This window comes from Medicago sativa, chromosome 1 (assembly GCF_051527215.1).
Source record: "Medicago sativa cultivar Bolivia chromosome 1, Bolivia_mono, whole genome shotgun sequence".
Lineage (NCBI taxonomy): Eukaryota > Viridiplantae > Streptophyta > Magnoliopsida > Fabales > Fabaceae > Medicago > Medicago sativa.
In genome coordinates, this window is record NC_140749.1 from 53,735,085 (window position 1) to 53,850,339 (window position 115,255).

Genomic DNA, 115,255 nt, shown 5'->3' on the forward strand with positions numbered 1-115,255 from the left:
GCCTCCCACATGAATTTACTCGCCATGGCGAGCAAGTGGTGTCTTCAGGCACTGCTTGCTCGATCTGGCAGATTCGGTGATTTTTGTTCCAGATCTTTTGTGCAGTCTTTTAAAAGTAAACCCCTCCAACCAAGGTCCTAAAGGATGATCAAAGAATGCATGATTTTTATGATATGAAGCAAGTATTAAGCATGTTAGTAAGGCATGGCATACGAGAGAATCATGTCATGAGTGGGGTAGTAAGTTACTCAATAAGCAAGGGAAAGAACTAGAGCCTCGACATAGTCGTCGAGAACTAGCAAGTTAGCATGAATTCCTAGAATGATAGGACGCGAAGTATATTATCTTCGTACATGAACAAGATTAATTATGTACAAGCATGAACAAGTAAGACTTTACCGCTAATCGGATCGATCAAGGTTCCGAGGTAAACATGTAAGCATGAATAGGTTAATCCTACATGAACGACAAGACCATGATTAATGTAATGTAGGTGGAATGTCTCTTGCTATCCACATCAGGGGGATACAAGGGGTTCTCATTATGAGAACGATTCAAGCCGTAAGGGACCCGCATGTCACCGAGCACGCAAGACTAAGATTATAACCGCATATCGATGCTCGTGTCTCTTGTTATCCACGTCAGGGGGATACAGGAGGTTCTCGACTCAAGGGGAACAGTTCAAGCTACAAGGGACCTGCACGACACCGAGGGAGTCCGATGTACGTACATCGGTCATGATAGGATTGTTCTCGGGGTTACTCCACCCGGGGCTCTCCGTAAAATGAATCAAGATAATGATTGTTTGTTCAACGCTAACTTAATGAATGAACTTATGTACGACCATGCATGTTATGTTTATGATTATGTTCATGATTATGTAAGAATGATTCCATGCACGATTATGTTCAAGAACAAGAGCACTAGATGCTATAAGACAAGTATAAGGCATGGAATAGAGCAAGTAAAGATTATGATACCGGTGACGATCTTAGGTTTCCCCTAATCGTCTGGTTTAGACCCATGTCATGATATGTTATGTTTAGGCCTCGATACGAAGAGCGTATTCTTGGCAATGCGGTCCTAGTTTCCCCTTGGCCGCCATGACACGTATAGGAAGTGAAGCCTATAACAAGTAAGATGAACCTATGACTGGTCTAGCATGCACTACCATCTAGGAAAGTATGACCACACACGTATAATCAACCGTCAGGTTGTAATGTAGACACGTGGTGACCGTAGGTTTCCCCTGAGGTTACCTATAGCCTAGGATTTAGGGGAACTCACTAAGACATTATGTCTCATCCCAATCCTTATTTGTTTCAGGTATCAGGTTGGACGTCAAGGTAGTAGCCGGATGGATTTTTCAGCAAGAGCTCGTTCCTACCCAAAGCATGAAGAATATGGATCTCAAGGATGTATTTATTTTAATTTAGACAAGATATGATGTAGTGATATTGTACGAATGCGTTTTGTTGTATATAAATTCATTCGAAGTTTTTATGTGTAAATTTTTAATGTATCCAGTACTAAACTAACACACATGCTAGACTTTCTAGATACGTCTAGTATGGGTGTTACAAAAGCACAAAGTTGCAGTCTTTGAGTAAGTGTGTAGGTAGGTATTTTAAGGAGCACGTTCTAACTTCAATGGTAAATTGGCCCTTAAAAATTTTCAGAGTAAAAGTGGTATAAGTTAGTGTGGGGGAATAAAAAGGATCAAGGTGAACAAGTGCCCAAAACTGGTTAGTCACCAAGACATTAACTAAATGATCAAGTGCCTAAAACTAGTTGATTACCAAAAGGGTCGAAAGCAAAAATAGGGGACACCACTGACTTAGGTTGGTAGGAGCTGCCCTCACTGGCCTCCCAGGGAAGATTTGATTAACCTAAAAAACTCGTATATAAGGGGACATCATTGACTTGGGTTGGTAGGAGTTGCCCTCACTGGCCTCCCAGGGAAGATTTGATTAACCTGAAAACTCGTATAGCTTCTGTAATTCCTTCTTTCCTTTAATTGTCAAATGATCAAAATGATTCACACCTCTCTTATATGAAATGAAGAAAGAACTTTTCTCGGTTGGTTTAATGTTGAGGTTACAACCTGTTTCCTCACAATATCTCTTACACAAGCGCAAGAAAAAGCTGGACTACACATACACTCACTTGAATTTTGTTGTTGGGTTGAATAGGTTCACGATTTCTGGATGCGGAAAATCCTTTTTTGGAAGTATCAACAATATTATATTTTGAAAATCCTAAAATTATATTTTGAAGGGCTCTGCAATAATCCCAAATTCCCTTAAAGCAGCAGCTGCAGTTTTGCCTAGTTCATCGAGAGCAATCACTCATAATACCCATTTGAACTTTATTTTATATTATTAATAACTTTTCAAATGATCAAAATGATTCCCACCTTTCTTATATGAAATGAAGAAAGAACTTTTCTCGGTTGGTTTAATGTTGAGTTTAGAACCTGTTTCCATATAATATCTCTTACACAGGCGTAAGAAAAAGTTGGACTACACACACACTTACTTGAATTTTGTTGCTGGGTTGACTAAGTTCATGAGAAACACTTGATGTTGTGATTAGTGTATGCTGAAAAAAAGCCTTGGAGGAAGCAAAAGTTTTTAATTTATGTTGTTATGTGGTTAATGTTGTCAATGCTGCTAATGTTTATGCCTTTTGCTTGAGGACATGCAAAGATTCATGTATGGGGGAGTTTGATAAGTCGTATTTTATATGGTTTTAAGTCTTTATTTTAATAGAATTCTGTTTGTTTAAGTTTCTTTTTAGAACTATTTTACTTAAAGTTTGTTTGTTTTAATTTCAGGATCAAATATGATGAAAATCTAGTCTTTGAGCAAAAAAATGGATTAAGATGCATGATTAAAGCATGTTTGAGAAGAAAGCTAAAAAGAGGGAAATTCTGCCATATTTATGTGTTAATTTGGTGCATATTTATGTGCAGATTTAGTACAATTATATGTTCTGATTTGGTGCAAATTTATGCGCCGATTTAGTATAAATTTATGCTCCAATTTAGTGCAATTTTATGTTGTTCATTTAGCTATAAATAGAGGAGCCATCAGACTTGTATAATTCATCTTTTGTTCTTTGGAATTCTTTGTGACAATTATTTCATTGAATAAAAGTTCTTATTTTCTCGTTCTTTATAATTCTTGTTCTTTACTTTCAGCTATTTACTCTTTTGTTTTTCTTATCCTTCTCCTTAATCCCTTTGTCTACGATGAACATGAGTGAGTAGATTTCTTTGTCTTGGGATTGTTGGATGAGTCTAATGACCTAATCCTATCAAACCAAGCCTAGAACCCTAATTTTATGTGAATCTATTTTCTAATCTAATCTCAACATTCTTAATTCATATTTCAAATACTAACCAAAGGATCAAACAAAGAATGTTAGTATTGGACATGTAAGATTAGACAAGGTTTACGAAACATGAGAATAGTCTAGTAAATCTTGAGACCTTAATTAAAAGTTTCGTTCTTAACGGGTTTCAATAGCAATCAACCATGAGAATAGGTGTGGTTGCTATTGAAACACACTCATTGATTTCAATAGGAACCTTGATATGCCTTAGAGAAACTTGTCTTTAGAAATAGATTTAACATAAAATTTCGTCATATGCTTGGATTCTGAAAGATTTGTCATTATGATGAACCAATAATCCCGAGGCGCTTTTTATTATTATTTTTACATCAAACAATTTGCAAAAATTAAAACTTTAAAATCTTTCAGCTAATCCTAAATTAAAAGAGAATCATAATTACAAACAACTTCCTGTGAAACGATAATTTTTACTACTTTGATAAAACCATGTGCACTTGCGGATTTAACACATCAACTTTTAAATTATATTAACATTGTATAAATTGTTATGAAATTGATCCTTAGCATTGCAAGATATTATAAAGTATACAAGAATAGAGAGAAAGAAACAAAGAGAGAACATAAGAGTGTTTTGTATTACTTCACAAGTGTGTCTTTACATGGCAATGTAGGTCCTATTTATAGGATACGAAAGTTGTAACTTTCAATTACATGAATAGCCATGAGACTAAATATCAATAAAGTCATTTAGTCATAGTAGTTAAGGAATATAGAAGGTCTAGGGACAATGGACATCCACATCATATTTTCATTTATTCATAACACTCCCCCTTGGATGTCCATGAAGGATGTGCCTCATTAAAACCTTACTAGAGAAAAACCCAATGGGAAAAAAAAATCTAGTGAAGGAAAAAGAGTACAACAACCTTTTGTGTCTTAATCTGCCTCATTAAAAACCTTACCAGGAAAACCCAGTGGGATAAAACCATGGTTAAGGGAAAAAGAGTGCAGAACACATTTTTGTCTCCCCCTCATAAAGGCAACGAAGAAATTTCAATAATCTTTTATACTGGTTACTCAAAATATTTACTTGGCGGTGACTCTGTAGAAAGATATGATCTATCTCCATACTCTTCTCCAAATTAGCGGCTCATGAGATATCTTCATATTGGGTTGTTGAAAGAACCTCCTTTTAAAATTGGAAAACCGAACCCACTTGTGTTGACCTAGTGGTATTAGCTTGGGACCTGGGAGTGTACTCCTCCTCAAGGTCTCAGGTTCGATTCTCTCTGGTGCCAATTTGAGGGGGTTAGTTTAGCTTCTTCAAAAAAAAAAATTGGAAAACCGCAAGTTTCTTGTAGGTATAAAATCATAATCTTTAATGAAGAGTATTCTCCACTTCCTTGATGTGGTGTTAGCATTTTCGAACGATTGAATGATATTGTTCTTTCTCTAAGGTACAAATTGTATGCTTGACTTTGCTGTAATATCTGTATTGACAAAACTAAAATACCACGATATATAAAGAATAAGCAAAATACAATAGTGTCCTCACTTGACCAATTCAAGTTGTTTATAATTTTCTTGAGGACATGATCTTTACTCACATCAAATGACATCACGATCATTCTAATATATAATCAATTAGATTTGTCCATATCAACATTTATATAATAACAAATTTTAGAATATCTTCAGGATTTCTAATATTTTATACTATTATCATAAAATCGATTATAATGAATTCATTTCAAATTCTTAAAATGGACAAATGATGTCATCTTTTCAATAATTTTGATAGTATGTATTATGCAAATGAAATCCTTCAGGGAGTTTCATATATCACTATCAAGTGAGTCATATTGTAACACATCTTTCATACAATTTAAGCCTTTCATGTGCTACTGAACTTAATCAAAAAAAATCTTGAATTCACTTCAGGTGAATATGTCTTTAAAGAATATATGTCTCTTAAAAATAAATGGTAAACATTGACCAATTCACTTCAAGTGAACATATCAAATTTATATATATATGTATTTTACCATTCTAATTCCCCTTTCGCGGGAAAAATCATATATATCCATTTAACTTCACATCTTCGAGTGTGTGGACTACAGGTCCAAAGAGTTTGATTTCACTTGAATTCACATATAGTGCTATATTATATTCAAAAAGACGTCGACGTTGACTTCATTTCGGTTCCATCTCATTCCATTGAGATCTTTCTTTCATGACATAATTTATCAATATTTCATAAATTTCAGGTACCTGATTAGTTCTTCTGGAACAAATAAATCAATTATGTCAGAAAACACTTTCAGTTTCTATATCCTCGTTTGGGTTATCATTCCTTTAAGCTCTTTTTCTTATTCGAGGATTTTTATATTTGGAACCGATTGATCTACCATGCTTCAGGCACAGTTGAGACTCATTTGCATATTAGATTATCCGACAAGAACATATATTTCATTTGGAGCATTAGCAGCTGGTATTTGATTTATTTACCTTTGCAAATGAGTTATACCTTGAGGATCAAGACGAGCCAATAATATTTCCTTTCAAATAATTTATTGAACTTCATATTCACATTTTCAGCTGCTTAATATTATCTCCCCCTAATATTGGGAAAACTAATCCATCAATTGATAATCAGCCTACTAGGCTGTAAATAAGTTGGCTCAATACAGTTAATGATAGATGGAGATTCATATCAAATATTTTTTCCCAATATATTGGAGCAATTGTGATATACACAACACATCCAAACATCCACTTAGATGAGAAATATTAGGTTGTTAACCTAAAACCAATGATAAATTAAGGGGAGTAACTTATATATAGTATTGTGTTGGCTTGATGCGAATCAATATCTCAACAACTTGTTGATTCCCAAAATTTAGTTTATAAGACATGGTCTCATTACCAAAATAGAGTTTATAATGCATAGTCTGATAAGTATTAATTATACAATTAACTTTAGACGTCTAAAGAATGGATCTTCAAGTCCATTTTTATTTCTGTCGGAAAAAAAATAGTCCATTTTTATGAGCATATGCTACCAGTTATTCAATATCAATTGACAAATGATACTTATCAAATGCTTTCTGAAAAGATCTTAAAATAAACTCTTAGTCATAATTTGCTGACATAATAATCTCACAAATTTCTGGTTGTGGATATACATGTGATCATTTAGTTAAAATATCCAAGTGATTTACATGATCATTGTATTAATTTAAATATCACCTTATATAAGTGAGAGACTCATTCTTATTGTCAACTTTCTATGGGAACTAGTAACACAATAGTTACAAGATTGAAGAATCTTCTGGCTCTTCAACATACATCTAAATTTTTTTTCTTCAACTAATTTATGCATCATAATAGATCCGGGATAACCCAACCGGTCTTGCCAACGATAAATTTAATACAATTTGTAAACTTCTGGTTTACAATAATACGTGCTTCCATTGCACTAAAAATATAATATGTAAACTTCTGGTTTACAATAATATGTGCTTCCATTGCACTAATATAAGTGCAGTATAAATCAAGATATAACCATTTTTTTTACTACACTTATTTTCTCTAGAGTAATCTCATAATATAGAGATATTTAACCTTTTTTTTCTTCAATATGATATCCTTGAAACGTATTAAATTTCTATGAAATTAGTTTCGTATAATGTTCTACTGGATATCATATAATGCATCTCAGTACGTAATTCTATTATTTATTTATTTTGGTAGTGAATTATATTATTTCATATAACAATATATTTTCTCTTCTGGAGCCTTCTATAATTTTTATAGTGTCAAATATAATATTAAAATTAATTTCACAAAATACAATATATTTGCTCTTCTGGAGCCTTCAGTAATTATAGCATCATTTGTAGTCTTTCACAAAACACATCTTTCGTTCACAAACAAAAATCCAACAAAATATACATAAAATTATTGTGATCCTTAGTGAGGTCAAGTTCTAGGAGAAATACTTGCTTGAGACCTCAAAATATCATAGACATACTTTTAGAAGGAATTAGTACTACAAAATTCATATATAGTTCTCCTGCCAACTAACAAGGTTCCCAATTCAAAATAATATTATTCTTAAACTTAATATTTTCAAAAGAAATAATAACATCACATTCACAACCACAATAATTAAAATTTCATTGGAAAAGCAATTATATAGAGCATAATACCAAAAAAAAATAATACGTGGAGCACAAATTATAAATATCAAATATGTAAAGATATGACATTACCTTTAATTTCTATGTCTTGATCATTTCATCATTGATTGTACTCTTACGTTAAATCACAAATGTGTGATTTATCGGCCAAAATTTCTTTGATATTGTTTTCGTGATTTTGCTACTTCGGGAACAAGAGGCATAAATAATTTTTCTTTTCTTAGAATTTATACTAAGATCAAATAGATCTTATCTATTTGAATTGTGGTCAAGAACTCTACAACCATCTATGAACAATAAGCAAGTAAAATCACAATTTTTTCAATCCTTCAAGGATGATTTAATATTAAATCTCAGTTCTTCAGGAACTATATATATTTCAAATCTTCATAACAATAATCAAGAAAATTCTTTATTTGAGCGAGAACTATATTAACTCTTCGAGAACTACATTACATTCTCAACATGTAACTCTTCAATACTTTCATTTTAAAAATTATACAAAGATAAAATAGATTAGCTATCCTTCGAGGATTCTTGATATTTAAATATTTAGTTCTTCAAGAACTATATACATCTCAAGGGGCATAAATAATTTTTCTTTAATTTCTTTTGTATAACTTATACTAGGATCAAATAGATCTCATATTTCAATTGTGAATAAAGATGTAGTTCTTCAAGAACTCAACTACAAACCTCTATCGACAATGATAAAGAAAAAGTACAATTATATTTTATCATTCATGAATGTTTGATGTTAAACCATTAGTTCTTCTAGAACTATATCTCAAATCTTCATAAACAATGATAAAATTCCTTGTTTGGGTGATCCTACAGGGATGCTTTAATATTTATAAAAATAGTCCTTCATGAACTTATATTACACATGATGATCAAGACCAATTCATTCTTTACGCAATCCTTCAGGGATTATAAATATTAATTCACCTTTTATTTATTCTTTGAAGCGATTCAATTGATTTTTACAAATTGGAGTCACGTGAGTACTATCATATTATGAAAATCCAAGAAAGAATGATAAGCTACGAGGTATCACCAAAATAGTAAAAAAAAAATCATTGATAAGATTCAATAGCAAGTTTTAATCCCAATTCAATACTGAATCTAAATAATGATACATAAAAAAATAATATTTGGTATGAGAAATGAACCGATATCACTTAATTAAAACTGAAATTTATCATTGGTTTCTTTAACGTGATTATTATCTAATGATGAATGCACTTTTGATTACTGCATATGCACAACTTATTCTAAATGTATTTCACAGAAATGGTCACATTCAATAAAATTTCCCCTATTATACATCTGCATACATGAAATGGGACAGGACATATATATTTCCAAGGAATACAAATCTTGGATTGTAAAGGAAAGCAAAACACGCAGCAATTGGACTGTAAAAGCAACATACACTATCTTCACATAGTATCATGCATACAAGTTTAAGCAAGTTTTGCATCTATGATCTATGAAAAAATCTAAACATAAGAAAATGGCAGCACCTTCAAATAAGGTGGTTCATTCACAACTCACGTTAATTGTAAATAAAAAAATTGAGGAAATTAATTTGAAATCACGCTTATAAGAAAATCTAGCTATCATGAACATTACCTGTTTCCCTCATGGATTCAAGTGATTGCTAAATCATTGTCTAAAACCATTAGACACTCAAATTGCTCTGGTAGAGATCGTGCTGATAACGTGTTATGAAATTGATCCTTAGCATTGCAAGATATTATAAAGTATACAAGAATAGAGAGAAAGAAACAAAGAGAGAACATAAGAGTGTTTTGTATTACTTCACAAGTGTGTCTTTACATGGCAATGTAGGTCCTATTTATAGGATACAAAAGTTGTAACTTACAATTACATGAAGAGCCATGAGACTAAATATCAATAGAGTCATTTAGTTAAGGAATATAGAAGGTCTAGGGACAATGGACATCCACATCATATTTTCATTTATTCATAACATAAATGTTTATACAATGACACATCTGAACACTTCAATTTATTTAAGCACTTTTTAGTATATATATCCAAACATAAAGAGCTTATACCATAAGCTCTCATGCTATAAACTCTTATGCTATAAGCATTTGTATTAGTTGTTTATCCAAACGGGACCTTAATATTTATGACCCTTTCACTGCCTCACTTATAAAGGGAAAAATGTGTGCACTGCAGTTTATTTAGAGGCAGTGATAAATATTAAATAGCTTAATTCAACACCCTTGGAATAAAATTGTTTGTATGGCTATTGATTTATAGAGGATTTGGGCATTCAACGGAAGTCTTGTATTTTTCAGTATGTAAACTTGAGTTTTTCCAACAATTAGTAATGTTTTACTTGATTTTACTAATCAAGTTTTGTCTCATTGATAATACATCTATTTGTTAATGGTGGTAAAGGTCAATCGAATGTTATTACTTTCGATCATGATTGCCTTGCCTTCCTAAAGGAGGTGAAAAAGTGTACTCCCTCCTTCTCCAAATTTAAACAAAATTGATGTATTAGCAAAATTTGGACCTAATTAATATACCAAGTTTCTTTAACCCAATTTTTCTTAGGGATCAGTATATATTTGTCGCAATTATGAGTCGTGGTTTTATTCCTCCACCACTCTTTAGCTAGAGGCAACTGCAAAACATAAAAGTCATGCACTACATAATTTTTGCCCTAGCTAAAGGCAACAGAAAAATTGGTGTACATCTTTTTGTCATGACTGACCATGAGAAAATTCCAACTCAAAAGATCACCTCATTAGATAAAAGATATTTATAGTTTTTGTACTACATTGAACATTTTTATCACATAACATTGTCAATAAGAGTTGATGTCCATGGCAATTTTCACTTTAAAATGAATTTAGCAGGTTGTATTTTACCATGCAAAGAAAAACTCTAGTCATGGACAAAAAGGTTTCCATAACTCACTCACTTTAAGCAAAATAAGTTGTTATAGCTTTAGACATATATTTCAATAAGTTACATTGTCTAGATAATGTGTTTGGCGTCAAATTTGCAAATAATTAAGATAGACTCAATCAATCAATAAACAGAAAAGTGACTCCACAAATAAAACACCTGTTTTTTTTTTTTTTGAAACGGAATAAAACACCTGTTTTGATACTTTTATTTTCGAAAACTCAATATCCAACTCAAAGACCAACTTTGTTCTGATACTTTCCAGGAACACAGATGAAATAGACACAAATTCTGCTAAAACTCTCCTCGGCTGACAAAAACCATGCCGAACAAAAGCAGATCTGACAGCAGCAATATTGTTCCTTCATATCTTTCAAAAGGCTACACTACATATGTGCAAAAATATAGTATTCTTAAAACAAACACATCACAGTAGTATGATTGCATACTCACTTAAACTAGCAGTTGATTTTAAGAAAACATTATGAAATTTGCATGTGCAGCAGTTAGAAACAGATGTATTAACAAACAAATTAGTGAATTGACATAACATCTAAATCCTTATTCCAATCTTATAAATCAAACCAGCACCATCTAATTCAATGTGTGATTTTGAACAATGTAAAATGGTAATGCATGATAAAGAACCATCAACTCAAACTAACAAGCAAATGAAAATAACATAACAAATTCTAAAAGGGGCAAATTTCATTAATTAAAAATGATCCATGAAGTCCACAACAGTCATAACAAACATCAAATACAATAAATATAAATTAAAATAAAAGTTGAGATTGAATCTCATGCTCAAATGACAGGACATAACATCAACATCCAACTCCTAGCTTTAAAATCAAGGTGATATCAAACTCTCAATGTAGACTTTTGATTTAGACCAATGCTCATTTGGAATCTGGAGACTATTTATAGTATTATTTAAATGGATATCAAAAACAAGCCATTTCGTGTTAGGAAACTCGTTAACCGAGAGCAGCACATGGTTGTCATCCTCTGAAATGTATATTATTGTGGCATCGTCATGGAATAAATGAGGATTGGAAAAGCGAGGAAGCCGGATCAACTTAATCCAAGACTCTTTGTTTCCATATTCCTTCATAAGCCAAACATCATTAAAACAATAAGAACGAGAAAATACACACAAGCAATCCCTCATCGTACCCAAGGTCAAGTCATCCGTAATTCCATAGTTAGGTTCTGGAATCTCTTGGTAACACTCTTTTCCCAAATCAAGTGAAACAATGGCACTCGAGAAATTACCAGACATAGAATAAGCAAACCAATTAGCAGTGCCGTTGACAATTATTCCCGGATGATTATGAGGGAACAAAGAGGGGAAATCCTTAATCCTTCTCCATGAATGTGTGCCCAAAGCGTAAACTTTAACTTGAGTTTTGCAACCATTTGCGTGAATGCCATCATATCCAAAATCATAGGAAAATACAGAAACAACCTTGTAATTATGAATGAAAGGATCATATCCAAAAGCATATCTAGTGTAACCATTTTTATGTGGAATTTCTAAACGAGGTAATTTCTTTAATTTTCTAATGGAAGGGTTCCAAAGAAAAGCACGACGTTGATCAATTGCGAAACAAAGGAGACCATCGCAAGAGGCAATGAAATTATTGATATCTTTTGGATGAATGGAAGAATACTCGAGTTGCCTCGGAAAAGTGGTGAAAATAGAGTCGAGTTGAAGATAATTGAGTGGATAAGACATTACATTTACCTTTCCTAATGGGCTCCATGTGGTTTTGATGAGGTGTTTGCGTTTGGTTGATAAGCTAAGGTGTTTTTTGGCGAATTTGAGATCATTCGAGATTAGATTATTCCATGACTTGCAGACGCAGCGGAATTGCATGAGGAATTTGATGGGCAGTCTGCACAGGATTTCAGTCACAAGATCCAACGGAATATGAGTCACCCGTGGCTGGTGAAGTCGCTGCCTCTTTGTGGTGGTGGTGGTAGTTTCCTCCATTGTTTATTAAGTTGAGGGTTTGTTTTGATAATCAGTCGCTGCTGTCTTTTGGTGGTGGTCTATCAGTGAAAGAAATTTGTTGCGGGACTTGTGTTTTATAGGGTTGCGGGATTTGTAATTTGTAACAACTTGTGATTTCCATCCGTCAGTTATTTATTACTTTTTTATTTTGATTAAAATTATTTTCAACTTAAATAAATTATCTATACTATATATAAAGGAAATAGAAAGATTTTGGGAGATTTTGGGTTCGCTTCTTTGTTATTCGAATTATACTTTTAAACAAAAAGATTTATAACAATTTTATATTGTTGCTTTATTAAAAAGATAAGAATTTATTTTATATTTGTTATATTATTGTTGTCATTGAAAAAGATAAATATGATTTGTTAAGTTTGTTACATTTGAAAGTCACAAATATGTATAATTTTAATCTATATCAAAAAAATTGTATAAGATATTGTTTGTAATTTACACGCAAAATATCGTTAACAATCTACACACGTTAGCGCAATAAAAAAAGCAAAAAAATGGGCACTTGTGTGCCTGTCTCTCCGCTAGTATATATAAAGAAAACACCCTCTTTTGGCTCTTTTGGACTGACTTTTTCTCCTTCTAAAATTACACCCGACTTTCAATACAAATAACACATATAACAAATAGACAAGAGTAAATTCAAATATTAAAAAAAAAAGTAACAAATTGTATATGTCCTTTTTTTCTTATAATTATATTCAAATATTAAAACAAAATGTAACAAACATTTCCTTATAATTAAAAAAAAGTGTAACAAACATATATTTATTTTTTGGTTACCACAAATATATCGTGTAACAAACGCGATATTAGAATATGTTCAATTTTTTCCTTTATCCTAAAAAAAAAAGTGTAACAAACTAGATCAAGTATACGTCACTATTACTATAATCAATAAGAAAAGGAAAATTATCATCGGTACACTGAAATAAAATATTTTCAAATGAGAAATTGGAGAGTAAAATAGTGACTCTCATATTCATCCCCTAAAAGGTAAGTCCTCTCAATATATGTCAGATAAAAATTTATTTTTGGATAATTGATTATGGAATCAAGTTGCCAAAATAAACTTTTGTTTATCTTTAGGTAGAAATTTTTTTTCTCTACCTAAAGGCAACAGAAAAATTGCTGTACAACTTTTTGTCATGACTGATCATGAGAGAATTCCAACTCAAAAGATCAGCTCATTAGATTAAAGATATTTATTGTTTTTGTACTATACATTGAACATTTTTATCACATAACATTGTCAATAAGAGTTGATGTCCATGGAAACTTTCACTTTAAAATGAATTTAGCAGGTTGTATTTTACCATGCAAAGAAACACTCTAGTCATGGCCAAAAATGTTTCCATAACTCACTCACTTTAAGCAAAATAAGTTGTTATAGCTTTAGACATATATTTCAATAAGTTATATTGAAGGTTTTCTTCTTCCTAATGCTAGCTATGGTTTTAGGGTGGTACTTTTGTTTTGTTTACATGATAATTGTTGCTTTTACATTTTTTAATGATTTCTTCCTATATAAGTACTATTGTCTACCTAATGAGCTTGGCGTCAAATTTGCAAATAATTAAGATAGACTTAATCCGAAATAGACACAAATTCTGCATATATGCAAAAAAATAGAAGACGCCAATCCGACACTGATAACAAACTGCTAAAACTCTCCTCGGCTGACAAAACCATGCCGAACAAATGTAAATCCACAACATCCAACTCAGACAGCAGAAAAACACAACAACACATACTCTAAAAATGAATTTTCCTTCTTACTAGCATAACCTGATCAAAAATAGCAGCAATATTGTTCCTTCATATCTTTCAAAAGGCTACACTACATATGCGCAAAAATTTAGTATTCTTAAAACAAACACATCACAGTAGCATGATTGCATACTCACTTAAGCTAGCAGTTGATATATTTCAAGAAAACATTATGAATTTTACATGTGCATCAATTAGAAATAGATGTATTAACAAACAAATTAGTGAATTGACATAACATTTAAATCCTTATTCCAATCTTATAAATCAAACCAGCACCATCTAATTCAATGGGTGATTGTGAACAATGTAAAATTGTAATGCATGATGAAGAACCATCAAATCAAACTAACAAGCAAATGAAAATAACATAACAACTTCTAAAAGTGGCAAATTTCATTAATTAAAAATGATCCATGAAGTCCACAACAGTCATAACAAACATCAAATACAATAAATATAAATTAAAACAAAAGTTGAGATTGAATCTCATGCTCAAATGACAGGATATAACATCAACACCCAACTTCTAGCTTTAAAATCAGGGTGATATCAAACTCTCAACATAGACTTTTGATTTTACCCAAATCTCATTTGGAATCTGGAGACTATTTATGGTATTATTTAAATGGATATCGAAAACAAGCCATTTCAAGTAGGTAGTGTCGGTAACCGAGAGCAGCACATGGTTGTCATCCTCTGAAATGTATATTATTGTTGCAACGTCACGAAAGTTACGAAGATTAGAAAAGCGAGGAAGCCGGATCAAAATCCAAGACTCTTTGTTTCCGTATTCCTTCATAAGCCAAACATCATTAAAAGAGTATGAAGGAGAAAATACGCACAAGCAATCCCTGAGGATACCCAAGGTCAAGTTACCCGTAATTTCACAGTTAGGTAGTGGGATCTCTTGGTAACACTCTTTTCCCAAATCAAGTGAAACAATGGCATTCGAGATATTATCAGACACATTAGAATAAGCAAACCAATTAACTGTGCCGTTGAGGATAATTCCCGGTTCATTATTAGGGAACAAAGAGGGGAAATCCTTAATCCTTCTCCATGAATGTGTGCCCAAAGTGTGAACTTTAACTTGAATTTCGCAATCATTTGTGTTAAAGCCGTGAATGCCACTTTTCTCAAAATCATAGGAAAAAACAGAAACAACCTTGTAATTATCAATGAAAGGATCATAGCCAAAAGCATATCTAGTGTATCCATTTTTAAGTGGAATTTCTAAACGAGGTAATTTCTTTAACTTTCTAATGGAAGGGTTCCAAATAAAAGCACGATGTTGATCAATTGCGAAACAAAGGAGACCATCGCAAGAAGCAATGAAATGATTAGAATATTTTGGATTAATAGAAGAATACTCGAGTTCCATAGGAATAGCGGTGGAAATAGAGTCGAGTTGAAGAGGATTGAAAGGAAAAGACATTACATCTAACTTTTTGACGGGGCTCCACGCGGTTGTGATGATGTGTTTGTGTTTGGCTGATAAGCTAAGGTGTTTCTTGGCGAATTTGAGATCATTGGAGATTAGATTATTCCATGACTTGCAGACGCAGCGGAATTGCATGAGGAATTTGACCGGCAATCTGCACAGGATTTCAGCCACAAGATCCAACCGAATATGAGTCACCGATGGCAGGTGAAGTCGCTGGCTCGTGGTGGTGGTGGTGGCTTCCTCCATCAGTTATTGAGAAGAAAAAGCAGCGGCGTTTAAGTAAAAAGTGGTGGTAGTTTCCTCCGTCACTGAATGAAATCAATGGCGGCGTTTTGAGAGTCTAGGGTTTGTTGCGGGACTTATGTGTTTATTTTTATAGTTTGTAATTTGTAACAACTTGTGATTAAAATTATTTTCATCTTAAATAAATTATTTATTACTTTTTTATTTTGATTAAAATTATTTTCATCTTAAATAAATTATCTATACTATCTGGTGCTATATATAATAATCTATACTAAAGGGATTTTGGCTTCGCTTTTTTATTATTCCAACTATACTTTTAAAAAAAAAATACTATAATAATTTCATATTGTTGGTTTATTAAAAAGATAAGAATTTTTGTTATATTTGTTATATTATTGTTGCCATTGTAAAAGATAAATATGGTTTTTATTTTTTCGGTGGTCAGATAAATATCGCAAGAAGCAATTATATTATAAGCTCTTTTCATAAGTTCAAAGAAATACAAGGAGAAGATGGAGACTTTACAAAAAAAAAAATATATACAGTTTTTAAGATATTCTTTTATCGCAATCATAGAATTTTTTCTTTACATAACAAGTCATTTATACATTTATGTTATTTATACATTTATATTATCATTTTACTAATTATTATTAGAATAAACAATAAATGATTTTTAGTTTATTTTTATTTTATATGCAGGCAAACTCAAATACGTCGAGTTGATAAATAATTTCGTTATATGTTTTGACAAGAATTTATAGATAAATCGATGTATAAATAATCTCCATTAATATTTAAAAATTATAATCAAAATTATATAAGTAAATATAATAAAATGTACACATATTAACGTAGTAAAAAGAGCGACAATCTAGCACGATAGTATATATTATTATTATTGTATGTTTAACATTATTATACGGTATAATTAGAATAAAAAAATATTTTCTTAATAATAACATAGGACTTGTGAAAAAAATAATAACAGAAAGCCACCCTGTGACTGTGAGGCTCCCAAAAAAAAAGAAGCCAATTAGCTCTTTTGTTTGAACATCTTCCTCTTTTCACCTCCCATATTCTTCGGTCTCTCTTACATTTCTCTCTGGGTTTCTTTCTCTCTCCACCCCATTTCTTTCTTTCTTTCTTTGTTGTTGTTCTCTCTCTCTCTCTCTGCCTAACATTACATCCATCTCCTTCAGCCTTTCTTCTCCCTTGCATGTCTCTTTTTAATTAACAAGGTATGTATGATATGATTATGAATGCTAGCTCCTTAATTCCTTCATAAAAATTAATGATTAGCATCACATCATTATCATCATCGTCGTCGTCGTCATCGTTGTTTTGCTTAGTTATTATTGCCATTGTGTATTATTGTTTTTAAAAACTCAAATAAACTTTTAGAATGTTTTCTTGTTTTTTTTTTCCTCCAATTTCCAGAAGAAAGGAACTCCGGTAATCTGAAGTCATGTTTTTCTGTTCCTATTTTAATAATATATTCTAATGTTCATCGTTATTTTTTACTCAAGAATGTGCATTGTTGGTAGCTTGTTTTCTGGGTTAATTTGATGACAATCAGGCCATTATTTTTTATTTAATTTAATCATATATTAAAGCTCCTCAGGGACAATATGTGGGTTGTTATTAATTTATATATTGCAACAATGAGACAATATTGTCCTTTATTCATTCTTCTCTTTCATTTATTAATTATGAAATGAAATGTGCAGTACTCCCTCCGACCCAAATTATAAGAAGAAAAAAAAATCACACTTATTAAGAAAACTAAAACATAAGAATTTGGAGTATAGTTTTTTGTGTTTTCTTTGGAAAAAGTTTCATAGGAAGATGTAAAAACAATTTTCATTTGCTATTGGTTATGGAAAAAATGAAAGAGAGAGAAAATTGAATGTAATTTTCATTTAATTTTATGAGAATAAACAAAAAAAAAATCTTGGAAAAGAGATTTTTTTAAAAAACAAGATTAAATAGGATAAAAGTTTGTCTTTTTTGCTTATATTTTGGGACAAAGAAAATGAGTTTTTTTGCTTATATTATGGGTCGGAGGGAGTATAAGATAATGTTTCAAATATATTTCCTAAATGCTGATATTCACTTTTTTTGCTAAGGTTAGATGTTGATAAACAAATGTTCATGAACAACTTGATTGGTATTTGTAAATTTTCTTAAATATAATACTTTGAAATATAGTACCTTGGAAGTTTCTAATAAGATCTATTCTATCAACATTGGGTGACTAACTCAAAACATGTCATACTTTTATTTTTAATAAACAAATGTTCATAAGTTGATGATTATGTTAGTTTGTAGATTTTAAATTCTGAACCTCTTGTTTAAAACTCCTTCCATATCCTTTACTTAATTAACTTTGCACACAGGGAAGATGAAGCTTGAAGGATCGGTTAGCATTAATGGCCGGGAGTTGGAGACAATGCTTGCTTTTAAATCTCCCACAGAAGATGTAGAAAATGACTTATTTGGTAAACCAGTAAGAAGAAAGAGTAGAGAAAATTACGATGATTTGTCAGGATCATTTAGTAACTTGTCTGAGAAGGGCTTGTATTCCCCAGCATTGCGAGAGCCTCTGCACCATAGAGACCTAGCTGCTCTTAAATTGCAGAAAGTTTACAAAAGTTTTCGAACAAGAAGACAGCTTGCAGACTGTGCAGTTCTTGCAGAACAGAGATGGTTAGTTAGTTTCAATATTTCATATTTACAAGTCTTGAGCCTTTATTTTATATCTCTTGAGCCTTTAAAATCTCCATCAAACTATAACATAGGTGTTCAAAATCATGTTTACGTTACCTGACGAATTACATTCATATGTAACAACAGGTGGAGGGCTTTGGATTTTGCTGAACTAAAGCGCAGTTCTATATCATTTTTTGACATTGAAAAACCTGAGACTGCCGTTTCACGTTGGTCAAGGGCAAGAAGAAGAGCTGCCAAGGTAATTTTTCTCGTATGATTTGTATTATCATTTGAAAAACTAGTAAATCTTTTTTGTCTCACCTTTTTTATCCCTTGAATAATAATAATAGGTGGGAAAAGGTTTATCTAAGGATAGGAAGGCTCGTAAGCTTGCTTTGCAGCACTGGCTAGAGGCAGTAAGTCACTCTCAAACTAAAATGATACAACACACTTCAAATTAGGGCCTGTATGGATTGATTTATTTGAACTTATGAAAAGAGCTTATAACATGTGCATAAGTTGTTTTCAGCTTACTTCCATAAGCTCTCTAAGATAGCTTTTGAAAACGGCTTTTAACTCATGAAAATAATTTTATTTTATCTTCTATTATAGAAATGTTTTATGCATCAGCACTTATATAGTAAACATTTATGTTTTAAGTGATTAGTTAAATTGTTTATCTAAATATGACCTTAATCTATTGGTTTCTCTAATTGTTTTCAACTTGTACAGATTGACCCTCGACATCGCTATGGCCACAACCTTCAATTTTATTATGTCCAGTGGCTACATTGTGATAGTAATCAACCTTTCTTCTATTGGTATGAATCAAGGACAACAAAAAATTCTGTTTATTTTTAGGGTAACTTTTAGTCAAGCTAATGGAAATTTATGATCAATCTGCAAGTGTAGGCTTGATATTGGGGAAGGCAGGGAATTCTGTTCTGAGAGATGTTCTAGATTAAAGCTTCAGCAGCAATGCATCAAGTATTTGGGTCCAGTAAGTTTTCTAATTCTCTTTAATATCACTTTTTTTTTTCATCCATATGGATCAAACTCATGCTAAAGATAGATGGTTCACCAAAGTCCAAACACTAAACAATGCGTAGGGAAAACAAATTTAAAAATAAAAGTAATATAGAACTCAGAGCCTATGTTGCACTGACAGTTCAGATTGAAGATGAGTTCAGTGGTCCAACACGTATTGGTGTCTGACACGACAAATGAGGTTAAACTCAATTATATAACTTACTTAAACTATTATTGGTGTCGACGTGTCAATATCAGTGTCATGTATGGTGTTTGTGTCAGTGTTTCATAGCTCATAGCTATTAGATAACTTAACTATCAAGTAACTTGTAAAAGAAATTTTGAAATTCTTTTTAAGGAGGAAAGAACGGCTTTTGAAGTAGTTATTGAGAATGGGAGGCTGCTCTACAAAAACGGTGGGATTCCTGTTGAAAGTAAAGGAGATGCTAAGTGGATTTTTGTTCTTAGCACATCCAAGACATTGTATGTTGGGCAGAAGAACAAGGGCACATTTCAACATTCAAGCTTCCTAGCTGGTGGAGCCACATTATCTGCTGGCAGATTAGTGGCTGATGATGGTGTTCTTAAGGTATGAATGAAAGAGAAATAAACCGAATGATTGATCAACACATTTTATTACTTTGATTTCAGTTTTTTCCTTGTTTAACATACTAACAGAAGACTTTTCTGATTCCAAAGGCGGTTTGGCCTCACAGTGGACATTATCTCCCAACAGAAGAAAATTTCCAAGAATTCATGAAATTTCTTAGGGAGCATAATGTGGACCTTACAAATGTAAAGGTAAAACATGACATTGTTGCATATAGTGTGAAATATATCAATCTAATGCATATTTTCTGTTAAGAGTCTCATATTCTAAGATTTCATTCATTATCTACATGACAGGAGAAATTTAAACTGCTATATTAACATAAATTCACACTCGTTATTCACTTATGGTAGTTTACTTGGGATACAGATTAATAGATCATAGCTTCTTGACATGAATTCCTGTAGAAATTTATCTAATTGTGTTCTGCATTAATATCTAGCTAGTCTAGAAAATAAAACTGTTCTGGAATTCTAATTGTGATTTTCTTATATCCAGAAAAACTCAATTGAAGATGATGAAACAATCAAAATGAACACGGAACATCATGTAAGAAGAAAATCTTTAGAGGCCATGCTGCATCTAAACATCGAAACCGAAAGTTCGAGCAGCACATTAGCCGAAGAGTTACCAGAGGATAGAAATGAGGATTCTACTGCTGATTCAAACCCTGATCTACCGTCTAGATTGTCAAAACGACTTGGATCGAAAATATCAAGACTCGAAATACCAAAAAGAGGCAGCATTTTCGGTCAAGTATTAGCAGTACATCGTCCAAGTAGCAAATTCTATTCTCCAGAAACAGACTCGGATTCAGAATCAGAATGTGGTTATGAGACAGCAGAAGAATCATTTATTGAAGAAGAAGATTTTATGTTTTCAAAATCAAACTTGTTTGTTGAAGATCAAGACAATGAAGAAGAAAAGCCTATTCCAAAAGAAATGATAATGAAGAGAATAGATTCACATAAAGGAATGAAATCATATCAATTGGCATATCATTTATCTACCAAATGGACAACAGGTGCTGGTCCTAGGATTGGTTGCATGAGAGACTATCCAGCAGAGCTTCAGTTTTTCATCCTTGAGCAACAAAACTTGTCTCCAAGGTCAAGAACAACAGCTCCATCGCCTCGGATACCGCCGTTGTCTCGATTCAATCCACGTGTTGCTTCTTCTCCAATTCCTTCAGCAGATGAAGCACCAACTATTTAAGGGATGTTAGTTCTGTTGGGGGTCATTGGAGATTTGGAGTAGAGAAAACTGAATAGGATTTTCTTTTTTTGAAGTCACTCTTTAAACCCATATACAGTTTTTGTAGGCCTTGTGGTTGTGAGTGAGGGGAACAAAAGAACTTTGCATGCATATTGTTCTAGTTCCAAATGCAGAGAGAGAGTTTGAATGAGTTTGCAATCTAGATATGAAACACTAGCATGCAACATGCAAATCATTAATGACATGTGTTATAGTTATGAAGCAAGTTTATTTGAGAATTGTTGACCTTATTTGTCCCATCCCTCAAAATATGTACTATATTTATCTTATCTGATATATATGAGGGTAAACTAGACAAGGCAAGATAATTTGTGTTTTGTGGAAATAGCTCATTTCGCTAGACACAACCAGCATCAATTGTGTCTATAGGATGGGGCTGGTTCCACACGAGACGAACCACAGTTCGACTGCTAGAAGATCTACCAAAAATGTTTACTGAACTTCTTGAAACTCTATAATCTACGAAAAAACGGAAGTAATAAAGTGACTTGATCGTTTGGAGGAATGAAACACAAGGATTGAAGTGAGATTTGCAAAAATGCAATACATGTAAGGTTTGGAACAATTGAATCCTCCTTGATAAATCGTAAACCTAGTTTCTATTCAATTCAAGTAATTCAAATCATGAAAACTTTGCTATTGTTAGGTGAGTTTAGTTTTTCATTACACACCTCTCACCTTATAGATGAGAGATGGTTGAAATTTCGCAAAATAGTGTCAATCATGGTCCTAAAAATATTCTTACAAGCTCGCTCACTACCCACTCGCCGGCTAAGCAAAGGAAAACCCACAAAACAAAGAATAAGGGAACTATTTGACAATGTGGCCGAACAAATTAAAAGATTACCAACATGTGACAAAGATAGAAAAACAACTTCATGATTGAAGACTATTATAGCAGTGCAAACAGTAGTTACTAGTAAGAGCGGAATCATAATTCCCCTATATTTAACCAAATGTGGTTAATTATATAATTTCTCAAACTATTATTGTGTCAGTTGTCTGGTGTTTGTGTCGGTGTTTCATCACTCATAGCTATCAGATAACTTAACTATCAAGTTACTTGTAAAAGTAATATTGAAATTATTTTTGCAATTTTTTTTCAAATTATAGCTGTAATAATTATCTATCTCTTTCAAATTCCCCTAAGTGCTGAAAGAGAGACAAAAACCAATGTAAAAAGCAAGAACCAAAACACAATAAAATATAAAATAAGTAGATAGGTGCTTAGAATGACAGAATCGGTAAGAGATATGCAACCCAAGCTAACAAAAATTTTAGTTGTGACATTTTAGCAAACACATGACACTCAATTCATCCACTTTATTTATTTTATTATATTGAATCACTCACTCCCAATATTATAGAGTTTAACAAATATTGGGAAAGTAACTCAATGTATTTTAACAATTTTGCCATATAAAATTGCAAGGGACCGAAATTTTATGAGCATGCATGTTTAGAAAACCGAAGCAGTTAGTGGAAGAAAAAAAAAATGGAGACTTTACTAAAAAATAAAATATGGAAAAAATAATTTTTTTTATTATATCCTAGTTTATGATCCATGTAGCCGACCCCACTTAGTGGGATAAGGCTTGATTGTTTTTGTTGTTGTACATCCTAGTTTATCTACCCTCCAAACCATCCCATCATATGTGATGAGTATCTTTCTTCTTCTGAATTCTCTTGTTGATGAAATTGAAAAAATGATCAACTCCTTTCGGTGGGGTCATGGTAGAGCAACACGAAAGGACATTCAATGGTACGTATTAGAAGCAAGTTCCCACCGTTGCTGGTGTTGTTCGTTCCAGCAACGCACGCATGAGACCACATGAGTAACAACATCATCTCTCGTCTTCAACACAAGTGGAAATGTTCGGCTGTCGGGAGATTTAAATTTAATATTGATATCTCGTTCTCAGTCTCAAGTAACATAGTAGGTATTGGTACTCATGTCCATTCGTGATGACATCGGTGTGTACGTCCTTACTAAAACTTTTTGGTTTTCACCAGTTTGTTCAGTTGATATAAGAGAGGTGTTGGGTCTCTGCCATGCTATTAATGGATCAATGCATTATAGTTGACGAATGTTGATTTTGAGGTGGATTCAAAAAAGTTGTCGACTATTATCATAAAGGTAGCATGCAGGGGCGGATCTAGACCGTTGATATTGGTGTGGCAAAATTTGCAAAGAAACTATATATATTAACAGAGAAAAGTTTTGACAGCTTAAAAGCTGCAGCCAAGTGGTTTGGGCGAGGGCATTATACCATAGTGTTACAGGTTCGACTCCCTGCAACACCATTTTTAATATTAATAACTTAAAAATAAAATCAAAAACAGCAACTCGCCAAGAGTTGAACAGAGGACCTGCAAGACACCATCAAACATAACCGCTAGGCCACCGAAGAATCTTTGATATATAGATGACTTATACTATATATATACTTAGTAGGAAATAATCTGGTGTGGCAGCTGCCACACCATGTTTCACACTGGATCCGCCCATGGTAGCATGGATATAACGGAATTTGGAGCCATTATGAGGCTTGTAAACATTACTGCAGTTTATTTTTTGAAAACTCTCATGTGAATATAACGGAATTTGGAGCCATCATGGAGGCTTGTAAACAATACTGCAGTTTATTTTTTGAAAACTCTCATGTGAAGTTTATTCGGATGCAAGCAAATGAGATAGTTCATAGCAACATCTCGAGCTAACTTTTATTAATATATCGTCATATTGAATTGATATCCAATGAAATGATATAAGGCTTTTCCTTAAATGCTTGATATCTCTTGAAGTCTCACAATCCAACTCAATTTATTGATTTCCATTCTTGATGGTCAAACTCTTCTCTATGTTTAGTAGGGGTGGGTACATATCAGGCCGCTCGACAGGGGCCTACGGCCTAGCATATTTAAAGCCTAGTTCGGCCCAGTTTGTTTAATAAGAAGGTCACGCTCAAGCTTTTTGTGAAACCTATTTAATTAAATATGTTAGGCTAAGGCTTACAAAAAAACTATTAAGCCTATCAGGCCGGCCTATTAAGTTTTTTATATATAATATCACTTCCATTATTAATATTATTGATTTTTTTTACAAACTCAAGCATTTATATGATTAGTTATTTACTAGCATGTATATTGGTGTGATTAGACTTTCATAAGATTTCGTTATTTAGTAGCAGACATATTTGTGTGCTTTAGGCTTTCGTAAGGTTTGGCCTATTTAGAAGTAGGCTTATAGATGTAGTTAGGCCTTAGTGTAAAATAGGTTTTTAAATAGGCTTCGATCCAGGCTTCATCGGACCTTTATAAAAGTCAGGTCATACCTTAAAAATGAGTCTATGATAGGTAATAGGTCAGACTCAGACCTATACTTTTTGAGATTTACTTTTCCCACCTTATGTCTTTCCCCGCGCGCTCTATTTTTTTCCCAAAATACCCCTCGTCCAGATTATATAATCCGAACCCATTCTGGAATATTAATTCCGGATTTATTCGTGTATTTTGGCACTTCATTCATCCTGATGGATGATGATGCCAGTTATGAATATATTGATTCGGATTATATAATCTGAAAATTGTAGATAACTTTCGGATTATATAATTCGAAAAGTGTAAATCACCCCATTGAAAGTCAACAAAAGGGGGTGGTGAACGATGGTTCCAGATTATATAATACGGAAAGTAGTTAACTTGTCCGGATTATATAATCTGGACTGCATCAGTACAGAGGAAGAAGCCATCTGTTTTGGCCGAGCCTCTGTTTTTGCGCATTAGCTTGCTTCTAAATAGACATATCATGCCGGTTACCATATGTTCTAACAGTAACATCAACTTATAACGTAACAATTATCAACACAACTTAATTTTCAAATAAAACAATAATCAAATATAATTAAAAATTATCCAAGATTACATAACATTAAAAATTATCCAAGTGTTACATAATTTTAAAGCATTCAAAATGTTCAAACATAAACATAAAATACAATACTATCAGCCCCTAATAACTACACCGATACCACCGCCACCTCTGCCACCACCCCTGCCACCACCTCTGCCACCTCTGGCACCCCTGCCACCCTCAGTAGCTCCTCGACAACAGTAAACTTTCCCATCATGCACCTCTTTCAACGCATCCTCCAAATGTTGTCATTCCTCAGTCCCTTTCGGCACCAGACCACTTCTCATCACAGCATAGATGTGGTATCCGATGCGGCTCATCCTTCCGCTAAGCTGTAAGTATCCAAGGTCTCCATCCTCCTGAGCAGCACGCGCATCAAGGACCTCACGCTCCGGTGGCCTCGGCACCGGTATCGGCATGTTTGGAAGAATCATGCGTGGATGGGAATGGCGATAAAACCAATCGATGTATCCATCTACTGCCTCCACATAATGAACTGCAGTCTCTCCCAACTGCTGAGGTGCCAGTGCATAATCAAGTGCATGCCGAAAGCGGTTTGTGATCTCCGCCAAATTAACACCAGTAGGTGCACTCTCAAGGGGATGTCTCGGTATGGTCTGAACCCACTCAAACTGACGAAGCACCCTCTCTGGAAGATATCTAACCATGTGGTCTCTGCATCTCAGCCATCCAGAGTAAAGGCTGACCTGCTGAAACGGACGTGCCTGACGGTGCGCTCCGTATGGGGCCATGACAACCCTCGTCAAATCCAGCGCATCCAGATGGGTTTTTGTAGTTGTCTGATGTACCTAAACCAGACAGTGGTAAAAAAACATCGCGCGTGGGTACTGATTCTCTAAATATCCTTCCCAAACATCCTTGCTTCCCATACCTAGGAAGTGGTGAAACACCCAAGCCTGCACCAAAGCCAACACAAGTTTATATATACAAACCATATACACTTAAATTTAAAAAAAATAAAACATAGTTTTTAATTTATACCTGCAACAAAGTCAGGTATCCTGCCACCTGACTGGTGTTCCAACGTGCTGCATTGTTGAGCTGCTTATACAAGTGAGCTAGTGCCGCAACCCCCCATGAAAAACCAGAAACAATCTCAAGGTCTCTAAAGTACTTCAGGTACACAACATCCACAGCCCACTGGCTCTTGTCAGTGAATATCGTGATCCCCACCAAGTACAGCAAATATATATGGACAGCCTGGTCCCGCAACCTCTCCACCTCCGGAGTCACACCATACTCGCTTTCCAAATCCCTCTGCTCCTTCAAACGGTCCTTGAAGATCCTCTCCAAGTAGCTAAATCGGAAATGTGCACCTTTGATCTTTTTGACCTCAATAAGAGCATCACCTGGATCAGACCTCAAGTACAACTCCATCCATTCCACCACCTCATCCCGTGATACGGACCCGTGGGACAGGTGCATGCCGTCAATGGGGAGATGCAGCAAACAGGCCACATCATCAAGTGTGACTGTCATCTCCCCAATAGGAAGGTGGAAGCTGGAAGTCTCCTCTTACCACCTCTCCACAAAGGCACAAATCAGACCATGGTCAATCAGACTGTAGCTGGTATCCTGAATCCAACCAAGGCCGGTGTCATGCAATTTTTTTTCCACCACTGTGCAGCCATGATAGGTTTGGTGTCTTTATCATGCATCACATCTATCTTCTTTCCATTGCTGATGCATTTTGATTTTGGACGCCACTGCAAATAATTAAAATTAATAAAGTGATTTTAAACTCATGGCTTCACAAATAGATTTTACAGTAAATAAACATGCAAATTTAACAGCACATAAACAGGCAGTTTCAGATATAAAGTAAGTGAGTTTAACATTAATAAATACCTCGCCATCAGCCGCCTTCCTGACCACGTGCACATGGTACTTCCACAGCAGGCCAGTCTCGTGTGGGCCACCGGGATAGTCATCTAGTGGCTCAGGGTCCACCACCTTCTTCTTTCACCTTCGTTGTGGCTCGGCATCTTCCATTTCCTCGTCCATAGCCTGCAGCTCCTCCTCAAGCTCCTGCTCCTCCATATGCTGCAATTCCACATCAAGTTGCTCTTGCTCCACGTTCATATACTCTTGCTGCTCCGGCTGATGCTTGACATCAACACGGCGTCCTCTAGCACCCCGATGCCTCGGAGGAACACCACCTTCCTCCTCCAGCCGTTGGCAACGCTCTCTCCTACGGGAAGCATGCCCTACCTCCCTTACGCGCCGAATATTAAAGGTTGAACCGTCTGTGACATGCACACAACACAATCATCACAGAGCAGTACAAAACAGACGGCCAAAACCAATACTGGGTTTTTCAGAAATTTATTTTCCGGAATGTAACATTACAGTCCGGAAAATGAATTCCAGATTGCTTCAGTTCATAGGAAAAAAAATCGAACAAATTACTTGCATGCATACAAAAATTGAACTAACCTTCCATGTGATGTTTGTCAAGGATTCAAATGTGGTCCACTTGAGCAAGATTTCACCGATTTTGGTTAGATTTTTGCAGTTCGGATTTTGGGATTAGGGGGAGAGAGAGGGAGAGAGAGAGAGAGAGAGAGAGTAAGTGAAAAGTGAAACTGTTAAAATGGGGGGTGAACGCCCTTTTATACTTCGAATGAGTCCAGAATATGTAATCTGGACCGGAAGTTAATATTCCGGAGGGTAATTTAGTCATTTTTTCAGGGCGCGTGAGAAGGGCACAGGGTGGGAAAAGTAATTCTCATACTTTTTGAAGTAGGTCAGTCTCATGCCTTATGAAGCTCGGCCCGGCCTAGCCCATTTTCACCCCTAATGTTTTGAAAAGGCTTTATTAATCTACTTATCTTTCGGTCTTTACAAAAACAAAAAAATATATAAATTAAAAAGATATTTTACGGTAAAAAAATTGCATAATTAAAAAGAGCCTTGGGGACCAAGCAAGGGTTTTAAAACAAAACCCTAATTCCTCTTTCCATTTTACGAAACGCAAGACAAATACATAATCACCAAACATTTTTGTTTAGTTTCAGCATCGCAAGGACAGAGTAACGAAAAGCAGCATTGCAATGGAGATTGACACAGTGACAGAGGCGGCAGTAATGGAGGAGAAGAGAACGACAGTAAACAACGTGATGTGTCTTTTGACAGACCAAGATAGTGGTCCTATCGGTGCTCCTATGTACCTTCCTTAGAACATTGGTCCTCAACAGCTTCAACTCATCGTTAATCAGCTTCTGAACAGTGCATTTATAAATGAAAAATGTATTGGTCGAGAAATGATATTTTGCTAGACAATACTTTAGGTGTTAATGGGTGGCTAATTACGTGCTGGGGATGACTGATAAGGCTCTGGTTGATAAGCTAACTTATAGTTGATGAGCTTATATCGGATAGCTAATAGCGAATAAGCTAACAGGTTGAATTTGTAATGTTTGGTGAAATTAGTGGGTGAACTAGCTTATAAATATGAAATGACATAAAAATGATATATCTAATGAATATTTAATTTTTTCCAATTAAGACTATAGGGGTAAAATTGAGATAAATAATGATAAGCTTTAAGCTATTTGGATTAGCTTATCAAAAAACGTTATAAGCTCAAGAAAAAGTGACGGTTACCAAACAAGTCTTTTTTAGTCAAATGAGCTTATATGACATAAGTTATAAGGTATAAGCTCAAAACTATGTCTTGCCAAACAAACACTAAGTATAACAAGTTATCACAAATCATTAATCATCCACGGAATGTAATTAACCACTTTTTTAGTACCCATGATTTTGCATATGTCCAAATATACATGATTTTCTTTAACCGTGATTTTTGTTCGAATTTAAACTTGAAAAGTGTGGTGAATGATGCTCAAAATCATGGTTAATTGTGTTTGATTGATGGTTAACGAGTTTTGATATATTATTATATTTATTAACCATCCACTGAATGTGATTAACCATGTATTTGAATATGTTAGTCATCTACATTATTGTCAAAATTATGTGTCATAATAAGAAAGTTCTATTGTTAAACAATTTTGTATAAAAAAAAAAGTCTGGTCAAATTGTTGGTTACTTTTGAAATTCTCTCTCTTTATTTTGTTGATAAATTTGAACAACACGAGAATAAGATAAGCATAGCAAAGATGAAGATGTTGCGTTGGATGTCTGATAAGACTAGACGGGATATGGTTAGAAACAACATCATTAGAGAAAGTTGGGTAGCACCTGTAGTTGAAAAAGTTGGTGTAAACTATGCTTAAGTGGTTTGGGCATGTAGAAAAAAGACCTGTAGATGTTGTAGTAAAGAGAGTAGTTTACATGAAGGATAGTAAGATCCCTAGATGAGGAGATAGACCTAGAAAAACAACTACTAAGAAATATCTTGAGATTAATTAGTTGGATTGAAATATGGTTTATGATAGAACATTATGGCAAAATTTGATTCATGTACCCGACCCCACTTAGTGGGATAATGCTTGGTTGTGATTTTTGTTGTTGAAGTTCTCTTTATATTATGATATAGATTATATTAACATTGATTTTATTGACTGTCCATCTATATTCTCAATTTAGGAGGAAAAATTACCGTATGCTTTTTATATATCAGACAAGGAGCTTCTTGTACCACTTGAAACATACTTGCAGAAACACAAAGGCTAGTCATGTTTGGTTTCAAACAAAGTTATAATTTTTAAAAAAATTCGCTTGTTTGATTTTTACTAATGATATTCTTTTGCTTTGTAATGTTAATTTAACATTATTTCAGTCTCGGTGGAGAAGACATTGCCTATAGTTTGTCAACCTCAAGCTGTTTTCCGGATTCGTCCTGTGAATCGATGTTCTGCAACAATTTCTGGTATGAAAGATGTGATGAACTTTGTTCTTTCAATCATTGTAATGGCACAATGTTCCGCGTAGAATTATTCTACAAGTTGTGTTTATTTTATGCAAAATCACATAAAAGTTAAACGTATGTTGTTTTGCTTTTGAAGATTTTAGCTTAATAGTATATTGTTGTCATTTTATTTGGAATTAATGTCGTTGAGGTTATTTGTAGGTCATGGTGAAGCTGTATTGAGTGTCGCCTTTAGCCCTGATGGGCCGCAGCTGGCAAGTGGTTCTGGTGATACTACTATTCGATTTTGGGATCTCGGCACTCAGACACCAATGTACACATGCTCAGGTTTGATATTTAAAGATGATAAGCCATTCTTAATGTCTACCAAACATAACTTATTCATTTAGGCATTCTTCTCTCTGAATAACTAAAGCAATCAATTTGAATCGTTTGATGCAGGACACAAGAACTGGGTCCTTTGTATTGCATGGTCACCAGATGGCAAGTATCTTGTTAGTGGGAGCATGTCAGGAGAACTTATATGTTGGAACCCACAGACTGGAAAGCAATCAGGCAACGTTCTAATTGTAAGTATTTAAATTATGAAGCTATCTTCTTTTTCTCCTCATAAATTAGTATTTAAATTGCGTGACTGAAGTTATATATGGTGGCATGATAGTGATTATATCATGCTGTTGTGTTGGCCACTACATGAAACTCAATTTGCATCGGTTGCTACTGAAATTTTGGAGGATGATGCAACTATACCAAGTGAATAATAAAGAATGGATTGGTGTAAATGAATAAATAAATTGAAAACAAGTGAATGCAAGAAAGGAACATGACTTCAAAAACTTCATACAGATTCAAACATGATGATCTACTAATGTTTCAATATTCAAAGAGTCAAACAAATATTTTTTTTAAATTTAGGTACTCGAAACTCTAAGCTTTGAAGAATCGCTTGCAGACGTTAACGATTGAAAGAAAAGAGGTAGCAACAGATCATTGGATGCGAGGGTGGCTCTTTATTAATGTAGTGTTTCCTAAAAAAACACGTCTATTATGGAGATATTTTAGATTAACATTAATTGGAGTACGTTCAAAATCAGTATATTTACTTTGATAACAGATGTTTTTTCTTGGCAATAAAATTTGAAATACACTTATTATAGGGCCACAAGAAATGGATTACTGGTATCTCTTAGGAACATGTCCATTTGAATGCTCCTTGTCGTCGCTTTGTAAGTGCCAGCAAAGACGGAAATGCTCGTATATGGGATGTTTCTTTAAAGAAATGTATCCACAAACTTGCAGTAACATGTGTAAAATGGGGTGGAGATGGTGTGATTTATACAGGGTATTTCTTCTTTTCTTGCAATCTCTCTAAATATTTTAGTCCGAGCCTTTCTCTTCGCTCAATCTTCTATTTTCAGACTTTGAATCAAATAATCCTGGTGTTCAGTGATGATATGCTGCAGAGGTTTTCCTTTTTAAGAATAAAATAATGGCTGATTATCCCTCTATATTTCTATATTACTACTTGGGTTCGTTACTTGTTTTGTTACAGATCCCAGGACTGTACGATCAAAGTTTGGGAAACCACGGAAGGGAAGCTAATACGGGAACTGAAGGTAAGCCTCATCCCTTCAAAATTAACTTCTTATATGCTTGATTGAAATTTAATTATCATATACATCTCCTGTTTCTACTTGGTGCCAACTTTTTCTTCATTTAAGTTATTTTGTTATATATTTTGTGTCTTTAATCTGTATCAGGCTACCAGCCTAGCCGGTAATTGAAATTTTACTATTTAAATACTCCAGGATGTTACTAGGTGTTTAATTTGATACATCTTTTAAGTGTGAGTGTAAACTTTCTTTACTATCATTCCAATATGTTAAGATATCGTTTAAAAAGTGACTTTCGTAGTATGATGATCAAACTCTTTCATTTTTCATGTGTCCATGAGTAGATGGAAACTCTCTTATATTCAACCTAATGCCCAATAAGAAATCAGGAACCTTTCCGTTATCAAATTCATTTTAATAAATAAATCTATTTTGAAATTTCTTATTGTTCATTGTTTTTCATTCTCCGTGCAACATTTTAGTCTAAATGATTTTTTTTCTTGTTTAAAAGAAAGTTCATCACAAAACACGAAAAGAACAATTCTAACAGAGGTTTTATTATATCCTTATATTTATTGTATGAAATATTTTGCTTATATTGTATTTTAAAATTCCTATTTGGTAGTGATGTTATCATTTTATTCTCTACTTTTGCATACTATTGATTGGGTTAATTCTTTAGCATTAAGCACTGAGTATGTTCTTCGCATTGGAGTTTTTGATCACACTGGGAAACATTATTCATCTCCAGAGGAAACATTAGTTTGTTTAATAGCAATGTTAGCCCTTTGAACAATAGTTGTTAGGCACGAAACATGTCCTTCTCTGGCTGGCCTTCTTAATGGTGAATCATGACATACATTGTTCTTAGCTTAGAAGAACGATTTTCTTACACCCTCCAATTTATGCTACTGATGTATGTAGGTCGCTCTTGAAAAGGTACAATACAATAAGAGGTAATGCCCCTGAAAGATTGGTCTCTGGATCTGATGATTCCACAATGTTCCTTTGGGAACCCTTCATCAACAAGCACCCCAAAACTCACATGAGCAGGTATTTATTTTTCTTTACCAATTTTACAATATGCCAATGAGAACAAACCAAAATTATCAGTTTTTCAAATTGCAATGTGACTTCAGTTTTGAATCAGTATTGAGTAGAAAACTAGGATTTGGAAGATTTATCTTGCTATATCAGTATGTGTTACACATAAAATGGTTAAATAGGAAGTTCTGCTAAACGTATTGAGATCCTTAATTATTTGCATTTGTCTATCTTTTATTTATTATACATTGTTATCTGTGTTAGTTGAAATCTATGATGCATAGGTACGGGTACGGTACCCGGTACGGGTACTGGTACCGGTACGTCATACGGCAAATTTTAAAAAATACGGGTACGTTGGCATAAAACATAAAAAAAATGTTTTTTCATGTTAATTACTACACTTCTATCATCATATTGCTTGAGTTTTATTTTTTTTTAATGCATCCCCTCTACTATTTTCATCAAAAGAAAGATAATTTTGGTTATTTTGTCAACGCCCGTACATTTTTGCTGCACCAATTACGACAAAATAACTAAGTAAAAATAGGTATGGTTCGGCACTAAGTTACGAGTACCATACGCGTACCCGGTACCGGTACTTCTCCGTGTTTGGAGTACCCATGCTTCAGAGGTTGAAATTGATTTTGTTATCAGACAGATTAAATCACAATTTATCAAGTTATAGTTTTGTTTATATGCATTACGCAAATTCCATTTTTTAGACTTAATGATACAAACTAAACTTGTTTATTGACAGCCTGTCAACCATGTCTATTTTTCTCCTGACGGGCAATGGATAGCGAGCGCATCTTTTGATAAATCTGTGAAGATATGGAATGGCACTACAGGGAAGTTTGTCACTGCCTTCTGTGGTCATGTTGGGCCTGTTTACCAGATAAGGTTTAACATGAGTGATTCAATCGTATTTCAAATTCATTATCGTTTTGTTGCAGATCCCCTGAATCAAATGCTAGCCAAATATATTGTTTCGAACTGTGATTAACCAACTATATTTGACTTTTTCTGTACAGCTGGTCTGCAGACAGTAGACTTCTTTTAAGTGGTAGCAAAGATTCTACACTTAAGGTAACCATGATTCTTGGTTTGGTTTGTCTATGACGATTAGATCACACATCAAATTTCATTTGTAAACAAGAACTTTGACATTGCATTGTGTTTGATTTTCAAGGTTTGGGATATTCGGACTCGTAAGTTGAAGCAGGACCTTCCGGGCCATGCTGATGAAGTATGTTTGTTACGGATGCCAATTACTTGGTGATTTTTAAAAAACAGTTTTCCGCTCTAGTGGCTAACCTCAGTTTATTTCCTTACTGTGAAGGTGTTTTCTGTTGATTGGAGTCCAGATGGAGAGAAGGTAGCTTCTGGTGGTAAGGATAAAGTGTTGAAGTTGTGGATGGGATAGGCTAATTTTTTGGACCATCATTGAGAATATATTCTATAGTTGCTGTATTTATCTCCATGCTGTTGCCGTTGCATGGAAATCAATGGCTGATTACTGCATGGATGCAAGATCATCTTTAAGTTCCACACGATGCCATTAAGATTAGTCACTAAAAGAACAAGTTAATCAAATTGAGTATCAGGCAAAGAAGCTGCTTGAATTGCTTGGGGATATATCATATGCTTGCAAGAATATACATACTTTTCTGATTTATTTTTTTTGTTTCCAAGTCTTTTTTTCTGGTATTATGTCCTACATTGATAGTAGTTATGACATTGTTTCTTAGGGTGTATTTGGATTGAGGGTTTAGGAGGGGAAGGAAGGGGAGGGTTTAGTTTTCTTTTTTAAACTACGGACTATCTAGCATGTTTTTCTAAAATAAATCAAGTGTGATTAAAGTATTATATTATTGTTTATCATGTTAATATGTTAACTTTTTAAAAGACATTATTTCAAAAAAAAAAACTTTTTAAAAGACATTTCATAGTGTCCGTAATTTAAAAATGAAAAGTGAATCCTCCCCTCCTTTCCCCTCCTAAACCCTCCATCCAAACACACTCCTAAAACAACTATGGCAATTTTGTTTTTTTTTTTGGCAATGAACTGAGTGTGCGAGGGCTAGCCATAAGATGGTTTTTGTTTGCCTTGACACTAGTGTTAGAGTAGTCTTTGAATGGAGCACTTCTACATTTAAAATTTGTGTGTAAGGAAAATAAGTTGCATCTGTCTGATTTTATTTTTCCTTCATTTCTCTCTTTTTTATTTGGATTGTCATGTGAAATTTTGAATTACTAATTAAGTGTGTAATTAAGTGTGTAATGTGTTGTTCGTGTAACATTACCCAATTATTAAACCAGTGTTATTATACCTCACATACAATCATGTATATCAACTTGTAATCATGTATTCCCTCAAAAAAAATTGTAATCATGTATATCTAATTGTAAATGATAAAAAAAAAGGGAGTAGTATAAACTATATAAGTCCTGAGTATGAACGTAAAAAGCTAAAGAAATTAGATTTTATTGGTTTTAATTTAAGTAATTTTTGCTAAGTTTTAATCAGACTCTGATGAGCCCAGTTTTAAAGTTTTTAAACTAGCTTAAGTGTAATCAAGTTGTAACCAAGTTCTAATAAGTGGTTTTTGATGATTAAAATTTGAATTTAATTAACGTGGATAAGATTTAGGGGGAGCTTACAAACCTCATCATCTAGATTATCAGACTTGGGAGGAGCTTACAAATCTTGGATCCTGAAGACAACTTGTTAATTAGATTAACAACAATTGTTCTAAATACTTGTGTTTGTAATCATCAAAAACGGGGGAGATTGTTGGAACAAATTTGGATTTTACAATGTCTCTGAAGTTTGATGACAACAAAGAATTAAAAGAACAATTGAATATGTTAATATATATTCAAGTATGTCGGACTTTATCTTCTTCTGGAGATGTCCCTATCAGACTCAGATAGTACATCTTGTCTTCTTCTGATCACGTGCATATATAAACAAAGAACTTCAAGGACAAAAGGAATGAACAGATAATACCGATTGTAGCAAAGGAATTTGATATGTCTCATCAACGACATTATCCATATATCAAGTAACTTTCCAACGTTCTTGATCAAGCTTCTCAAAGACTCAAATTTATGCGTTGGCACATTCTCAACGTCTCTTTTTTCCTTGTCTATATAAGGAGATGAAAACTTGAAGAAAACAAGACTCTCCAATTTAAATTGTGCTCTTACTCTGTCAAATTCATAAGCGCATAAACACTTAAGAATTTCTTACTAATTCTAAGTCTTAAGAGTCTTACTTTGTTTTGTAATTGTTTACACCTCTGATTGTATATCAAGTGTAAAACCAAACAATCTTTTATTTGATTAAGTTAGATTGCAGAAGTCTCTTTCAGTTGTGATTGAGCATTTGGAAGTCTCTTGCTTGTATGCTTGAGCATCTGTAATCTTTAGTGAGTATAGTGAAAATCTCTTGGAAGTGTAAGGAGACTGGACTACTCTTGGTTTGTGGACAGAACCAGTATAATTGATTTGTGTCTGCTCCCTCGCTCCCCCCCCCCCCCCCCCCCCGCTCTCTCTCCCTCTCTCTCTCTCTCTCTGTGTGTGTGTTTAATCTGTTGCATACAAAACTACATCTCATTCAAACTCTGAGCAGTGAACACTTAGAAAAAAGCCAACACAATTCAACCTCCCCCCCCCCCCCCCCTTGTGTTTTTCTTACCTTCAAAAAGAATTGTTAAATACTTGCCTACATTGCTGAATAATGCTTCCAAACTCGATATGGTGAATGCTTCCACCATTGAAAGCGTCTACCACTATTTTAGAATCAAGCAAGAAATCCATACCATCAAAACCCAATTCAACGATCCACTGCAACACTTGAAAAAGACACATTGCTTCACCCAAATCAATCGAACATAATGGAGAGAACCATGTTGCTCTCGCAAGGACAAAGCCGCCATCGAAATCACGAATGCACATTCCTATGCCAACTTTATTATGAGCAGAAGAGAAAGAAGCATCAACATTGCATTTATATCTACCTGGTGTGGGTCTCTTCCATCTAGGAGTGTGAGTAGGTGAGACTGCGCTTTGGTTATCCTAGCACTTGTTCTCATCTTATGTGCGAGCTTTCAATCTTCTAGCATATGCACAACAAGTTCAACTACTTGGCCATTTTTTTCATGGAATTTTTGCCACAATTTTAATTCCTACGCTTTCAAAGACTCCACAGGATGACATTTATTTTATAAATTTGTATTGAGATAACTCAATTTTCTCATACAAATCAAAATAAATTGATGGCTTTGGCACTACATGCTTCCAACATGTACAATGTAACAAGTGCTTATAATTACATGATGTTGTCAGTTAACATTTTGGCAGCTGATCACTTAAATGCAATTTGGAATAACGAGGTTCCTCTGAAAGTTAGTCTTTTTGCTTCGTGTTTGCTCTGTAATCGATTACCAACAACAGATAATTTAATAAGAAGGGACATTCTTCATCATAATGCTCAACTTTGTGTGGGTGGTTGTGGTATAATCGAAGATATAGACCATATATTTCTCTCTTGTGATTTTTTTTTTGAAAAAAATTGGACTGGTATCTCTAATTGGCTCGATTTTACTACGGTGCATCCAAAACATGTGGCAGACCATTTCCTTCAATTTGAAAATGTAGGCGGGTTTCCAAAAAACATCCGAATAGCTTTTCAACTTATATGGTTAGCTTGTGTTTGAGTGATTTGGTGTTAAAGAAATACTCGAATTTTTTGCAATCAAGAGGAATTGTTACAACAACTTCTTGACAAAATTAAACTTCAATCTTACGCGTGGCTGAAAGTAAATAGAATTGATTTTGCTTTTACCTATCACTTACGCTAGCTTAATCCTTTAACTTGTTCGGGGATTACTTTGTAATGAGGTCTTTTTGTCCCCCTGTTTCCCTATTTTTTTGCTATTTGAAGTAATGTGATTTTTATCTTGGGTTCGGCACTCCTTGTGCTGAATTTTCAAGAATTTCGGTAAATATATTTCATTTTAGCATTTTTAAAAAATTGTTCAAAAACAAAAGTAGCACTCCCTCAGTTCCTTTTTAAATGTTGTTTGACTACGAATTTAGCGTTCTTATTTAACTGTCGTTTTGGTATTTTCAAGGTTCAATTTATCACTTATGTCATTTCTCAATTACTCTTATCTTTTTCAATAAAACTAATAATGCTATCTATTTGGAAAACTAAATTTTGTTATTTCTAAACAAAGTTTGTTTTTAAACAACGTAAATTTTATAAAACAAAGTTTGTTTTTTTGTTATTTTTTAAACACTGTTTGTTTTTCTTATAAAACAAATTTTGTTTTTTGTTATCTTCAACATTCAAATCTATGTCACAATGTGAATCTAATATTGGTTGAAATCATAGTTGAAGTCTTAACTTTGATTAAAGAAGTTGAAAAAAAAAGTTATTTTTTTCTTAACTTTTGATTAATGTGAAGTTGAAATAATTTTTATTTTTTTTTACAATTATTAAAAAATATGTATACAATATTTAAATTATTGATAATTGTTTGTTATGAGAGAGGGTAAAAAGGGGATATTAGTCACTTTAGTCCCTGAATAGGAAAGGAGTCGTCATTTTAGTCCCTGAATGCAGATTAATTGCAAAATAGTCCCTGAATGTAGACTCTGTTAGTCAATTTAGTTCACTCTGTTAGTCAATTTAGTCTTGAATGTAGACTCCGTTAGTTACTTTAGACCCTGAAATTGACCGGCAGAGTCTACATTCAGGCACTGTTTTGCAATTTCTCAGCATTCAGAGACTAAAGTGACCACTCATTTCTCATTTAGGTTATGTTTGGTTTGGAGAAGAAAGTTAAAGGAAAGAAAGTGAAAGGATAGATAGTATAAGGAAAGAAAGGTAGAAGAAAGTGAGATGATTGTTTTGGTTGTTTGGTATAAAAGAAAGTGAATAGATTTTTAGAGGAAAGAAAGATATGTATATTTGCAAAATGACAATTATAACCTTAAAATGTTTTAGGTATGTGTTTGTTTTAAATTAATTATACTATCTACACATTTAAATATATTTTACTAATAAATATTAATTTACATATAACATTTGTTAATTTTTTATCAATGTTTTTTTTTTCAAAACATCACGCCAGGAGAAAAAAGAGCATGTTTCAAAATCATAACCTGCTTGCTTACCAATACTTGTTGAAGTTGAACACATTAATATTAATAAATTATAGAGAGTATTTTTGACTTTTTACAAAAAGTTGGTGCTTCTTTGTGTTTTCAGTCCAAAGAAGGGAGGAAAGTTTTTGAGAGTGGGTCCCACCTCAAACTTTCTTTCCTCTTCTTTTTTAAGTGTTGCCAAACCATGGAAAGACAATCTTTCCACAAACTTTCTTTCCCTTCACCTCTCTTTCCTTTATCTTTCTCTAGATCCAAACACAGCATTAGGGATTAAAGTGACTAATTCCCCGGATAAAAAGTATAAAGTAAAAACATATTTTATTGTATGTAAAAATATTGCAGGAAAGGAATTGGAATCTTGGGGGCCAAGGGTTTAAAAACAAAACCCTAATTCCTCTTCCTCCTCATTTCACGAAGCACAGGACAAAATCCTCAATAAACCCCATATACACACAGACACTCTAATCCCCAATCATTTTCACTTAGTTTCAACATCGCAAACACAAATATCCTAGAATCGTCGTAGAATTGAACACAGAGGAACGAAAAATGGAGATTGATACAGTGACAGAGGCGGCAGTAATGGAGGAGAAGAGGACGACAGTCAACAACGTGATGTGTCTATTGACAGACCAAGATGGTGGTCCTATTGGTGCTCCTATGTACCTTCCTCAGAATATTGGTCCTCAACAGCTTCAACTCATCGTTAATCAGCTTCTGAACAATGTATGTATTTTACCCTTTTTTTCTATTTTCTGTGTTTATCGTCTGTTATTCATTTTCGTGGGCCCCGCTAGTGGACGGTAGAATTGGTTCATCGGATTAGTCTATTCTTGGACCGGATACGGAGGTTACTTGTGTCAGTTTTATTATGTCTAAATTCAGTTTCAGTATAAAAAACATTTGTGGAGAAATGATATTTTGACAATAATTTTGATGTTAATGAAGTTTAAATACATGGTTAATTATGTTCAGTGTTTGATTAATGAATGTAAAAAGCTGTCACAGCTCAACAATCATCCAAGGAATGCTATTAACTATTTTTTTTATATGTTCAAATGTGAAATGTACATTATATCTGTTGATTAAGCATCAAAATTGTGTTAGAATATAGTACATGATTTGTGTTCAAATTTCATTTGAAAATTGTGGTTGTCTTCAGTTCAGTGTTGTTGATGGCCGACATCTTGTGAGGCCATTCTTCACATAATTGGCAGCATCAAAAATCTAAAAAACCACCACTGATATCTGCCATGTTGCCACCATGGCTGATTAACCGTGTATTTGAATGTGTTAATCATCTAAATTGCTGTCAAAATTTGTTGCCGAATTTATGTCAAAATAACTTGGCTCTTTTGTTCAAGACAATTTTGTAAAAAAAATAGTCTGATCAAAACTGTTACTTACTTTTGAAGTTCTCTTAATTATAAAAGTATGGATTATATTAACATTGATTTGATTGTTTGTCTGTCTGTTGTCTCAATTTAGGAAGAGAAATTGCCGTATGCTTTTTATATATCAGACGAGGAGCTTCTTGTACCACTTGAAACATACCTGCAAAAACACAAAGGTTAGTAGTCATGTTTGGTTTCAAACTAATTGTCATTTTTAAATCTGTTCACTTGTTTGAGTTTTACTAATGATTTTCTTTTTATCTGTGATGTTAATTTACATTATTTCAGTTTCGGTGGAAAAGGCATTGCCTATAGTTTGTCAACCTCAAGCTGTTTTCCGGATTCGTCCTGTGAATCGATGTTCTGCGACAATTGCTGGTATGAAAGATGTGATGGATTTTGTTCTTTCAATCATTGTAATGGCACAATGTTCCGTGTAGAATTATTCTGCAAGTTGTGTTTATTTTATGCAAAATCACAAAAAAGTTAAACGTATGTGGTTTTGCTTTTGAAGATTTTAGCTTAGTGTATTGTTGTCATTTTCTTTGGAATTAATGTCGTCGAGGTTATTTGTAGGTCATGGTGAAGCTGTATTGAGTGTTGCCTTTAGTCCTGATGGGCGGCAGCTAGCAAGTGGTTCTGGTGATACCACTGTTCGATTTTGGGATCTTGGCACTCAGACACCAATGTACACATGCACAGGTTTGACATTTAAAGATGATAAGTCATTATTCATGTCTGCCAAACATAACTTATTCATTTAATTAAAGCAAGAAACTATCAGTTGATATTTAGGCATTCTTCTCTCTGAATAACTAAAGCAATCAATTTGAATCGTTTGATTGTGCTCACGGTTGCATTGCTAGAAAATGCAACTTGATAGATTGTGTAGTTTAAATCGGTTTCTGATAGATGCCTATTATCGGGGGTATGCTATGAGGAAAGGGGTGGGAAGTAGAGGATCAACACAAGGAATAATAAATTGGTTATTCACACTGTTGAGTGTGGAGCATAACTGTATGCTGAGCTGGCAAGGAAAAGTGGGAGGTGGAAATTACGTTAGGAAGAAATGAAAACATAAGAGGGGAGGAAGGACTAGAAGTGTGACACAGGCAATTTCTGAGCAAGTATATCGGAGGGAGGATTTCTGACTGGTTTCTTTTCTTTTTCTGTTTTGAAGATTTACAGAGGTTTACCTCTGGTTTTAGGAGCTTTATTGTTCCTTAAATAAGTATCTGTTTCTATCACGTTTTGTATCAGTTTTGTACAGTTGTTCCTCGATACTAGGCCACTTACTAGAAATGTATATGTGAGATGAAAGAGAGTCTTCATTCTTTCTTTCTAGCACCGCTTGTTAGCATGCACTCTTTTACCATTCAAAAAGAGTAAAAATTAATCTAACAAACTAACTAATAACATTTTCCATTCAAAAAAAAAAAAAGAAAGCATGCACTCTTATGCATCTTTAAGGAGAATACACTATATATAGTTGTTTGCATTTTATGCAGGTCACAAGAACTGGGTCCTTTGTATTGCATGGTCACCAGATGGCAAGTATCTTGTAAGTGGGAGCATGTCAGGAGAACTTATATGTTGGGACCCACAAACTGGAAAGCAATTAGGCAATGCTCTAACTGTAAGTCATTAACCTTGAATTCTGATTTGTGTTATGAAGCTATCTTCTTTTTCTCCTCATGATTTTGCATTTTAAAGTGCGTTGAGAATAGCCAATTAAGGATATACTGTCAGACTAAAGTTATATATTGTCAGTATAGTCGATGGTGGCATGATAGTGATGAGAGAACACAATTTGCATTGATTGCAACTGAAATTTTGGAGGAGGATGCAACTATACCGAGTGAATGATAAATAATGGATTGGTGTGAATGAATAAATAAATCGAAAACAAATGCATGCAACAAAAGAACACGACTTCAAAAATTTCATACAGATAATTTCATACAAATTCAAACATGATAATCTACTACTGTTTCAACATTCAGAGAATCAAACAAATATTTTAGAAAACAATAGGAACATGAAACTATGAGCTTTGAAGAATCACTTGCAGAGATTAATAATTGAAAAAAGAGGCGAGCAACAGAACATTGGTGCAGGGGTGGCATTTATTTTTGTTAGAATAATTGAAACTGAATTACTTCACTTGTCTTCCCTCCCACACTTGAAAATTATAAAAAATAGAATAAAAGAATATCAGGCTTTATTAATTCAGTGTTTCCTGGGAAAATACATATGTTTATGGAGATATTTTAGATGAACATTGTTTGGACCACGTACATATTTATAACAACTACTTTGGGTCAGAATCAATGTATTTACTTTGATAACAGATGTTGTTCGAAGAATTTTATACCATCCAATTGTATATTGGACAATAATATTTGAAATATACTAATTGTAGGGCCACAAGAAATGGATTACTGGTATCTCTTGGGAACCTGTCCATTTGAGTGCTCCTTGCCGTCGCTTTGTAAGTGCCAGCAAAGATGGGGATGCTCGTATATGGGATGTTTCTTTAAAGAAATGTATTGTACTCTGTGGCCACACACTTGCAGTAACATGTGTAAAATGGGGTGGAGATGGTGTGATTTATACTGGGTATTTCTCATTCCTTCCAAATTCTCAAAATATTTTTGTCGAGTTTTTCTCTTCACTTAATTTTTTTATACTGCATGAATTGAGATATTACTAGAGTAGTTTTGCTGCTAAATCAAGTTTTTATCTAGAACAATGTTTCTTATTCAAGTTTGCAAAAGATTTCTTTAGAGCATGTTTTCTCAACATATCTAGTATACTTTGATCTTTAGGAGAATTATCCCTGCATACCCTCTGTGGGAAGTAAAATCTCATTTTTGTTCCCACTTCCATTTAATGATTTTAACTCGTGTTTATCCTAGTTTAGAGATTACAGATCTTATTTTTGAACTCTTAATTCAACTAATCCAGGTGTTTAGTGATAGTATGGAGGGGTTTTCCTTTTTTAATAATACAACAGTGACTGACTTTTCCTCTATATTATTACTACTTGGGTTTTTGACTATGTTGTTTTGTTACAGGTCCCAGGACTGTACAATCAAAGTTTGGGAAACCACAGAAGGGAAGCTAATTCGGGAACTGAAGGTAGGTCTCATAGTCATACCATCACAACACACAAAAAGAACATTTCTAACAAAGTTTTTTTTTTTTTATACTTTTTATCAGATACTTTGATGTATTATATATTTTATTTCAAAATTCCTTTTATTAGTGATGTCATCACTTTATTCTCTTTTCTTTACTTTTTCATACTATCGTTTTCTTCATATATTGGTATTTATTTTAGGGACATGGGCATTGGGTTAATTCTTTAGCATTGAGCACTGAGTATGTTCTTCGCACCGGAGCTTTTGATCATACTGGGAAACAGTATTCATCTCCAGACGAAATGAAGAAGGTAACTAATAGTTTGTTTAATAGTAATGTTAGCCCTTTGAACAATAGTTGTTAGGTACAAAACCGGGACTTCTCTGCCTGGCCAGATCAGCAATAATTAACCCACATTTCTGGAATTCGTTCACAATATCGTGATCATGTCAAGCCTTGTGACTGAAACCAGCTTCAGGATTGCATTAGTTCAACATCAAGGTTTTTTCTGTAGTGAAAGAAAAATTTGGGGATCAAAGGACTTCATAATGGAAATCAATCTGTAGTGCCAACAGGCAACTTGCTTTTTCAAGATGCTATGTTAATTTATCCTCATATTAAACAAACATAAAAAAAATTACTGTCTTATATTTGATGAAGATGCATATAAAAGTTAAAACAATAGTCATAAAAAGTTTTAACCATAGAAGTCCTAATCTATGAATCAGCAAGACCTATGATGTTGAATTGCAATTGAACAGATAATGTTCAGATTAAGATAGCGAATTCATAGTCCGAACCTGCAAACAGATTGATCTAGTTTTTGAAGTGTGTAATATGTTCCCCCATTCTATATTATTACTTTGGAATAAAATGTATCAGACAACTTTTGAATATTTTTATTGATATATTTATATTATTTCTATTTCTATTTATTAAAAGAAAGTATATCATAATGCCTTTTGCTCAGGATTTTAATTAAACAAAAAATTTGACAGTGGATTTTTAATTAAATTAATAATGTGGTTTCAGGTTAAAAACCCAACATAAAGTTATTTGGATTGTCGATTGGTCCAGTTTATTGAAATCAATAAATATAAAAGTTAATCAAGATTGATAGAGCCCAGTGACATCCAGTGACATGGTTCTGTCCATGTATCTGACTCCATATAATAGGATTCGGCTTTCTTGTTATAAAAATATCGGTAGATTATTTCAAAATTATTCTTAAGAAACAAGAGTTTTCATTGACTAATTTAATGTTATTTAATTTGTATTCCTTGAAGTTTCGACTTTTGTTCTGCTTTATACCTTCCTAATGGTGGAAGTGGAACCATGACATGCATTTTTCTTAGATTAGATGGATAATTTTTTTTCTCGCATTTGATATTTATTATTTTGGACATTTAGGGTGAGACTGATCTCTGATTTATTTTCTCCTTTTGGTTGTTTATTGTGCATTCATAATTATTACTTGAGTAGTTTTCACTTGCAATATATTAATTCTCTGAGTTGTTTTTGCCTTCAGTCAATCAGATACTTGATTTCTCTATTTCACAAGTTCATTCTGTAGGAACTACTTCTTCCATCTCTGTTTTACTAATACCAGTTTATGCTGCTGATGTATGTAGGTCGCTCTTGAAAGGTACAATACAACGAGAGGTACTGCCCCTGAAAGATTGGTCTCTGGATCTGATGATTTCACAATGTTCCTTTGGGAACCCTTCATCAACAAGCACCCCAAAACTCGCATGACAGGTCATCAGCAGGTATTTATTTCTTTACCAATTTCACAATATGCCAATGAGAACAAACCAAAGTTATTAGTTCTTGCAATGTGACTTCAGTTTTGAATCAATATTTAGTAGAAAACTAGGATTTGAAAGATTTATCTTGATATAGCAGTTTGTGTTACACATAAAATGGTTAAATAGGAAGTTCTAATGAACGTATTGAGATCCTTGATTATTTGCATTTGTCTATCTTTTATTATATGTTGTTATCTGTGTTAGTTGAAATTGATTTTGTTGTCATACAGATTAAATCACAATTTATCAAAAGTTATAGTTTTGTTTTTATGCATTTGGCAAATTCCATTTTTTAGGCTTAATGATACAAACTAAACTTGTTTGTTGACAGCTTGTGAACCATGTCTATTTTTCGCCTGACGGGCAATGGATAGCGAGCGCATCTTTTGATAAATCTGTAAAGATATGGAATGGCACTACAGGGAAATTTGTCACTGCCTTCCGTGGTCATGTTGGGCCTGTTTACCAGATAAGGTTTAACACGAGTCATTCAATCGTATTTCAAATTCATTATCGTTTTGTTACATATCCCGCAAATCAAATGCTAGCCAAATATATTTTGCTTAGAACTGTGATTAACCAACTATGTTGACTTTTTTTGTACAGCTGGTCTGCAGATAGTAGACTTCTTTTAAGTGGTAGCAAGGATTCTACACTAAAGGTAACCATAATTATTATTTTTTTGGTTAATATATGTTGGTTTATGTTTGTATAATAATTATTAGATCACATCAAATTTCATTTGTAAAGCAAGAACGTTGACCTTTCATTGTGTTTGATTTTCAAGGTTTGGGATATTCGGACTCGTAAGTTGAAGCAAGACCTTCCAGGCCATGCTGATGAAGTATGTTTCTTATAATGCCAAATACTTACAAGTGATTTTTAAAATGTAATTTTCCACTCTGGTGGCTGACTAAAGTTTATTTTATTGCTGTGAAGGTGTTTTCTGTTGATTGGAGTCCAGATGGAGAGAAGGTAGCTTCTGGTGGTAAGGATAAAGTGTTGAAGTTGTGGATGGGATAGGCTATTTTTTGGACCATCATTGAGAATATATTCTATAGTTGCTGTATTTATCTCCAATCCTCCATGTTGCCATTGCATGGAAATCAATGGCTGACTATTGTGTGGATGCAAGATCATCTTTAAGTTCCACACTACTACAATGCGATTGAAATTAGGCACTGGAAGAACAAGTTAATCAAATTGAGTATCAGGCAAAGAAGCTGCTTGAATTGCTTGGGGGTCTATCATATGCTTGCAATATGCTTTGCTGGTCTTTTTTTGATTTTGTTTCAATGATTTTTTTTTCTCTGGTATTATATGTCCTATGTTTACAATAGTTATGATATTGTTTTTTAAAGACAATTTTGGTTTTTTTCTGTAATGAACTCTGAGTGTGCAAGGGCTAGCCATAAGATGGTTTTTGTTTGCCTTGACATTAATGTTAGAGTAGTCTTTGAATGGAGTACTTCTATATTTAAAATATGAAATGTAAGGAAAATAAATTACATCCGTTTGATTTTTTTCCTTCATTTTTCACATTCTGTTTGGATTGTCATCTTTGAAATTTTAAATTCCAACTGAGACATGAGAAATGAAGTGTAATATGTTTTTATTAATAGCCCAGGGCAAAATAACTTTGCAATAACAAGCTTTACAATTTTATTTTATTTTACGAGTTTGAAACAAAATGAAATTTTTTTTTTGGTTCAGACTTGCAAAAATTAAACAGAGGAACTGTTGATAATTTTTTTAACGAAAGGAACTGTTAATAATCCTAACAATGAGTATAACTGAATTATCAATAATCCTACAGCCCAAAAAAAAAAATTAAATTAAACATCAACATCAAATTAATTTGCAAGGCTTTGGTCAAAAAAAAATATATAATAATTTGCAAGGCTGATATGCTAGCAATGAATGATAACACAAGGTTAATAATTCGACATAAACTATCATTTCTATTCACAGCATATAATCGCTAATCTTCAGTTTATTAACAATGTACTTGGTCTGTTTGGATTGAGTTATTTTTAAGTTTATGCAAATAAAAAGTTTTCGTGGTCATAACAAAAAAAAAAAAAAAACTTTCATTATTTATAAAAAAAAATGATATTTGCACAACCATTTTAGACGACTTTTGAACTACTCTCTCGCATTGTTTTTACTCTTGCAGTGTTTTTCCTCTCCCTTTTCTTTCTCTATTGTTTTGATCAATAAGGGAGAAAAGGGAAGTTGTCCCAAAAATTGTCAAAATGGTTATATAAATGTCATTACTCTTATTGATAAGCTTGTCAAGGTAGTTCATGAAAAAACAACTTATGAAGATACAACTTTCGTTAATGGAAACTTATGAATTAAAATAAAAACTTATTTATTGCATAAGCTATTTTTCATAAACTCAAAAATAAGGTAATCCAAACGGCCCTTAACTTGCGGTCTAAACTGTATGCTAGCAAGGTAAATAGATTCTCAAGATATTTCTCATGTTTCCTCATATTTCATGATCTCCACCATTTAAACTCATTTTGGTTAAAATTCTCTCTCTCTCTCTCTCCTTTCTAATGGATGATGGAGATTTCAATGGACCTTCATGTGGCCGTTGTATACAATTCTCATGGCAATGCATCTAATTAAAAAGAAGCACTATACTATATACAAAAATTTACTCAAGTCATTAAAAAAATATTAATATTTATTGACCGGCTTTAAAGCACTAGGATCCGGATTTGTCTTATTGATCGGCTGCTTTGGTCGAGCAACTGCTGCATTTCTGGATGCAGGTGTGCAATTTTTCCTAGTAAAAATGTAGCACAGTTTGCTAGATGAAAGGAAATAATGCATACTCAGCATAGAACAGATTCCATATGAATCGATAGAATCCTGATATTGCTTCCTGCAACATATAGTAGTTCAGACACTTAATCAAGCAATATTGGGAAGAAAAAAAATATATGTAGATGCAAAGTTCAACACTTTAAGTTTGACTTATTGAGTTTTTGTACAAGCATAAGCACTTGTGAGACTATTTAAAAGAGAGCTTATGAAAACAGCTTATAACAGTCTAAACTGCTTATATGAAACCCAGCTTCACTCTGTTTTATCTTTTGTAATAGAAATAGCTTATACGTGAGTGCTTACATGATAAAAGTTTATGCTAGAAACGCATAATGAAGCTGTTTATCCAAGCAGAAACAGGGGACCGGCAAAGATGCCTTGACCCACAAAAACCCAGCAAAGACGGTGTCTTGAAAGCTTTACACAAAAATTAATTAGAAGTAAAACTTGGGCTTCGTAAAGTACTTTTGGCTTTTGATCAAGGCTGGAAGAAGTATGAATTTTGTGAGTGATAAAAATAATCATTGGATGAGTTTTCCCCTTCAGGTTGGTCCACCCACCTCGACTTGAACTAGTCGATATTTAATGTTATTTTTCAATGCCTCTATTTTACTGGAAGAGAAGGGGAGCCTCAACGTAACAGTTGGAGTTGGTTCTATGTAAGTGTTGTAGATAGCGGAAGGCAGAATATGAAGGCCAAAGATCTGCATCTGTTATGTAAATACGCCATTGCGGCCTATGGCACTTCCGTAGCAGCCATCCCTTCACAAATTGCCAGTGGCGGTTGTAAAAAAATCTGCCATAGCCGCCATTTAACAACACTGTTTTGTGTGACTAAGAATTACGAGTTCATGTCCCTAGACCTTCCATGACAGGAGCTTTATAGACGCAGGTTGCTCTGTTTGAATTTGAGCTTTATATTTTTTATTATATCATTGAAGGGGGGGCCACGGCGCAACATTAAAGTTGTTGTTACGTGACCGAAAGGTTACGGGTTCAAGTCCTGGAAACAGCCTCTTGTGTAAAAAAAAACAGGGTAAGGTTGCGTACAATACACCAAATGGTGGGACACCATCCCAGACGCTGTGTATGACGGAGCTGTAGTGCACCAGGCTGCTCCCTTATTGATTATATCAATGATGTGGGCAATTTCCTATTTGTTTTAGTTTATGAGAGATCTCAACTAGATACCAATAGAATTAAGTACAACTTCCTTTAGTAAAAAGTGCATTCACCAGAATCTAAAACAAACGGAAGAAAAATGGCCACTTAAAGTAATCAAGCAAGGATCCTCCTTCTGACTAAATTTTCTCTCTATACAGATCCTCCTTCAACCCCTAAAAGATGTAACTACCAGAACAAGCAGAGGTACTTCTTTGCTAACTGATCTATATCATATGTAGTCGGGATGTTACAACTTACAAGAATCGAAAATCAAGGTCCAACTTTTGAGTTTTGAAAACATTAAATAAGTTGCTACAATTAATTCCAAACAAAAGATGATAACATATTTACCTTTGTATAATTTGCTTTTTCTAATATCTGCACCTGAAATATAAGAAAATAAATCATGTCATTTTACAATCTCACAACTTATTAATGTGCATTTTGGAAAAATACAGACGGGGAAAGATGAGAAATTGCTTGCTAATGAAGAACATATATGATGCTACGTTTAATATTCTCAAAGAACACGAGTATCCTAATTATACTAAGAAGTTCCAGACAACACACAACTCAGTAGCTGCACCATTCTCCGAACAAATATTTTATAACAGAAAATGATTAAGATGGTGCATTTCATTCTCATCATATCACATTCAATATGGAACTCTCAAATATTAGAATTAATCCGCTCATCGAACCTGGTAAATCAAGCTTGAAGCAAATATTGCATGAGCTGGTATCAGTAACCATCTCCTGAAAGCCTGTCAACAACACCACAACTTACATAAGGTTTATTTTGAAATGAAGGACAAATGATAAGAGATTCGAACATGAGACTAGTTAACATTCACCTGTGGCATATAAATTGCTGCCAATATGGTAACAACATAGTTCATCAGCAAAATTCCAGAACCAAGGAAAGAAATGTTCCGAACTCCTAATTTTGTAGCAAAGGTCGATATCTGATACCTGTAGTTAATTATTACATGCAATCCATATTACATGCATGATCATCAACAAATAAAGAGTGGTAGCAGTAGCAGATTATGTAAGATGCAAGCATGCGCGCGCACATGTATATAATGAAATACAAGTCAAATGATGTATCATCATCGCAGATAAATAGAACCAATGAACTTGCAACCCTTAACGCAACATGATTCTAAAACGTACCTACGATCTCCTTCAACATCTGGAAGATCTTTTGTTATAGCAATTACCAATGCGAAAAATGTTACGAAAGTTGTGATAAAAACCACAGGAGAGCTGCAGGCAGATATACAAGATCAAACGCATAAGTTGGAGACAATGGATGAAAATCTCACATCATCACAAGTTTTATTCATTATAATAGCAGCAACATAATTCATAGTCAGTATAAGCATTACTGAGCCTCTAATCAAACAATAGACACTCGCGATCTCAGTTGTTCAAAACTTTACCAATTGCAAAATATGAAACAACAACGATAAGCTCTAACTCACCTCCACTCAAAAGCAAGTCCAAGAGCAGCTCTAGTGGCGTAGTACACACCAAAGTTAAGTAGAAAACCTCGTACCTGCATAAATCTCTTCTGTCAATCTTGTTCATCCAAATGGTACTTTACTAACTGTAATTTGTCAATTACAGTTAGCAGTGCAAAGATTGGGAAAAAAAGGAGGTTATGTCATACCGTAGCAATAATAAGAAATGCTGCAACAGGAAAGCGTTTCATCCTAAGCGGAGGAACGGAATAGATAGTACCAAGAAAAAGGCCGAAGGAGTAAAGCGAAAAAATAAAAGGTCCAAAGTTCAATCCTACAGTCAAGAGGCCAGCTGCTGCAAAGAATATAACCAAGAACCATGCAGATTGGACAGAAAGATCTCCTGCGGCTATAGGTAAATAAGGTTTGTTTACCCTGAAAATGAAATATAAGAATAACTTAGGGCCTGTTTGAATTGACTTATTTGAACTTGTCTACTGATATAAGCACTTGTGAGATTGTTTGGGAGAGCTTATAGAAACAACTTATGACATGTCCATCAACTGTTTTCAGCTTATTTCAGTAAGCTCTTCAGGATAGCTTATGAAAACAGACTGACTTTATTTTATCTTTTGATATAGAGATAGCTAATACATAAGCACTTAATTTATTTTTTCATCCAAACAGATTCATAGAATAATAGTGCTATCATAATGTATTTGGGTGAAAAATTGAACTAAAATGAGGAATAATTTCAAATACAGAGAAAAAGAATCCTAAAATGAAAAATTGTACAGTTAAACATGATTCAGAAGAAAAATATTGAAAATTAGCAAGAAATGTGCAAGAGGGGACGAAAGAAAGAGAAAGGAATGAACGAGAAGAAGACAGTAAGTAACAAGACAATTATCTATATGTCTGTCTGCATCATACTTGTCAATGCCAATGTCATATATTTGATTGATGCCAACTATATAACCATTCCCACAAATCAGAGCAAAAAGACCAGAGAGTGCTTTCAAGACAAGTGACCACTTTATCAGATTTGAGTTCTCGATCAAAGCTCTTGACACCAAAGCACTGTAAACGATAGGGTTAAAATGAAACTCAGTTCAAGTGTAAGAACTATCATGAAGCTGCAAGCAACACATTGATGGAAGCTGAAGAGCTACTCACAAAGAACCTAATGTTGTACCACGGATAGTATGTGGCCTTAAAAATCTCCAGAATGCATCTTTAAAATCTAAAACTTTGTCAGCAAATGGACGATCAGATCCAGCAGCTCCAACTTCACTGCAGGCCTGCAAGCATTTCAATTTAAACTGTCAACTATTGAATCAAAACCAAAAGTAGGGTAAAAAGTGTTTCCTAGCATCAATAAATTCGACGATAAAAAAATTGAAGTAACCAACGGAATAATCAGTGGATGCAATTGCAGCTGAATCTGAAATTTTCAATGCTCAGATTTTTTATGGGTATCACGCGGGTTACTATAAAATTAGCACAGAAGAACCACAGAAAATATTTAGTGATTAATCTCTACTCAACATTGTGACAATCACAATCCAGCGACGTTTTTACTGTCGATAAAACATTTGTCTATTTGTCTTTTTAGGTATTTTTCGTTGCATCTCAATTTTCCTTGCTAACGATTGCTATTAGTACCGAGTGGACCACTTCGATAAAAAATTTCGTTGCATCTCAATTTTCCTTGCTAATGGTCGCAATACATTGTGATCTTTGAAATTGTGAAGAATTACAGAGAAATGCAGCTGATACGGCCACAATTGCAGTTGCAAAGTCCCCAAAAATTTTGACATTGCGGCTGCAACTGCTATTGCAGATCGCCATTTGAAACCATTACCATTACATTTCAATTGACGACGCCATCATTTCGTTTTGCTTCCGTTATATAAGTAGGTTTTAATTTTTTTTTTTTTTTTTTTGGTTCAATAGCCTAGTGGCTAGATCACACACTTTTAAAGTGTGGAGAAGTGGGGAATCCGGGGTTCGAACCCCGGCCCCTGCAAACATTGTCCCTGGTAGCTACCAACTGAGCTACACTTACGGGACAGTAGGTTTTAATTTTAATCAATACATAATTAAAACATCACAAATTAGATTTATTACGATTTACTATAATAACTCAAATGCTATACGAAGCCAGAGTTCAAGCTTCAATTCTAAACTTATATGCTGTCAATTATGATAAAAATCAGAAAAGCCTAAAATATGTCTATGTTGCATGCACACGGTCCGGTACTGATACCCGATATAAATACGGGTACGAGATACAGTAATTTAAAAACAACTAATGTACTGGTAAATTAATATAAAATATAAAAGATTAATATATACAGGTAAGAAATTGTAATTTTACATTACATAAGATGCCAAATTTGCCTGAAAGATCAAAGTAGTTAAAATACATTGCTAACACAACATATAAAAAAAAAAAAAAAAAAAAAAAAATTCTAGATTGCAGTTACATATTTTATGAATAAAACAAGAATTTGATTCATACACAGACTCTGAATTTAATCATAACTACTTCACGTATGATTGGTTGTGATTAGTTGACAGTCAAAAACGGTTTACACTTAAAAAATTAAACTCAATCATATATAAATGTATGCTTATATCAATATGTATGTATTCACACACCCCATTATTCCTTCTCAACCTTTCTGAATTTTCCATGAACTACTTATCAAAACCCACCAAATTTTTCCAAATAAAATCACAAGCTAACAAATAAAAATTGAAACTTTAATGAAGAAAATACAAAAACAACATACCCTGATGGAAATGGGTTTACACTGTCTCTTCAGTTTTGAAACATGAGCTGAGAAACTTGTGTGATGATAATGGTACAGCCCAATTGAACCAAACCGTTTGGAAGATTTTGGAGTTGTGGACTTAGCTGAAGTGGGTGGTTTGAAAGAGTAGTAGTTTTTGGAATTCCATGTGGGAATTATGGAATGTGAATGAAGAGAAGATGATGAAGAAGTAGAGAGCTCCATAAGGAGCTGAAGCAACACTCAACTGGCAATCTCAGACACACAAACGTTTGATGAAGGTGTTCTTGCTGATGTGGGTTCAAAATCATTCAACCACTTCTTCAAATCATGTTTTTTTTTTTTTTTTTTTATTGATAGAATTCAATAGTTATTATTTTTATAAATATTTGGGTATTTTTAAATAATAATAATTAATAATATTGGACTAAATGATTTTGATTTAGTATTGTGTCTATATAAGTATTTCTCTAAGGTTAAATAGTTTTTTGTCTCTATAAATATACAAAATTTCATTTTAATCTCTAAGCAAAAATTTCGACTTTTAGTCCCCCAAAATTTCCATCTTTACTTTTGATCTCTCCATTTAGGTACACTTATATGTAGAATGCATATTTTTGAATAAAATTTTACAAAAAAGTTTATAATATTATAAGAGTCTCTTCAAAAAAAAAAATTAATAAAACATGATTTAAATATATTAAAAACTAGAGGTATGAATTTCTTTGCAACTCATATGCTTAGAGAATGAAATCATTGTGCAGATGTTCTTGCCAGGGTTAACTCTTGAGTTTTTAGCTATTTGGTATGACATATCTAGTTGTATTAGAAGTCATTATATGCATAACTTGATATGGTTGTCTTGTTATAGGTTTGTTAACTCTTGGGGAGGTATTGGTCTAGTCCCCTACTTTTTTTCTTTGTTTGCTTTCCTTTTCTTTGTATATATATTTGAGGTAGTGTAGTTCTCTGCTACACTATCCTCTTTTGTTAAAAAAAAATAGAATATTTATATTTTTTGCGGTTAAAAATTTATATTTAAATCATGTTTTATTAAAAAATTCTAATTTTTGTTTGGGGAGTCTTTTATGCATAATTTAATTGAAAAATGCAAAAGCTACACATGCTTTGTTTTAAAAGTAGAGGCCAAAAGTGATGATTGAAAATTGCATAGGGACTAAAAGTCGATAGAAAATTTTAGAGGAAATAATATGAAAAGTTTGTATATATATAGGGACCGAAAACATATTTAACCCTAATATTTATTTAAAAAAAGAATAATAAAATTATTAAAACCCCTAAAAAAATATTATTAAAATATGGCTAATATTGTCTCATTTTTTTTATAAAGAAAGATATTAACGAGAAAATCTAAGAAACTAGATGACATATCGAAACCATTCTACAATCATCACAAAGCAATAAAAATAAAGAAGGTTGGATATGAGAACTCTACCGAATCAAGTTTGTCATTATGACCAAGAGTAAAAAGACATTAAGCATAATGATTGACTTCTCGATAAATATGTTTGATCTCACAATTCGATTATATTCGCCCATGAGAGTCACCAAATCCTTATGCACATTCTTTCAATCCTCACTCTCAACTCACCTTAAACCCCTAAATCCAAATGACCAAATGGTGTTATAGTGTAGGTTTGGAGTACGAGTACGGATACAATCAGTATACCAAACATGTTGTAGGTCATGTGTTATCATCTAGGGATTTTAGAAATCTCCTTATCAATCGCTATGGTTTTAACGCAATCCATTTTACGAATGAATTTCATGGACGCACTTCGACCAATTAGGATGAAGTTGTGTGTAGATATAGGCTCTTGTTTTGATGATGTTCATTGGATAGTTTTATTTGATTATGTTTTATTGTTGGTATAAGCCTAGACTCACTCAAAGCACCTAGAAATTCTTGCCTCTTTATGTCATATGGTCCCTTGGTGTCTTGTGTGTCGTTTGTTTGTAGAAAAATTCATTTTTCACAGTCTAAGTGATTTTCCAGCCAATTGATTTGATTCACGATATTCTGAATCATATCATGAAATGTTTCTGCCATTTTCCATGTGTGCTTGTGCATTTTGAATCGATTCATGAATTGATGAATTGTATCATCATGAATCGATCAGTCTTGGTTGATTCATGTCACTATTTTCTTCCGGTCCTGTTTTTTGCCTTGTTGAATAGAATCACACTTATTTGAATCGTATCAACCTTCATATGGGGCATATGAATCGATTCAAATTTAGCTTGTTTTGTATAAATCTTCATAGCTTAATTTGCTTGTCTTTTGATGTCAGAATCGAATCACACATTGAGTGAATCGATTCATTATTTTGTTTTTGGCCAAATTTTTGCACTTCCCACTCTTCCCCATATAAACTCATATCCTCATAACACCCAAACTACTGAATCATTTGCATCTATTCTCTCTATAGTCTCCAAACCTCATTCTCCATTTGTTCTTCAGATTAAACACTTTTTATAATAATTATTGTGGTCTTTGAGTCATAGATTGCTAGTGTTATAGGGATTGTAAGTTGATTGCTTTCAAGGATATTGATTGGGAATAAAGGGTATTGTGGTTCTTTCTAACCTTTTTGAGTTGAAGAGGATCCAACCAGATGGATCAAAGAAGAGTTCGAGTGAAGAGCTTCAAGGATTGCACGGGTGATTGAGGATTCAAAGACTTGAAGAAACACCAATTCCAAAGGGTATTTGAAGATTTGGGTGTGATTGCATATAAATTGAAAATTAGGGTAATTGAATGAATTCTTGTAATCACAACATTGTGATCAAACATTCAATTTTAGTGGAAGTCTTTTGTGAAGGTGTTTTCCACCGAGAAGAGTAGACGTACCCCGAAGCAAGAACGAAAGGAGGAACTACTTTAAATCTCGGTGTCGTTTCTCTTCCCTTTCCTCTTTAACTTGGTTTAATTTGAGTATATGTTTGTTTGATAATTGTTAGAATTGATTTGAATGTGATCTTGTTTCATTTTGTTAAACCTACTTAATTCATTGAATTAGGTTTTCACTTAATTCACATTGATCACATTTATATTCAATCTAGTGTCAATTTATCAAACACATATACCTTGTGTTCATTAGTATAGTTGATTTAATTGCTCTTAAGTTTGGTTTGAGAATTGTCATGTTTTGTATATTTGTGTGAGAATTATTAATCATGGATTGTATTAAGATTTAACATTTGAATCTTTCAATTTAATAGTAAATCTTATTGTGCATTACATTGTCTTAATCATTTTGTCATTGTTATTGTTTCAAGCGCAAATCAAATTAGTCAAATTGTTTTCAAACTTGTTTTCGCTAAAAACTTGATAAAAGCTTTGAAACGCTATTCACCCACTCTAGTGTGTATTCTATCTTGCCATATAGACCAACAAACGGCATCGATAGACGTCTCTTCACTAACGGTTAATCACTGGAATGGTCGATATGTGTATAATAGAGCACCAATTTTTTACAGCGAAAATTATGACTATTGGAAAGAATGCATGAGCGTTCATATCAATCGCAGGTTGTTGCTAACAGTGTCTTACAGGACAAACGAAAAACCGGTTGGAGTGACGATGAACAAAAGAAGGCTCGACGTCAAGCAATCAAAATGAATACATCATTCAATAATATGAGCTCTTTTACATGGAGGATGGTTAATCCATATTCTCCATGCAAATAAGGTTCACACATATTGACAACAAGTTACAAAACTTAGGAAGACTCCTCAAACCAAGATTGTACTAAAAGAGCATGAACATGAGATTATACAGTTGAATTCTAGTAAGGAAGATCTTACGAAGAAAGATAAGAAATCGGTGGTCTTGAAAGCCTCCTCGTCCAAGGCTAACATGTCAAACCATGGGTTAATGACTCCGGAAATGACTTACCTTTTGTTGCACAGTTGTTATCGAGTAGATTTAGATGCTTTGAATATGGGTACCACCAAGAATTGTTGAAAGAGTGTATTTTTTGGATATTAAGGCTGAAAAACAATATTTGTGTAAGGTGGTAAAATTGTTTTTACGGTGTACCTTATTTTTATTCAAATATCTAATATAATAATGTCTCGTGTCTTTATCAAATAACAATTAACCTTATAGGTCACTTGATTACAAATTCTTCCCTTCAATAGATAAAGAAAACATCGCTGCCTTTTGTCCATGGTTATAACACCACTCCATAACTTGGTTATCACTTTGTCAATCACCCGTAATTTTTAGGATTTATTATTCAAAATACACAATTTAACGTTTTTCAGTTGAAAATAGACAATAAAATAAAAGAATAAAACATGAAAACTTAAGAAAATTTTATAAAAAATAAACTAAAACTAATAGTTAACATCCAATTTGGCCTCAACAATTTTTTGTAGTCCAATTTATTTCCGATGAAAAATAATACCAAGTTAGCCTTTGACATTTTAAATTGGAGACAAATTGGTATGTCTGTTGTAATAAGGTGACTAATAAATAAAATTAGGTATTACTTTTCGATGAGAATTGATTGAAGTGTGAAAAAAATTGTCAGGGATAAAATCATATAAATAAATAATTGTTATAAAGTTTCATATCATATATAAGAAAAAATACTTACCTACAATTCCTTAGGAACTGTTTATTCGATTCTTAACAAAGTATAAGAAAATTTTAAAAACATATTATCTATGCGTGTATCATAAGACACCGTTTTTAAAAAGTTATGTTATGAACCGCTTGAACAATATCTTGAGTATTGTATGTAAGTATTGGCCAAAATAAAATTTAATAATCAAAACACAATATGTGCTAATAATAAGAACAATAATCAATTTTAAAGATAAACTCTTAAATCGTTGGAGATTCGATGATGTTCATATTCATTTTTCATCTCTCATCAATTTCATGCATCTCTGAGAGTAGGACAATTTGAGTTCAGTTGGTTTTTTGTTTAGGGTTCAACAATTAAATTAGTTTAAGCTGACCATTAATTATATTATATACTTTGTCTCAAGTACTAGTGTGCTGCCCGCGCGTTGCACGGGCATAAGCGACACTCGATACAAAGCTGACAAACTCAACGCGATGAAAAAAAAATACAAACAAATCATGTTCATCTTCGATTTCGAAAATGAAATCCAAAACATATATATATATATATATATATATATATATATATATATATATATATATATATATATATATATATATATATATATATATATATATATATATATACGGCGTACAAAGCCGTTACCGTCGGTCACAGACTACTCAAGGTCACCACGACCGTTGGTCACAAACTACTCAAGGTCACCACGACACACGAACAAAAACTAAAACCATGGCAGTTATAAATTTCTTGGATATATTCTTGCACCAATTCTTTTGGGATCAATTTCTTGTAAACATTCTTGCATCAATTCAGTAATTTCTTATGAAATTTATATTTAATCTTTTACTATGTGTTATGTGATTCATGGTAGGGGACTGAGGGAGAACGATTATTTGAAGGCGGAATTTCACTAATGAGACGAAAAAATAGATGGCTTTACCTATAGAATGATAATATATACACACTACATGAGAGCACCCTTAGAAAATACCACCATAACCAAAAAAGAAATATCGCTTCATAAGAAAAGCATAATCTCATCATTTATAAAAATCATATTATCCTTTTTAGCATCTTAGGTGATTGTAATTAATAACAAACTTGCCACCACAGAATTATAAGTATAATGGTACATCTTAACAACAACAACGCAATGAGGCATGCTCCAAGGAACACTGAAAAGAGCCACACGACTTCTTTCACCAAGAAAAGTACAACAACATAAACAGAGACACAAATAGGAAATTAGCAGCAAGCACGTGGGATTAATCCAAGGTACAATAACACAAACGACATCCACGAACAAAAGTCATTCATGTTCAACAACCCTTCAATATATCAATTGAATAAGTGACTCCATGCCATCATCCACTACAAATGCTTCCTTATATCTCCTCTTACGGCTTTGTTTTACATCCCCACCAACAACTCCTCCAACAACACTGGAGTCTCCCCCCTTCTTGACTTCTGTACCAGTGGAGATAGAGCAATCAAGTGTATCATGAGGAGATTCAACAACCTGAGCAACCTCAACATGTTGAGGATGTTCCTGAAATGAAAACACAACTGCTTAAGTCAACCAACAATCTTTAGATAAAGCTAATTACCAAGCACACAAAATACCTCACCAAATAAGTCTTCCATCTCATTAGGATACAAAGAAGATCCCCCATCCTAGTAAAAAACAAAATCATAACATAACCAAAATAATCAAAACATTAAAACACAAAAAAACACTTGAATAAAACAAACACCATGCATTGTGCATTGCATAAAACCTACCAAGGACATCAACACATCACAAGTATCATGTGCAACCATCAACACATCACAAGTATTCTGTGCAACCATCATTGATACACAATCACTAAGAAGGAAAATAGTTTCCTTCTCATTGTTACCAACCCGTATCTTTAGTCTAAACCGGGGATCAAAGTGAGTAGCATTCTCAGGAAGCCACATATTAACTCCCTCTTCATCTCCAAAGTAGCAAGCAATAACAACGAAAACTCCTTCCTCATTTGAAGAACATAAATCATTAAATTTTGTTACTGTCTGGTCTTCAACAAAATCAGCAAGCCTATCATTCTCAAATCATGGAACCAAAGAAACACAATCAAAGCAAGATACCGATCAAAATAGCAACGTGTTCTGCACCTAATAGCTATGAGATGAGCATTGTGTGATATATATAAAAGTCATAACTCGGTGGGGAGGGAAAACACCATTCAAACAATGAATATAATAATTAAAGTCATTAAAAAGACATAAATTTTTCAGTAAAAACAAACCAGACAACATCAGAAGCAACTCTGACAACCAAATAGGTGCAGACAAACAATTTCTGGCCTATAACATAAACTGGGAACATACAAATGTATCAAAAGATTTCCCTATTCAGCAAGGGGACAAACACAAGCAAGGATTAGGAATTTACTAATTTACAAATCACTAACAATTAATAGTATAGAATTTTAAACATGATTAAACCACATAGTAGATATGAAGTTTTCTTAGTTAAGAAATTGTTCCAGATTGAATCTTAGGCGATGTGCATATCTCCAATTTCATATCAACACACATAACAATTCATCAACTAAATAAACATGAGCAATTAAAATCAGAAAACTAACCATCTTTGAATATAGTCCGAATAGAACACAAACCACGAAAACAATCACCAAGCCATGTCCAAATTCTAATTCTATTACATCTTGTAAACCTCCCCTTCCAACATCTTCTTCTGGAAGACTTGTAACAGCTGTTTTCTAACAGTAGCATGAAGCTTGGTACCCTAACATAAAAACCACAAATCAAATCCCATTAGGAAGAAGAAGAAGAAGAAAAAAAAGAAGCAACCTGAGATTAAACAGTTAAATTATCAACAAAGTAATTTCATAAAATACCTTGTGATCAATCAAGACCATCTCCAGCGAGTTAGTTTCATCAGGCTTGAGAAATGCAAGAACTTCCCACATCCTAAGAACACGCACCTTGATCCTCCAATTCTCACGACCAGGAACAATGTCAGCCAAACACATCCTTATATAGTCCTCAAAACAGAGGGGTAAAATAGAAATATTAAGTAAAATTACACCCTACCCTAGACAATTTCTGCGATGAATCCACCAAATCTTTAAAAGTTTGAAACAAACTTGCTGTTAATCACCGACAATACCACATACAAACAAAAAATTTGAAATTCCTGTCGGCCATCAACCAATAGCCTTAAAGGATTTTGGAACGCTGAACTAAATACATCTTCTACAATTCAAGAAAAGGGAAAAAGACAAATTAGAAGAACCCTTTAAGTAAAAAGAATGAGACAAACCTGACAACAACAGACCAAAAAATTGGAAGGAAGACGCTATCACCAAAAATGGAATTCAACAGTAAAGAGAGAGACTATTCTCTCTTGTAAGAGTTATTGATTATCTTTCAATGTTTAATTTAAAAAATAACTTTCAATGTGAACGATGATCAACTTTGAACAATTTATTATTAATTTTATAATTGTAGTATATGAAATTTAATTTTAAATAGCCTTTTGTTTACCCATTTTAGTCATTTTCTATTTTTTAAATTGCATTTCTTCATAGTTTATAAAAATATTTAAAAGTTATTGTAAAATATAAAATTAAAACTATATGTTAATAACATCGTGAATAATAAAATAGAGAAAAAAATATGCGTTATAAGTTTGACTATATTAAAATGAACTAATATATTTATAAAGAAAGATGAGTGTAATTTTTGACATGATAAGAGCGAAAAACATTAATTCATTCATCTTTTAAAGAAGGAAAAACATAATTTTCTGTAATATATTTTGCATTAGAGTGAAGGAGAGTATATATTTTAACATATGGGGAGAATATTGTAGTGTAATTTAAGTTTTCACAAGCCAATAGAGTGCAACTTACTCTTAAAAAAAACATTTATTTCATAAATAATAGAAAAATAAGACATAAATGCAATTGAAGTTGAGTTTACAATCAATTCGTATTTATAATCTATGTAATAATGTTCATTCTCACATGACATGTATGATTTCAATTTCATATTTAATGAATGAAGAAAAATAGATAGTGTATTTTTTTTAAAGACATTTAGGGGGTGTCATGCATGTAGTTAATGGTGTTCTTGTTCATTGACATGCATGAATCAAAAAATCATATTTAATACGTGAAAATGAAGGATAATCTTTTATATATGATCTATCTAATATTCAAAATTGTGTTTTTTATATTCTCTTTAATTAAAACTCATAAGACTTTAATTTCTAAATTAAAAGTAACATTTTTGATTTAAGATTAAGCAAAAAAATCAAATTATTGACTAATAATATCCAAGTTCAGTCTCTAATTTAAACAATACTAGATAGTTTTTTCTTACCTACCGGCATAATTTCAAATGATCAGAACCTCTGTCTCACGAGAATTAAGGAGACAAGACGAACCTTTAATTCCTACCCAACTTTCAAAATTTACAAAATCAACACCATTTTTTACTGCGCAAAATTAGAACCATAATTTGCAAAGAATTAAAATCTAAATATCTGTATTTTAGGGAAAAAGTACGATACTTTTTAATATATATATATATATATATATATATATATATATATATTTAAAAAAATAATAGTAAGTAAAATTTAAAAACATTTAAATAAAATAACAAAAAGAAAGAGTATTAATCGTACAAAAAAAAAAGAGGTAACAATATTCAACCGGGAAAAAGTACGATACTTTTTAATATATATATATATATATATATATATATATATATATATATATATTTAAAAAAATAATAGTAAGTAAAATTTAAAAACATTTAAATAAAATAACAAAAAGAAAGAGTATTAATCGTACAAAAAAATAAGAGGTAACTGTTGGAATATTTAGTTATAATTTATTTAATTATAATATTCCAATGATTATTGTGTGGGCATATATATCTAATTTAATTATATTAGCTATTTATCTTTAAGGGCCTTAATTGATTAGTGATCATATAATGGAAAAAGGCTTATTAGGTTTCTATTAAAATAATAATCAATTATTTAAGTGATATGGGCTTGGATCGGGTGGATGTCTGGATGGTCCATTAACGGAATAATGGGAAACCCTAATGGCCATCCTATATAAAGAGGCTATGGTCCCCAATATACCGTACACAGCAAAACCGCTCTTCTCCCCATCTGAAGCGCATTAGGGCATCAAGGTACAGGTTGAGGAAGAACCAAACCAGCCGCCGCTGACTCTGTTTTTGTTTCAGATCACTGCTGCCGGGAAAACTCTTTTGTCATGGATCCAGGTATTCCTATGACCTTGAACTTTAATCTCAGTAAATCAAACATGTTGTATCTGATCATAAACTTGTTCAATAACTGCTTCCGCTGTTGATTGATAAATTAAATTTATGTATATTGAACTGTTTATGAAATTTGCTAACAAGTGGTATCAGAGCCACTTCATGTTTGGTTTATTGGATCGTTTATGCAAATTATGTGTTTCGGTTGATATGTATATATCATCGATTGATGATTAATGTTTTATTTTCAATCGATCACTTTTATATGGCCTGACTGTTCATCGATTGATAGTTGTATTAATTGTGATGGCTGTTATATTTATATATATAATTTTGTATGCTTGTGTGTTAACCATCGATGATGTTTGTTTTTGTTTTGGTTATTCATCGATGCTAATTTCAACACTTTGTCATCATTGGCTTAATTTATTCATGGATGAATCTTGATGAAACACTTTTGTTTGTTGCGATTCATTTTTTCTTTTAATCGAATCGGTGATGCTTCTGTTATCATCCAGTACCTCTATTTATTTTTTATCAATGCTAATTTGGTTTTTTCTTCATTGGTTTCAAAACAAGTCAATAATTTTTTGTTTAAACCAATTTTGGTAAAACGGTGTAATCAATTTCTTTGGCCTATCATGATCCATAAACTTTGTTTTTCAATACTGGCTAATATTTGTTTGGAAATATTATATTTTATTTTCAAAAATTGATTGGATTGGTGATACGTGATTGTCAATTTTTGTTTAAATGATAAATTAAGTTGGACTTGTTTCTTTAATTTTGAAACAAACTGTGTATGTTTATTTTATTTTTTTTTCTTTTCAATTTGGCACATCCAGATCGGTGCATCTAGTCTTTGTCAAACAATGGTCTTTTGTATGCAATACCTTGTTTTTGGTTTATTTTAATTGACTATATCTGTACATGAAAATTCATCTTTGTGCTTATATTTTTGATGAATTTTGTTTTACGCTTCCTATCAATGCTGCCATTATATTTTGACACACCTGAATTTGTCAAATTTTTCCTCTCTCAATCGTAAAACAAATTCCCTATTGTTTGGGACCTTTACGCTGTTTTTTGCAGAAACCGTTTTATTGAATTTAGGATAAATATATAAACTTTATTCAATTATTTATTTATTGAATTATAAATCAGAACTTTGACTATTTATTTAATTTTAAAATAATTCAAAGTGTACATGATTTTAGGAGTAAACCATGCATTTAGCAAATATTTTTGGAACCTTAAGTCTATTTGCATATACGTATGGTAATTTCCGTTTTATATATATATATATTTTTTTTTAATTGGATTGTTTAATTTTATTTTTTTTTATTTTGAAACAAATCGCATTTGCAATCCGTAATAGTAGCATTATTAATGCACATGATTGTTTCAATATTTTTTTTCATTTCCGTGAAGCAAATTTTTTTTTTTTTTTCCGTAACAGTGGCATTTTTTATCAATGCATATAATTGTTTAAAATCTTTTGCTTTTATTTTGGTGGAACAAGATAGTGTTATATATATTTATGTCCGTGCATATATCTTTCATTCTTGCTGCATATTCGATAGAATATGTACTACCTTTGTTCACCTCCCTGCAACTACAGTGCGCATATGTGCGCTGTCCTTTGCTTAAAGTTAACCTGCGATTTCCTTCTCGCATCGAGGATACCCCTTAATAATCATGAGATTATTAAAAGATAAATATAAACATACAATCTGCATTACATTTGTTAGTAATGTTCATGTGAATTTTAAGACTTTCCCATTCAGTTTATTAAACTAAAAATGTCTAGTAATTTTTGTTGAGTTGGTTGAAACAACAAGTTGCAAAAGTAACCCCTGTTGCGTAGATTTGATTTAATTGAAATTACAAAAGGATGTAGTGTGCAATTATTCATGCGAACTGTTTAGTCGGCCAAAAGGAAGGCACAGTTTGGCCGAATAATTACATACCTGCGAGGGTAAATATGTGATAATTCTTCATTTTTTTTTCTCTCCATGTGGACAATGAGGATGTCAAAAGGCACCCATTGTCTGACAGGACTTATTATCAATATTTGATCTTTGCATTGAGAGTACCGCTTGCAATTAAATCTTAGCAGTCAAAAGATTGTGGTTTAATGATGCGTTTGGTATCTTGTTTAAGTCTTATTTAATTTGCATATAAAGAAATTGTACATGTCTTTTGGTTATTTTACGACATGTCTACTAAAGTTGTTGTACGTTTATTGTTCTCTTCTTCCAGTTGCTGCTGCCACCGCTCCCAATTTTGCTGCTCAAATTAACACTATCCCTATGCTGAGTGGGATGAACTTCAAGTCATGGAAGGAATCTGCTGAGATTGTTCTTGGATGCATGGACTTGGATTTATCCTTGAGGGAGGATCGCCCCGTTGCTACTCCTGAGAATCCGAATGAAGTTAAGATAGAAAAATGGGACCGTTCAAACCGTATGTGTCTTATGATCATTAAAAGATCCATACCAGAGATGATCAGGGGCTCGATTGCTGAGAGTGAGACTGCTAAAGGGTTCCTTGAAACCGTTGAGAAGTTCTTTGCTAAGAATGACAAAGTTGAAACAAGTAATGTCCTATCCAAACTGGTTTCAATGAGCTACAAAGGTAAAGGGAACATAAGGGAGTACATTTTGGAAATGTCTAATCTCGCATCAAAACTCAAGGCACTGAAGTTAGAACTTCCTGAAGATTTAATTGTGCACTTGGTTTTAATTTCTCTTCCACCACACTTCAGTCAGTTCAAAGTGAGTTATAACACTCAGAAGGAAAAATGGACATTGAATGAGCTGATTTCTCACTGTGTGCAAGAAGAGGAGAGATTGAAAAGAGAGAAGACTGAAAGTGCTCACTTGGCCACCAACTCTCAGAATAAAAGGAAAAGGGCTGCTGCAAATTCTTCACAGAATAAGAAGGCAAAGGAACAACCAGCTGGGGTGAAATGTTTCTTCTGCAAGAAATATGGTCACATGAAGAATGATTGTTCCAAGTTTGCCGCATGGAAAGTAAAGAAGGGTAAGTTTCTCACTTTTGTTTGTTCTGAAATTAATTTAGTTTCTGTACCTATGGACAGTTGGTGGGTAGATTCTGGTGCTACTACTCACATTAGTATGTCCTTGCAGGGTTGCCTGTGGAGCCGTCCACCAAGTGATGCTGAAAGATTCATCTATGTGGGCGATGGCAACAAGGTTGCAGTTGAGGCTATAGGAACCTTTAGATTATTGTTTAAGACTGGTTGTTATTTGGATTTGTTTGAGACTTATGTTGCACCGTCTATTAGACGGAATTTAATTTCTATTTCTGTTTTGGACAAATTTGGTTTTTCTTGTTCATTTGGAAATAATAAAGTTAGCCTCTCAAATAATTCAAATATTGTTGGTTACGGGTCTTTAATTGATAATCTATATATGCTTGATATTGAGCGTTCCTCTAGCGAAATATTGCAAATAGAGTCACGAGGTACAAAACGTAGAATTAATCATAATTCCGCCACTTTATGGCACAGGCGATTAGGTCATATCTCTAAACAGAGAATTCAGAGGCTTGTGTCAGAAAGAATTCTTGAACCCTTAGATATGTCAGACTTTGAAGTTTGCATTCAGTGTATCAAGGGTAAGCAAACAAACAAAAGGAATTTTAACGCCGAAAGAGCTAAAGACGTCTTAGAACTAATACATACTGATATATGTGGTCCTTTCCCATCAAGTTCTTGGAATGGACAAAGGTATTTTATTACATTCATAGACGATTACTCGAGGTACGGCTATCTGTATTTAATTCATGAGAAATCTCAATCCCTGGATGTGTTCAAATCATTCAAAGCTGAAGTTGAACTTCAACTTGGAAAGAAAGTTAAAGCTGTCAAGTCTGACCGTGGTGGTGAATACTATGGTCGGTATGATGGATCAGGAGAACAACGTCCAGGACCCTTTGCGCTTTTCCTCAAAGAATGTGGAATTGTTCCGCAATATACAATGCCGGGAAAACCCAACATGAATGGAGTTGCAGAACGACGAAACAGGACTCTTAAAGATATGGTGAGAAGTATGATTAGTCATTCTTCTCTTCCAGAGTCACTTTGGGGAGAGGCATTAAAGGCCGCAGTCTATATCCTAAATAGAGTGCCTAGTAAAGTAGTAGCTAAAACCCCTTATGAGCTGTGGACTGGGAAAAAGCCCAGCATTAAGCACTTGCACGTTTGGGGATGTCCAGCTGAAGCAAGGCCTTACAGGCCTCATGAAAACAAGTTGGATGCAAAGACAGTTAGTTGCTACTTTGTTGGATACGCTGAACGCTCTTACGGGTATAAGTTTTACAACCCCATTAGTAGAACAATTTTTGAAACGGGAAATGCAAGGTTTCTTGAGGATGTAGAATTTGGGGGGGAAGGAAACATAAGGAGTGTTGTCTTTGATGAAGAAACTGTTACTGAAAATGAGCAAGTTATTGTGCCTGCTTTTGTTCCAGAAACAGATTCAGAAACAAACAATGATGTTATTCATAACATACCTGAAGAACAAGACAACGCTAAGTTTCTTCCTCTAGCACCACTTGAAGTTCAAATTCAACAACCTCAAGAATCGCCATTAAGAAGATCCACTAGAGAGAGGAGAAGTGCAATTTCAGATGATTATGTTGTATTTCTTCAGACTCATGAGGATGGCATTGGGTTGACTACAGAAGATCCAATCAACTTTAGTCAAGCTATCCAAAGTCCTAACTCTCTTAAGTGGGTTGATGCCATGAAGGATGAGATAAAATCGATGGCTGACAACAATGTTTGGGATCTCGTTGAGTTACCTGAAGGAAAGAAACCCATTGGTTGTAAATGGATATTTAAAACCAAACGGGATTCTAAGGGTAATGTTGAGAGATATAAAGCCCGTCTTGTCGCCAAAGGTTATACTCAAAAGGAAGGCATTGATTATAAAGAGACTTTCTCTCCGGTTTCTTCGAAAGACTCTCTTAGAATCATAATGGCATTAGTAGCTCATTTTGATTTAGAGCTGCATCAGATGGATGTAAAGACTGCTTTCTTAAATGGAAACATTGAGGAAACAATATACATGGTGCAGCCAGAAAATTTTGTGTCAGGTGACCCAAAATCTATGGTTTGCAAACTTAAGAAATCCATCTATGGCCTTAAACAGGCTTCCCGTCAATGGTACTTTAAGTTTCATCAAGTTATATCCTCGTTTGGTTTTGAGGCTAATCAAGTTGATGATTGTTTGTACCTAAAGTTCAGTGGGAGTAAATATATCTTCTTGGTATTATATGTAGATGATATCCTTTTAGCAAGCAACGATATAGGCTTACTGCACGAAACCAAGAAATTTCTCACAAAGAATTTTGAGATGAAAGATCTTGGGGACGCCTCCTTTGTCTTAGGAATCCAAATACTTAGAGATCGCTCTCGAGGTGTTTTAGGATTGTCACAAAGGAGCTATATCGATACAGTTTTGGATAGATTCTCCATGAAAGATAGTAAACCAGGAGATACACCCGTTGCTAAAGGAGACAAATTTTGTCTCAAACAGTGCCCCATTACGGATCTTGAAAAGAAAGAGATGCAAAAGATTCCCTACGCTTCGGCTGTGGGAAGTCTCATGTATGCTCAAGTTTGCACCCGTCCCGACTTAGCTTTCATTATAGGAGTTCTTGGGAGATATTTAAGCAACCCTGGTATGCAGCATTGGACGGCAGTAAAGCGTGTTATGCGTTACTTGAAGAGAACAAGAGACTTTGTGCTCACTTATCAGAAGTCAGACAACTTGGAGATCGTCAGATATTCTGACTCTGATTTTGCAGGATGCCCGGATAGCAGACGTTCCACATCTGGTTACATCTTCCTCTTGGCTGGAGGAGCCGTCTCCTGGAAGTCTGCTAAGCAGACTTTAGTGGCTCCCTCTACCATGGCGGCGGAGTTTGTGGCTTGCTTTGAGGCATCAAATCATGGAACTTGGCTGCGGAACTTTGTCACTGGCCTACGCATCGTTGGGAGCATCCAGAGGCCCTTGAAGATTTATTGTGACAATAGTGCAGCTGTACTCTACTCCAACAACAATATGAGTGCTACGAAATCGAAATTTATCGACATCAAGTATCTTGTTGTGAAAGAAAGAGTTCAGGAGAAACAAATTTCGATAGAACAAATAGGAACAGACTGTATGCTAGCTGATCCACTAACTAAAGGCTTGGCACCAAAGGCTTTTCATGGACATGTTGCAAACATGGGTCTTGGTTTTTCGATTGCCTTAGATTAGTGGGAGTCATTTCCTATTCTTCATTTTATGTTCTATATATTATTGATGTAATTTTGGTTCAAACTTTCAGTTATGTTTGATTTTCTGCAGAAATAAAACTTATGTGATATTATTGTTATAACAATATCAAGTTTAATTTTATTATGTGCAACTTTTGTAATTTCATTGCACCTATTGAACTACATTATGATCTCAATAAAGACTTATGTAGGACCAGTTGGAAATAGACATGATTTAGAGATCACATTAAATGAAATTTCCATGCCACTCACCCATATTGATCTATGTCATTGAGTACATTGTTATGGTGGTCGTCGGGGTTCCGTCACGTTATATATCAGTGACGACAGCCGCGGTGGTCCCATTATTAATGTATGAGATGAACCAGATTGTAAAGTTGAAATCTAACGATAGATAGCATTCAGATGTGCACCTAAAGAACCTTGATATAATTATTTGTAAGATATATTGCCCAAGTGGGAGATTGTTGGAATATTTAGTTATAATTTATTTAATTATAATATTCCAATGATTATTGTGTGGGCATATATATCTAATTTAATTATATTAGCTATTTATCTTTAAGGGCCTTAATTGATTAGTGATCATATAATGGAAAAAGGCTTATTAGGTTTCTATTAAAATAATAATCAATTATTTAAGTGATATGGGCTTGGATCGGGTGGATGTCTGGATGGTCCATTAACGGAATAATGGGAAACCCTAATGGCCATCCTATATAAAGAGGCTATGGTCCCCAATATACCGTACACAGCAAAACCGCTCTTCTCCCCATCTGAAGCGCATTAGGGCATCAAGGTACAGGTTGAGGAAGAACCAAACCAGCCGCCGCTGACTCTGTTTTTGTTTCAGATCACTGCTGCCGGGAAAACTCTTTTGTCATGGATCCAGGTATTCCTATGACCTTGAACTTTAATCTCAGTAAATCAAACATGTTGTATCTGATCATAAACTTGTTCAATAACTGCTTCCGCTGTTGATTGATAAATTAAATTTATGTATATTGAACTGTTTATGAAATTTGCTAACAGTAACAATATTCAAACTAAATTTGAATCATGTCATCTCTTGATCTATTTAACATCTCCTAATACTTTACTTTCCAATGTTTTATAAATTAGACCGAACTTACCAGTTAAACCGATCTGGAATTGGAATTGAAGTCAATGTCAATCTGAACATACACAATAAATCAGTAGTCGAAAAGAATTAAGGAAAAAATGGTTCAAACTGGTGGAAGCTAGAAGACTTGTTGAGTCCTACAAAGAATAAGGAAATGTCGTCTAAAGATTGAACATTCTATTTTGTTTGATTATTTTATTTTAATTATCGTTTTAACAACGGAGATAACACAACATTATTTATTTTAATCTAATAAATACATATTTTTAATTTTTCTCACACTTGGGAAAAAAATACACCTCAAATTAATTGTTCTTTTCCCAAATAGCATAACGTCTTAACAAATTATTCAAAATTGATTTCTTTACACACGCCATTGAATTTTTATTGAAAATTTAATGTGTTCTGATATAGTTATAATAACATTTCCTTAAAAAAATTGAATTATAATAAAATTAGTAATTTGTAAATATATATTTGAACAAAAAAATACCAAACACTATCTTTTCGGAAAGTCTTTCCACCCTTTTCGGATTATATGATAAAAGAAACACGGTTCAGATTATATAATATGAAATATGTTTATATAAACAATAATCAGAACCTCGACTCATTTCAGCAGTTGCGAATTTTGCTTATAAAAACCAACAAAAAAAAATAAAGTAAAAAATGATTTATCAAATAAAATCAAAAAAGTAATTTATTTTTTTATTTTTATGAAAATACGAAAAAATAAAAAAATGAAAAACATGGCTAAACAATGAAATTTTGGATTTTTAGGGGCTTAGTCCCTTATATAAAAGTCTGTTCCTTGATTTTTTTTCTTGATTTTCTTGACAAGTTTCAGAGCAACCTGATCAAATAGCTTGAAAACCGGATTTTCGATTAGGATACTACAGAAGCGGTGCACAATGACCTAAACACAAGAAAGACAATGAAACAATGAGTTAAAATGGTTAGTATAATTCTTACACCGGCTATTCCTATCACAAACAAGTTCAACCTTTATGCTGATACAATTCAAATCTTATAATCCAAACCTTGTTATGAAATTAATCCTTAGCATTGCACACTACTACAGAAATCAGTTTTTACATCAGTTGGAAACTACTTTTCACATCAGGTGGCAACCGATGTAAAGTGATATGATGTGGAATGTGCATGTCATTTCACATCAGGTACGGACTGATGTAATAGCAATATTTCCACATCAGGCTTTTTTCCCACTGATGTGATACGTTCTTTTTAAAATTTAAGATCAGGGTTTTCACATCAGTTTTATGATAGAAACTGAAGTAAAATAATTATATTTATCATCAGTCTTCTATCCCACCGATGTGAAATCTACATTTTTTTTTAAAAAAAATTATGCTTTATTAATACTGCTTACAAAATCAGCTTGAGACCATGTTCTTTTCTTTTATTTATATTAGAAATATGAAAAAAAAATATGATATTTTAATGCCAAAAAGGAAGCTAAAAAGCTAAGAGATACAAAATTTAATTTATAACCCTCACAAGTATACTTTCAAACTTATGCAAATTACATCATAAATCTTTAAGTCACGTGAGAAAGTGATTACATAATTTTTCTTTACATTACCAGTCTGGAGTAACTGGGGTACAAAGAGGGAGTTTCGGAAGCAAGGCCAAGATCTGTATGAAAAAAAATACCAGAAATGCAAAACATAAGACAATGATAGTTTATGTGCTTGCAAAAGATCACATTCAGATGGAGAAGTCGCACAATTACAAAGACATACAATTATCATTTCAAAATTGAAAAACTCCTATAAGCTAGAAGATCATCCCAACCAGGTCATAGTCTGGAATGTTTCTTTCTAATACCTATGTTGCCTTCAGCTTTTTATCTAATTATGTTTTATTTTTATAATAACGCAACCAATTCTTATTTTCTTCACTGTGCGATCTGTTTTGCCATATAAATTATGCAAAAATTATATCCAATATTTGGTGGTATTATGATAGAAGTTCAATAAGTACTAAAGGTGGGTGTCCATCCATGATTACACAAATGAAAGAAATATAATGTCATGCTGCAATATTTGCTTACAGAACTGACTATTCAATCACATGATAAGATCCAGGTATCGAGAAAAAGACAAAAAGGAAGTAACATGGTGAAATTATTAACCTTTTTTGATGAGCCAAAGAAATCTGTGCGATCACACAAATAGTAGTAGGCCAAAAGAAGACCGAATTCAGACCTATAACAAAGAATGAGTGAAGGAAATAGAAGTTAGTAGTTTGATCTACACATTTAACTATCTTGTAATATAAATAAAATGGTTCACTTACATAGCTCTAAGGGTCAAGCCTTGTGTTGCCTTGAGGAACTCCACCTTGTCCTTAGCAACCTCTTCACTCACTTCCTTCAAGACGCCTTTTGTGAAAATCAAACCAACATTTCCCTGATCCAGTAAACAAAACGTTATACAAATCCTAAAAAAAGTTAATAACAACAACAACAAGTCCTCATTAATAGCACTTATTGACATGACCATCACCCTGTTTGGATAAACAACTAAATTAAGGGCTTATAGCAACACAAGGGCATATAGCATAACACTACAAGAACAACGCAACACTTTACATCATTTGTATGTCGAAATCAAATAAAAATTAAGTTCAATAATTACACTTACATATGTCCTCTTGGAGGAGGGAGTGGAGGTGGTGTTGGAGGCCTGGTTGACACGCTTGAAGCTAATGGAGGAACCTATGACAGATGCATGCTAGAACCTTCCCCTCCACGGACCACCTCAACTAATCGTCCTTTATAAACCTTTCCAAATCCACCTCTACCTAGAATGTTTTTGTTACTGAAGTTATTAGTTGCTACTAGTAGCTCACGTAGAGAATACCTTTTACGCTGACTAAGGTGAACATCAGGATCCTGCTCAGCTACCGCGGTAAACGACAATGTTGCTTTATCAGTAATAATAACTATAAAACACAACATTTATCGGCATGGATACCATTTTCTGTTATTCAACTAACCAGGAACGTCAAAGAAATGACCCCGTTGTTTTCTTTTTTTTCCAATAAACAAGTGCAATTGCTGGAGCTGCAAACAACAGAGCAGCACCTGCAGCAACTCCTCCAGCGATAGCTCCAGTATTACTGTTACCTGAAAAAGGGATTACAGTTCAATTATATATTTTAACCCTTCTAGATTGTTGTTTGAGAGATCTCTGTATTCCAAGATTGCTGTTGTGTCAATTTACACATAGAAGTATATTGATTCTAACATAAATAGTAATCTACTTTGATTTCTTCAAAACAAAACAAAAAATATCTACTCCGACTATCACTCGGAGGAAATCTAAATAAAGGAGGAACACTCACCGAACTTGCAGCGTAGCAACATTTGACAAAGAAATGGGAATGCCTCCAGTCAAGCTGTTATTATTGAGACGCCTATTTCGGAGAGCAAAATGAATAATCAGTTTGCTATATACAAGATACAACTGATAAAGTAGAGTAATAAATCATGATAGGCAACAAGTCATCAAATGCATAAGAGAAGAAGGGCTGATAGATAACAAAATTCTATTATGCAAAGTGAAATTGTAAAGAATGGAAAACATATCTCACTCAAGGCATAACCAATACATTCATAAATTAAAGTCTTAGTTCCAAATACATGAATGAATTAGATAATCATATTAAAAGTTGTTACACATCGGCTAAAGCAAATTCACTTTAATGCAGGAAAGAAAAAAAAGAATAAAAAATGCAAGAAAAGACCATGCAAACAATTGGGTTGCAGTACTGTTAGAATATATTAAACTAACCCTATAAGATGAATTGAGATACTATAACATGATATCAAGATATTATAAGATATTTAATACCTTGTAACAAGTCCTTTAATATCCTATAAGATATTCTAAGATATTAACTTGTTTTGAAAGTGTTAACATGGAACAGGAATGAAGCAATTAACTAAAAAATAATAATTAGTTGATTACCTGCAGAAGCATGGTAAGTTTGCTGTCTCTAAAAGGCACATGTGAATCACCATTTGCAATGGACTCGACCACTCTCTTCAGCGCTATATTACCTTGATTAATTTTTGCTGTCTGTAAATTCATCAATCGTGTTATACAATCAGTAGAGAACCTACAAGATTAAAGAAAGAAAATCGACATGGCAGAAAAATAATAACCTGCATTTTTGCCTCAAATCCAGTTTGACCAGCTTGTTCAATATTTTCTGATCCTGCCATGTCCACAAGCATTAGTCGTCCTCCCACAGTCGGGACATCAAGTATCACATGATCAGAATAAAAAAGTCGTCAGTTACCAACCAATGAAACTCAATAAATTTGATCAGAACCACCTTCCACAAAAGCAACTATACCATGCACTGACTTCTAGAACTTCTGTCATTACAAAGAGTGCTTTTAACAATCCTTCGCTTCTCCACTTTCTGAATTTCTTTTGAGATCTTCCCTGCTTTATTTCCAGATATATAGGTTGCATTCTTAGCCTTTTTCCCCATCACTTCAAGTTTGACCTACAAGTCAAATTGCAGACATAAGAAAGTGGCACCATCCAAATGTTAGCACACTCAATTAATTAAAAAGGGTATGGTTCAGTTTACACTTCAAACTAACATCTGATTTTTAATATTAGTATGAATAAATAATAAGCCCAGATAAGCTTATCTTATCCTGAACCAACTGAGTTAAAGAAAGAGCAAATTCCAACCAAATGTGTACAAATTATGAACATAAGTTGTTCCGACCTTAGTTGACCTTTTGGTGTACCGGAACATAGTAAGTAAATCATGCAAACTTCATGAGCATATCACTAAACGGAGCCAAATAACAATCCTAATCTTAAACCCTAGATATGATCAGAAGAACAAAACCTATAGAGTACACAAGAAAGTGGCATTATCCAAAATCCAAATGGTCAACACATACAATTAGTTAAAAACAAGTTAATACTTTCAAAACTAACATCTGATGTTTAAAACCTATTGATTTGAATAATATTGATTTGTAAAGGTTTCCATAAGCTAAAAAATATGTCAATCCAAACATGCCCTGAGTGCTCATGGTATGAATGTGCTTATCTATAAGCTATTTCAACAACCCAAAATCTAAACAGTCCCATACGTAACAATAAACAACAGAAATCAACACAAAATAACCAAAAAATTTAGATTTATCATGCAATACACTAAAACAAACAACCCATTATACAATCGAAATTCATTCTTGAATCAATAAAAAAAGTGTAATCTAAAGAGAAAAGGAAAACTCACTACAAGGAAAACTCACCACAAGCAGGGGATAAGGTCAAGAAAAGCAAATGTTGTCGGTTTTCTTAACGTGCATACGATCAGATCGCTTCATCATGGTGTTCTTTCCCATGAGAACAACCGAGTCACCACATAGACCCTGGCGAATGTTCTGTAGCTGATTAGATCCAACGTTTTTTTTATGAACAAGTGATTAGATCCAACGTTTTTTTAATGAACAAGTGATTAGATCCAACGTTGTCAGCGTTGACAACAAGAATTTGGGTGTATTCATCGATAAGCTTGCGTGTATTCATCTTCATCACCTAAATCCACTGATTGAAAATGGGTTAGGGTTTCTCGATTGAAAAGGGCAAAGATTAAAAATTCATAGAGAGAAAGAGAGAACTCACCGGAAGAAAACAATGATTGACCTTCGACGGTAGAGAGGTTGAGCTTCGACGGTGAGCTTCGACGGTGAAAGAGAACGTGAGAGGTTGAGATTAAACAAATTTGATTGAGAGTGGAAAAGGTGTTGATGAGTTTTTACGATAGAGGCAAAAGGTAAAGGTGAATATTTGTTTTTTCCCCTCAGGCAGGTCTCACCACTGATGTGAAAAAAGTTAGCCAAAGTTTTCACTCAAATTGCGAAAATGCCACCGCGTCTTTTTCCCTTCATTTCAATTGTGCACTGATGTAAATGTTATGTGCTATTAGGAATTCCCTTCATGTGTTTATGTCAACTGATGTAAAAACACATAGTGTGCATCTTTCCCTTCAGATATTTCATGTGCTGATGTAAAAACTAAAACCCCCCTAATGTTAAATGTATATTTTGTAGTAGTGGCAAGATATTATAAAGTATATAAGAATAGAGAGAAAGAAACAAAGAGAGAACATAAGAGTGTATTGTATTACTTCACAAGTGTGTCCTTTACATGGAAATGCAGGTCCTATTTATATGATACAATATAAGCAAGTGAATGATCAAAGTAATTAAGGACCACTAACCATCCATTCACTTATGGGAGTTATAGGAAGGTGGAAGACTAAGGATGGACATCCACTAAAGTTAATATATTCATAACACTCCCCCTTGGATGTCCATCAGGATATGCCTCATTAAAACCTTACTAAGAAAAAACCCAATGGGAAAAAATCTCAATGAAGGAAAAAGAGTACAACATCCTTTTATGTCATAATCTACCTCGTTAAAAACCTTACCAGGAAAACCCAGTGGGATAAAACCATGGTTAAGGGAGAAAGAGTGCAGAACACATTGTCTCCCCCTCATAAAGACAACGAAGAAGTTTAAATAATCTTTTATACTAGTTACTCAAAATCTTTACTTGGCGGTGATTGTGTAGAAAGATATAATATATCTCCATACTCTTCTCCAAATTAGCGGCTCTTGAGATATCTTCATATTGAGTTGTTGAAAGAGCCTCCTTTTAAAATTAGTAAACCGCAAGTTTCTTGTATGTATAAAATCATAATATTTAATAAAGAGCATTCTCCACTTCCTTGATGTGGTGTTAGCATTTTCAAAGAATTGGGTGATATTGTTCTTTCTCTAAGGTACAAATTTTATGCCTGACTTTGCTCCAATATCTGTATTGACAAAACTAAAATACCAGGATATATATCATAAGCAAAATACATTAGTGTCCTCAGTTTACCAATTCAAGTAGTTCATAATTTTCTTGAGGGTATGATTTTTACTCACATCTAGTGACATCACAATTATTCTAGTATATAATCAATTAGATTTGTCCATATCAACATTTATATAATAACAAATTTTAGAATCTCTTCAGAATTTCTAATAATATTTTATATCATTATCATAAAATCGATTATAACGAGTTCATTTCCAAATCCTTAAAATGGACAAATGATTTTATCTTTTCAATAATTTTGATAGTATGTATTACGCAAATGATATCCTTCAGGGAGTTTCATATATCACTATCAAGTGAGTCATATAAATAAATTGTAACACATCTTTCATATAATTTGAGTCTTTCACGTGCTACTGAACTTAATCAAGTATGAAAAAGTTTTTGAATTCACTTCACGTGAATATGTCTTTAAAGAATATATGCCTCCTAAAAATAAATGGTAGACATTTACCTATTCACTTCAGGTGAATATATCAAACTCTATATATATGTATTTTACCATTCTAATTCCCTTTTCGAGCGAAAAATCATACATATCTAATTAAATTCACATCTTCGAGTGTGCGGACTACATGTCCAAAAAATTCAGATTTACAAAACGAGTTTGATTTCACGGGAATTATCTTTTTCCATCTGCAAATATTTTCTTTTTCTATAATCTTTAATAGACTGGAATTCACGATCCTCATTATCAACAATCACATATAGCGCTATATTATATCCAAAAACACGTCGACATTGACTTTACTTCGGTTCCATCTCATTTCATTGAGATATTACATTCATGACATAATTTATTAATATTTCATAAGTTTCAGGTACCTGATTTGTTCTTCTGAAACTGAAAAAATCAATTATGTCAGAAAACTCTTTTAGAGTTTCTATATCCTTGTTTGGGTTATCATTTCTTTAAGCTCCTTTTCTTATTCGAAGCTTTTTATATTTGGAACCGATTGATCTATCATGCTTCAGGCACGATTGAAACTCATTTTTAGTATTAGATTATCCGACATTGACATCTATTTCATTTGGAGCTTTAGCAACTGATATTTGATTTATTTACCTTTACAAATGAGTTATATCTTGAGGATCAAGACGAGACAATAATATTTTCTTTCAAATAATTTATCTGAACTTCAGGTTCACATTTTCATCTGCTTATTATCTCCCCCTAATATTGGGAAAACTAATCCATCAATTGATAATCAGCCTACTGGTTGTAAATAAGTTCGCTCAACACAATTAATGATAGATGAAGATTCATATCAAATATATTTTCCCAATATTCTTTCAATATTTATCTTAGTGTATTATATTGGACAATTGTGATATACACAACACATCCAAAATCCACTTGGGTGAGAAATATTAGGTTGTTAACCTAAAACAAATTATAGATATTAAGGGGAGGACTTATATATAGTAATGTGTTGGGTTGATGCAGATCAATATCAACATACAAGATTATTGATTCCCAAAATAGAGTTTATAAGACATGATCTCATAACCAAACTAGAGCTTATTAGGTATGGTCTGATAAGTATCAATTATACAATTAACTCTTGACGTCTAAAGAATGGATCTTCAAGTCCATTTTTATTACCATATGCTACCAATTTTTCAATGTCAATTTCAATTGACGAATGATACTTATCAAATGCTTTATGAAAAGTTTAGAAATTAAACTCCTAGTTAAATTGTTGACATAATAATCTCACAAACTTCTGGTTGTGAACATACATGTGATCATTTAGTTGATGCATCGATTCAAATCATATAATATTCAAGTGATTCACATGATTAGTGTATTAATTTAAATATCACCTTATATAAGTGAGAGACTCATTCTTTTAAATTGTCAACTTTCTCTGGGAGCTAGTAACACACGATGGTTACTAGATTGAAGAATCTTCTGTCTCTTCAATATATATCTTTTTTTTAATCCCTAAAAAAACATCTTTTTTTTAACTGGTTTCTTCATCAAAATAAAAACGGAATAACCCAACCGGTCTTGCCAACGATAAATTTAATATAATTTGTAAATTTCGGGTTTACAATAATACATGCTTCCATTGCACCAATAATATGTGTAGTCAATATAAATGAAAATACATGTAACTTTTTCACCGCACTTATTTATCAAAAATTGTCTCATAACATAGAGATATTCAACCTATCCTTCATTTCTTATTTTAATACGACATTCATTTAGGAGGACATCTTTCATTCACAAACAAAATCCAACAAAATATACGTAAAATTAATGTGGTCCTTAGTGAGGCAAAGTTCTAAGAGAAATACTTGACTGAGACCTCAAAATATCATAGACATATTTTTTAGAAGGAATCAATAATACAAAATTCATTTATAGTCTTTTGTCAACTAACAAGATTCTCAATTCAAAACAATATCATTCTTAAACTTAATCCTTTCAAAAGTAATAACATCACATTCACAACCACAATAATTACAATTTCATTAGCAAAGCAATTATGTGGAGCATTCTACCAAAAAGTCCTTTTAAATCAATGGTGAATATGTCTTTACCCCCTGTAATATAGGTCATTTCCAGTTTTCCCCCTGTAATTTTTTTTTTGATTTACCCCCTGTAAAATATTTGTTTTTTGATTTACCCCCTAATAGGCCAAACAAAAACGAAAATTTCTTAAAAAAATAAAATAAAATTGGTTTTTGTTTAGCCTATTAGGGGGTAAATAAAAAAAAATTACAAGGGGGTGATTAAAAAAAAAATTTACTAGGGGGAAAATCGGAAATGACCTATATTACAGGGGATAAAGACCTATTAACCCTTAAATCAATGTGGAGCACAAATTATAAGTATCAAATATGTAAAGAGATGACATTACCTCTAACTTTTGATGTCTTGTGGAAACTTATAAATAGTAAAGTTCATAATCATAAATCATAATAATAGAACTTTATTATCTTCACATGTTCAAAGCCTAGATGAATGAAAATCTCTACTCTATCATTTGCCATAAACTCTAGATCGTTTATATGAAACAAATAGTATGGATGATTCAATCAAAAACATAAAGTTTAATTTATCACGCGAGACTTCATCATTTCAACCAATGACTACTCTTTTGTTCAATCACAAATGTGATTTATCTTTTAAAATATTCTTGATATTATTTTCTCAATTTTGCTACTTCAGGAGCATATTCAAAAGGCATAAAATCACAATTTTGCAATTCTTCAAGGATGATTTAATATTAAAATTTAGTTTTTCACGAACTATATTTTAAATCTTCATAATAATGATCAAGAAAATTCTTTATTTGGGCGGTCCTTTAGGGATCATTAAAATAACAAATTAGTTCTTCGAGAACTACATTACATTCTCACTATGTAACTCTTCAATATTTTTTTTTAAAATAATACAAAAATAAAATAGATCTTATTTTCAACCATAAATCTATCAACACCAAGGAAGATCATGATTTTTACTATCCTTCGAGGATGCTTGATATTAAATATTTAGTTCTTCAAGAACTATATCTATTTATAAGAAAAAATTGACTTTTTAAATTCATTGAGTAATTGATGTATTTTTTCTAGAATATAGACCAAATACATCATTTATGTAATGAATCAAAAAAGTCAAATGTTTATTATAAATAAGACCGGAAGGAGTATATATTAAACCTCCATAAACAATGATAAAAATTTGATTGCTTGCAATCCTTCAGGGATGCTTTAATCTTAATTTTTTTCTTCTTTAGAAATTATAATACACATGATCCTCACCATGATTAAGAACAATTCTTTTGCGCAATCCTTCAGGGATACTCGATGTTAAATTATTCAAAAATTTATCAAGAATATCAAACGTGCTAATAAAATTCAATAAAAAAATTATTAAAAATATAAGTTCAGTAGATGTTAACAAATATCTAGTTCTTTAAGAACTCACCACAAACCTCTATCGAGAATAACAAAGAAAAATATACATTCGTTCTTTGAGCAATCCTTCAGGGATGCTTTAATATTAAAAGAAAAAATTAGTTCTTCGAGAACTATATTATAAAATATCTTCATTGTTTGAACTATCCTTCATGGATGATTCGTTGTTGAATTCTTTTAGAATTTAACAAAAATAAAGGAAAATAGATATGATAATTATAAGTTAAAGAACTTTTTCAACAAAATTTATGTGCAAAATAAAATAAAAATAACCATTGACATGAAACATGTTATGTATTTTTAAGCTTTATAGGTGCGAATTAAAACTATCCATTGCCTAATTATCATAGTCTATACATTGAGAAATTGAAAAGTTGTAGATAATTCACTCAAACAAATTTTAAACAAAATGAAAAATTAAAACATAGAGATGTAATGAACCATTAGCAAACCTGAATCATTGTCTAGAACCATCATTACTTCTTTAAATTCTTCAACACTTTCCATCGTAACAATTGTGGTTAATCTTCTAATCATGCTCTTTATCATACTCAATCTCAGAAAATGTCAAGTTTAATAAAAAAAATTGATAGATAAAATCAAAAGCATATAAGAAACAAATGAAGATACTAGCTGATGTTTCAGCAACATGTCTGATAATTATATTTAATAGGTATTTATAAAAACCGTAAAACAACAAGGTAGTAAGCACCCTTAGCATATGAAGTGACCAAGACATACAAATTTTGAGCAGGAAAGAAGGAACTTTGGATCATAAGAACATGACAACAACGTGATGATGAAATACAAAGGTCATATATTTTCAATTAAAAATAGAAATTCATTCCATGGAAGCAAATTTTAGAATCAATAAATTACATCATAAACATGTAAACAATACAACAAATAATATCAAGAACATGTAAACAACGTTAACAAATAATATCAAGAACAAGTAAGAATCGATATCACCTCAAATTGTTAGAGCTCCGTGCTGATAACGTGTTTTGAAATTAATCCTTAGCATTGCAAGATATTATAAAGTATATAAGAATAAAGAGAAAGAAACAAAGAGAGAACATAAGAGTGTATTGTATTACTTCACAAGTGTATCCTTTAGATGGAAATGCAGATCCTATTTATAGGATACAATATAAGCAAGTGAATGATCAAAGTAATTAAGGACCACTAACCATCCATTCACGTATGAGAGTTATAGGAAGGTGGAAGACTAAGGATGGACATCCACTAAAGTTAATATATTCATAACAAACCTATTATTCATATGATTTTATTAGAGAGTGCATGAGAAAAGAGAACGGTGTGAAAAGCAATTTGCATCGCCGTTAACATTCTTAGTCCACGAAAGAAAACATCGAGTCCGGCCCAGGCAAAAAATGGATCCACGAAAACACCAAAATAAATAGCCATGAACCAATGCACCAAAATTAGGGTTTATCACATACCATACCTTCTCCATTCTCAGCAGCTTCAGTTTGGTTGCCGCATCCACCTCAATCACGGTTCGTTCATTTCCTTCACATTCTTCGAATCTTCGTTCCTTTTCTGTATCCACTGTTTCTCATTCTTCGTTTCTCTATGCAGCCATGGCTGATGTCATTGAAGAACCTGTTGCAGTCGTTTCAGATCCAAACCTGATCGAAGTCAAGCTCTTCAACCGCTGGAGCTTCGATGACGTTCAGGTCATTTTTTCACATTTCTTCAATTTCATCTCAGATTTCGTTTTTTAATTACTTTTGAACAATCTATTAATTACTCTGTTTGAAATGTGTAATAATTTCTGTTTTTTTTGTTTGTTGAAATTTTGATATACTGCAATATTTTTTTTATTTCAATTAATTGGATTTTATTGTGTTTTGGTAATTAAAAAAATGTTGTGATTAGTTTAAACTAATACTACTTAATTAGTTTACTGCAATTTTTTGTGAAATTTTGGTATTTTCTGTTTTAGTTATCTGAAATTAGTTTACTGAAATTTTTTCTTTCAATTAATTGGTTTTTGTGTTAGTTATATTGTGTTTTTTGTTAATTATAAAAAGGTAGTGATTAATGTTGGAATTTTGATTTTGATTATACCAGATTACTGATTTGTCTCTTGGGGATTACATTGGAGCAAGATCCAAGCATGCAACATATGTTCCACACACTGCTGGTAGATACTCGAAGAAGCGATTCAGGAAAGCTCAGTGTCCCATTGTTGAGAGGCTCACTAACTCTCTCATGATGCATGGGAGGAACAATGGAAAGAAGCTTATGGCAGTTAGGATCATTAAGCATGCTATGGAGATTATTCATTTGTTAACTGACCAGAACCCGATTCAGGTCATCGTTGATGCTGTCGTCAACAGGTATGAATTGTGGATTGTTGATGGCTGTAGAAATTTGAGTTTGATATTGTGAAAATTGTTGATGTTTTTCATTTATTGAAACAATGTTTTTTATTTTATTTTCTGGTTTGATATGGAGGATGGAGTGATGAATTTTTGTTTCCCTATTGGTTTGACTGCAAGAGTGATGCAATTTTATTAGAACTATCTGACCATTCTCCTATCATTCCAGTTAATTGTTTTTAATATCTTATTAGATATTGTGGTTTCTTATGAAGATAAACACATAATTAAGTGCAGGTTATAATAAATAAACACTTTGGAAATACTATTTCTATGTCTTTGTCTGTTGGAAATTTGAGTTTGATACTGTGAGATTTGTCTTATGTATGTAGTTATTGTGATTGTGATTAGGTTGTTCTGTTTTTAGATTTTTTCTGGTTTGATATGGAGAATGGAATGATGAATATTTGTTTCCCTATTGGTTTGACTGCCAGAATGATGCAATTTGTTTTAGAACTATCTGACCATTCTCATATCATTCCAGTAATGAACTTTTATGTTTCACTAGTAATGACTATTAATGACTGTTGAGGAGATTGAAAAGAAACACTTCAGTAATTAAGTATAAGTTAACATAAATAAACAATTGCAATTGGTCTTTTCATACTATAGTGTAAATGATTTTAATTTAATTGACATTCTCGTGTATTTATTGTTTGGCTTGGAATGGAGGATGGAGTGATGAATATTTGTTTTCCTATTGGTTTGACTGCCAGAATGATGGCATTTTGTATTAGCTCTATCTGACCATTCTCTTAACATTCCAGGTCATTTGTTTGTATCTAATTAGAAATCAATCAGAAATATGGGTTTTAACATGAAAATGACTGACTTGTCATGTTTCTAAATAAAGATATTGAAAAGAAAGACTTAGCTAAATAAAGTTAATGTTGTAAACGATATTAAAAAGAAAGCCAGCTAAATAAAGTTAATATTACTAATAAACTTTTGCAATTTTCTTATCAAGCAAGTGTGAATGATTTGAATTTGTATGATGTTTTTATGTACTTGTTTGGCACTTTGGCTTGATTTGTAGGATGGAGTGATGAATAATTTGTTTCCTATTGGTTTGACCGCCAGAATGATGGCAAATTGTATTAGCTCTATCTGACCATCCACATTATCTCCCAGTTCATTTTTATTTTCAATTTATAACAAGACTTTGGTGCTCTGTTTTTGTTTTTTTTTTTCTTTCAAAAAATAGAACTCTTTCCAGAAGATGTTGTTGGATCATAACCTTACATTTCATGAGTTTTGATTTTCTGTGCTCTTTTGATTTGATGTTAAACCTACTTTGGTTTTTAAGCATAGAACAGTGACAATTGTAGTTGGAGAATGACATGATGATTGGTTATTTCCCTATTGGATTGATTGCCTGGATGATGGCATTTATGTATTAGCTCTATCTGATCATTCTCCTCAATGAATGAAATTATGATTGTTTTTGTCTATTTAATTAATCAACGACATTCTGCACCAAATATTACTGTAAGTGGTTGTTTCTTAAATATGCCATGCTAGCTGTGTATTTTCCGAGGTTGTTATTTACATATCACAATGTACCCAAAAGTGTTGTGTTTAACTGTTGCGATTTATGGTCAGTTCATGTTTCATAAGAATATGCTACCTTTTGCTTTTCTTGACATGTCCTGTTATGAATCAAATATTACTGTTTTCTTGACATGCTCTGTTATGAACCAAATATTACTGTTTCATAATTTTGAATTTGGATCTGATTTGTTTTGGTATGCGCATGTGTCATTTGTATAGTGGTCCTCGTGAAGATGCAACTCGTATTGGTTCTGCTGGAGTTGTAAGAAGACAGGCTGTGGATATCTCACCCCTTCGTCGTGTGAATCAAGCCATCTATCTTCTAACTACTGGTGCGCGTGAAGCAGCCTTTAGAAATATTAAGACAATTGCTGAATGTCTTGCTGATGAACTTATTAATGCAGCAAAAGGATCATCCAACAGGTATGCTTTTACAAATTTTATACCTGTACACATGCAGTCTTCCATGAATTTTTTTCATCTCGTGTTTTAGTCTTTTTAATTCTGTTAATGATAAATTCTATTATCTCTTTCAGCTATGCAATCAAGAAAAAAGATGAAATTGAAAGAGTTGCCAAGGCAAATCGTTAAGGAGCTTGTGGCAGCATTGGCACCTCAGATTTTGTTTTATCGTTGTACCTTATTTAATGAAGTTTTATGGGCTTTAGCTTCCTAGATTTTTGTTTGCGTACACATTATGAGTAATTTTGTTTGTTAAAACGTGAAATGTGTTGAGACCTGTGTTTGATTATCAACCTTCAAAAGTTATAATATGATAATTTGAATGATGGTTTATGGGTTTTTGGCCTTACGATGTTTCATATATGCCAAATCATGGTTTATTATGAAGCGTAAGCATAAAGTCACAATCTAGTGCAAGCATGTTTTCCCAAGTTTTCCCAACCATGATTTGCTAAAACTGAAGTCTTTGTTTTTGGTCGCTTTGTTAAACCTAAAATCTCATTCTAATCCTTTTATAAGTTGGAAGCTAAAATGGGAGTATTTTTGAGACTACTTAATGGCACGACGTCGTCAAATTCACATGACCTTGAATTACACCAACAATGACTTGTCAAAAGAGAAGATTAAGGCACATGAACTTACAATTTGTCCTACGACCCGAAAACATGATAAAGTTCTAACCGAGGTAGCACAAGTTCTGAGAATTATCTGAGTAATAAGAGGTGGGGGCAACGTGCTCAATCTGGTCCTCCATTACAACACCGGTAATCTATTTCAGGTCTTCGGAGTTTTGACTGGTTGGATACTCATGATAAGGGGGTGCTGGAGTTTTTTCCCCCCCCCCTTAAAGTGGTCGTGAAATCAACATGTCGTACAAGCTCAAAGGGTAGGAAAGCTAAGTCTAGAAAACGTGGTAACAAGCGTAAACAAATTGCAAGGATTTTTAAGTAAAGAATTGAAAGCTATGCTCAAGATTTTGAATAAGCATAAAAGAGGAAGTCAAAAGGTGTGGATAGCGAGTCATCCAATGTTGATGGTAAGAATGTGTCGGTCTCATCTGCTTCTTTATCTTTTGTTAGTAGTGTGATTATAAAAATCAGTTGATTTTACATGCTAAATCTGAGGTAGCGGTGGAGGATAGGTGCAAAATTGGGAGGAAGATAGTGGGTGAAGTTTAAAGGAGATAAAAATAATATGTTTAATGTTTTGTCTAAGGTGGAAAGTAGAGTAAGAGGTACTGGCTGGGGGTGGCAGAAGTGGTAGGAGTGAGGGGTTGAGAGTGAGGGAATGAGAGAGGCTGCCCATCGTCATGTTGATTTTACCCATTTTAACATGTTTATTGATGATAATTTATTAGTTAATCTTCCCTTGTGCTAGAGACGTTTTCTTGGTTTTGAGGTGATGGTCATTCTATGAGTCGACTTGATTTTTTTTTTTTATCAGAGGGATGGTCTTTGAATTGGCTAAATTATATTCAGTTGACTTTGACTAGGGGTTTGTCTGATCATTGTTCTATTATGTTAACTATTGATAAGGAAAATTAGACACTGTTGAGTTTGTAGAAGTGTTAGGCTGAATTTTCTAGGTATAAACATTTTGTTATCAATCAACGACTCTTGTTCCAAGTGGAAGATTGAGGAGGATTTGTTCTTAAAAAAAAGTTTAAATTTATCAAAGGAAGTTGAAAGTGTAGCATCAACATCTTGTGCAAAACTTGGAAGGAATAACTAAATAAGTTTATAATTGATGAAAGGAATAAGTTACAAGCTAGTAAAATAAACTATAAACTCGTGATGAAATAATGATTATCAAACATGAAATTTCTAGTCATGCAAACATATAAGTTACATTTTTTTTTTTAACATATGCAATATTGTACATGTTTTTTTTTAACCAAAAAAATCTTTTTATTGAAAAAAATCATTTATTAAAAAAGTCATGGAATAATATTTAACTTGCATACAAGAAAAAAACCCATTAGAGCATCAACATTGATGAGGTCTTCACCCTCCGTACCTAACAGCTACCCCAATGTTGAATTTTGGCTCATAACCGTTTGCTTCGTGTTTGCTGCTTTGCTTACTTGACCGGACCAGTTTGTATACCCGACCCGACCCGACCGTTCGATCCAATCCAAAAACCATTCATTTTGGCCTCCCATCATCCTACACAAACAAACATGGCGGAACAACTCGAACTGAACCCTAACTCGGTGACCGAACTCAGTGAAGACGACGACACTCCAGTTCTAAGCTCCCATGCTCTCTCCGCCCTCAAAGAGTTTCTCTCCGAGCAGCAGAGTCACTCCGATGCCACAGGAGACAACTCTGATGAAGTTTCTCTTGTATCTGAAGATTGGAGGCTGAGTCAGTTCTGGTATGATTCAGAAACTGCAAAGACAGTTGCTGAAGAAGTTCTTACTCTTTGCAGCAATGGCGTTGATTCTCGTGTTGCCTGTATTGCTTGTCCTACTCTTTATGCTTATCTCAAGGTATTTCCTCATTTCTGTTATTGCTTTTGTTTCAATAGGTCTGTTTGGATAAACAACTTTAAGTAAGAAGCACGTACATTCCTTGGATTAAATGCAACCGGTGTCGGACACACGTCGCCTGACACGAAATGACACCGTCACATATGATTAGACTGAATTATATCAATTTCTTAAATTATTATCGCTGTCGGCGTGTCTGGCGTCCGTGTGCCTGCTTCATAATGACTTTTTGCATATACTGTTTCTTTCAATTACAAAAATAAATAAAATTGTTTTTATAAATTATCGCCGAGAGTATGGAAATAAGTGAAAGCTATGTCAGATAGTTTCACAAGTGTTTATATAAGTAAGTAAGTTAAAATTAATAAATTTTAACAAACTCTTGACCATTTTTGGGACAACCATTTCTTCGCTCTTCTTTTGGGATAAAAATAGAGAGAAAGAGGGAGAGGGAGAGATTAAGAACACAATGTGGGTATGAGAGAAAGAGTTGTCCCAAAAGTTGTCACAAGTTCGTTGTACAAATATCACTTCACTAAGGAAATATATAAAGGAAAAATGTTTGGCAGACATCTCATTGGGTGTATACACTTTGAGAGAGATAGAGATAAGAGAAAATGATGGGATAGAAAGAGAGATAGAGATAAAATGAGGTGTAAAATGAGTGTTAGGAAGTACACGGTGTTCAAATATCAGTGTTGACTATAATACAAGGCAATTAGCAATCTTTAATTGCATGATATAGTGATTTATTGCTAATTATTGTTTAGGGTCCCAAATTGGATTGGAGTGTTTATTAGTGGGAGCATCTTTCACTTTACAAACCGGTTTCGTAGAATTGAGTTAGGCTCAACCCAAATTTCAAGATGGTATTAGTGCTTTTAAAGATTTGTTGGGCCATCTGCTATCGGCCACGTGGGTTATGTTCTTGATATCCAGTCTTGAACGTGAGAGGGTGTGTTGAGAGTCTCATTTGGATGAAATATGACATTAAAATGTGATTATATGTAACCTTTCGAGCCAGGTTTGTACCAAATTGTAAGAATGAGAGAAAGAGGGAGAGGGAGAGATTAAGAACACAATGTGGGTATGAGAGAAAGAGTTGTCCCAAAAGTTGTCACAAGTTCGTTGTACAAATATCACTTCTCCAAGGAAATATATAAGGAAAAATGTTTGGCAGACATCTCATTGGGTGTATGCACTTTGAGAGAGATAGAGATAAGAGAAAGTGATGTGTTAGAAAGAGAGATAGAGATAAAATTAAATGAGGTGTAAAATGAGTGTTACGAAGTACACGGTGTTCAAATATCAGTGTTGACTATAATACAAGGCAATTAGCAATCTTTAATTGCATGATATAGTGGTTTATTGCTAATTATTGTTTAGGGTCCCAAATTGGATGGGAGTGTTTATTAGTGGGAGCATCTTTCACTTTACAAACCGGTTTCGTAGAATTTAGTTAGGCTCAACCCAAATTTCAAGATGGTATTGGTGCTTTTAAAGATTTGTTGGGCCATCTGCTATCGGCCACGTGGGTTATGTTCTAGATATCCAGTCTTGAACGTGAGAGGGTGTGTTGAGAGTCTCATTTGGATGAAATATGACATTAAAATGTGATTATAAGTAACCTTTCGAGCCAGGTTTGTACCAAATTGTAAGAATGATTTTGAGATTGTTTATCTATTTTCAATTTTCAGAAAATGGATCCTAATGTGTCTGTGCAACTTCTTGAGTACGACAAACGTTTTGAGCAATATGGAAATGATTTCACATTCTATGACTACAATCACCCCGAGGAGTTACCATCAGAATTGAAGAATTCCTACAAAGTTATAGTTGCTGATCCTCCTTACTTGGTGAGAGTTAATTGCAGTAATTTTACCTACTTTAATTTGGTGACATACTAACATGATCTATACCTTTTATTTTACTTCCACTTCTGCCAGTTGTTTATGCACTTGCAATCTTATGTTTTTTCTCTAGGTGAAAAATGGTTTTTGAACCTTATATCTTTATTCAGTTAATATTTAGATTTTGCTATTTTGAATATTGGATCCTACATGAGAATTGAGATGTACACCTTGTACTCATCACTAATGTCACTACAGAATTGGTTAATCACAAGCAGTTAGAGTTAGATAGCTCTTTTCCTTATATGCTTACATATACACTGATGTACTCAAATCTAAAGTGAGTTGAATCATTTTCGCTCAATCTTTTGATGTTTTGCAATTTTTCTCCGTCCTTTTCTTCCTTTTCTCCTTATAGTATATGCAGTCAATGCAGATAAAAGTTATATTTTTAGTTTGGAGTCAATAGTAGCACTACTCTTTTCTTCTATTTTTGAAAGGCTTCGATTCCAATTTCCCAGTCTCCTAAATTTTTCATGACTAATGCATTGTGTTGGTTGAACTTCTCTCAAGTTTAGTTTTTATTCATGACAAATGTAACTACTTTCCTCTTTTTTGATGTCAAATTTAAAAGGGCATATATTTATTTTGGAGTGTACAAGAAGCATCACTCTTTTTCTTCGTCTATTTTTGAAAGCATAGATCCCATCTTTACAAAATTTATTGACTAATGTACTGCGTTGAACATCTCTCAATAGTTCTTCCTCATCTATTGTATTTTTTTTCTCCTTTTCTAATTACAAGTAACAGGATTATGGGATAGGAAGTGGATATTGTCAGCCTTGTAGGTTTATTGTAATCACTAATTAATATGAAATCTAATATTTTGTTTTGCTTCATAATTATCATGTACCAGATAAAAAGAATGCTATGTTGTATATAGTACGCATCCTTCTTTATATTTCTTTTTGCTGAGTTGAGCTGTATGTGTCATGAATACTTTAAAAAGAAAAGTACAGTTATATTTCTTTCTTTTTGAATCTGAATTGAGTTAATTTTCAAACTGTAAAGAGAATAGTTTAAAAGAAAAGTTCCTTCAAAATCGGAGCGAATGCAGTTAATGACTTAAGCTAGGGAGATATGAAACTATAATATTGTAGATTATTTCTAATTTATATAACAATAATCTTGTTGTTTATCTCATTATTCTAATTGCTTTGGTAATAGAGCAAAGAGTGTTTGGAGAAAGTTGCTGAAACAATGTCTTTTCTCAGACAACCTGGAGAGTCATTTTTGCTTCTACTCACAGGTAACAATCACAGTATTGAAAATGATTATTTACTCTTAATAGATTGTTCATAATGAGATCACCAATATAAAGAATTGCTAAAATGTAAAATTGAATACAACCTTGGGTTTTGTAATTGTAGGTGAAGTGCAGAAAGAAAGTGCAGCTGAGATCTTGGGCTTGCATCCTTGTGGTTTTAGACCCCATCACTCCAGTAAACTTGGAAATGAATTTCGGCTGTTTTCTAACTATGACCCTGAAACGAGACTAGGAGGGTGGGAAAAATAGGTGTTTTTCTTTTGCTTGCTTTGATTTCTCTAAATTGATATATCTGTAAGAAGTTCAATTTAGGATCCACCAATTTGAGTTATCTCAATCTCATGTCAAACATAATTATATGTTTAATGATCTGTGTTTTGTTGTCAACCACAATGATTTGTATGTGCAAAATTTTCCACTATTGAAAAATCTTATTTATAATTAGACTTTGCTAAAAATCACTCAAACTTGAAAAAGATTCTGTATAGAAATAGAGAGAATTGGTATTTGAATTCAATCCTTAAATAAGGGTATGAGCCCTATGACCAATATGAGAACATTGTTTCCTATGATAAGTGGCTTGTCTGTTTGTGTGTTTTAAGGTCATGAGCCAAAAGGTCTTGGTTCATGATGAAAATCCAAGGGAGATAAACAGTTGTAGAAGTCTATTGGAGGATTGGAAGTTAGTTTGATTCATACAACGTAAAGAGCTATGCACAAGTGAAAACAATTTGATTTGGTTTATGTACTTAAATTGCAGAAAGTAACATATATAATGAAGGGTGAGCTAGATTTGTGTGTTCTATGGGTTGGGTTGTTATATTGCTGCAGCAAGTGCAGATAAGGGGGAATTTGAGTGATTAATTAAATCATTGATTGAATTAAAAACATAGATTCGATGCAATGGTAATCTCATTGATTTCTCACCAAAACTTCAAAAATATTCTGTTTAGAAAAAAAGTAAAAAACTAAAAATAACCGACCTAATTATAATTATTTTTTAATTTTTTTGAAAATGCAAAATTCATTGATAATTTCTGGTCTCAGCACAATATGTTCAATGACATTGAAAATGCAAATCTCAACTCCTATGTACAGCCAACAATGAGTGGCCAGAAGTGCAGAAACTCAAACAAGCCATTTCCATGAATGAAGCCACCTACAGATAAGATAAGGACATATGCAGAAAATCAAACACCTACCACTACTCTTATTCATTCCCCGCAAAAATGGAGGAAATAAAGTTAGGGTTCTTCAATTTAAAGGACATTAAAAATATGCATATGTTTCTATTTCCAATCACTGAGGTCCCTGCCAAAATGGCTATGAAATCAGAGTTAAGAAATATTGTGTATGTATTTAAGTAACTAAATTTTTTTATTTCTTCCCTCAATTTTTTTTTATTTTTTATTTTATTTCTGTTTTGTAAAATCAAGGAAGTGTTTTGTTATGAGCAATGCAAAGCAAAAAAAAAAAAAAAAGGTGACCTACATCTTCGAATCGATATTTAGTTTATGTAATGCAAGTTTTTTATTTTATTATCTTTTTTTAAGGGGCGATCCTTTTTATTTAGAATTTTTGCATAATATCATACTACGAGCTTACATATTATACTTTTTTTTAAAAAAAATATCATACTTTTTTTTTTCTCCCTCAAAGAAGATCACCTTTTAATTTTGGAATCACTGAAACTATATGTTATATTATAGTTAAGCCAAATTAATTAAATTTTGAAAAATGAACTAAATTAATATTAAACCCACTTGGGTTGGTCTGATGGTGTTGAGTTGGGATCTGAGAGTGTGCTCCTCCTCAAGGTTTTTAGTTCGATTCTCCCCGATATCAATTTAGCGTCTTCAGAAAAATTAAAAATTAAATAGAAAGCAATAGTTATAATGTTTTTTTTACATAAAAAACATATTTTTACTGGAGTATCATAATATATAGTAGTTAACTAAATGATTAAAGAAACATTTTTGAAAAAGGTAAAATGAAATTTATTAAAGAAACATTGAGTAAACCTTATATGATAAAAGGCTATAAATACATTTGATATATTAGAATGCGAGTTTGAATATGCAATTTCACACCTCTCGACATGTGGTGAGTGCGAGTTACACCGCTAAATTCACTTGAATAAGAAAAAGAAACAATTTCACACCTCTCAACACGTGGTGAGTGCGAGTTACACCGCTAGATTCAATTGAACAAGAAAAAGAAACATTCTAAATTTAATTAAAATTAAATACATATCCAAGTGTGTATGTCTAGGAGAGTTGGAATCATGATTCTCTCATAAGGAAAATAATCTAAATTTGATTTTTGGTACTTCCTATTTAAAAGGTAGTCCACTGCTGGCCGACTAGAGAATTAGCCCCATAATTGACTGAAAAGATCTAAGTCGTGGACATACTTTGCGGCGCTGATGACAATTTAGGCACGTGCATCGAACCATTCCGAGTAATACAACAGTACGTTTATCGTCTCCCTAAAGATTATTGTTTTCTATTATCAAATTTGTGATTAAATAATTTTGAAAACTCGTGACTATTTTCAAATTATCAACATTAATATAGTGTTTTTAATAAATAATTTTTTATTTAATATGCATAACACCGTTCAATGTTTGCATTGTTATCGTTGCAGATTTTAACTGCTTATATCTATAAAAACAAATTTTATATACATATATGAGAAAATAGTTAATATAGTGTTTTTATTAAATAATTTTTTTTATTTAATATGCATAACACCGTTCAATGTTTTCATTGTTATCGTTGCAGATTTTAACTGTTTATATCTATAAAAACAAATTTTATATACATATATGAGAAAAGGGATATGATAAAATTTTGGAAACTCATGACTATTTTCAAAATATTAACGTAAATTTATCTTGGGAACCAAATGGGAGAAACTCTTATATGAACACAACCATATATAATAAATATTTGGGGACACTCACATCAAATAAAAAAAATACTTTTTTTAGATAAAATAATAATTAGATCACATCAATCAACATCATTTTTTTTAGGTAGATAGTAGATAGACGAAATGACAAAGCCATTATAAATTCACACAAATAAGTGGAGGTACCGGGGTTCGAACCCTGATCATGACATCCTGCCTAACAATTTCGTCATTTTGCCAGTTGAGCTAAGACGTGTGGATATCAATCAACATCATATAGTTTTATTCTCTTTTAATTTTTACATTTAATATGAGTGTGTCTAAATATTTATCATGGTTGTGATTATAGAAGAGTTTCTCCCAAATGAAAAACATGTCGCTATTTATATTTATTAGTTTGGAACCCAGTAATTTAGAATTTGTCAAGTACCAACATAAAAGAACACATGTTGTACTCCCTCGGTCCCAAATCGTAAGCAAAATAAAATAAAATCACACTTATTAAGAAAACTAAAACATAAAAATTTGAAGTAAAGTTTTTTGTGTTTTCTTTGGAATAAGTTTTATAGTAAGATGTAAAAATAAATTTTATTGACTATTGATTATGGAGAAAATGGAAGAAAGAAAAAATTGAATGTAATTTCCATTTAATTTCATGAGAATAAACAAAAGTTTTTCTTGGAAAAGATGGTTTTTTAAAAAAACAAAATTAAATAGGATAGAAGTTCGTCTTTTTTGCTTACATTTTGGGACAAATAAAATGAGTTTTTTTTCCTTATATTTTAGGACGAAAGGAGTAATTTTTTTTTTGACAACGAAAGGAGTAATTTGTAAAAATAAAATAAAATAACATATATATATGCCAAAAACTTAGAACTGTTAAATTTTATTTTTTTATATCTCTCCGTCGCTATATCTAAGCACTCTTTTATTGATGCAAATGATGCAGCCGAGAATCCATGTGAATGCCATTAAATGTTTTTTCATTGGGTCCCAAATGAAAATCATAGTCAACCTTGAGTAGTGTAATGTAATATTATTACTGACATTGAACACCCAGTCCAACTAATTAAATTACCTTTGGACAATAACTTGAGAAAAATGATGAAATAGTCATACATTGAAGAACCAATCCAACTAATTAATTACTACCTTGGACAATAAAAAATGACGAAATAGTCATTCATATTAGACCATGTCCAATGGCAAAAAATATTCAATAACCTTCAACACCCACTTTTTCAATTCCCAACACTCCACATCATTTTCTCTTTCTTAATTCAACACCCATTCAATTTTTACCACTCCAATAGTTTTCATTCAACACCCTACCCCACCACTTTTTATTTCTTATTCTTATTTAATTTTTGTTTTTATAATTGCATAAAATTATAATTATCGATTATAATTAAATTAAAATAATACAAATAATTTTTTTAAAAAAACAATATTTTTTTAAATAATTTATTTTTATTTTCTTAACTTAAAATGCAATACAACAAACTAAGCACGCGACACACGATTAGCTTAAAATGCAAGACAACAAACAAGCACACAACACACACGTAATTTATTTAGTACGATACAAATGATCTTCAAACTCGAAACATTCCAAACTTTGTCCATATGTGCTTCACTAGATCTGCCTGCAATGCGTGGTGAACATTTGGATCACGCAACTCGGATCTAGCACGCACATGATTTGCAAAAGTGGGTAACACCTCGGTCGAGTATGGTTGCGGTGTACTAGATCCACTTCCCTCAGATTGCTCAAAATCGCTCCAACGTTGAGCATATGTATCTCGTTCATCCTCAACAATCATATTGTGTAATATGATGCATGACCTCATGATGATACCCAAATCGGCTATGTCCCACAAGCGAGCTGGTTCACGGATGATTTTAAATCGAGCTTGAAGCACTCCAAAAGCATGTTCGATGTCCTTCCGACATCCCTCTTGATGTTTTGCAAATAACTTATCGGGTTCACTTTGAGGAAGTCTAATTGTCTTGATGTCCTTCACTCCAAAAGTTGTACTACTTCCTATTTTGATGTATTCATCGACCGCATCTGCTGCCACACCATATGCTAACATTCGCATTGCTGTGGTACATTTTGCTAATGGTGATATACCTTCTTTGTTGGTGGCATCAACTCGCTGGGTGAAGTAGTTATCACTACTTGAAAGGTCTCCAACGATTCGAAGGAAAACGTGTTTTTGCATCCGGAACCGACGACGAAACATTGCATCGTCATATGTAGGCTCATTGGCAAAGTAGTCGTCAATGAGTCTTTGGTTAGCCGCTGCATGATCTCTATTTAAATATTTTTTTTTACGAGATCCACTACCTGAGCCACTACCTTCCTCTAGTTTTTTTCGACGCTGAATAAATCGGTTGGCGATATAAGTGTCTTCAGCATCACGTTTTTGGAAGTAGGCTTTCATATCAAAACCAAAAGGATCCATTGATGGTGTTTGGAAGTAGATATTGGAAGTAGATATGAATGCAATTTGAGAAAGGAAATAGTTTAAACAATATTCAAGTGGCAATACCAAGTAAATATGAATGCTATATATAAGCAAATAGTTGAAGCACGGGGAGTGAAAAAAGTATGCATAGTAAAGCAATACCATGGGCTGTGAAAAAAGTATGCATAATTAAAGCAATACCATGGATGTAACACTGACCAAATAGTATGCATAATTAAAGTTTTGTATGCATAGTAAAGCAATACCATGGGCTGTGAAAAAAGTAGTGAGGAATACCATGTGCTGTGAAAAAACTAGTGAAGAATACCATGTGCATAATTTAAAGTTTGTGAAAAAAGTCACGGGACAAATATTATGCATAATTATTAAAGCAACATTGAGGACTAGACAACACTGACAATTATTTAAAGTAAACATTGGGGACTAGACAACACTGACAATTTTGACCGAATACAAACAAATATTAGTGAAATTAATTTCCAAACAGCTCACGCTCCAAGTTTTCCACCATTTTTTTTTCTGTCATCGAGATGCTCTTGGGAAGTTAACTTTATGTACATGTCCATTTTCTTCAATTTGTTTTTCTCTTGTTGCACTGCGGTGTACTTTTCCATTTTTTCGGTGTACTCTTTAAAGTGTTCCATCTCTTGCACCTTCATTTCTTTGAATTGAACCCACTCCTGTTCCACCTCCTCCAAGCCAGCGTCCTTGCTTTTCTTTTTTGTTTTTTTTAGCTGCCTCCCTACCCATTGGACGAGCACTAGATCCTACAGAGTCATCGTGAGATCTCTTAGATCCACTACTTCCTGAGCCAACACTTCCTCCCACTTGACTGCCATAACGAGGTTGATCACGGAGAGCGCGCCATTCTTCCTTTAAAGTAAATTGAACATTCTTCCCACCTGCATATATTTCTTGGGCTTTTGCCAACACATCATCTTCCGACCAACCGCTTGCTTGCTGACGCTTAGCGGTATCATAAGCACCAACCCATTTATTTATTAATTTGCTCATATAATTAAAACGGTTTCGGCATGCAATGACATCGCGTGGAGAATCGAATGAGCAATGGTCATTACAATACTCAACAATTTTACCCCAATATGATTCACTTGTCTGGTTTCTCCCGACAACACTGCATGTTCCATATTTTATCCACCCACTAATTAACACCAAATTTTGTTCAGTGTTCCATGCTGGTTGCTGGTTTTTCTTGCTCTTAGGAGTTGTATCCTCTGGAGTGACTTCATTTGCTATTGTCATTCCATCACGATTTATTTGTGATGAAAATTCAGGATATTCACCAACACTCTGAAAACTTTCATTCATCATTGGCATATAACCGTTAAATGGGGGTGTTTGAGATGAATATCCCATCATAGATCTAGAATATGGATGAAAGTTGTTTGGAACAGAGGATGAATGATTGAAATTTGAGGCATAACCAAAATTAGGCATGTTTTGAGGATTTTGGTTGGGAAATTGATTTGGGTTTTGAGGATGTTGGTTGGGAAATTGATTTGGATGTTGATAATTGTTGGGATTTTGGTAGCTAAATGGGTAATTAGAAGAATTTTGGGTGTTGAATTGATTGTTATTGGGATCCATTTTACTAATCAAAGACTAAAACTTCAAAAGAAATGCTAATAGATTAAGAGAGTGAAAAACTTGATTTTTTTTCTGTGTCCAAATCAAATGATCCAAGTCTCTATTTATAGAGAAAAAAAAATCACGAATTTTGGTAAAAAAATAAAAAAATAAAAAAATTATTTGCAATGAAATAATTGAGTCCAAATTATTAAGAAGATAAAAATCCAGGTAGCCAACCAGATAACACCACGTGTCACAGCTTTATTCAAAAGCTTCTTCTCTCTCCGCGTTTGCAGTGTCCCACGCACCCTGTCGGTGCGTGTGTTACACGCGCTTGCCTGGACGAACAAAAACGCGCCGCGTGGCAATCCGGTGCAGGCTTCAACTTATTGAATGGCTTCATCACTTCCCTCCTCCATCTCATCTTCAATACCCTCTTCTCCAATCATTCAACAACTCTAAATACCCATTCAATACCCCCATTGGACTTGGTCTTACTCATTTAAACCAAAAGTCAAAAGTCAAAGGTACCAAGTGGAAGATTTAAACCAATACCAGCCACCAACCTGTCATTAAACGTTAATAGAGCAGGAAAATCAATTTCAAACCAATATATTTACTGGCCAGTCCTAGCCTTGTCTAACATCCACACGCTACGAAAAAAATGGTCAGTCTATTAACCAATCTCTTTCTTTTCTGGCTCTCAATGCATTGTTTCATGGCTTACTTAGCACATGCCAATACCAAAAACATCTCCACAGATCAATCTGCTCTTCTCGCATTCAAATCCCTCATTACTTCAGACCCCTATGATATGTTGGCTAATAATTGGTCAACCTCCTCTTTTGTATGCGGTTGGGTTGGTGTCACTTGTGATGAGAGACACAACAGAGTCCACAGCTTGATTCTCCGAAACATGGGTCTTAGTGGTACAATTTCCTCAAAGTTGGGGAATTTGTCTTTCCTTGTTATACTTGACATCTCCCGCAATAACTTTGGTGGTCAGTTTCCCAAAGAGATATGTCGGTTGCGCCGATTAAAGACTCTTGATTTAAACTATAACCAGTTTGTTGGAGGAATTCCTGAAGCGTTGGGGGACTTATCACGACTTCAATATTTGTATCTTGGTGTAAACAATTTTAGTGGTTTTATCCCCCAATCTATTGGTTATCTTCGTCAGTTGATATATTTTGAAATTGGTCACAACAAGATGTATGGACCCATACCTCAAACAATTTCAAACATGACTTCACTTGAATATATTGGTTTATCTTCTAACTACTTTTCAGGTACTCCTAGCTCTAATATTATTATGTTTCATATTTGAGATACATCATCCGATCACTGTTATAAGCAAAAACTATATTCTAGATTTATTTAATAAATCATGTATGTGGTTTACATTATAAACCACGTGCATCATTTATTAAATTAATCTAAAATATTTTTTTTTTCTTATAATAATAACCGGATGGTGTACTTCGTTGTTTCACACTATTTGTGATTCTAGAATCTCAATATGATTTATTATTCCTTCAATGCAACAATAATTGTTACACATTTGACCATATTTCGCACATTAATAAAGATGATAAAAAACGAGTGCCCCGTGGGTACTCTTATCAAATATGTTTTTTTTTTTTTTTTTTTATGTTTTTGGTGCTTAAATATTCATATTTAATTCATGTTTTGTTAAAAAAATTCTAATTATTTTTGCTAGAGATTGTCATAATATTCTTTACATTTATGGAAATTTCATTAAAAGATAGACTTAATTGTAGTTTTGGCCCCCTAAGTATCACAATCTTGCGATTTTGACCCCCTATAAAAAACAATAACAAATGAGCCCCCTAAGTTTACCCCCTTTTGCACTTTTGCCTCTAGATCAATTTTGACAAAGTCAATGCATACGTGGCACGCACATCACTTAAAGTGAGGTGCCACGAGTGACTTTTTATTTTCTTAGGGGGCCAAAATTGCAAGATTGTAATACTTAGTGGGTTAAAACTGCAATTAAGCTTAATAAATAAAGTGTTTTGGGTGCCACGTATGCATTGACCTAGTCAAAATTGGTCTTGAGGGCCAAAAGTGCAAAATGGAGTAAACTTAGGGGGTTGATTTGTTATTGTTTTTATAGGGGTTTAAAATCGCAAGATTGTGATACTTAGGAAGTCAAAACTGCAATTAAGCCTAAAAGATATGAATGCTAGACATGAGTTGACTAAAAAATAGAGACAAAAAGTAGTGATAATTTTTTTTTGAGGGACTAAAAGTCTAACAAAAAATTTAGAGGGACTAAAACGAAAAGTTGGTATATTTATAAGGATCAAAAACATATTTGACATTATTATTAATTAGAGTGTACAATTAGAAAAATAAATTAGTTAGCTATTTTTTTTGGGTGGTGTCTGAGTTTTTAATTCTGAAGCTTACATATTTATAAAATTACAATTCATCAATGACTTAAATTTAAAAAATTAGAAAAAAAATAACAAACAGTAAATAATATAATAAAAAAATAAATATTAACGAAGGGAGTATTTATTTTATTATTTTTTTTGATAGAAGGGGAGTATTTATTTTAATCAAATGTTTGAACTATCCTAATTCAATCTTTGTATTTATTGTTTCATTGTGGAATTAAAGGAGAAATTTCAAAATGGATATCGGGTGATCTTACACAGCTGCAATTATTGTACCTTCACAATAACCAGTTTTCAGGAAGCATATCGTCCATATTAAAATTCAACAACTCAATATTGCAAGATTTATATCTTCGTTATAATAATTTCTCCGGCAATCTTCCGTCAAATATTTGTCACGGGTTTCCAAATCTTAGAATTTTTGATCTTAGTCATAATGATCTTTCTGGCGACATACCGACTATTTGGCATCAATGTGAAGAGTTGGTTGGATTAGATCTTTCATTCAATAGTTTCAACAAAGGACCCATACCAGGAGGCATCATAAACATGGCCAAACTTCAAACTTTATATCTTATTGGCAGCAATTTGGAGGGTAAGATATTTCCATTGACAACATTGACATTTTATTATACTGCATTTATTTCTTTATAATGTATAAGATGATAGAAGATAGAAGATTTGGCACGAGTTAAACCAAATATATATTTTTGCCAGTTATATATAAAGAAAATAGAAGATTTTGGGTTGACTTTTTCATTATCTCAATTATATCCTTAAACTATTTTTTCTATAACAAATTGTTTTTTGAAAGACTATAACAATGATTGTTGTTGGTGTCATTAAACCAAGCCACACACTTACTGATATAAAACCATAGAACACCAAAACAATCACCCACCAAACATCACATAGAGCAGCAGGACAAGAACACTAAGCAGCCGATAGAAAACTCAAAAAAATAGATTGAAGGGAGAAACACACATCCAAGACCGAAATAGACTAAACCTTCTAGGAGCCCTGCACTAAGCAAGACTACAAACTCATAAATTCTAGTCTGAAAACAGAAAATGAGACAGGAAAGTTTATGTCTTGTACTAACTAATAAATATTAAATGTGATATTAATGTTACACACGTGCAGGTAAAATTCCATCGTTTAACAACATGACTTCTTTGACGGATATCTTATTTAATGATAACAATTTAAATGGAAGTCTACCAAATGGTTTTTTCAATCAGCTTCCTCAACTTGAAGTTTTTTCTTTAGACAACAATCGTTTTGAAGGAAACATTCCACGATCAATTGGCAACTCCACATCGTTGAGAGGCTTAGGCTTAGGATCAAACTTTTTCACAGGTATGCTCCATTTTTTATCTCGACACTTTTACCTGAAATAAGATGCATATTTACATTTAAAAGCATTTATTTACTTTTAATGAATTTTATCTTTTTCTCTTAGAATGATGCTCTTAATCTTGATAAAAAAATTATCTTAATTGAAAACATTCTTTAATATGAAAAGCATTTTGTAAAAAGTTGCATAGAATTAATCCTTAAAAGAATAGAATTAAAAATTCAAAATAAATTATGTCCAAAATAATGGAAGTCTACCCTGATCACACTACTATGGTCCGAGAAAAACATTTTCATATGCTTATCTGGATCGTCAATATATTCCTAAGGACCTGTGAAACCTCCAAAAGGGCATTTAAACCCTCTCAGAGGCCTTAGCGCCCTCTAGAAGGGCTTTAAAGCCCAAGGCGACGCCTTAAGCTAGCTTCTAGAAGCCTCTAGAGCTCGGCCTAAATACATAAATACCCATATTACTTACTGCTTAAGTAATCATAAATCAGGCCCATAGAGGGCTATAAATACAATCCTTGAGATTCTTCTCAAGGCATGACCAATACAATACAAACTCTAATTACGATTATTGTACTTTTGCAAGTACATCACCTTAGGTAAGGGTTTTGGGCAATTGTTTCGGGCTGGGCCCACCCAAGAACAGACCATGTCATCCGTAATTCACTAGTCTAAGAACGTATTTTTTGAAAGATAGTTTAAGGATGTATGATAGTGAATTTGGAGTCGCTTTCAAGGATGCCAGTTAAATTTGTATGTTTTCCGAGTTTTCATGTTATAAAACATTGATTTTTAGAAGATATTTGGAGTCCATAATGTGAAATTTAAGTGTGTCAAAGTCTTAAAGAGATAGTCTACACATTCATTTTTTGTGCATAAATATAACGCAAATATGTTGTAGAAAATAAAAAATGGACCAATTAGTGTATGAAATATGTTAAGGCTTTGTTTGCGAGTTGGGTTTTGGAGGGGAAGGAAGGGGAAGGAAAGGCTTATGGAGAGGTAAACCCTTGTTTGCGAGTTTTAAAAAATAAGGGAAAGGTTTTGGGGGGTTTAGAAGGGTTTCATTTGTTCAATTTTAAAATTCCCCCAAATTGGGGGGTTTTGGGGGGTTAAGCATATAAATTGACAATTTTGCCCTCATAATAATTCAAATTGACAATTTTAGATATAACCTAATTATTACGATTTTTTTCAAAACAACTTTTTCTAAACAGCTTATTTATCAAAAACAACTTATTACATCTTTTCAAAAAAAGGACTTATTTATGCAAATTAGCTTTTAACGACCTCGTTTTCAAAATCAGCTTATTCATCAAAAACAGCTTATTACGACCTCTTTTTCAAAAACAACTTATTGAAAACAGCTTATTCATCCAAAACAGCTTATTACAATCTCTTTTCCAAAGACAACTTATTCAAAGCAGCTTATTTATCCAAAATAGCTTATTACAACCTCTTTTCAAAAAACAGCTTATTCAAAACAGCTTATTTATGCAAAACATCTTATTATTACCACGTCTTTTTCAAAAACAGCTTATTTAAAACAACTTATTTATCCAAAACAGCTTATTACAAACTCTTTTCAAAAAAACAACTTATTCAAAACAGCTTATTTATGCAAATCAGCTTTTAACGACCTCTTTTTCTAAATCAGCTTATTCAAAACAACTTATTCATCAAAACAGCTTATTACGACCTCTTTTTCAAAAACAACTTATTGAAAACAGCTTATTCAACCAAAACAACATATTACAATCTCTTTTTCGAAAACAACTTATTCAAAACAGCTTATTCAAAACAGGTTATTACGACCTCTTTATCCAAAATAGGTTATTACGACCTATTTTCAAAAAACAGCTTATTCAAAACAGCTTATTTATGCAAAACAGCTTATTACCACGTCTTTTTCAAACACAGCTTATTCAAAACAACTTATTTATCCAAAACAGCATATTACAACCTCTTTTCAAAAGACAACTTATTCAAAACAGCTTATTTATGCAAATCAGCTTTTAACGACCTTTTTTTCAAAATCAGTTTATTCAAAACAACTTATTCATCAAAAACAACTTATTACAACCTCTTTTTCAAAAACAACTTATTGAAAACAGCTTATTCATCCAAAACAGCTTATTACAATCTCTTTTTCAAAAACAACTTATTCAAAACAGCTTATTCATTCAAAACAACTTATTACGACCTCTTTTCAAAAAACAGCATATTCAAAACAACTCATTTATGCAAATCAGCTTTTAACGACCTCTTTTTCAAAATCAGCTTATTTATACAAAACAGCTTATTCATCAAAAACAGCTTATTACGACCTCTTTTTCAAAAACAACTTGTTGAAAACAACTTGGATGAATAATCTGTTTTGAATAAGCTGATTTTGAAAAAGATGTTGTAATAAGCTGTTTTGTATAAATAAGCTGTTTTGAATAAATTGTTTTTGAAAAAGAGATCGTAATAAGCTGTTTTGCATAAATAAGTTGTTTTAAATAAGTTGTTTTGAATAAGCTGTTTTTGATGAAGACGTGGTAATAAGCTGTTTTGAATAAGCTGTTTTTTGAAAAGAGGTTGTAATAAGCTGTTTTGTATAAATAAGCTGTTTTGAATAAATTGTTTTTGAAAAAGAGATCGTAATAAGTTGTGTTGCTTAAATAAGCTATTTTGAATAAGCTGTTTTTTAAAAAGAGGTTGTAATAAATTGTTTTGGATAAATAAGCTGTTTTGAATAAGTTGTTTTTGGTAAAGACGTGGTAATAAACTGTTTTGCATAAATACGCTGTTTTGAATAAGCTGTTTTTTGAAAAGAGGTTGTAATAAGATGTTTTGGATAAATAAGTTGTTTTAAATAAGTTGTTTTTGAAAAAGAGATCGTATTAAGCAGTTTTGTATAAATAAGCTGTCTTGAATAAGTTGTTTTTGAAAAACAGATCGTATTAAGCTGATTTATATAAATAAGCTGTTTTAAATAAGTTGTTTTTAAAAAAGAGATCGTAATAAGTTGTTTTGGATAAATAAGTTGTTTTGAATAATTTGTTTTTGAAAAAGAGGTCGTAATAAGTTGTTTTGCATGAATAAGTTGTTTTGAATAAGTTGTTTTTTGAAAAGAGATCGTAATAAGTTGTTTTGGACAAATAAATTGTTTTGAATAAGTTGTTTTTTTTGAAAAAGATATCATAATAAGTTGTTTTGCATAAATAAGTTGCTTTGAATAAACTGTTTTTTAAAAAAGAGATCTTAATAAGCTTTTTTTTATAAATAAGCTCTCTTTTAAAAATAGATCATAATAATTTACTTTTTATGAGATAAGTTGCTTTGAATAAATTTCAAGATAAATTATAAAGTATAACACAATGTATTGTTTTTAAGAGAAAAAAAGGGTAAAATAGTAAAATTATAACATAAGCCCTCCATTTCCTTTCCTTGTTGGTTTTTTAACTCCCAAACAAGGGGAAGGTTTTCCCTCCTTTCTCCCTTCCCTCCCTTTCCTTCCCTTCCCCTCCTAAGCCTTTCCTTTCCTTCCCCTCAAAACTCGCAAACAAAGCCTAAGGAAATTTTTTTGAAAGTAAGATTAAGGACCAATAGAGTAATTTTAGCTATTTGTTTCCTTTTATGAAACTTAATATTCTTAAGAATGACCACAAGTCTACCATGAATATCCATTTTCAGGTTCGATACCCGAGGAGATTGTCTATCTTGATAAACTTGAGTTGCTAATACTGTCTGTTAATAACTTAACTGGAACTATTCATTCCAAAATCTTCAACATGTCATCGTTGACACATTTGGAGGTTGAACGAAATAGTCTCTCAGGTACAATCCCATCAAATACGGGATTCCTTCCTAACCTGCAAAAACTACACTTGAATCATAACAAATTTGTTGGAAATATTCCAAGTAGTATTTTCAACTCTTCTAATCTCGTTCAATTTGAAGCGGTTGACAATGAATTTAGTGGAACTCTACCCAATAATGCTTTTCGAAATTTAAGGTTCCTCGATTCGTTTATCATAAGTTTCAACAATTTGACAATCGATGATCCTCTTCAATTCTTTACTTCCTTGACAAATTGTAGATATTTGAAAATTCTAGACTTATCAAGAAATCCTATATCATCAAATCTTCCTAAGTCAATTGGAAACATAACTTCAACTTATTTTGACATGGATTCATCTGGAATTGATGGTAATATTCCCCTAGAAGTTGGAAACATGAGCAACTTGCTACAACTTTCTCTACCTGGGAATAATATAAATGGACCAATACCAGTTACATTAAAAGGATTACAAAAACTTCAGTATTTGGATCTTAGCAACAATGGACTGCAAGGATCATTTATTGAGGAGCTTTGTGGAATTGAGAGGTTGAGTGAGTTATATCTACAAAATAATAAGCTATCTGGTGTTTTGTCACCATGTTTGGGAAATATGACTTTTCTTAGAAATTTGGACATAGGATCTAACAATTTTAACTCTAGGATTCCTTCGTCTCTTTGGAGTCTCACATATATCTTAAAGTTAAATTTGTCCTCTAATGGTTTCAGTGGTAATCTTCCACCTGAGATTGCAAATTTGAGAGCAATTACACTATTTGATCTATCTAGAAATCATATTTCAAGCAACATTCCTGAAACCATCAGTTCCTTAAAAAATTTGCAGAATCTCTCCTTAGCCGATAACAAACTGTATGGATCAATTCCCACATCACTTGATGAAATGGTAAGCTTGATCTCCTTGGACTTGTCTCAAAATATGCTAACCGGTGTTATTCCAAAATCCTTAGAATCACTTTTGTACCTTCAAAACATCAACTTCTCATACAATAGATTGCAAGGAGAGATTCCTTATGGCGGACCTTTCCAGAATTTGACAGCTCATTCTTTTATGCATAATTTAGCACTTTGCGGAAATCCTCGCCTCCAAGTACCACCTTGTGGTAAACAAGATCAGAAAATGTCAATGACAAAGAAGATAATACTCAAAGTCATACTTCCCATAGTTGTGTTAGCCATTTTGGTTGTTGCATACATCATATGTTTTAAACTCAGAAGAAAAAATGTTGAAAATACTTTTGAAAGGGGTTTATCAGCATTAGGAGCTCCAAGAAGAATATCATATTATGAACTTGTGGAAGCAACAAATGGATTCGATGAGAGCAAATTACTTGGAAGGGGGAGTTTTGGTTCTGTGTATCAGGGGAAGCTTCCTAATGGTGAGATGATTGCAGTTAAAGTAATCGATTTGCAATCTGAGGCAAAATTAAAGAGTTTTGATGTAGAATGCAATGCAATGAGAAATCTACGACATCGAAATCTGGTTAAGATTATCAGCAGTTGTTCAAATCTTGATTTCAAATCATTGGTGATGGAGTTCATGTCAAATGGAAGTGTAGACAAATGGTTATATTCAAATAATTGTTGTTTAAATTTCTTGCAAAGGTTAAATATAATGATAGATGTTGCATCCGCATTGGAGTATCTCCATCACGGTTCTTCAATACCTGTGGTTCATTGCGATCTAAAGCCTTCTAATGTCTTGTTGGATGAAAATATGGTTGCACATGTTAGTGATTTTGGTATTGCCAAGCTCATGGATGAAGGACATTCTAAAACTCATACACAAACTTTGGCAACTATCGGATACCTTGCACCAGGTAATTTCTTCTCTCATACTTCTTAACATTTTCTTCTTTATGTTTTCGGTCCCAACCAATCTATTTGATATTGTTAGCAAAAGACATGTACAACACACGTATGCAATCAACATGTTATGTTAGTAATTATTGTGTACATAGTATGGATCTAAGCCTTGTTTTTTAGAATATTTGATAACTAGTATTTAAATGCAGAGTATGGATCTAAAGGAATGGTTTCTGTCAAAGGAGATGTGTACAGCTATGGGATTATGCTAATGGAAATCTTCACCAGAAGAAAGCCAACAGATGATATGTTTGTTGCAGAACTAAGTTTGAAAACATGGATCAATGAATCATTGCCTAATTCAATTATGAAGGTCTTGGATTCAAATTTGGTCCAACAAATTGGGGAAGAAACTAATGATATAATGACTCATATGTCATCTATTTTTGGTTTAGCTTTGAATTGTTGCGAATATTCACCTGAAGCAAGAATTAATATGACAGATGTTATTGCGTCGCTAATAAAAATCAAGACTTCGGTTTTTGGGGCAAACATGGTGTAGTTATTTTCATTTGTACGCTGTTGGGTTAATTCATTGGAATGTATTTTTAAGAATTTCCTTTTTCTTTTGTAATGTTTAGGATTGATGTGTTGCTACTTTCTGGTTTGTCTTTTCAGTTTTCTTCATTGTTGTATGAGATTGAAGTACACTCACTGTATACTTAATATATTTCCTTTTGCTTTTATAGGAATCAACTAATATGTAAATCGTGTGTGCTGCCCATTTATGTTGTTTGGTTTGGTTTGGTTTGGTTGGCAGTATTTTCATGTTGAGATAATATTTGTAGCAGGTTGGCAGAGCTTTTAGCTAAGAATGTATATAGTGCCCTTTTCTTACATTATGCAGTTTTTTTTTTTACTTACTTTCTATCTTCTCATCTTACATTTCTCTTATATTATTTTTGCCAAGTGACAAGCAAAGAGAAGTTGAATTGAGTTTCTTCAATTTGTTATGGATCATAGAAGTGCATGAGAAGTTGAATTGGGTCTTTAAATTTTATGATAATTAAGACTGCATTTTCTAGAACAAGCTTCCATTGAGCATTGATAATAAGTTTGTTAGTAAAAACAATATTCTTTTAGCTTAATTTTAGTAGCTTCAGATGAAACATAAAAATAGAGGAACTGCTGTATCAAACTGGTGGAAACTGATCGCTCGCTATCTAGGTATGTATAATGCATGTTAAACTTTTGTGATTAAAATATATACTCAGCATTTTTTACGTTACTTTTTGGACCCAAAATAGAAAAATAAAATAAAAATTCATGATAATATGAGAATTTTTTTTTTGTCTACCCTATATTGAAAAGCAAATTCCAAATCTGCCCTACATGAAAAAGAAAGTCCAAAACTGCCCTACATGAAAAAGAAAGTAACTGCCCTACTTTTTCTCTTTCTCTTTATTCCCCGCAAATCCCATTTGGGGGGTATGTTTCTCTTTTTGTCTTTTTCTGATGTTTCCCCGCAAAACTGACTTGCGGGGTGCATTTTGCAAATTTTTTTTTTTGTTTTTTATGCCCCATTTGCGGGCCCAACATTAGAAAAGGACAAAAAAAAGCCCTTCCCCGCAAAATGAAATTGCTGGGAAACATACCCCCCAAGTCAGTTTTGCGGGGAATAAAGAGAGAGAAAAAAAGTAGGGTAGTTTTGGACTTTCTTTTTCATGTAGGGCAGATTTGGAATTTGCTTTTCAATATAGGGTAGACAAAAAAAAATTCTTACTATTAACGGTTGGCCACTACCAATGAGAGTTCCTAAAGGCCAAAGAGGATACAAGTCAAGAAGATCCTTATGTTAGATAATAGAATATTACTCTTCTCTGTTTCAGTTTTGCTCATTCCCACCCCGATTTTCTAACATTAACCTCAACGGCAGTTAATTTCTGCTTGGTACCCTGTGTAAGTTAACTTGCGTTGGTACTAGCGGTAGTTAACATCCGCCTGATACCCAACGTGAGTTAACTTGTGTGTACCAATGACAGTTAACTGCTGCTACGTCCTTTTAGAGCAGAAACAATATCTTATTTTTTCCATTTCACAAAACTCAATATCTGAAACTCACTCAAATTATCCAACACCATATTCCTTCAAGGAGAAGATAGAGTTAGTTATACATGGTAACTAAAGACAAATTACAAAAAAAATAAAAACATACCCAAGAAAAACAAGGAGAAGATAGAGAAACTCCTCCTGAAGCTCCTAGAATCGCCTTCCTCTTGAACTACTCCAGTTCTAAACGAGAAATTATGAATGAGGAAGACGGTATTTATAGGGAAAGTTTGCACCTTAACTTGGGCTAAAATCGCAAGCTTAAGGGGCAAAAACGTTACAAAATTGCTACTTTTTCAACAAGGCAGCAAGCTCGGGTGGCACATAGCATCCCCGAGGCGCATATGCCTCACATCTAAACCGCCTCCATGCGCCAGGAGCACCATTCCATCCGCCAGGCGCATGTGCCTGGTTGCTCCCTACTCCAGGCGCATGTGCTTGGTTGCTCCATGCTCCAGGGACATGGTTTCATCCCCGGGGTGTATGGGCTTGACTTCCGGGTGCTGAAACGCCTTTTATTCGCATATTTAGGTGTTTGTTTCTATGTAAGTTGTCTTGGAACTTGTTAACATAATTTCTCACTTTGAGGTAAAGCAGCAACAATAAGTCCTCTAACTTTGTGATGTTTCTTGTAAAGCTTTTTCTGAGCAACAATGTGTTTCTTTCTATCAACAACTACACCTTCTTCATCTAGTGTAAGATCAACACCATTTTCAATAATGTCCCAAAATTCTTCATCTATACCAATGATGTGATTTTACATTTTACTTTTCCACCAAGAAAATGTTTCAGGATCACCATTAAACATATATAGGTGGTTTGTAAGAGACAGACTGCTTATCATCAGTACCATAGTCATATGATACATTTCTGGAATCTCTAGAATCAGCAGCTCCATCACCACTAGCAAACATGTTTTTCTCAGGAGCTTATCTGTTACATTGTTAAGTGCTAGGAATAGAACAACAAAACCAGACGCTCTGATACCGTCTAAAGGTGAGAAAAACACAAGAAGGGCGGGGGGGGGGGGGGGGGAAGGTTGAATTGTGTTACCTTTTTAGTGTTTTAAACTAAGTCCAAAGTCCAGTTTCTGATAGAGTTCAGATCCTGAAACAATATTCAGAGTTAAATTTGGCGGATATAAAAAAGATAGAGGTATAAGAAAGAGACACTAGCAATGATTCAGGTTCCTTCCATAATCCGGAAGTAGTACAATCCCCTTGTCGCTTACAGGAGATTTTTTCACTATAATCACACAAGATTACAATTGCTTAAGCACACAAGCAAGAGACTTCCTATGCTCAAGCACACAAGCAAGAGACTTCCTATGCTCAAGCACCCAAGCAAGAGACTTTATAATAAACAAATACTACAATGAAATAGTTGTTTGGTTGAACACTTGATATACAATCAGATGTCTTCACAAATACAAAACAATTCAGACTCCAGACTTAAGAATTTCTAAGATGTGAAAGTTTATAAGAAATTCTAAGTGTTTGATGCGTAATGAATTTGACAGAGTTTTGGCACTTGTAAAATATTGCAGAGTCTTGTAAATTCTTCAAGTCTTCAATCCTTTATATAGAGGTAGAAAAGAGACGTTGAAGAGTGCCAGCGCATCAAAGAGTCATTTGAGAAGCTTGATCATTCAACAATGATTTCTTGCTTGCTTAGGTTAATGTCCTATGAAGGAATGAGTTTGAAACCTTTCCTTGATAAGGAATTAATCGTTCTTTTCCAATGGAGACACAACTGTAGCTTTGTACAATGCACATGGGAATGTTGGAGGTAGTGGAGTAGTGGTCGTACAAGATTGTCCTTGTTTGTACCTTCACTGAAAATGACATCCATTGACCTTCTGATATCTTCATAACCATTGTGCATGATCTTAAGAATAATCCAGGCTTGATCTTCAAAGCTTCAGCTCCTTTATCCTTTAGCTTGTCCAGATCCTGACCTTCAGAGTCTGAAACATCTTTAGAGTCTAACTGCTTCCAGAGTCTGACTGCTTCCAGAGTCTGACTCCTTCAGATTTGCAACAAAGTTTCTCATGAAAATCCTTGCTCTTCAACTTGTTATTTCATAACCAATTGAACTTTTAATACCTTGTTATCATCAAAATTTAAGAGGTATTGTTTAAACTTATTTTGTTCCAACAACCTTCACAAGGAAAAGGAGAATAAAAGATACGAATATCTTCATCCATTAGAATATATGCTTAAACATAACAATATATGATTAAGGCTTTTTTTGCTGCTTCTATGGTGGTTTCACAAAATTCACACTTCCACAAATCTTCCTGACTTATTTATTTCTTGAAATAGATTCTAGCTTTTTGTGAGGAATTGTTTGACGAATCGATAAGATTGTACCTTTATTGTAGACTGTGTTTGGGAAGCATGACCAACAAAGGTTTAACACCTCTTCTTCTTCCCATAAGTGAAGACTTGGTTTAGGGTTGACACTTTCAATTGACACTCTCAGCTCCCCGATGGCTATCCATGGAGAGGAATCAATGCTTCATTTACTTTTTTTCTTCCCATTTTCTCTTATCCATTATGACCTTCTTTTTATTCTTGAAGGGTGGTGTCAGCTAGGAAGGACTAGTTCTTTATCTCCTCTTTGTCTAATCAACTCCTTCGATTCCATAAATTAGGTGGTGTTGACAGGGGGTCTTTGACTTCTCCATGTTTGCTTGAGCACATAATGTTGGCTAGGAGTCTTAGACTTCTCCACGTTCACTCGAGCACAAAGTTTTTTCTAGGAGTCTTTAACTTCTTCATGTTCGCTCGAGCACATAGTATTGGCTAGGAGCTTTTGCATTTTGCCCTATCTCTGGCTGGTGCATCATGGTTTACTCTGCGTTTCAACTTGTTTGATTTCCATGTTCTTGGTACTGGCTCTCCTTTGAGTGTTTCAAGTGTGTATGGCCTTTTTCATGTGCTCGTCATTATTGTTTACGATTCTTCCAATTTGGGGATAACTTGGCCTCTATGGTGTTTATCCCTCATATGTTAGCCCTTCAGAGCACAAGGTCTCCCACCTCAAAGTCTTGAGGTCTTACCTTGTTGAGAGTATATCGTGGAATGTGGTCAACACTAATGATCATTGACATATAAATGCATATTATGGAATTAAAGAAGCATATCATGACAAATTCCTTGTATAGAAGTTGACTCATGTAATGTATTTAATAGTTTTTATATTATAATCATATTATAGGCAAGTCATTATTACACTGATTTCTTGTATTCTTGTATATATAAGATATTACATGAATAAGAACAATGCAAAATTATGATATCAATACAGTCATATTCTTATTTCCTATACTAGTCATCCTTTTCTTATATGGTATCGGTTGTTTGTCCTATTTATATCATCACTTTGGTCCAATTTTTTTCCCTTTGCTTCTATTTGCCATCATGTCTGATATACCACCATCAGAAATTCCTCCACTTTTTTCCATCTCCTCACCCATAGTTGTCCACTCAACATCAACAACAACCTCAAACCCAGACCCTTGTCAACTGTTCTTGTCACCCCTTTACTTATAGGTGATAACTATGGTTCATGGAGTCGTGCAGTGACAATGGCACTTCGTGCAAAAAACAAATTTGTTTTCATTGATGGATCACTAACCATTCCAAAAGACTTGATAAATATGTTCTTTTAAGATTCTGACATCTTCATTTATAAAGTGTAAAGTTGGTTCTCTCCCTTTTACTTACCTTGCGTTTTCAGTTAGCACAAATCTTAAGAGACTTGATACTTGGAAACCAGTCTATCATTCCTTGGAAAAAAAAGTTTTGGTGGGTGGAGTAAATGTTTTACGAGTCTCGGATGGAGGGTTATTGTAAACCTAAGGATGAGGGGGGATACAACATTAAGGATCTAAAATGCAAAATATGGTTCTTCTTACGAAGTGGTGATGGCAGTTGTTGTAGGAAAAATGTGGTGAAAAAATGTGATTATCCTTCAAATGTTCTCTATATAGATAAGTTCAAATTCTCCTCATTTTGTTGGAAGGAGTTATGTGCTTTAGGAAAGGGGTTGGAAAATTTCCAAGATTGATTTTTTGATTTTCTGAAGAAAAGTATTGGTAATGGGGAAGTCAACTTTCTATTGGTATTATATTTGAATTGCAGGAAAATCTCTCATTTCAAACTTTCATAGGCTGTTTTCTCTACCCATTAAGGAGAATAACAAGGCAAGTCAATTGGGGCGGTAGGTTGATGAAGAGTGGCGTTGGGATCTTTGTTGGAGGAGGGTTCTTTCTGTAATGGAGGGGCACTTGTCGGGTGAGTTAATGAAACTACTATATACTTGTGTTGGAACAAAATGTGTTTAACAATGAACCTTAAATAGTTTTGATGATAACAAGGTATTAAAAATTGTAAATTGGACTAGCTAATATTTGTTCAAGTGTACATGACCATATTTAAAAATTTACATCATATAAAGGTTCTGAAGAACAAAAAGAGAGCTAAGGAATTAAGAAAAGGAAGCTTTAAAGCG

General features: G+C 33.2%; 13 protein-coding genes, 5 non-coding genes and 1 pseudogene across 30 annotated transcripts; 12 read left to right on the forward strand and 7 right to left on the reverse strand.

The window, feature by feature from the left end:
* Positions 1-11,364: 11,364 nt before the first annotated feature.
* Positions 11,365-12,515, reverse strand: LOC146955364 (F-box/kelch-repeat protein At3g23880-like). The gene has a single exon (XM_085709196.1). It carries the CDS (start codon positions 12,508-12,510, stop codon positions 11,365-11,367), a length of 1,146 nt encoding a protein of 381 aa, XP_085565322.1. The 5' UTR covers positions 12,511-12,515.
* A 2,189-nt stretch (positions 12,516-14,704) lies between these two features.
* Positions 14,705-16,006, reverse strand: LOC146955365 (F-box/kelch-repeat protein At3g23880-like). Its single transcript, XM_085748280.1, has one exon. It carries the CDS (start codon positions 16,004-16,006, stop codon positions 14,855-14,857), a length of 1,152 nt encoding a protein of 383 aa, XP_085604406.1. The 3' UTR covers positions 14,705-14,854.
* A 1,048-nt stretch (positions 16,007-17,054) lies between these two features.
* Positions 17,055-21,850, forward strand: LOC146955366 (calmodulin-binding family protein). Its single transcript, XM_085721275.1, has 9 exons — positions 17,055-17,247; positions 18,406-18,715; positions 18,863-18,977; positions 19,069-19,134; positions 19,451-19,539; positions 19,631-19,718; positions 20,106-20,336; positions 20,447-20,548; positions 20,856-21,850. Exons 2-9 carry the CDS (start codon positions 18,411-18,413, stop codon positions 21,570-21,572), a joined length of 1,713 nt encoding a protein of 570 aa, XP_085577401.1. The 5' UTR covers positions 17,055-17,247; positions 18,406-18,410; the 3' UTR covers positions 21,573-21,850.
* A 7,840-nt stretch (positions 21,851-29,690) lies between these two features.
* LOC146955367 (notchless protein homolog) lies at positions 29,691-34,740 on the forward strand (annotated as a pseudogene). Its single transcript, XR_015028060.1, has 12 exons — positions 29,691-29,786; positions 30,121-30,202; positions 30,314-30,403; positions 30,605-30,730; positions 30,845-30,972; positions 31,561-31,887; positions 31,956-32,019; positions 32,699-32,778; positions 33,821-33,963; positions 34,095-34,149; positions 34,253-34,309; positions 34,403-34,740. The product of XR_015028060.1 is annotated as a notchless protein homolog (transcript).
* Positions 34,741-39,646: 4,906 nt separating this feature from the next.
* On the forward strand, positions 39,647-47,125 carry LOC146955368 (notchless protein homolog). Its single transcript, XM_085721279.1, has 13 exons — positions 39,647-39,966; positions 40,729-40,810; positions 40,923-41,012; positions 41,211-41,336; positions 42,143-42,270; positions 43,057-43,253; positions 43,712-43,775; positions 43,978-44,088; positions 45,410-45,547; positions 45,918-46,060; positions 46,193-46,247; positions 46,374-46,430; positions 46,526-47,125. The coding sequence occupies exons 1-13, from the start codon at positions 39,790-39,792 to the stop codon at positions 46,607-46,609; spliced, it is 1,452 nt and encodes a 483-aa protein (XP_085577405.1). The 5' UTR covers positions 39,647-39,789; the 3' UTR covers positions 46,610-47,125.
* A 1,117-nt stretch (positions 47,126-48,242) lies between these two features.
* Positions 48,243-54,101, reverse strand: LOC146955369 (homogentisate prenyltransferase). The gene is made up of 10 exons (XM_085721284.1): positions 53,853-54,101; positions 52,231-52,355; positions 51,988-52,134; positions 51,264-51,489; positions 51,076-51,149; positions 50,765-50,857; positions 50,443-50,560; positions 50,290-50,352; positions 49,940-49,972; positions 48,243-48,482 (listed from the first exon to the last, which is right to left on the reverse strand). The coding sequence occupies exons 1-10, from the start codon at positions 54,075-54,077 to the stop codon at positions 48,408-48,410; spliced, it is 1,179 nt and encodes a 392-aa protein (XP_085577410.1). The 5' UTR covers positions 54,078-54,101; the 3' UTR covers positions 48,243-48,407.
* Positions 54,102-59,491: 5,390 nt separating this feature from the next.
* Positions 59,492-61,905, reverse strand: LOC146955370 (uncharacterized). 7 transcript variants are annotated; one of them, XM_085721295.1, is made up of 6 exons: positions 61,806-61,905; positions 61,381-61,474; positions 61,161-61,268; positions 60,257-60,554; positions 60,098-60,148; positions 59,492-60,023 (listed from the first exon to the last, which is right to left on the reverse strand). In XM_085721295.1, exons 3-6 carry the CDS (start codon positions 61,253-61,255, stop codon positions 59,805-59,807), a joined length of 663 nt encoding a protein of 220 aa, XP_085577421.1. In that variant the 5' UTR covers positions 61,256-61,268; positions 61,381-61,474; positions 61,806-61,905; the 3' UTR covers positions 59,492-59,804. The 7 variants fall into 7 exon arrangements, 6 of the variants coding, with proteins under 6 accessions (XP_085577421.1, XP_085577419.1, XP_085577434.1 ...); XM_085721293.1 differs by having other exon boundaries at positions 61,577-61,905; XM_085721308.1 differs by having other exon boundaries at positions 61,108-61,268; positions 61,577-61,905.
* A 1,455-nt stretch (positions 61,906-63,360) lies between these two features.
* On the forward strand, positions 63,361-67,131 carry LOC146955371 (uncharacterized). 2 transcript variants are annotated; one of them, XM_085721320.1, is made up of 3 exons: positions 63,361-63,790; positions 66,050-66,832; positions 66,940-67,131. In XM_085721320.1, exons 1-3 carry the CDS (start codon positions 63,781-63,783, stop codon positions 66,966-66,968), a joined length of 822 nt encoding a protein of 273 aa, XP_085577446.1. In that variant the 5' UTR covers positions 63,361-63,780; the 3' UTR covers positions 66,969-67,131. The 2 variants fall into 2 exon arrangements, with proteins under 2 accessions (XP_085577446.1, XP_085577442.1); XM_085721316.1 differs by lacking the exon at positions 63,361-63,790 and having other exon boundaries at positions 65,857-66,832.
* A 5,581-nt stretch (positions 67,132-72,712) lies between these two features.
* Positions 72,713-77,069, reverse strand: LOC146955372 (kinesin-like protein KIN-10A). Of its 5 annotated transcripts, none has more exons than XR_015016608.1 (10): positions 76,911-77,069; positions 76,538-76,832; positions 75,416-75,765; positions 75,219-75,329; positions 74,593-74,664; positions 74,245-74,374; positions 73,890-74,140; positions 73,543-73,655; positions 73,379-73,451; positions 72,713-72,879 (listed from the first exon to the last, which is right to left on the reverse strand). XR_015016608.1 is itself a non-coding variant. In XM_085721337.1 (9 exons), exons 3-6 carry the CDS (start codon positions 75,485-75,487, stop codon positions 73,964-73,966), a joined length of 399 nt encoding a protein of 132 aa, XP_085577463.1. In that variant the 5' UTR covers positions 75,488-75,765; positions 76,538-76,832; positions 76,911-77,069; the 3' UTR covers positions 72,713-72,879; positions 73,379-73,451; positions 73,543-73,655; positions 73,890-73,963. The 5 variants fall into 5 exon arrangements, 3 of the variants coding, with proteins under 3 accessions (XP_085577463.1, XP_085577453.1, XP_085577456.1); XR_015016607.1 differs by having other exon boundaries at positions 73,890-74,148; XM_085721337.1 differs by lacking the exon at positions 74,593-74,664 and having other exon boundaries at positions 73,890-74,049.
* A 6,401-nt stretch (positions 77,070-83,470) lies between these two features.
* On the forward strand, positions 83,471-86,856 carry LOC146955373 (small ribosomal subunit protein uS7-like). Its single transcript, XM_085721349.1, has 5 exons — positions 83,471-83,629; positions 83,712-83,809; positions 84,207-84,475; positions 86,288-86,491; positions 86,605-86,856. Exons 1-5 carry the CDS (start codon positions 83,536-83,538, stop codon positions 86,657-86,659), a joined length of 720 nt encoding a protein of 239 aa, XP_085577475.1. The 5' UTR covers positions 83,471-83,535; the 3' UTR covers positions 86,660-86,856.
* Positions 84,593-84,672, forward strand: LOC146955374 (small nucleolar RNA Z102/R77). The gene has a single exon (XR_015025304.1). It is a non-coding gene; the product is annotated as a small nucleolar RNA Z102/R77 (small nucleolar RNA).
* LOC146955375 (small nucleolar RNA Z102/R77) lies at positions 84,907-84,987 on the forward strand. The gene has a single exon (XR_015025303.1). It is a non-coding gene; the product is annotated as a small nucleolar RNA Z102/R77 (small nucleolar RNA).
* LOC146955376 (small nucleolar RNA Z102/R77) lies at positions 85,189-85,270 on the forward strand. Its single transcript, XR_015025301.1, has one exon. It is a non-coding gene; the product is annotated as a small nucleolar RNA Z102/R77 (small nucleolar RNA).
* LOC146955377 (small nucleolar RNA Z102/R77) lies at positions 85,553-85,634 on the forward strand. Its single transcript, XR_015025302.1, has one exon. It is a non-coding gene; the product is annotated as a small nucleolar RNA Z102/R77 (small nucleolar RNA).
* LOC146955378 (small nucleolar RNA Z102/R77) lies at positions 85,851-85,933 on the forward strand. Its single transcript, XR_015025299.1, has one exon. It is a non-coding gene; the product is annotated as a small nucleolar RNA Z102/R77 (small nucleolar RNA).
* A 1,663-nt stretch (positions 86,857-88,519) lies between the features above and the next one.
* LOC146955379 (nucleic acid binding / methyltransferase) lies at positions 88,520-92,591 on the forward strand. The gene is made up of 4 exons (XM_085721353.1): positions 88,520-89,021; positions 90,719-90,877; positions 92,099-92,180; positions 92,302-92,591. The coding sequence occupies exons 1-4, from the start codon at positions 88,710-88,712 to the stop codon at positions 92,445-92,447; spliced, it is 699 nt and encodes a 232-aa protein (XP_085577479.1). The 5' UTR covers positions 88,520-88,709; the 3' UTR covers positions 92,448-92,591.
* Positions 92,592-96,558: 3,967 nt separating this feature from the next.
* On the reverse strand, positions 96,559-97,630 carry LOC146955380 (uncharacterized). Its single transcript, XM_085709286.1, has one exon. The coding sequence runs from the start codon at positions 97,577-97,579 to the stop codon at positions 96,707-96,709; it is 873 nt and encodes a 290-aa protein (XP_085565412.1). The 5' UTR covers positions 97,580-97,630; the 3' UTR covers positions 96,559-96,706.
* Positions 97,631-98,233: 603 nt separating this feature from the next.
* On the reverse strand, positions 98,234-98,980 carry LOC146955381 (glutathione S-transferase T3-like). Its single transcript, XM_085748300.1, has one exon. The coding sequence runs from the start codon at positions 98,978-98,980 to the stop codon at positions 98,234-98,236; it is 747 nt and encodes a 248-aa protein (XP_085604426.1).
* Positions 98,981-99,810: 830 nt separating this feature from the next.
* On the forward strand, positions 99,811-109,411 carry LOC146955382 (uncharacterized). The gene is made up of 5 exons (XM_085721347.1): positions 99,811-100,482; positions 101,840-102,211; positions 102,760-102,975; positions 106,660-108,642; positions 108,838-109,411. The coding sequence occupies exons 1-5, from the start codon at positions 99,858-99,860 to the stop codon at positions 109,188-109,190; spliced, it is 3,549 nt and encodes a 1,182-aa protein (XP_085577473.1). The 5' UTR covers positions 99,811-99,857; the 3' UTR covers positions 109,191-109,411.
* The last annotated feature ends 5,844 nt before the right edge of the window (positions 109,412-115,255 follow it).

Coding starts and splice junctions, on each gene's coding strand:
- LOC146955368 (XM_085721279.1), top strand. CDS start 39,790: ATGGAGATTGATACAGTGACAGAGGCGGCAGTAATGGAGGAGAAGAGG. Junction 41,337..42,142: donor ACCAATGTACACATGCACAG/GTTTGACATTTA, acceptor CATTTTATGCAG/GTCACAAGAACTGGGTCCTT. Junction 46,431..46,525: donor TTCCAGGCCATGCTGATGAA/GTATGTTTCTTA, acceptor ATTGCTGTGAAG/GTGTTTTCTGTTGATTGGAG.
- LOC146955379 (XM_085721353.1), top strand. CDS start 88,710: ATGGCGGAACAACTCGAACTGAACCCTAACTCGGTGACCGAACTCAGT. Junction 89,022..90,718: donor CTCTTTATGCTTATCTCAAG/GTATTTCCTCAT, acceptor TTCAATTTTCAG/AAAATGGATCCTAATGTGTC. Junction 90,878..92,098: donor TTGCTGATCCTCCTTACTTG/GTGAGAGTTAAT, acceptor CTTTGGTAATAG/AGCAAAGAGTGTTTGGAGAA.
- LOC146955380 (XM_085709286.1), bottom strand. CDS start 97,579: ATGGATCCTTTTGGTTTTGATATGAAAGCCTACTTCCAAAAACGTGAT.
- LOC146955370 (XM_085721295.1), bottom strand. CDS start 61,255: ATGCTACTGTTAGAAAACAGCTGTTACAAGTCTTCCAGAAGAAGATGT. Junction 60,555..61,160: donor AGAATTAGAATTTGGACATG/GCTTGGTGATTG, acceptor TGAGAATGATAG/GCTTGCTGATTTTGTTGAAG. Junction 60,149..60,256: donor GTGATGTGTTGATGTCCTTG/GTAGGTTTTATG, acceptor GTTTTTTACTAG/GATGGGGGATCTTCTTTGTA.
- LOC146955365 (XM_085748280.1), bottom strand. CDS start 16,006: ATGGAGGAAGCCACCACCACCACCACGAGCCAGCGACTTCACCTGCCA.
- LOC146955381 (XM_085748300.1), bottom strand. CDS start 98,980: ATGGGATATTCATCTCAAACACCCCCATTTAACGGTTATATGCCAATG.
- LOC146955369 (XM_085721284.1), bottom strand. CDS start 54,077: ATGGAGCTCTCTACTTCTTCATCATCTTCTCTTCATTCACATTCCATA. Junction 50,353..50,442: donor CAGCAATTTATATGCCACAG/GTGAATGTTAAC, acceptor TGTTGTTGACAG/GCTTTCAGGAGATGGTTACT. Junction 49,973..50,289: donor CTTCAAGCTTGATTTACCAG/GTTCGATGAGCG, acceptor CTTATATTTCAG/GTGCAGATATTAGAAAAAGC.
- LOC146955382 (XM_085721347.1), top strand. CDS start 99,858: ATGGTCAGTCTATTAACCAATCTCTTTCTTTTCTGGCTCTCAATGCAT. Junction 102,976..106,659: donor AGGATCAAACTTTTTCACAG/GTATGCTCCATT, acceptor ATCCATTTTCAG/GTTCGATACCCGAGGAGATT. Junction 108,643..108,837: donor TATCGGATACCTTGCACCAG/GTAATTTCTTCT, acceptor ATTTAAATGCAG/AGTATGGATCTAAAGGAATG.
- LOC146955366 (XM_085721275.1), top strand. CDS start 18,411: ATGAAGCTTGAAGGATCGGTTAGCATTAATGGCCGGGAGTTGGAGACA. Junction 19,135..19,450: donor TGCAGCACTGGCTAGAGGCA/GTAAGTCACTCT, acceptor CAACTTGTACAG/ATTGACCCTCGACATCGCTA. Junction 19,719..20,105: donor GCATCAAGTATTTGGGTCCA/GTAAGTTTTCTA, acceptor ATTCTTTTTAAG/GAGGAAAGAACGGCTTTTGA.
- LOC146955373 (XM_085721349.1), top strand. CDS start 83,536: ATGAACCAATGCACCAAAATTAGGGTTTATCACATACCATACCTTCTC. Junction 83,810..84,206: donor GGAGCTTCGATGACGTTCAG/GTCATTTTTTCA, acceptor TGATTATACCAG/ATTACTGATTTGTCTCTTGG. Junction 86,492..86,604: donor GCAAAAGGATCATCCAACAG/GTATGCTTTTAC, acceptor TATCTCTTTCAG/CTATGCAATCAAGAAAAAAG.
- LOC146955372 (XM_085721327.1), bottom strand. CDS start 75,487: ATGCTTGTGGACATGGCAGGATCAGAAAATATTGAACAAGCTGGTCAA. Junction 75,330..75,415: donor GATTTGAGGCAAAAATGCAG/GTTATTATTTTT, acceptor ATGAATTTACAG/ACAGCAAAAATTAATCAAGG. Junction 74,149..74,244: donor TCATTTCTTTGACGTTCCTG/GTTAGTTGAATA, acceptor TTACCGCGGTAG/CTGAGCAGGATCCTGATGTT.
- LOC146955371 (XM_085721316.1), top strand. CDS start 65,983: ATGTCTTTTGGTTATTTTACGACATGTCTACTAAAGTTGTTGTACGTT. Junction 66,833..66,939: donor CGCATGGAAAGTAAAGAAGG/GTAAGTTTCTCA, acceptor ATGTCCTTGCAG/GGTTGCCTGTGGAGCCGTCC.
- LOC146955364 (XM_085709196.1), bottom strand. CDS start 12,510: ATGGAGGAAACTACCACCACCACCACAAAGAGGCAGCGACTTCACCAG.